The sequence below is a fragment of the Vicugna pacos genome, chromosome 8 (genome assembly GCF_048564905.1).
Source record: "Vicugna pacos chromosome 8, VicPac4, whole genome shotgun sequence".
NCBI lineage: Eukaryota > Metazoa > Chordata > Mammalia > Artiodactyla > Camelidae > Vicugna > Vicugna pacos.
The window spans coordinates 16,048,117-16,192,295 of NC_132994.1; the positions used below are offsets into that span (position 1 = coordinate 16,048,117).

Consider the following 144,179-nt stretch of genomic DNA (forward strand, 5'->3'; position numbering starts at 1 on the left):
TGATTAAAGGCAGAGAAATTTTTTTTTTGATCTTTGAAAATACTGTCATTTAAAGTAAAACTACTGTGGTGGTAGCGGTGCTATCTTAGCACCATCAGGATTTTTAGTGCATATAAATAGAAAGGAAAATATTTCTTATGTGACTGGTGAGCAAAAAAAAAAAAAAAAAAGAGTATGAAAAGTGGAAATAAGTATGCTTTTTAATATTTTACAGAAAGTTATATTAAAACTTTATAATGGCCCACTGGATATTTATTTTCCCTCCTCCAGTAACAGTCTTAAATAAATATAATTACTTTTGGACAATAAAGTGCTTCAACATCGTATACTGAAAGCCAATAAAAAATACCAGTCACTTGGAAGAGTTCCTGTTTGGAGGCTGACCTGGCCCTGACACAGCGGAGTCAGAGGGTGAAAGGTTAAAAGTGCGTTCTTGATTTTAGACTGAACATAAAGTATAGACTAGGGTTTTGTTTTGTTTTGTTTTTCCTTAAGCCCAAGGTAGTTTTCTTTCCTTTTTTTTAAGTTAATTAGCCACTCGTGTGGACAGTCGCAAGGACCCAAGTCAATTAGGACACTTCGTAGGGAACTTATCCAAGCTGAAGCCGCATGCCCTTTGCCTTTATAGGTGGTGTACTCTGACAACAGTCTCTTTGCAAGGAATAATAAAAGCCTAAATGATGGAGACCATGAGCTTGAGGTTAATGTCATAAAAGAAGGTCTCAATATTTTGGCCCTTCCCCACTGATGTGAAGTGTGTTATTCTCATTCGGTGGGTGATGGCCAAGTGGGATGAGAGAAGCGCGTGCTGATCCGCGGCTGCTCGAAAGCCACAGGAAAAAGCATTGGCTGCATTTCCCATTTGGACTCTTGAGCCCCTTTGATTCACACCTCTTTTTCCCACATCAGATCTCTGCCATTTTACGTGTATGTCACTACCATATTCAGTTCACATGTGAGAGCCGATGGCACAATGTAGCTTTTCTTATCCTTAGAGATACAACTGACAGCATTTGATCATTTTCTTGTTAGAATTATTTAGTATCTACCAACCCACCAGGATCTTTGCTTTCCTTACGCTTTATTGAAGTATGACTGATGTACGAAAAGTTACGTGTATTTGATGGATACAACCTGAAGAGTTTGGAAATAAGTATACACCCATGTAACCATCACCACGATCTATGTTATAAACACATCCATCACCTCCAGAAGGTTACTCCTGCCCTCGTTATTTGTTATTATTACTATGATTATTATTATTTAATGATAAGAACATGTAACATAAGAGCCACTCCTTCAGCAAATCTCTAAGTACACAACACAGGACTGATCTCTGCAGGCTCTGAGCTGTACAGCCGGTCTCTAGGGCCTTATTCATCTTGTGTAACTGAAACTTGCTGCTCTCTGACTAACACCTCCCCTGTCCCCTCTCCCAGCCCCTGGTGACCACAGGACCTTTTCTTAATGTGTGCTTGCTGCTGTACCCTTTTTTCCCTTTTTTCCTTTTTCTTTTAATTGAAGTATAGTCGGTTTACAATGTTGTGTCAATTTGTGGTGTACAGCACAATGCTTCAGTCATACACATGTATGTTCATTTGCATATTCTTTTTCATTATAAGTTAGTACACGATATTGAATATAGTTCCCTATACTATACAGAAGAAATACGTTATTTGTCTGTGTTATATATAGTAGTTAGTATCTCCACATCTTGAACTTCCAATTTATCCTTTCCCAACCCCTTTCTCCCCGGTAACCATCAGTTTGTTTTCTATGTCTGTGAGTCTGTTTCTGTTTTGCATATAAGTTCATTTGTGTCATTTTTTTAGATTCCACATATAAATGATATCATATGGTATTTTTCTTTTCTTTCTGGCTTATGCTGCTGTGCTTTTAATAGTACCAGCATTTTCATTTTAAGGAGAAACAAGCTTCCCTTGATAGCACAATGTCCCTACATTTCTAAATTTTATTTATATTTCTTAAATATAAACTTATATATAAATGTGGACTTTGAGAGCCATTTCAGAGGAAGAATCAACACATGTTAATGACTAACTGGATGTGGAAGATGAGGGAAAGGGAGAATTCAAGAACAGTTCCGAGGTTTCTGGCTTGAGCAAATTTGTGACTGGTGATACTCTGGTGGGTGATGGCCAAGTGGAATAAGAGAAGCGTGTGCTAACCCAGTGCTGCTGTAAAGTGATCATAAAAGTCACTCGCTGCAAAGCCCCAATGGAGCAGGATCATAAAGGAAAGCGATGGTGCCCGCTTGAACACACTGGACTTGAGGTGTCTGCAGGATGTCCGGGCGCAGAGGGCCAGTGGGTGGTTGGATGTCTGACTCTGAACTCAGGATGGGTCTAGGTTGAAGATAAGGCACAGGGGTCATTAGCATCAGGGAGGTTGTGGAAGCCAAAGAGGTAGGTGAGCTCATCTAATCAGAGTGAGTAGAATCAGAAGAGAGGGCAACATCCCAAGGAACCCAACATTCTGAGGAGCTCTGGTGGAAGGGAAGTCACAGATGGACTGAGAAGGAGTGTCTAGAGGGACGTGAGGAGGATAAGGAGAGTGCAGGGCCCGAGAAACAAAAGGAAGCCTGTGTTTCAAGGAGCCAAGAGGGCTCAGCCAAAGAGTGGTTACTTAAGATCATAACTGCAAAGCAACCTTTGGGTTTAGCAATGAGGGCATCAGGGACCTAGACAGAATCACTTACAGTGGACAAGTTGGTGATCATTTCAAAATAGTAATCTTAAACTGATAACATGGATCTTTACAAATTTACAAAGGACATTTACACAAAATGCCTCCTTTCATGCTCACAATACTCTTGTTAATCAGAGGTGAATGCTTCCGTTATATAGATGAGGAGAGAGAGCCTGAGAAAGTCAAAGAATTATATAATAGGAAAAATATAATAATAAAAGAGGATCTTTTTAGAACATCTACTATGTGCAAAACATTGTGCTAAATATTTACTTTGAGCAAACAGATTGTACTGTAGGTTTTATTAACTCAATTTAAGGAAGGTTCAGAGAAGTGGGGTAACCTTTCCAGGCTCGCAAAGCTAGGAAGTGGCAGAACGGGGCTTTGAACTCGGATCTGTGGAATGCTGAAGTCCAAACTCTTTCCACTGTTGAAGCCTGCCTCACCCGCTGTTCAGGTTTTCTGGCAAATATTTTGCTTGAAAACTTTTTCTTGAAAATCAGTAAGTGTTCTTGAGAGCACTGACGGAATCCAGTTTTGCACACTGAATTATCTCCTTTCTTGTTTATGTTGTCATTCAAAAGATGTGTCCTCCAAGGGAAGAAAATACATTTTAAACATAGTATTTGATTGCACAGAAATCGTATATTGAAGGCAAAATGTTTACCTAATAAAATATTAACCACAGAATTCCCTAATGCGAAGACTATACCAAAGACAGCACTGGATTCCATAAATAGAGGCGAGCCTTTGGAGGTAACGGAGGCAAGAAGGCTGTCTTGCTGGGGAAACTTCCGAGGGAAAATTTGCTTCTAAGATGGCGGCTCAGCCAAATCTTCTGTATCTTCTTCTTCCACTTGACAAATATCTGGCATTTGTAGTTTTACGAGTGAGGGTACAAGTGCCTAGCATTCAATTTCGACCACATTAGTGATAAAACATGAACTACGTTTTAGATTTTAAAAAGAAATATACAAATTATATAAGTACTTGGTTTATTTTTTCTTCTAATAAACTGATCAGCTGGAATGAAGGTGAGAAATTAAAGCTAAGTTTGGACCTATGTGGTGGGAAAATGGGATTCATTGCATAATTCTTCAACTTTTCTCTATTTTTTTTTGAATTATCCTAATAAGATGTTAGTTAAAAAAAAAAATCAGAAAGGAAGAAAAGAAAAAACACCAAAGCAGCAGGAATATAATAAGCTCCAGGCCCTGGGAAAAAAGTTGACTCTATGAGTATAGCTGGATTGTCACCCTCACCCCCAGAGCACTCACTGATATCTTCATTCCAACTATTAGTATTGAGTTATTTTATGAGAAAGTTTAGATCCAGATAGAACTAAAAGAGAGCTGATTTCTGTCCACTACTTTGTCTCCGTAACAAAGTTACAAAAGTTTTCACAGTTCTCTAGTTTTATTTCCATTTCCAGGAAACTGTGAAAAATATGGCACTGATTTATGGAAGTTTCAGAATACAAATTAAATTTATAGTTATTAAATGAGCTATGATATAAGCTAATTTATAAAGCAAACTGACTTTATCATTTTATTTTTAATCTGAAACTAAGGTAATCTTATAACCTGAAGTTTGGAGAAAAGGGAAAGTAAAAAAATTCAGATCTTCTCTAAATACAATGGTTATAATTTTTATATATTTTTCTGGCTTTTTGTTTCCTAAAGATGCTTTTAAATGGCTGCAAAAATACAGGGTTAGACCTTCTTTTTTCACTTAGTGTTATATATTAAGTGTTTTTCTCTGTCAACATATTTAACATATTAAAGATTGCATAACCCTTTACTATTATAAACAGTGCTGTGATGAATCTTCAACTGCATGGCTTGTTTTACGTTTTGGATTAGATTCCTGGAAGTGGAATTACTGGGTCAAAGAGCATGAGATTTTAATGACTCTGTGTATTAATAAATTGCTTTCCAAAAGTGCTGTACTAATTTGTATTATAAATGTAACATAGAAAGTCATCTTTGCCAGTACTAAGTATTACAACTTCTCAAAGTTTGCAAATGTAACATGCAAATGATTGTACCTTATTGTTTGCATTTGTATTTCTATAAAATATTTTAAAAGAGTCTCCTTCTGCCTACCATGTGAGTCGACAAGCAGAAACCATGATGGTCAGTGGATTTCACAGCCCTCTTGGTTATAATTGTTTCCCTGTTGCCCACCATATCAAAATCAAATTCCCAGCTCTTGTCTTCATTGTGTTGGACCAATTCTCTGTCTCCTCTCCTGTCTCCACAGTTCCCTTTCAATGTGTCTTAAAGTTCCCTGAGAAAGATCACCTGGGACACTTGGTACACACACACATGCAGTCTCAGAGCCCCAGTGGAGACCCCTGAGTTTGGTTCTCAAGGTGGGCCTCACAGGACCCTCATGTTACCCTCTGCATTTGTTTCTTCATGAATCTCCTTGGCTTCCTTTCTTTTACAGACTTTCATGCCAGGAATAGTCAGATAAAATTCAAAACTCATTTAGGAGATTATTTTTCCCAGGAATCCGCATAAGTTAGGCAAGAAATGAATTAAACATTTAGTACTAAAATGATGAAATACAACTAAAAATGAGTGGTGATGTTCTTTGCCATCTGCATACTTTGCACTTGACTATGGAGGAAACAGAGCTTCTCTGGGTGGGGAACCCCAAGTGGCTGGATGCTCTTGCCCTGAACAGATTGACTCATCCCCTAGAGGGGGAAATTGAAAAGTCCTTGTGGAGAGAATGTTATACAGTTGTGTTAGTTTCAGGTGTACAGCAAAGTGATTCAGTTTATATATGTGTGTGTGTGTGTGTGTGTGTGTATACACACACATTTTTAAGATTATTTTCCATTATAGGTTATTGCAAGATATTGAATATAGTTCCCTGTGCTATATTGTAGGTCTTTGTTTTTTATTTAGTTCATATATAGTAGTATGTATCTATTAATCCCAAATTCCTAATTTATCCCTCCTCCATACTCTTTTCCACTTTGGTAACCATAGTTTGTTTTCCATGCCTGTGAGTCTATTTCTGGTTTGTAAATAAGTTCATTTGTGTCATTTTTTTAGAATCCACATATAAGCGATATCATATGATAATTTGTCTTTCTCTGTCTGACTTACTTTACTTGGAATGACAATTTCCAGGTCCATCCATGTGGCTGCAAATCACATTATTTTATTCTTTTTATGGCTGAGTAGTATTCCATCATATAAATATACCACAACTTCTCTATTCAGTCATTTGTCAGTGGACATTTAGGTTGCTTCCATGTCTTGGCTATTGTAAATAGTGCTGCTATGAACATTGAGGTGCATGCATCTTTTTGAATTTATTTGGGATCTATGCCCAGGAGTGGGATTGCTAGATCATATAGTAAGTCTATTTTTAGTTTTTTAAGGAATTTCCATACTGTTTTCCATAATGGTTGCACCAAATTACATTCCCACCAACAGTGTAGGAGGATTCCCTTTTATCCACACCCTCTCCAGCATTTATTATTTGTAAACTTTTTGATAATAGCCACTCTGACTGGTGTGAGGTGATATCTTATTGTAGTTTTGATTTGTATTTCTGTAATAATTAGCAATATTGAGCATCTTTTCATGTGCCTGTTGGCCATCTGTATGTCTTCTTTGGAGAAATGTCTGTTTAGGTCTTCCGCCCATTTTGTAATCGGGTTTTTTTTTTTTTATATTAAGCTGTGTGAGCTGTTTGTATATTTTAGAAATTAATCCCTTTTGGTCACATTGTTTGCAAATATTTTCTCCCATTCTGTAGGCTGTCTTTTCATTTTGTTTGTGGTTTCCTTTGCTGTGCAAAAGCTTGTAAGGTTAACCAGGTTCCATTTATTTATTTTCAAAAGTGAACTTGTCTCTAACGTTGCTAATCAGGGATATGATGTTTAGGTAATATTGCTGACTTTTCCTACCAGGTCTAGCTTAAACCATATTTTAAGGGCAATTGATTATAAAGGCATTGGTAATGATAAAGAAAAAAAGATAAATCTATTTTTTAATTGAAATAGGGGTCTATTGTTTCAGGAGCTAGTCAAGTTCCTGGAAGACTTACACATGTGCACCCAGGAGTGGCTGTGGTGCCTTTGACTTGGTTCTGTCCCTGCTTCTTCCTGGCTTCTGATCAACCCTTACCTACTCCCAATTTGCGCTTGTCTTATCTCCAGCTTAGAGACCACGCACTTCCGTATGTCACACTCCCCACTCCCAGCTGTGAACTTAGAAATGATCCAGAGTTGAACCTGATCCTCTGTGTGCAGACAATGAGACAAAGTGACACTCCAGAGATTGGAGAAGAATGAGAGAACATAGTAGAAAGAGATAACAGTGCCAGAAAACTTAACTCCTATGGGCAAGTCTGCCGGCATGTCCACACGTAGCACCGTGCCGGCCGTGCCAGGGTGCAAAGGGCATCTGTCAGCAACTTCGTGAAACGCTTTTCAAACTTCCTGCACATCTCAATAAAAAGAAAAAATAAACTCAGTGATTGCCAAACTTTATCTTAATTTTTTTTCTACTTTATTGTCTTGTTCTGTTTTACTTTACTGAGTTTTGGTGGGAGGAAAAAAAAAAACTTTAAGAGGCCAACTAATGTCCTTTTCCACTTTATGAACTAGGAAACCAAGCTGCCCAGCCGTGTCCTGCAGTGACCACAGAACTTATTTGTGTCAGAGCTACAATGCGAAGGCCCGGTGCTTCACTAATTTCTATTTTTTGTTTTTTAAGCAGCACCAGAAAATCTCTTTTACTCCTTTTATGAGACATATGTTTAATTTTTAAAATAGTTTTGTATTTCTAAGCTCCCCTTTCCCCAGATATCTTTTTTCCTCAACATTTTTCTCTACCTCCTAATACACTTGGTATTTTCAGCCTTTTAATTCTTCTCATTTTCCCTTTGCATTTGATCTTTGATCCCTCTGGTTCAGTCTCTCTCTAATCAGCTTCTATCACCTATCTGTGTCTGTCATTTTCCTTCCTCGACATTTTCTTCTGTCTCACTCCTATTTTCTCTTGATTCTTCTGAAACTTATTTCCATAACCTTTACCTCTCCGCTCTGGGTTCTTTTTCATCTTGTTTCTATCTGTACTCTTTCCTTCATGACTGCTGTTTCTACTAGAGCAGTTTTAGCCCTTTCTTCACTTTTTATCTCCTTTTCTGTCCTGTTTCAATATGACCCCTTTGTTTCACTGCCCTTTCAACACAGCAATGAAGGATGTGTGAGCGTGAGAGTGTGTGTGTGCGCGCGCACGTGCACATGCAGTCAGAATTACTTGGTGTGGGGCTGGAGAAAAGCAGGGAAAAGATTGAGGGAGACACCGAAGAATGTCTTCATAGAAGGAGAAATGCTTTGCTTATTTCCATCCCTGGGGATGTTAATCAGAAAGTTTCTTTTCTAATGCCCGTTTAATAAATACAAGTTATGTACATATGTTTCTTATATAAAAGTATCCTGAATCAGTACTGTATGTGTGAAATGTTTCAATTTTCCTAAAACATTCTAAAACTTTTTCCAGATCCATTGTACAAATAGTTAAGGAGGAAAGGGATTGCTTTCTGCGTTTTATTTGGACATATTTCAAGTACAATAAACACATGTTAAGATTATGTTTTGGACATCACAAAAATGCTTATCAACTATATTTGAGACAACTATAAAATCACCACAGTAGCATCAGAGTAAAGTTACTTGACACATTATGAACAAGAAAAATCTAGATATTTAAACATAGTACTACTTTAAAAATTAATTTTTCTGGGCTCTAGACTTTGAGTGAATTTGTTTAATGTGTATTATTTCAGAGTACTGCTTTTTAACAAAAGCAGTTTGTCTTATTAATCAGAGTACAATAATAAAAATGACTCTGTGTGTGCATAGCCTTAAGTATTGATGCCTTAAATGCCTATCAGAGTGTATCCTATCTATTCCATTAGGCAAAAAAAGTTTTCTTTTGTTCCATAATCACAGTTTCTTACCCAGCTCCATGGCTGGGTCATTCAGAGTTGGAAGTGAGCCCATGTATAACTGCATACATCTAAGAATCAAACCTTAGCAATTACTAAGGACAATAATGTCACAACAAGAACTTAGAAACAATTCAGATAACTCTCATTCATTTTTTAAGTCTGAAAATTATAAGGCCTCCTTAAATACTAATGAACAAACACATAAGTACACAAACAAGAGTATCCTTACCTTTTAATTACAAGATCTCTGCTCAAAATCCTGTAAAAGGATCTTCCCTCACAGCCTGTTTTTCGGTCATCCTATATCGGTGAGCTTGCCTGGTGTTCTCCCAGATGACCTGGGTTCAACATCTGCTCTGAGGAAAGGTCCTCCTGGCTCAATAATTAGAATACAACGATCTTATTACAGTTGGAAAAATGATTTATTCATCTTTATTATACATTGATTTTTGGCATGGCAGAAAACAGGGGAGAGATATTAAATGCAATTCCATGGGGCCAGAGATGGATCTAATATTACCTAATATCTTCAGAACTGACCAGATCAAATTAGACGGTAATCCAGAGCTTGACAGGCTGACTCACACTTTGAAGAGAGGGGACACCGAGGAGGCTGCTGAGCACTTGATGGATCAGTGGGATTAGATGGCATGAAGGAGGGGCGCTGCTCCATCCACCTGGGGAGCAGGAATGAAACAGATGAATGGTAGAAGGACAAAGGGGAGAAGCCCACGGAAACTGACAAAGAGGAAAGATCGGAAATGAAGCGACACGTATGCAAAAAGAACAGGACTGACCTGAAATGCAAAAATAGAATGGTCATGTGAGGGAACGACTCCTTCTCTCCTTAGACCCTACTGTGGCCACTGTTTTTAAGTCACAGATTGAAAAGCTAAACAGGAGGGGTTTCTCTCAACAGAAAGAAGGTAGAAGCACTGTGCCACACTTAACTCATTATTATTCTCTCTTAACAAACAAACATGCTTCTCAATTCTCCACTTTCTTTTAATGCCAAATTCTGGATCAATACATTTAATTGCTGCCCCAACTCAACCTTTCACCTGTATGTAATTAAGTGTATGTGATTTCTAAAATGATTCAGCATTTCTGACCATGGTCTGAATGTTTAAGTGTTAACACTACAGAACCTAGCATGGCATCCTGTACAGATTAGCAACAATTCTAATATAAGGGACAATAATACACGTAAGAAAAGATGACATTAAAAATTAGCAATAATAAATATTTATTAGGTAAATGGAAAGGTCTGTCTCTATAAAATGTTGTGACATCATTCTGTTAATCCTAGTTATTCAGAATTTATCTGTTTAAAATAAAATCATGTGATATGTCACTACATTTTCTCTTTTTGAGAATTATTTTGGATAGCCTAGGTTTTTTGCTTTCCATATAAATTTTAGAAATAATTTCAATTTCTGCAAGAACTCCTACTGGGGATTTTTATTGGAAAGATGTTGAATCTGCAGACAATTTTGGGAGAAGTGATGGCTTAACAACAGTGAATCTTCTGATCCACTGATATGGTACAGGTCTTGTGTATATTTTGTTAAATATATCTCTAAGTATTTAATAATTTTGATGCTGTTATAACTGGTATTTTTAAAATTTCAATTTTCAATTATTTATTGCTAATGTGTAGAAATACAATTGATGGTGTGTATCGACCTGTTATCCTGTGGCTTTGATAAACTCACTTAATTTTAGTAGAATATTTATAGATTCCTAAGTATTTTCTCTACAGATCTTTATGTCATCTGCAAATAAACATAGTTTTATGCTCTCCTTTCCAAAGACAGGCAGAAAAGTTGACATTGATCATTTTAAAAAAATTGATTGGAGAATGACATTCTTGACAAACATAGTCTTTACATGTTCAGAAACAACTCTAAGTCTATTTAAAATAGGGACATTTTGGAGAATGGTGACTGGAGAAAAAAACTATCCATTTTTATTTAACAAGGAGGTTTTAACATTCTTCCTGAGGAATGGTTTTGTGTCTTAGAAAACCACAATGGCTTCTGCGGCTAACATCTTAAATATGGGGAGAGGAGCGTGTTAAGAAAGAAATAAAAATAAGTCCACGTGTTTCTGTAGATTTATAAATCATGAAATCAAGATCACAAAAAGTTAAGGGAAAAAAATAAGAAGGAAAAAGTCAAGACACAGAGAGAAAGACTAAAAGGGAATGTGAGCTATTGCCTTTGGAAGTCAATACATCAATAACTTATCTCAAAAGATTTCTTGGCTCTTTCCAAAAATGCAAATTCTATGAGCCCCAAACTGAATTCACCAACTTCCCTCCCAAACCAGTGGTGTTTTCCTTTCTCCATTCTTTTTGAGTCATACCACCTTTCCCAGCATCCCTGGTAGAAACCAGTTAGTGGACTTTGGCCCCTTCTTCCCGTTCACTTTTGACATCTAATGGAGCCCAGTGCATCCTGCCGAAAGCCTCTCCGCACGCCCGCCACCACCCACTTTCCCGTTGTGCTGCATGGCAGCCTGCTTCCCCTTCCTCCCAGAGTCGCCTGAGTGTCAATTACTCATCCCAGGAGCAGAAGGGGAAAATGTGCCTCTCACAGGTGCTGGTCACTGGCACAGACCTTTTCTTTTGTCTCCTCACCTCTCCAGTTCATCTTCAACCAAGAACCAGAAACATATTCTTGAAATACCTCAGTGACACTATGCCGTGACCAACACCCCACACTGGACCCAAGCAGGCTAGCTCCCTCTGTCTCCTGTCTACCCAAGACCTGCAGACCCTGCCTTGCCCCTCTTGGGACGCAGTCCCCAGAACGCCAGTCCTCCACAACTCTCCTCCTTCTGGGCTCCTTCATCCATTCATGACAGTACCTCTCCTGTTGGCATTTAAATGTTCATTGCTATGTATATCTTTAGAAGTTTCATAGGTCTAAGTCAGAGACTGTAAGGTTACCATAATCTTTTCCATCTCCCAAACCAATCTAGCAGGATTCATTAAACACTGACTGGGGGAATAAGTCAGGAAATCAGTAAACACAATCACTTTAACACACATCAGGACTTTTTTTTTTCTTTTTTCTGGGCTTTTGGTATTTGCCCAAACAGGATTCTATTAAAATTAAAGAAAAATTAATTTATGGCTTCAGATTTTTTTTGGAGGAGGGGAAAGGACTTATGTAATATTTTCAGGTAATAAATGACAATGATGATTGTTGACTGTTGACCACTTACTATGTATCAGTCACTGTAAGTACATCAGTTCATTTCATCCTTACAGCATTCCTGTAAAGGATTCACGTGACTCTCACTTTGCAGGTGAGAAAAACAGAATCAGAGAGGGGAGGTAACTTACCTAGTGCCACACAGCTAGCTTGTTTCAGGGATAGAACTTAGATATAGGTAGGTCTGGCTCTGTCTTAGTCAAAACAAATTACTATAACAAAATACCAACAGAAATTTATTTTCTCACAGTTCTGGAGGCCAGAAGTCTAAGATTAGAGCTCTCTTCCTGGCTTAAAGACGACCTCCTTTTCTCTGTGTCTTCATATATTTCCTCATGTTCCTCTCCTTATAAGGCTACCAATCCTATCAGATTAGGACCCCAATTTATGACTTCACTTAACCTTAATTACTTCATAAAAGTCCTAGCTCCAAATACAATCACATTATGCACTAGAGTTTCCATATATGCCCTTGAAAGGGACACAAACACTCAGTCTATAATAAGCTCTAAAAAGATGTGGGCATATGGATTGGGCATTACAAAATGAGACTCAAGAAACCCACTCCCAAAGATGGATGGTACAACCATGAATTCATCACAAATTTCAACTCCCAGACTCAGCTCCCAGTAATTCAACATGCCAGATCAGGCCACACTGACACCCTCCCCCAAAACCTACCTTCTCACCCACCAAGGAATTTTCATGTTTAAAAATAGAATAACAATTCTGAAAAGGTTCCAGCCCGTACTGTCCTGGATTTCATGGAGATTTCAGAATGTGAATTTAGGGGATATGACACTGAGGGACACATTCAGGTGAGGCTGCACTGAGGCTGGGTTGCCCACGTTCTGTGGGTGATGACAACGCCTCTGCCCCCATCACTAGTGCTGGCTGGACCCTGCTTTGATGATACAAAGAGGCAACCGGTCAGAAGGCACCTCCTTCTAGGTGGCCCCAGTAATAAAATCCCAGTGTGTCAAAAGCGCGCACAAGCAGGGTAATTTGCTGTAAGGCAGTTGAAAGTTGAACATCTCGGCTGCTGGAACAAGCACCAGGCTTCCCCGGGGGAACAAATCCACAGTGTTCGGATTCCTCATGAAAATAGCATTGGCACTCTACTTCTGCCTTAGAGAAACAAGCCTGGTGCCAAGTAGAAGCCAGACGTTCCTGCATTTTTACCCTCCTCTGCTGTCGTCTCTCAGCGATTATTGATATTTCAGAAAAGAGAGGTATTTCAGCCATTTTCATTTTCATGAAAAACACATATCACAAATATTTTTGTCCTTTTCTTTTTTTAATTTTTGTTATTTATTTTATCATCTTTTAAAAAATATTCCTATTGCAATTTGTTTGGCTATATTTAGACTCTGTTAGACTTATTTAAATAAGTGAGACTTATTTATTTATTGTTATCTTTACTGCCAAGGAAATCATGCAGAGTGGTGCTGGTTTCCTACTGGCTTCTCATCCAAATTCTCTTCCCTCTGCCTCCAAGACCCTTTCCCTCTCTGCTCCTCTGCATGAAATTTAGCAATATGAACTCAGCATAAAGGTTTTATCCTTGCTTCTTGTTACCGTTGATTTAAAAAAAAATTGAATGATCAGAGAGGCAACAAGTAAATCCCTCTTTTTCATGTGAAAAGCAGCAAGGACATTATTTGGTCTAAATTGGAGTTCGCTGTAATTCTGCTCCCCTGGTGATCAGTTCAGTCCATCCGGAGAGAAAATGGAGGTGATGATTCCCAAGCATACATTATTTAAATGTTCCCAATAAAAAAAATGTGTAAAAATGATATTAAAATCCTACCTGATGGCCAAGAAAATGCATCTGAAGTTGAAAATACCAAAACTTGTTCTCTGCCCCAATTTTTGTAATTGGTAAGATTATTCAAGACTCATAAATGAACTGACAATAATAAATTCACAGGTATTGCATGAAAATGGATGTGTCATGCATTTTTTTTATTGCCACATTGCTGATTGAGCAGGACTCTGAGAGGCAGCCTTTTTACACTAAGACCTCCCCACAAATGTCACACATTCTTACATGTGACAGTCATCTCTGCCAGGAAACTCTTCTACACCAGCTTAAAATACTCTTGAAATAACATGGGCTCACTTCGTTTTACTTCCAACTTCTACAGCCCTGGAGAACAGCTAGTCACGCAGAAAAGCTTCTATTTTCCTACATTCCAGACTAAACCAGAAGTCCTTTTACAGTCACCCTAGCAGGTCTATGGTGCAACCCTTGTCCTTCAATGGTCTTTGTGTGTCTGCTGAGCAGCTTTTCAAGCTCTTTTACAGTAATGATTTCAGACTTGTGTACAGTCCAGGTTTTCCCCTGTAAAGCCACAAACTTCTTGAGGACAAGGACCATTTTGACATCCTTATGCTGCACAAAGAAGTGTTTTAAACCTAGTAGTAATGAATAAATGTCCAGTAAGTGTCTTAATTTAACACAGTTTGCATAGCACTCACCCTTGACTGTAAGCCCTTCTGTGTGCTTTACAGGTATTAACTTCATGGAATCTTATAGCATCTCAATGGCATAAATACTATTTTCATCTCCATTTCACAAACGAGAAAACCGAGGTGCAGAGAGGTTAAGAAATCACCCAAAGGTCAGATAAGTAATAAATCCCTGAACCAGGATTCAAACTTAAAGAATAAGGAAGTTGCACACAGCAAAGCAGCATACAGGTTGTTTGAGAATATTATCTGTCTTCACATGCATAGTGCACCTTCAAAGCTAAGTGTATAATTTAGACATTAGTTAATTTTTAAATGACTAATTTTGACATATGCAATAATATGTAAGCACTTGGCTTTGTCACTTCAAACCCTGACATCGATGAGACCAGAATCAATTCTACTATGACCATTATCAGACACCTACAAAAACAGACGAAGTAGCTAGCTAGTGTATTCATTAAGTAACGGCTATGACTCGTTTTTCATTACATTTTGTAAATATAGTATTTCTGGAATCAAAATGAGTTTACCATGTGTAATAATAAAAAGGTATAAACGCAAAATTTTAAAAAAGAGCTGTTTGTGTGCTGGCCCATTTTCTATCTAACCTCTCCCTGAAAAAATAAATATGCAAAGGCATGGACAGGTCACCCTCCAAACAATTGTTCATAATACTGTACCTGCTTAGGAACAGCAGTTACTCATCATGAATTTGCTGCGACAGATTGTTTTTTGCCCTAATTACACTGAATCAAGTGTTGCCCGTATTCTACGTACAGTCTGCTCTGAATGATTCTTGCTTTCAATCTCTTGCTCTCTTTTTATTCTACATTGATTCTCCTTCACATCCAGTTAAGTTCAGGGACTTGGCACTCCTTTCCCAGTTTATCACAGTCATAATATATTTTGGCATTGTTTCCAAAATTACATCATCCACCTCTTTTAGCATGCACACACAATTTCACCACCCAAAGTGAATGACAAGAATTCTTCTTCAGGGAACATCGATCAAGTGAATTGTTGGATATGTCATGCAATTTTCAACAAGGATAGGACATTAGGAAATTAGTCTTGAGCCCTTTAAAAATAATCACCTTCTCAATAGGTATATTGCCCAGGTACAAAGGATCCAAAGGCCATCTCCAGGAATTTATCTAACTACAAAAATTCCTATAAAGCAGGGAGAATATTATTGTGCCAACTCAAATCTTCCTCTTGCCCTGCTTCCTGTTTATGGGCACATCCTTCTGTTCCCTTCTGGAGACTTTCAGTTTCTTCTACAAGTTTAGGTATTTACAAAAGACAGGGAGATCCCAAGACTGTAGACAGAGTCTATCTGAGCAATGAAATTTTCTCTGGGCAAAGGGCTGGGGTGGGGGGGAATACAGGGAAGAAAAGAACTAAATTAGCATCTGAGTCAATCATTCTGACATACCTGGGGACAGAATTCTTGCTGTTAGTTTGCTCCCACTGTTGGCCAAGGAGAAAAGGCTTGTCTGCCATGCAGAGACATATCAAGGTGTGATCTTGCTAGGTGAGTAGTATCAATAAAAGCCTAAGAAATTCTGAGGACAGACTGACCTGTCCTACACAGAACTCCTCTCTGGGACAGGCTAGAAATACCTGGCTTACAGGGAAACAGTTCAGGGAAAATTTGAGACGAGTTTGAACAAGGAAAGTCAATGTGTTCAGTCCTTTCATTAAAGACTCATGGAAGGAAAAAGCTGTCAGAATGCAGGTGGTGAGAAATCAGATACAATTTCAAAATCGGCGCTTTTTCCCATCCTCAGGGACAGAAGAGGAAACAACATTAAAGCATCATGAGAGTACACAGCTGTAGTCTCTGTATGGTAAGAGCTGGTATGTTTGCCATGCAACTTTACAGAATAAGCTCCAAGTGGGAAACATCTACGAGATGTTAATCCACCAAGCTGTCCAGCCTTGGCCTTGGTCCTGAAAAGAAGCAATAACATTTTAATTCCTCAAACTAACTGGTACCCAGCTTTTTATTACACCACTAATCACCCCACTAAATCTGATGTTCTGACTTCTTCTCACCCACTTAAAAAAGGAGCAATCTTAATCCAGGAGGAAAGGGGTGGTGGTCTGGAGGTGGGCACGTTAGAACATGTCACTGGCACCAAGCCTTTTCTTGCCCTTGGATGAACTTAAACTTTGGATGAATCAATGTTTGCAACACTCGGGGGCATCATAATAATTGGTTTGAGGTCTGTTTGTGATTTGGTTGCCATGCTTATTAAAGCTGATATAAAAGGACTTAATCCCCAGGGCTTTAGCAAATAACCACTATCATTTAGTGGGAAGTGGGTGGCACGTCAGTTGTCAGTTCTAATTTCCCCCTAAACATACTTTTCTTATTATATCTCTAATGTCCACAAGACTGACACACTGTGATGGGGGTTCTGGAGGAAGGGGAGAGTGAGAGCTACCTGGTGAGAGAGGGTATTTTTATGGGATATACAAAATCTAGTACTTTGATTTGAAAGAAACAGTAATGGGATATTGAGGCTATTTTTTTCCATCAAAGTTTCTAAAGACGTCAAGCCAATTTCTGTGAAAAACTGGTATAAATTTTTGTTGCCTACTCCCTTCACCTAAAAGTTGAGTGATGAGACGCATGTAGGATGACTGTTATATTCCATTAAATATAAGTTAAATCATTATTTTATGTTCTACTAAGGAGGAAAAAAATGTCACCAATTAAAGTGACATAGTATTTTCTTATCACTTAATATTTGTATATTATTGAAAAATGTTTTGAGATTCATTTTAGATTTTATTATAGATCATACTTTTCTTATCACTTAATATTTGTGTATTATTGAAAAATGTTTTGAGACTCATTATAGATTTTATTATATACCATACTTTTCTGTTTCTGTGCCTTTCTATGTGCATAATAAAACTTCAGTGCCAGTTCATGATGTAATCTCTTTAAGGCATTTTAAAAAACAATTAAACTCACCTTTTTTTTAGCATCACCTATACACATTATTCCAGGAAATGGCAGCAGCATGAACAGCTATGACCAAGTATGAACGTGCACAGGCTGAACAGCAATCGCAGATGCATTCCAGTTAGAAAGGTTAAAAGTTTGCTTCTCAGAATCAACGAAATGCAGCATTGGGAGACGAATAAAGTTTCCCAATGCATGGCCATCATCAAAAATCTACAAATGATAAATGTTGCAGAGGGTGTGGAGAAAAGGGAACGCTCCTACACTGTTGGTGGGAATGTAAATTGGTGCAGCCACTATGGAGAACAGTATGGAGGTTCCTTAAAAAACTAAAAATAGACTTACCATGTGATCCAGCAATCCCATTCCTGGGCATAGATCCCGAAGAAATTCAAAAAGATACATACACCTCAATGTTCATAGCAGCACTGTTTACAGTAACCAAGATGTGGAAGCAAACAGCAAGATTCTACTGTATAGCACAGGGAACTATATTCAATATCTCGTAAAACCTATGATGGAAAAGAATCTGAAAAAGAATGTGTGTATATATATATGAATCACTTTGCTGTACACCTGAAACTAACAAAACATTGTAAATCAACTATACTTCAATAAAAAATTTTTTTAAATGTTAAGTTTCCAATTGCAGACAGTTTGAGCATGTTTTCATGACTTCGCATTCTTCTCTAAGGATATGCTGCCCTTTGCGTAAGCTCATGCGCCAGACCTTCATGTTTGGGATGATGCCATCACCCATCATGGACTTGGAGTTGCTTTTCCAGCTGGGGGCGTGAAAGAGTGATTCATGGACCCTCCTACACCCAACACCCTTGCATAGAAATGGCCTTGGCACAAAAAGTGTATTTTATTCCGCACAATTCCAAGTACAGAATTTTGAGGTGCCCTTGAAACTTGAGAAATCTTAACCCCATTCCACACTGAAGTGCAGTCTGAAGATGAAGTTGGCCCCTTGACTTAAGATTTCTGATCAAATCTTGCAAGCAGTTCTTAAAAGTTCCACAGTTTGGATATTTAAAAGGAGCTAAGTTTGGAGGTGGGGTTTAAAATGCTGATGAGAGCCAAATTGGTATCAATCAAAAACAGGAGAAATTTGGTTATTTTTAAGATGAATCAAAGACAGAGAAGCTAGATGTGAGACGGAGGTCTTCTGCGAGGAGGCCTAGTCAATGGGAAAGTCCCAGGAGCAGAGCAGCTGAAAAGATTTAGGGAACAAGAATCTCTATCATTCAATATTAACTTGAGGGGGGAGGGTGTAGCTCAGAGGTAGAACACATGCGTATGATGCACCAGGTCCTGGGATCAATCCCCAGTGTCTCTGTTAAGTAAATAAATAAATAAAACCTAACTACCTCCACCCACCTCTCTCTCTATACAAAGTTGGTCTGTGTTGCTATGATATAAACCACTCTATTTGTTCAAACTCTCTGTACAACCTGTTATGCACCAAAGATCTTATAAAGGGGTGTGTGTGATGTGGAAAAGAAAACAAATGGGGGTCTGGTTTCCAAATCTGAGGAAACTTTGTACATAACAGAGCGGAGAAAAACCCCTACCCTGAACTGATCCTGTCGGTTCAGGAGCTCAGCCATGAGTGAGCATGAAAACAAAAGTCTCTCAGACGCTCTCAGAAATCTGGGGAAAGCCTTCCTGATTTCCTGTAAGTCATAGAAATCAAGTATGGAGTGTTCTTTTCTTTAGTTCTAGTGCCAGCTTGTCCCTGGGTGGCATCTGGCTTGCACACAATCCAGCACTGACGCCTGGCCAGGCGGGTGGGTGACAGGCACGTGAGGAAGGCAGAGGAGGGCCGCGGGTCGGAGCCCAGGCAGCAAGTGAGCTACCAAGGACCTACCTGGGCCTGACGGTCTTGTTGCTCCCTGGGGGCCAATTATGACCAAGGCAGAGTGAAAAGCAGAGGCCTCGGATGGTAAAAATAAAAAGAATTTGTGCCATGAGGAAAACCAGTCTGGTCCTGGGCGGCGAACTGCTTAGTACGTTCTTCTTGGGCCCCAGCCTCCCCAGTTTATCCTGCTCTCACTCCTCTCCTCCAGAATCTTTGCCTGGATCCACTACATTTGCTCTTCGGACACCAGACACTAGAATGACTTGGCCAACATTTGATAGAACACTTGGGCTTCACTCCAGTGTATCTCACTCTGTGTTTTAATCAAGGATCCCCTCTCGTTTTCACTAAAGCAAGACAGATCTTGGCCATTGTTTTTGTTCCCAAAACATCTGGCTCCAGTCTTCCATCTTCATGATCAACAAAGCTAACCTGTGGAGGGTTACTAGTCCCCTGACTCCCAGTGTTCGATCACCTCCACCAAAGCACACGCAAGCAGCTTGCCTCCTCCTACCTGGGCAGATAAGGTTGGGTCTTCCCCATTCAGGCTCCAAATGGTACTACACTTTGCTAGAGAACAAAGTAAGCATGGAGGAAAACAAACAGACAAAGCGATTTTAATCCTTTTCAAAGGAAGCTCTACCTGCTCTGGTCAGAAGTGCTCTGGAGGATGTTCTAGGGGAGCCAGAAAGAAATCCCCAGGTAAGACTAGCTCATTATCAGTGGATGGGAGTCAGGAAAACAGAAAGGTTGAGGGGGAGAATGAGAACCTGGGTGCAGTGAGAGACATAACCAAAGCTCGTTCCCACTTAAATAAGACGTTCTCCCATATACTTCCTGTGTCAAGTTTTGGCTGGGACTTCATATGGCAAGGGCTCCATGGTGTTACATTGTCAGGTCACTCAACCTCTGGGCCGCGATGATGGTGATGTTTACCGATAGCATACGCCTTAAATTAAGAATGAGAATGGATTTCCACTACTCCAAACCGACCCCTCCCAGCTGTGTAAGGAGAAAAGAGAAAAGGGCAAAGTGAGGATAACTGCAGTAACCAGTTCGAGACTCTAATTAATAAATGTTAATATTTATCACACACCACCCACATTCAGCTGGCCAGGACTCAATCATGTGAACACATTCGAATTGCAGTGGAAGATGTGAAGTGCAGCCTTCCCATGTGTCTAGAAAGAGAACTGTGTAGTGGTCATAGTATGGTCTCTGTCAAGTATGTAATAGATACTCGACCTCAAGAGTAATCAGAGGATGCACATTCAAACAGCAGGGAGACACTATTTACTCTTATCAGACTGTCAAGAATTAGAGAGTCAAGTAATATGGAGATGGGTGCAGCCATTATGGCAAACAGTATGGAGATTCCTCAAAAATCTTAAAGTAGACTTACTCTATCATCCAGCAATCGCACTCCTGGATATATACCCAGAGGGACCTCTAATTCGAAAAGACACATGCACCCCGATGTTCATAGCAGCACTAGTTACAATAGCCAAGACATGGAAACAATCTAAATGTCCATCGAAAGATGACTGGAAAAAGAAATTGAGGTATATTTATACAATGGATCACTACTCAGCTGTAAAAAAGAATAAAATAATGCCATTTTCAGCAACATGGATGGACCTAGAGATCGTCATTCTAAGTGAAGTAAGCCAGAACGAGGAGGAAAAATACCATATGATATCACTCATATGTGGAATCTAAAAAAAGAAAAAAAAGAGGACACTAATGAACTCATCTACAAAACAGAAACAGACTCACAGACATAGTAAACAATCTTGTGGTTACCAGGGGAAAGGAAGTGAGAAGGGATAAATTTGGGTTTGAGATTTGCAAATGTTAGCCACTATATATAGAAATAGATTTTAAAGAACAAATTTCTTCTGTACAGCACAGTGAACTATATTCAGTATCTTGTAATAATCTTTAATGAAAAAGAATATGAAAACGTATATATGTTTGTATATGCATACTGGGACATTGTGCTGTACACCAGAAATTGACACATTGTAACTGACTATACTTCAATACAGAGATGGGTCGAAATAGGAGCCATCACAGACTGCTGGTGGATGTCTGACCTCATTCTGGGGACAGTCTCAGAACAGTAAGTGCACCTGCATGTTCACATATCCTAGGACCCAGCAATTCTATCTCTGAGCGCATGTCCTATGATAACTTTCACATAGATGCCCACGGAGACTTGTAAAAAGATGTTCTTCATAGAGTTACAGATGAAAATCAGGGCAATCAAAAGCTCCATCAATAAGGACATGAACACATAAAATGGAACCTGTATTCAATCATCAGAATACAATACAATGATCAGAAGCAATGATAAATATGTATGTTTTTTCTGTTTACTATCTCTATTTTGCACTATATAAAACAACAGCCAGGAACACACTGCTTTTCTTCACATGTGTATGCAGAAATAACCCATAGATGAAAAAGAAGAAGGACCACATTAGGAAATCTGCAAACCCCAGTAGTGGACCATTTGAAGGCCACTCCTAGGGGCGGGGAAGAAAACAAGTGTCACAAGAAATGAGACAGGGATATATAAGGATGGCAAACTGGGAAACTGGGAAATGGACATGAGGTCACTGACCCTGACTGCAGGTACCCTTTCTCTCCCGGCACCCACCACCACCACCACCACCCACCATCCCAAAGGGATGGTTTTTTATCTGAAGAACTCTTTCAAATGACACTTCAAAGAGTCACTTTGAGGAACAGGGCAAAGATATATATATATAGAGAGAGAGAGACCTAAAAATCTAACAAACATAGTGAAATAAATAAATCTAAAAAATATAAGTGAAACAAGTAAAACAGACTGAGATTTGTAGCAAATATCCTTTATATATTTTAAAAAATAAAATAATACTACATGTTTTTCAAGGATACACATTTTACAGAAATAAATGAAAGTTGGATTATAAGGACATTCCAAAGAATGGTACTTACAAGGTTGGAAGGGAATGGGATGAAGACAGAAAATAATATAATCCCCCCAAAAAGGAGGCCATACACATCTCTTCATACTTCAACTGAAAAGTCTGATTCACCAGATTCCGGCCATCAGGGTGTGACTCCATCCCCTCTATGTACACACCATGGGGACCACGGGAGACATTTGGATTAGGGGTTATATTGTATGGTCATTTCTTCTTTTGAATCACATTTAAATCATATGTGTTTGGCCTTAGCTTCAGCACATTCTTTGAATAAAATTCCAGTAATATTTCATGAAGCAGGAGTGCCGAGGGGACCACTGGGTCATCTGGTCCGAACTTCATTTCACAGATGAGGAAACCAAGACTACAAGCAGTCAGGGAATCTACAAGCCTCTTTTTAGTGTCTTGGTTTCTTTTTATATGTGAATTCTGTTTAAGTTCCTTTGGGGAATTTGTTTTCTTTTCTAAATACTATCTTTCCTCTCTGCAGGGTTGCTCCAAATTCAGCAAAAACAGGGGACTGAAGAAGATTCAAACCAAAACTATTTCAAGTGTAAGAATCTAGGCCGATAATAAAAACATGTTTTTTTAACTTATTTAAATTGTGCGCATCTGCGTTTGTTTTCTACTTTTGTAGGTTCTGTGGGTGGCAGCTCAGGAGAAAACACATGGAGACATTTGCTTGTGACCGCACCACGTAAACAGGATTATCACGGCGGACAAGAATGCGCAAGCTAAAAACCAGCATGGGTCAGAACCCAGACTCCCAGGCAGCCTGTGCCCTGGAAGGGTCAGTGGTTTCCCTGTATCCTTTCCCCACTGAAGTTCACATGTTTCTTCAAAGATGCAAAGATCTTTACTAGTCCTTTCAATGAACTACTGCTCTGTGTCCTGGTTACAGTCATGTCCTGCCAAGTTACTGTTTGGGCAACAGTTAATTATCAGCTGTCTGGACTAGCTCACCGTAAACATATTACAGTGTTTCATCACTTGTGTTTTATTTAATTTCACTTGTCATCAAGGTCCTTGATTGGAGCCTTGGTGATTTAGTCTGAGAGAGGTGATTTTTCACTCCGATGGAAAACTGCTTGTCATTCATTTCACGCTCTGCTCCGAAGGCGAGGATGCTCCTCCCTCACCCAGCGGGGCGAGGGCTGGCACTCTCTGTGGCAACTCCAAGAAGGAGCCTGGCCATTGGTTACAATCGCGCTGCTATGGCAGGAGGCTAAATGAGCGACACGTGGTGGTGTTCGGGGGTTATCATCTGTCTTCAGTTAAAAGCGACATTTCCAGTGCAGGATTACTAACGAGAAGACCCCAGGACCACTGCCCACACTTCAGATGTGAAGAATTAGTGAGCTCCCATGAAGGTTTTGTGAACAATAAAGAAAACGTTAAAGATGAGATCCAGTTTTCCATGGAGATGTTTGTGTTTTGCTGGATGCTCTGGCAACAGTACAGAGAGCTCGTATTCAACACATAGAAACACATGCAGATGTGTACACGCGCTGAGACGTGCCCAGTGACTTCTCAGCACACTGATCTTAGGTCTCCTCGTCAGCCCTGGAGTGAGGCCAAGCGGAATCACCTGGCATCAGCCCCAGCTCTGACACTCAGCTTAGTGAAGACAAGTGTAAAAATGATGCTCCATTGTGAAGTGTGTCAGGGAGACAAACACACCCTCATGTGCCCCGTTCCTCTCTCACCCGGACAAGGCGTGTGCAAAACATGCTTCCCCCGAAGGGAGCCCACACCCTCCAAGGCCCTCCAGGTCACAGCCCATGGGCTGGGTTCCGAGCCAAACAAGGCAGATTTTACCCCTGACTGTAGAAGAAACTCAGAAAGGAGCTCCCCATTCAAAGAACTTGCCTGACCCATGAGGTTCTTCCGTATGATTTGAGGGTTTCCATCTTCAGTGGGAGTGAATAGATAAAACAAACAATGGGACAAGAATGTCATAAAGTCAATAAGCCTATCATGTCTTTAAAAACATTAATTTGCCCCAAATCTCTATGCCTATTATTCCCACCCCCAACCCCACCCCTGCTAAAATATTAGGCATCAAAAGCCAGCATAATCTGGAGTTGATTCTACTCTCTAAGAGTATTGGAGACAAACCTGAAGTACTTAGCCCAGGATTACCTGCTTTTGTGTAAAAGAGAGAAAGAACTCCAGTTGTAAAACCATTACTAAGAGGAGTTCTTGTCATCAAAGAAACAATACATGAATAATTACCATGTCTTTCACTTGTGAATGCACAATTCTGTAATTAATAATCCATAACATAAATTATTGTATTGATCAGCAAAGGCTACCAGTCATTCTAGGTGCACTGAGAAACTAAATTAGGACCAGGCAACAGTGGGGAAAGAAAAGAAGGTGCAACCACAGTATCAATGGCAAAATGATTAAAAGGTACAGAAGCCCAGATGACGGAACTGTCTCTGTGTAAGTATATGCATGTTCCAAATATGGAAATTTGGAAAAACTGCAAACATTTAATGAAAAGAACATAGTTGTCATCACCAAATACTTTCGCATCTCTTACGAGAGGCTTTGGGCAAGTTGTTTGGGTGAGCAATCAATATGAATGTGGATTATAAGCTTCACAAGGGTGAGAATGAGGCAGTCTTACCACTATAGCCAGTCTGTGCAGTGGCTGAAGCTGTACCAGCTGAGCTGGGACGTCACTAGCCGTGCGACACTGGGAAAGCCATGTGAGAGTGAAGGGTCTGAGACTTCTCCTCAGGCGCTCTCCAAGGACCCAACCAGCTCTAAGGATGCCATGGCACGACATAGAGGCGTTTACGTCCAGGCACCACCCTCACAAGGAAAGCCCGAACAGGCTCCAAGCACCCAAATGCCCCCCCCCACTTCCTTTGTCTGTCTATCAGTCTTTCTCTTTGGTCTAGAGCTTGATTCTCGCCACAGCTGGAACTTCACAGGTAAATACTCAAGACTGGAAACACATGCTGAAGCACCATTTTCCACAGACTGTTCCCTGAAACACATGTGACTTCTTGAAAAAAGATCAAATAAGACTAGGATATACAAAAGCCATCCAGAGGCACACTAACATATTAAAGGATTTGACAAATTCTTCTACAACACCCCCTCCTTTTCTTAACAGTTTTTTTTCCTTATCCCTAGTACTGCTTAGAGATTATGGCCTATACACATTAAAGAAGATCCAGGTGATGCTCAGAGAAAACCTGATTCTTGGGCAAGGTTCATAAAATCCAACAAGGTATAGGACGTGACAGGTAAACACTCGCTGGACAATTTCTAAAGAATAAGAAGGATATGGTTGCAAAAAGAGCCCCAGTTCTTCCCTCTGCCCTGCATCCAAACTCTTTCCAGTGTGACTTTCCAGTTTCTCCTATTTAAAGGATGGATTCTATTTCTCTACCTTTGAATCTGGAATGGCCTTATGATTTGCTTTGGCCAAGTAAACACAGCAGAAGGGACCTTGTATCAGTTGTGAGTCTAGGCTTTAAAAAGGATGCTGTCACTGGCTTCCTTGGAAACCTGTATCATTCTTTGAATGACCCTGAGCTAGCCTTCTGGATAATGAAAGACAAGTGGCCCAGTCACTCCATCACTCAAACCAAGAGGCAGCCAATCACTTGACATGTAAAGGAAGACCATCTTAGTCTGAGCCAGTCCCTACTAAGCTACCAGCTGACCACAGATGAATGAGTCAGCCCTGCAAGGATCATCTAAGCTGGTCCCTGCACTTGTGAACATTAACAAATGGTAGTGGTTTTAAGCCATTATTTTTAGGTGCTTTGTTACAGAGCAATCCAATAATCGATACACAAGATGAAACCCCTATTTACTCCCACAGACAAAAATGGAACCCTGAAAAACATGAGATGATGACACCCTGTAATATACTGCTGAAGCAGAGAAGGAAAACTGATTCCAGCAAAAAGTATAAGCATTTCCAAGGCAGGGTTAGGTCTTACTCACATCTATATCCCTATACCAACACAATGCTGTGCAAGTGGAATGTTCAATGAACGTTTCTGAAGAATAAGGGCTTGGTAAATTGTCAGTGTCCGACAGCCAACTGTCTCCAAGGACCCATGAATTACATATCATGATTTGAGGAAGAATATAAAAAAGCAAGCATCCTTAAAAACAAGGAGAAATGATACTGGTGGCGGACAGTTGGAATTAATCGTTTTCCTGATCTGAACTCCTGTTTCTCATGCTCCTGGGGCTGTAGGCGGGCGGTCCTTCCAGCATCTGACCCCCAGGATTCACATGTGCGCGAATGTGGCAATAGAAGAAGGCAGGGTGGATGAATCCCTGGCTTGCTCTCCCTCACATTCACGGATATGTTTCCTTGGATGATTCCAGTTCACAGGTGCACTGGCCACACACTAACTGAAAGAATTATTTTCTTAACATTCGGTGTCATCTGCAGAGGTTCTGTGAAGAGCAGAATTGTTTCAGCCATCTGCTAGGAGCTGTTTGTATTCATTTAAAAAAAATATCAAACGATGCTGAAGCAGGGGATGTTTGCAATATTTCCCCCGTTCACATTCTTTTGGGGGAATAAACGAAAAACAACCACCTACGGCTCCATGAGGCTAAGACCTCTGAAGACCAAAAAGCTGGGCTCTGTAAACACAGCAGCAACACAAATGTGTCCCTTTTCTCTCTATTTTTATCCTCTCCCCATGACAGGCTGTCTGTGTACAGTGTGTCTGGGGTGCGCCTGCTGGGGATTAGGGGAGCCCAGAGCAGGTCCTTCAGGAGTCCAGGCACTGGCACTGCCTGATAGATTTAATCTCATTATTCCCACCGTGTGTGCGCCCTTCAACAAGAGAAGGAGCCTCAAGTTCAGTGATTCCTGTTCTTTGGCTGGCTGCCAGATCCATCCCCAAGGGACTGGTCCTAATAACTGAAACATCTCCTTATGGAGTCAAATCTCTAATGTATACAAATTTCCAAATTTTCCCAAAGGCAGACAGACTGTAAATCACTCTGAACACTCTAAATGTCACGGCAGCATCATACTACTTTCTTTTAATTATTTGCTTTCCCTCCCTCTTTGATTTTAAGTTCCTCAAAGTGGCAGGTTAAAAACAAAAAAGAAAACACCTAAAAAAGAGACAAGTGAGACACTAAAGGAAAAAGCATGCACACTGTCCTTCTCATCATACGGGGAAGCCAGCAGTGACCTAGGATCGTGAGAATCAAGGTTGAAAGTGATAGACTGTCCTTTTAAGTGATGAAATAAGACACAGATCAAGATAAAATATTATTTTATAAGGCAGAATTGGGCTCTTTGACTACTTGAAATTTTTAGATATACTTCCTTTAAGGTCAAAATAGATAGATGCTCTTTGTAATCATTTGTAATAGAAAAGAATCTGAAAAAGAATATATATGTGTAACTGAATCACTTTGCTGTACACCTGAAACTAACACAACATTGTAAATAAACTGTGCTTCAATAAAAAGTTGTTGGTTTGGGGGAAAAAAAAAGATGCTCTGAGCAGAGTTTTGAACACACTTCTCTGAGATTACGGCATGGTTACAACACACAACTGAAAATGTTAGCGTCATCCTTAAAATGTAATGCATTCATTCTGGATCGTGGTTTCCTTACCTTTTAAATTTTTTCCCTTTTTTCACAGTACAATCAGCAGCAAATTAAATGCAAATGTCTAGAGAAATGAAACACTTGCGCTACAAATTTACACACACCAAATCAAAAAAGAGAAAGTTATAGTCCTCTGGCTGATTGTAAATCCCCAGACTTCTAAATATGTACACTCAGTGTATTAAAGAGCAACTTAACCTTGCTTGGAGGACTTTGACTTTTGCAATTCCTAACATATGTTTATTCTTCAAACTAAAAATTGCATTTCCATTGGGTTCAATATTAATATACCAGTTTCTGCTGGTGCTTAAGCTACTTGTTAGAAATAAGTCTGGTGCTTTTAAAAATTACCTAGCGCTTTTTAGATAACTGGAGTCCCATATAGAAGAATATCATCAAAGGGGAAGGCCAAATTGTAATTAAATACCAGATTGTTTTAAAAGACAAAACATAAAGAAGCAATCATATATTCAAAGTCACATGGGGGCAAACTCCGCCATGAAATGCCAGTGGGTTTTGCCATCACTCATAGACACGTCTCCCAGCAGGCAATCTTTACAGCTAGGTTATTGCAAAGTGTGCCATTTGCTAAAATTTAATGCATCGCCACAAGTCACCACCCCCCACTCTACCACATCAACCGAGCTTCACGTCATCCTTTCCCAGATGTTGGATGTATTAGATAAAATGGGGAAATGGTACACTTCCACTTTTTAACATTTCTTTGTAATTGCTTCACCTAATGTAGCTCTCAATCACCCTCGTCCTCACTGATCTTCCCAGACCAGAAACAGATGTGCAGTGTCATTGTATACTCACCACTTAATGATTAAAAACAAGGGAACTGAATAGGGCAGGACAGGGTTGAAAGTCACCATGTAGATATTGGATTTCCCTCCGTATTCAGAGGAACTGTGCTGAAAACCCACAGAGGAAAAGGAGAATTAGAGTGAGAATCAAAGCTGCTTTTTGCCAAAGTTACTCATCTAACAAGAGATACTATTGGTTCTCCCAACACCCCCTGCTGTGTATTCTCTGTTAAAAAATACCTCATAAGGACTACAATCCAAGGGCCACGTGTTCACAGACAAGGAAATGAGAAAGGTTCCACCCACCAAAGAGAAGTACGTGTAGATTACTGGTCAACCTGAACAGGACAGAATGTTTTTATTGATAGTGAAAACCCTCATTCGGAAAGATTCAGTTACTTCGGAAATGAGGCCACCCTCCTCTCCTGCCGTGTGGAAGCCAAAGCCACAGGGAAGCTGGGGCCCGATGGGTTAGCAGCAGGTGATCCAGATGTGCACATCTGCTGCAGCCCACCCCCTCCCTCGGGCGATGGCTGGAAGGCGGCCCGTCACTGGGGACAGCCCGCACAATGGGGAGGCAGAAGAACAAGGTGAAATGACATTTGGAGGGTTTTCTGAGTTATGATGATCGTCTTTGAAATTCCCAAGCCTTGTGAAGGGTCTTCAAAGGGATTCTCAACGCCAGGATTTAGTGCTCTGGGCAGCCGCCCAGGTACCACAAAATCCCCATGTGTGCATGTCTCCTTTGTTACCCGTGTCTCTACTCCCCTCTGACGTCAAAGCCATGTTTGCTCAGCTTGTTGGAAATGTGCTCTTCGCTGGCCACGTTCTTCCCTTTTCTGAGTCCATCAGGCTTCTGCAGAGCGATGGCACTGAAGCTGCACCCTCCATCGAAGGGACAGGGAGGAAGGACAGTTGTTTCTGGGTTGAGCTATAGGCTAACCAGACAGTGCTTGTTTGCTTGAGAAACCTTGTGTTTATTTCTTGTTTCTGTTTGTCTGGCATCTCACCAGCAGTGTAGTAAAATGTCTGTCCCTTAGCTTTGGGAATGGGAGACTTGCATAAGAAGGGTTCGCACCTTATTCATTGGTCCCTTGGTGGAGAATTGTTCTGAGAATGCTCCTGGACATGGCTTAGCCCAGCGTGTGGCGAATGTCTCTCTCTACCTTGAATAAGAATGAATGTAGGGCTGGTGGAGGATGGTGGCTTCCTGCTGTGTGCAAGGGATGGTGACTGTCATCGACTGTCCTGGGGTCTAAAAAAATCTGAACACGTGCCAAAGTCTTGAGTGAATTGTAGTACAAGGAGGTAAAAACAAATCAAAAATCGTCTTGATTATTCAATGAACTAATGTTGGCTATTTGGAGATTTAGCCACTTACAGCTACTACGTGTGGGACAACAAAATCTTCATCACCTCCTTTGCAGGCATCAGTTTTACCCTACAGCCTAGAAAGAAGGATTTGTGACCGACAGCCTGGTCTGTTCCGTGTGATTTATTGGTAAGAATGGGGAAAGGGCACGATATTTGTTCCGTGCCTATGATGTGACAGACTTTCAACGTTTGTTACCTGACTTTTAATCTATGAGGCAGTTCCTCCCATTTTACAGCTGGAAAACCGAGGTAGAGAGAGCTTACAGAATGCATTCAAATCCATATAACTGATCACTGATGAAGTCAGAATTTAATCCCAGGCCACAATGACATCAGACTACTGAAAAACAAAGGGTCTGACACTACATTCTTTCCAGAAAGATCTCTCAACTTCATGGCTGGCCCCTTGAGGCTGCTGCCATGACAACAGATGTCAGGTGGAGAGCAGGGAGCACGGGAAGATTCTGATGATCTGCTCTGTGACCTCCCAGTGTCCTGTCCACCTGTCACCACCCCTCACCTCCCGGACTCCTCAATTTTTACCCCTTATCGCAAAAGGGCCTACTCTACACCAGCTACTCTCTGGGGGCCTTGGTCACAAAGGTAAATGAAGACTCTCTCCCAGAGAGAAACTTACACCCTAGTAACATTTTCTCCTCACCGCTAGGATAGAGGTAACTAAAAGTGCACTTATTTTCAGAATTGAGAATCTGAAGAAATTCTTTGTACTCATTGACAACTGCTGACACCTTTCTACCTAGCTTGGCCATTCTCAGTCTGGAGCCCCTGAAATGACAGGGGTGTCTATAAACTATTTAGTTATTAGAATGTTGGTCTTTGAGAGTTACTAAAATATTTAGTCAGATTAAGTGGAAATCATATCTTTATTTAAGAAATGTGTCACATGCTAATTCAAACATCAAGGGCCTTTGTGCTTTTACTGGAATTATAGTGAAATAGGCTTTTGATTCATTAAATGGGAAAACTATTTACTAGTTTACAATATTGTATATAAAGTAGGAGGGGCGGGGAGGTCTTTCCCTGATGACACTGGTGGTGTTGAGGACGGAGGCAATAAAATAACTTTATGGTGGCAAAAAGTTAGATATCATTGACACTTATTGCTTCAACTCAGCACGGGCAGGAAGGCATTTGGGAAATTGTACATCATACTTTAAAAACAGGAGATGAAAGTGATCAGCCCGAGATTACCTGCAACAGTTGTCAGTATAAGGAACAGACCCCAGATCTTCTTATTCCAAGCCCCTGGTAACTCTGAAGATATGCTAATCCAATCAATGTGTGCCTAGTGGCTGTTTTCTAGAAAATCATTCAAAGTTCCGAGAATACGGGTAAATGTCTTTAACACTTCTGCAATTAGATGAGCATGTGTTATAGCCTAGATTTTCCGAGATAAATAGGAAAGTGCCAAGAGAAACAAAAACTCTTCAAATTCATTGTATATTGCAGGAAAGGGTTTGCATCTAGACCACCTATGCATTTGGTTGGCCACAGAACCGATCCAGTAGATGGGCAGAGACACAGCCCCAAAGAGATTTGTCAATGAGTAGCTAAGAAGTAGCAACAACATCTCCTTTTCAGTGAAGATTAGAACCCACAAATAATGTATTCCTTCAAACACAGTTTGTTTGGTGTCCCGTTTCCCCACCCATGGTTTCCCATATTGAAATGAAGGATCTTGCATATATAGGGTCTGCTACTTCGAATTTTCATCATATATTTTTTTTTTTTTGATGAAGGAATGGTGCCAAGACATCATGAAGAAAATTGGGTCCATGGGCCAAAACGGCAATTATAGCTAAATGAAACAAAAAAATTGAAGGGTGAAGACTTTATTCAGTTCAGCTGTTAAGTCTTAACGCAAAGAAATAGCTTTCCACAAATCTGTAATGGACACCAATTTAATCTCCTCCGTTATTAGCTTTTGAAACTCTTATCATGGTGTATGTTGGCGGCCAACCAAACCCAGGATGTTCAGCTTAATAGATTTAACCTGAATTTTTAGGGTTTCCCCTCTTCTGCCATTCAAAGCATACAATTAAACCTCTTGGTGAACTGCTGATAACATTTCTCTAAGCTAAATTTGCTTTTGGATACAAAAGACACATTCCTGAAGACTGACATAGCATTGCCACTGGGCCAAAAGGCAAACATGCTGTGGAACTTTTTTTTTCAAATGACAAAGTATATTGTTTCAGGATTATATGCAGCAATGTGCTGTATCACTAACCAGATATCAGGCTGCTGGGACTGAAATAACATCCTTGTGGCCGGGGTGGGGTGGAGGAGGGGTGTAGTTAACAGAGATGTCTCTGTCAGACCAGCTGTCGGGACATCAGCATACACAAACTCTCTGTCAGTGTAGATGGCACAGTGAGAAACAGAACTCAGATGAAAAGGGAACATGCTAATATGTGCTGTTAAAGTTTCCTTCTGGCAGTTACAGAGAAATAGTAACACTGCCTGGACCACTGTAGCCTGGAATATTGGATCAAACGAAGCAATACATTCATTCAACAAGTTATCTGTTGAATAGCTAAACTGCACCGGCTCTGTATAAGGAGTAGGGATCCAGAGATCTTGAGCTAACAACCTGCTGGGTTACAGACTTTAATCAACAACTCAGGCAAATGAACCTCAAATTGTACCCAGGATGAGAAGGCTGCAGAGGATGAATGGCTAATAGCTGAATGTGTTTCAGCTGTGTGAAGTTGGACACACTGCCTGATCTTTCTGAGCTTTTTTCTTCTTTTTAAATGAGGTTAATGATGGTCCCCTCTCAGAGACAGGGTTGTCGTGGAGCATTATATGAGATGATCAGTGTAAGTGCTGGTAATAGTGCCTGTCTATAGGATGCTCTCAATAAATGCCAGCTATTATTACTGCCACTCACTATTATTTTCATTCCTACCAGTAAAGGGGGGTCAGAAAAGCCTTTCTTGGGGAAATGAGGACTGGGTTAGGGAGCTGAAGATAAGTGGAAGTTAACATATTAAGGAAGAAAGGGGTGAAACTTCTGGAATGGGAGACCAGCAGGTGCAAATGCCCTGTGGAGAGTGGAAGCACGGCAGGAGGAAGACCCCAGAGAGGCTGGCAATGGGGACACTGAGAAGATGTCAAATGAGGCTGGAACGGTGGACAGTATTGAATATCTCTATGGAGGTATTTAGCTCATCTCAAACATTTCTTGTTGCTTTGAAAACACATACACAAAATGGCACTTCCATTAACATGGAAATCCTAATTTCACAACACTATGCGAGCAAACAGAGCATAATTCTGTTCCTGTACCCTCAGAGTGGACCATTTATTCATTCATTTCTCCATCTTCCAACCAGTCAACACTTACTGAATGCCAGCTCTGGATGGAGCAGGGAGTCAGTGCTGAAACTACAAAGGGGAATCAAGCACCTTCAGTGCAGGAGTTAGAAATACGAACAATAAAATAACTCCTAGAATTACCTAAAAAGAAGAGGAACCAGTTTCTAGGAAGGACAGAGGGAGTATCCACTGACTGTGCGAAGAACAGGGGAAACATTAAGGAAGAGACTGAGAGACTTGAAGAAATAGGAAAAAAGGAGGGAAAGGAGCATCTCATGGAGAGGCGGCAGAGCACGAGGCGGGCGTGGTCGGCTAGGCGGCCGGGCTGGGTGGGAGGGGTGAGGGCGGGCAGGAGCCGCGTGGGCGGGGGACCTGGGGCGGTCCTAGGACCAGGGCCGAGGGCTTTGAGTGATTCTACGCTTCGGGAATCTGCAACGGAAAGATCGGAGCAGAGGCCACATCGCTGGGGCAAGCGGGGCCCTTTCCATTTTCTGACTGAGCCATCCCTCCTGACCGCGCCGGGGCAGGGACGCGTGAGGCGCACGTGCGCACTGCGCGCAGAGCTGCTCGTTTCTCCTTTGGACCGTCCGAGCCGCTTCTGTGCTTAGGCTGGAGGGCGGAGGGGGGCAGAATCTCATCCCAGCGTTGTTACCGGGAGTGAGACTGGGAATCACTGCAGGCTGATAAAGCGAATCATAGTACGCACTTGAAAGCAGGAAATGTGTAGTTTTTAAAAATCCTATTTTTGAAGAGTATTTATTTGATGTCAGCATCAAAGTCTCACCGTATAATGCTGACTAAACAAAAACAGGAGACAAAGCCACACACAAGTGAGAGACTGCAATTTGGTTATGAACGCAGGGTGTATGTGTGAAACACCCAAAAGGAAAAACACCAGAATGTTCAAGGATATGACCTCTGAATGCTGAGGTTATGAGTGACGTTATTCACTTCTCTTTACTTTGGGTGCTTTTCCAAATTGTCTTCAAATATATATATATTGATTTTATAGGCAGAATAAAAAACATGACAACTGAAAGTCTATTTAAATGAACATCTTCAGTGGCCAAGATAACATGGAGGGAATGCAGCACCGAAACGCTGGGCCCACCAGCATCAGACCTTTGACGCCAGTTATTTAATAGTTCATAAATAACTTCAAATCATGCCACAGGTCACCCTTCAACATTATGTCAAATATAAGGTAGATGATTAAGGCAGAGGCAATAAACCCTAATTCTAAGATAACATATAAAGCGCCTGCAAGAAGGTCAACGTACCATTAATGATAGATTTAGCTCTTTTTCCTGAAACTTAGTGATTTTCTTTCTCATAGAGGAGCAGACACTATTGGCAAAAGAGTGAAGCAATTTAGCCCTAAGAGGCCTAAAGGAATATGGAGCCTTCCTACTGAGTAGAGAGCAAGAAAAGGTAGTCTTACGAACAAGCCCTGAGGAAAATGCACACATGCCAATTACGGCCAGTTTCAGATTACAGAGCACTACAGTGCATTTGAAGCAAAAGGGAGTTATGTGGCCAAGAATGGGCATGTGGGCATGTCTAAATCCCCACCTGTGGCTCAAGTGTTAACCCTCAAACATAACATGTAGCATCGTGCTCCCTTGAATACCTTGTAAACCCAACTGTATGTGAATTATCATTATTATTTTTTAAGAGTTGAGTTGTTTAGGATAAAATAAGAAGGAAGGCCAAAGCAGGAAAGAAAAGAGAAAGAAAGAAAGAGAGAGAAAGGAAGGAAGGAAGGAAGGAAAGAGGGAAAGAAAGGAAAACCTTGAGCACACAGAATTGCAACCGTTTATTCAAGCCTGGGAACATGAATGGAAAAACTGGACAACACCTGAATGTTTGATAATCTCCTGATTTCATCTAAGCTCAGAAGGTTAACACCATTTTAAGGAGCGAAAGCCATCAGCTTGTAACAGCACAGTAAAATAAGACACTGAGCCGTGAAAGAGGGAAGGGGCGTCCTCTGGAGTCCTGTTGGATCCATCCCTCCACTTCACGGTCCTTTGAGTAAAACCCAGTAGTTTTTCACCTTGTTCTCTGGCGCTGTTTCTGTCTCATTATCTTTCTCTCATATCAAAAGTACACTCTCACTGGCTAAAAGATGGCTTCTCCCTTTGTTTAATATCCAATAGCACCATCCATGAACCCCAGAAATATTTAGCAACATTTCCCAGGGGAAAAGTAGAAAACTGATGTCTTGCAAGTAATGGTTTTGTTGTTATAATGAGGAACCCAACTATTTACTAGAGTGAAGGAATTCGTACCCCAATCAGCCAACTCTTCCTTATTAGAAGGACTGGGGGTTATAATTTGAAGTGAAATCATTCTGCCGATCCCAATGCCAGTTCAAGCTTGTTGACCCTCATGGGGAAATTCACACTTGGAAATGTGAAGCACAGTGGGTAATATTTATATGAAATCTTTAGGAATGATGGTGTTTTGCTCATGTGGAAAACTGTGGCATTTTGCCTAGATCAGGAAACCAGCAGATTAGCACATTAACGCTTTTAGGAAACCTGCATATAATTTGCTTTGAATGTGGTCTTTGACTTCTAGGATGAATATCTAATGATTTTCAACAGACAGGCTACTTTATAAAGCATTTCTTTAAAAGTGCTCGTTGCTAAGAAGCTCCTAGCATCAACAGTACAGAGCAAGTATGAACTCCACTTTTGGACAGAAGAAGTTTCCCCTGCGTGCCCTAAAACCATAAATAAGGCAATTTTAAAATAATTTTTAGGCTGGTCTTCAATTATACATTTTTATAGTATGTCGTGTATGTAAGTTTTATATGCCAAGAGTGGATCTAAATGCAGTATTCATATCAATTCACATAATCCTCACAACAGCCCCACGAGCTACCCCTATTCTCATTTCAGAGACAGACCAATGGGGGCACGAAGAGGTTAAAACAAAAACAAAAACAAAAACAAGAACAAAAAAACTTTGTCATAGTCACCTAATCTGGCAACTGGAAAAGCCAAGACATGAACCTGAGCAGTCTGACGTCAGAGACATTGGTCTTAACTAACCATTATCCATGCTGACTTTATGTCTCGATGGGCTGAGAGCTCTAATGTTCAGCAAAGATCCTGGAAACGAGCAAATATTATCATTGTCAATTGCATTGAAGGGCCAACTTTCCCTTTCCTCTTTCTTTTGTAAGTGGAGAGAGACTGTACTTGCCCTTTAATTAGGCTCGAGCCAAACATATTAACAAGTTGCTATACATTGGGAGATTATAGTTTTGCTTATATACAATGCTTCCACTCCTGGAGGTAAAATATTAATCAATCAGTAGATTTAATTCCTAAACTGGCCCCCAAATTAATCAGCACTTTTGCTTAAAATGTTAAAAATTTTTGTTTATTCTCATTTCCTATATCGTTCACCATCACTCCATAATGACTCAAATGCCAGTACGGAGTTAGAATTTAAAGGATCCGCAGTAGATAACCCACTGCATGGTGGTACTGGAGAAGAAGAGGGAGGAGAAAATGGTCAATAGTGAGGGAAATGAGAGTGAATTTTGATCTGATAGAAAGCGAAGGTAGAGAGAGGGTAGGGGATAGGGAAAGACAGACAGGGAATGGCGAGGGAAGCAGTCTTAGGTCCACACCGACCTCCCGACACTGAAGAAAGTCCCCTCTCTAGGAAACAAGGCGAAAGTGATGGCCACAGAGATCTCTGCCCAGTTTGGGCATCCAGATGTTACCTACTTGTGGAAGTGCATCTGCTTTCAGGACAGAAGCTTGTTTTCCCAGTACTTATCCCCTCTGCACCCTTCCAAGTGGCCTTTAGACAATATTACTTGTAGCTTTTCTCCTCACAGAGCCAAACTGACCCAGGTGAAGGAAGCATCCACAACACTGCTATCAGTGAAGGCTGTGATTCAGGTTAACCAATGCATTTTGGGGTAGCAGAAGGCAGGTGGACACTATTCCTTCCAGGGGACTTCTCCTTTGCTTCTGTTTTATCTAGCAGAGTTGCATTTCCCCTTGGTGTCTTTGTCTTTTTCTGACCATCTTCTTCCCATGCATCATATTCTATCTTGTATCTAAAGAGCCTGCACGTTGAAATCCACCTACTGAAAATAAGAAATAAACTAAGAACACATGAGAAGTCAACACAAAGTCTGCAAACATAACCAGACTGTCTGATAAACTGCATATTAGATGCTAGAGCATAAAGGATTGGATTCTTCTTCAGATTTTCCTCTTCTGAATCTTCAGCTGATACAATGGAACATTCATTCTGGGTAATTAGAGTCAAAGCATTTGGAATACAACTTTTTGTCTCTCTGTTCCAATTCTGATCTTCATTTGGTCTTTCATAAATACTTGCAGTCCATCTGTTTACTTTCTTTGATGAATTATTGAGAATTATCTGATGAATCATTCCTTCCTTTTTCTACCCTTATAGCCAATCAAGGGTTCTGAGCAAAAGTGAATCATTGCAGAAGTATGTTGTAGATCAGTTCCTTCAGCTCTGAAGAACAGATTCAAGGTGAGAAGTTCGAGATGGGAAGTCCAGGTAGGAGACTGTAGTGGCCCAGGTAAAAGGCACTGAGTCACTGAGCCTGGACAGTAGAGTAGAGAAGGCAAAGATAAAGATTTTTAAAATTAGATTTAGTGGTTGATTGAATATGTGGTTAAAGGAGACAGAGAATTTGGAGGAAGATTGGGTTCAGGAGCAAAGCTAAAGATTTCACTCTCAATCAAGTTGAGTTTGTGGTTGTTATGGGTGAATAAGATGAGAAGATCCAGCCAAGAGTTGTACAAGCATGAAATTCACAGAGAAGTCAGTGGCGGAGTTACAGACAAAGGCTTCAGCAGGCTGCAGGTGACTAGAATGATGAGAGTAGATAAGAAAACTCAGGGGGGAGTTCACAGTGTAGGCGAATAAGTATTAGCTCAGGGACAGAACTCCCAGCATAAGATTTAACAAGGAGAGCGGAACAAAGAGCCTGTGCCTGATAATGTACCAGAGACTATTAACATCTATTAACTTTCAGGACTAGTCTTACTCTTCTGAGCTTTCCATTGTACTGCAGGGACTTAAAGGCTAGAAACCATATCCGTCCAACTCCCTTCACAGTAACGTTCCCATTCAACTCTGTAACTAGAAGGTGCTCCCATGAGAATTAGAGGGCAGGAGAGAAGGAGAAGATGTGGCTCCCTGAGGCCGTGTACCTAAGCTTGGTGGCCTTGGAGATTTACCATAGGCTTCTGGGCATCATCCTGAAATCATCCTCTTGCACTCCAAGCAGCAGAAAATTTGGCTCTATTTTACCACGATTCTCTGACACTAGCAGCAGCTTCCTTAAAGTCTGCTTCTCAAAGCAGAGGCTTCAAATTTCCTATATTAAATCTCTTCTCACTCACACTTATATGGGCAGTCGATCTACAACAAAGGAAACAAAACCACATGATGGGGAAAAGACAGCCTCTTTAACAAATGGTGTTGGGAAAACTGGACAACTGCATGCAAAAGAATCAGACTGGACTCCTCTCTCACACCAGGCACAAAAAAATAAATTCAAAATGGATTAAAGACTTAAATGCAAGACCTGAAACCATAAAACGTTTAGAAGACATAGGCAGTAAACTCTTTGACATCAGTTGTCGTAATATTTTTTCAGCTATGTCTCCACAGGCAAGAGAAACAAAACAAAAATAAACAAATAGGACTACATCAAACTAAAAAGCTATTGCACAGCAAAGGAAACCATCAACCAAATGAACAGGCCACCAACTAAATGAAAGATGATATTGGCAAACAACATACCAGATAAGGGGTTAATATCCAAAATATACAAAAAACTCATACAGGTCAACATTAGAAAACAAACAACCCAAATAAAAAATGGGCAGAGGATCTGAGTAGACATTTTTCCAAGAAAGACACACAGATGCCGACGGGAACATGAAAAGATTCTCAGCATCACTAAGCATCAGGGAAATGCAATTCAAAACCACAATGAGATAGTGCTTCACACCTGTCAGAATGGCTGTCATCAAAAAGACCACAAATAACAAGTGTTAGTGAGGATGTGGAGAAAAGGGAACCCTCGTGCACTGTTGGTAGGAAGGTAAATTGGTGTAGCTACTTTGGAAAACAGTATGGAGATTCCTCAAAAAGTTAAAAATAGAACTACTATATGATACAGAACTACTGCTCATTGGTATTTAATGGAAGAAAACAAAAACACTAATTAGGAAAGATATATGCACCCCTATGTTCACTGCAGTATTATTTACAATAGCCAAGATATGGAAGCAACCTAGACGCCCATCAATAGATGGATGGATAAAGAAGATGTGGTATATATTTACAATGGAATATTACTCAGCCATAAAAAGAGTGCAAACTTGCCATTTATGACAACATAGATAAACCTAGAAGATATTACACTAAGTGAAATAAGTCAGATAGAGAAAGACAAACACTGTATGATTCATTTGTATGTGGAATCCAAGAAATAAAACAAATGAACAAGCATAATGAAACAGAAACAGAGTTATAGATACAGGGAACAAACAGCTGATTGCCAGAAGAGACAGTGTCAGGGAAGAGAGAAAGAGGCGAAGAAGATTAAAAGTTATAAAGTTCCAGTTGTAAAATAAATGAATCATGGGTGTAAAATGTGCAGTGTGGGGAATATAGTCCATTAACTGCAGTATCTTTATATGGTGATATGTTGTAACTAGACTTATGGTGGTGATAAGTTTGAGCTGTATAGAAAAATGGAAACACTACATTGTGTAACAGTTACTAACATAGTGTTGTAGGTCCATTATATTTAAAAAAAAAACACACAAACAAATTCATAGAAAAAAATATCAGATTTGTGGTTACCAGAGGTAGAGGTAGGGAAGTAGAGGGGGAATGAAGGCAGAAATGGATGAAAGCAGTCAAAAGGTACAAACTTCCAGTTATAAGATAATTAAATACCAGAGGTTTAATGTACAACATGATAAAAATAATTAACACTGCTATATGTTATATGTGAAGTTGTTAAGAGTGCAGGTAAATCCTGAGAGTTCTCATCACAAGAAAAAAATTTTCCATTTCTTTGATTTTGTACCTATATGAGATGATGGGTGTTCACTATACTTACCGTGATCATCACTTCATAATGTGTGTAAATCAAATCATGTTGTACTTCTTAAACTTACACAGTGCTATACATCAATTATAACTCAACAAAATTGGAAGGAAAACTCTCTTCTTCCTTAAAGTACACACAACAGGTTCTGTCTTCAGGAACAAACCTTTAGTGATATAGAAAGTATGGTGTCATGGAGGTATAGGGACAGTAGGCTGAGTAGAGACAGGAAGCACAGACACATTTTGGGGGGTAGGTGGAACCCTTATGAGAAGAGGCAGCGTATTAGATGGAAGCTGAAAGGGGAGATGGATCAGCCTGATGTGTGTTTGTGTGTGTGTTATAAGACAGAACTAAGCAGGTTCATACACCAAGGCAAGAGCCAGTAGAAAATGAGAAGGTGAAGACATCTGAAATAGTAACCACAGTGTAACCATGAGTGATGAAGTCAGATCCTGGACCAGATGGAAGGAGTCAAGGCTACTGGTGGATAGGCTGGCCATTAACAGGAAGAGGGGTATTCTATTCTTCTAAGATCACAGAAAGAAAGAGGATGTGAACTGGGAAGTTGAAAGAAGATCCACATGCCTTCGTGAAGTAGGTTCTGGGTGCAGAGGACAGGTGGGTCTGACCACCCAGCATCCATGCCACCTCTGTTGGCAACCAAAACCCGAATTCTCTGGAACCACCCCTTTCCTTTCTCCACCCTGTGACTCTGGAGTGGAGCACATGATCTAGTCCTCTGCTAATCAGAACACCACATTCTGCTGTATAGAGTGGCTGGTCTAGGCGTGTTGTACCACAGGAGCTGATAGGCTGTGATAGCACATTTGCTGAGGCTTCTGGTTAAGAGGCAGGTAGAAGAGGCCCCACGGGGCTTCAAGCAGAAACGATATGCGTTACCTGGTTTCCATGCTGGGAAAAGGCTCTCTGAGGATAGAGTTAAACCAGAAGGAATGGAGCTGAGAGAGAGAGACTGAGAAAAACAGGTCCTGGTGATGGAGATCAAGGCCCTGCTCTGAGCTTCATTTGAAGCTAGATCTTTCCCTGGGCTTTTCAAGTAGCTTAACCAACAAATTTCACTTTTGCTTAAGCCAGCTTGGGCTGGGTTTTCTCTCATTTGCTGAAAGAGTCCTAAACCATAGAGTGAAGTTATCTGCTGAAAATGAAAGAGATGGGACATATATTTAAAAAAAATAAAATGAAAAGCAGGCTGATAGCATAAATAGCAAAGGGAAGCATCTTAACCAATAATCACCAAGTTAGGCCATAAAACACAGTTCAGTTTGGCTGAACTCAACCAGACAAATGTCAAGCCCGAGTCAATAACTTGGTTTTTTAATGTTCTCTGCGGCAACTAAAAGAACTGATTTTTTTCATCACTTGGAATTGCCTTTGTGAAGTATGGACCGCTCTTGGCTGGGCTCATATGACACCTAACATCTGGCTAAAAATTGAAAAATGTGATGTCAACCATGTGTTTTGTCAAACACAATTACAAACCCCTGGGTAGTTAGAAAATATCTAATAATTGTTTCAGATTTCATCTGAATCACGTGGACACAGCTTTTGTGACTCCAAACTTTCACAGAGTTAAGGAATCTAATCTCTGTACCCACCATTCCTCTGTTTTACAAGTCAGCCCTCAGCCCAAGTGTGATGTCAGCTTTTCCCCCACTAAAGATTTCCCCCGAGGAGTGTTTCCTCGATGCAAATAGATCAAAATTTCAGCTCCATGAGCAACTGTTCATGTTGGAGTCATACATCTTACATTTCAACTCTGTGTCACATTCATAGCAGTAGAACGCAGGATATTCCATTTGGAAGGCGGATGTAGATTTGGAAGGGCAAAACCAAACCTTTTATTTTTACCAGTTAATGAAGCTGAAGTTCATCAAGATGGCTAAGTAACGTGTGCAAAGTCCCATTCCTAGGTGTTGGCTAGGCTGAGACTTGAACCCATGACATAGAGCTCCTGCCACTACCTCATGCTGCCTCTGCCTGCCATCACCTATAAATTTAGCTTACATGACGATGCTGCAGTAAAGGACACATTGTGGCTGTGAACATATTTAGAGCTACCCAAAATAGTGGCCATCATCCCTTGACTGCTTCCTTCTAAACATCCAAAAAAGTGCAGACTTCAGAAATCGTTTCTCTACGTTATTAAATATCTAAGCACCATAGCTAGCATCCCTGTTTACACACAGTTCCTGGGACTTATCATTCAAGTATTTAATGCTGACTCATGTAGCTACCATACTGAAAGGGACTTTTACATGAATTAGCTCATATATGTGATTCCCTTTTCATGTTTCCGTAACAAGTTTATATATTTGCTATGACCTTGTAGAATGAAATTAATATAACAATCAAACACATTCATGCAATATGATCTCATATGCAATAGGCAGGGCAAGGTTATCTTTATTGCTTACTTCACAGAGCAATCTGAGAATCAAGGTCATTTGTTCAAGCCGTAGGGAGATTATGACCTTATGACTTCTTGCTTATTAATTCATTCAGTTATAATTACCATACAACCAAGTATTCCATTACAAAATTTCCATTACTCCATTATGTTTAATCATTATCATTAGATGGAATATTATAGATTCACATAAACATGGTTCCAGGCTAAAAACATTGTACAAACAAGCTACATAATTTATTCTGAACTGATTTCAGAGAAAAAGGTTTTATAATTTTCCCCATGTTTTAGAGTTAGAATCAAGATTATGAGTTAAAATAGGACTTACAAAGAGGAGAGTTTGGCTCAAAAACCTAAAGAGATGAGCTTAAATTTGGTAATTTAAGCATTCAATATATATTTTGCCCTTTTCAAGTCAGGAAGATAAATGTGGGGTCAAGAATTTAGAAGAACATGAACTTTTAAAAATGGTAGTATTTGACATACAGATGGCCAACGAGCACATGAAAAAGTGTTCAGCATCACTAATTGTTTGAGAAATGCAAATCAAAACTACAATGAGGTATCACTTCATACCAGTCAGAATGGCCGTCATTAAAAAGTCTGCAAACAATACATGCTGGAGAGTGTGTGGAGAAAAAGGAACCCTCCCACGCTGTTGGTGAGAATGTAAATTGGTGCAGCCACTATGGAGGACAGTATAGAGGTTCCTTAAAAAACTAAAAATAAACTTACAATAGACTTACCTGGGTATATACCCAGAGAAAAATATAATTCAAAAAGACACGTGAACCTCAATGTTCATAGCAGCACTATTAACAATAGCCAAGACATGGAAACAACCTAAATGTCCATCAACAGATGACTGGAAAAGAAGACGTGGTATATATACACAATGAAATACTACTCAGCCATAAAAAAGAATAAAATAATATCATCTGCAGCAACATGGATTGACCTAGAGACTGTCATTCTAAGTGAAGTAAGCCAGAAAGAGAAAGAAAAATGCCATATGAGATCGCTTATACATGGAATCTAAAAAAAAGGACACAAATGAACTTATCTCTGAAACAGACTCACAGACATAGAGACATAGACATAGAGAACAAATTTATGGTTACTAGCATGGTAAGGGGGTGGGAAGGGATAAACTGGGAATCTGAAAATTGCACCTCTTGGGGAGTGATGAAAATGTTAGCTATCTTAAATGTAGTGGTAGTGATTTCATTGGTGTATACATCTATCAAAATTCATCAAATTGTACATTTGAAATATGTGTAGTTTACTATATAGGAACCATACTACAATAAAGGTGTTAAAAAAAAAAAGAGAAGTCACAGGTATAAGAGCAACATATAAAAGCCAATTGTACTTCTACATACCAGCAATGAACATGTGGAATTGAAATTTAAAATGTAAAACCATTTGTAATTGCTTGAAAAATAAAATACTTAGGTATAAATCTAAAAAAAAGGTAGTGTTTCTGGATCTCAGAATTTTTTAAACTACAAGGAATAATTTTCACAGTACCTATTAAGCAACCAACCAATTAATCAACAAATATTCACTGAGCACAGTAAATATAGGACACTCAGAAGTGTGAGACCTGGCTCTGGATTCTAAGAAGCTTATGATGCCATAGAGTTGAGAAGTCATGGAAACAATTAGTGGAAAATATCATATATCATCCACTGAGGTGATAAATTCTTCTCCCTCATCCTCTGGTCTACCCCTTAATAATCTGGCTGGGGCTTTGCTGAAGCTCCAGGATCAGTCCCACCTTGTATAAAGGAATGTAAGCCTTTTGTTCCTGTTGTTCAAACCTGAAGACAGTAAACCAATGGGGATAAAATGACTTTTCATTCTGAGTGTTTGGCTTTTACAAAGTATACATATCTATATGCGTATAGATATGTAATTATCTATTATCAAAATAATTCAGAAACCCTATAATGTTGCTAGTAAAAGTGCTTCTCTCCATTTTACAGACAAAGACGCTTAGACTGAGGGAGAAGATCTCTCTTGACGTGTTCAGTAATGCCTAGATAACTCTCGCACAGTGAAATTTAATTTAGCTCAATTCAGATTTAATTCCAAGGGCATTTGACCTAAAAGTCAGAAGAACTGGTTAATATCCAACTTCATCACTTAGTAGCTGTGTCATAAAGAGCATGTTACTTTCAGTCTCTCTGGACTCAATTTCAGAAAGAGCTGCCTATATTAGCAGAATTAGATTTAGTTCTGAGTGCTAGGAAACCAAAAATAAGAATGACTTTAAAAAGTGAAAGTCTATTTCCTTCACTCATAAAAGAAGTCTGGAAGTGGGCAATTGAGGGCTGGTATGGTACCCCATGAATCAGGGTTCCAGAGTCCTTCTACGTTGTTGCTCTGTCATTTTCAGCATGAGATTTCTACCTCTGGGTTCAATACAGTTGCTCAAACTCCAGTCATCACATTTGTATTCCAGCCAAGAAGAAGGGGGTACCATTTCTCATTCATACATTTCCTGTGAGTCACACATAACACTTTCACTTTTATTAGTCAGAAGCTAGTCATGTTCACATCTACTCCAAGGCAGACTGGGAAATCAATCTTTATTCTGAACAGTTATACTGCAGTTAGCTGCAAGTCAAGGATTCTATTACAAAGGAAAAAGGAAGGGACAGAATTTGGAAACCAGTGCCAGTCTGCTATACTGTCCTATCGACATCATTGCTAGAAAGCTCACTTGAGACATTATATGTAAATGTGTATACCTTATTCTATAATGTAAGGTAATTTCCTAGTATTTCCAACGAATCTGCCTTCAAGTATAAAGAGAAAGATCTTTCCTTACATAGTGCTATTCTTGGGTGTTTCAGATGAATCAAAGTATAGCTGTGACCACCATGAGAATGTACTTGAGACCTCCCATTACAGGGAGCCTCTATAATTGACCACTTGCCACACCTCCCACAGCTGCTCCCAGCCAATGACTGTCAGGGAGAATTGCAAAGACAGTCTTATTCCTGAGACTAGGGCTCTTCTGACAGCTGACTTTGGCTCAAAGGCTCTGGATGGTTTTGCTGAAACTTCTTCAGATGGCAGAGTTGTCCAAGATGCTCCACCCAACTGTCTCTGCCTTCTGTCTTCACTCAGGGTCAGCCTTGATCATGGTCTCCCAGCCTTCTCCAGCCCCCTCCCTGTACTCTCCATTTTCTTTCTCACAGCCCACTTTCATAATAAAATCTTTGCATGTTTAATTCTGTATTTACGTCTTCTTCTTGGAGGACCTGGATTAACAACACATAATATTTTGTAAAGAAATATAACTTGTGGAATTTCTTGATTAAAAATACTTTTTGGCAAAACTAAACTTTTGCTAAGTAAGCACATCTTTAGGATCATGTTTTATGTCCACTTAATCTCCAAAAAGTTCAAGTTCTCCTCATGGATTATTTTAATTATGACAGCAGCTAAATTCTTGGTATTACTTTTTTTTAACTGCAGTATAGTCAGTTCACAATGTTGTGTCAGTTTCTGGTGTACAGCACAATGTTCCAGTCATACATATACAGACATATATTCCTTTTCATATTCTTTTTAAAGTTATACAAGATATTGAATGTAGTTCCCTGTGCTATTCAGAAGAAACATGTTGTATATCTATTTTATATATAGTAGTTAGTATCTGCAAATCTTGAACTCCCAATTTATCCTCTCCCACTCTCTCTCCCCTCGATAACCATAAGTTTGTTTTCTATGTTTGTGAGTCCGTTTCTGTTTTGTAAATAAGTCCATCCGTGTCTTTTTTTTTAAGATTCCACAAAAGGGTGATATTATATGGTATTTTTCTTTCTCTTTCTGGCTTCCTTCACTTTGACGATCTCCAGGTCCACCCACGTTGCTGCATATGGCATTACTTTATTCTTTGTAATGGCTGAATAGTATTCCATTGTATAAATATACCACAACTTCTTTATCCAGTCATCTGTCCAAGGACATTTAAGTTGTTTGCATCTTTTTAGATACAATGGCAACGTTTTACTGGGCTTATAACTATAGAGTTGGTATAAGTATGCCACAGCAATATTTTTGAAGTCCAAGATGAATATTTAAGGATTCTATTACTAAAGGCTCTTTAGAGTCAAACTCTTTGCTCATTCATTTCAACAACAGCAAATATTGTGTGCCTACTAGGGTGCTGGGTACACAGCTGAGACCGAGATGAAAAACATAAATCTGCCCTCAGGGGCTTTGTCATCCAGTCCCAGAGGAACGTTCCTAACAGCCAGCTATCAAGATCCCTTAGTGGGAATCTTGACTGAGGAAGGACCACAGGCTGACCCCGGAGAGAGCCCTCTGTGCTAACAGATCACAGTTGTTCTTCCCAAGTTACTCGTAGGTGTCCGTCCACACACAGAGTAACTCAGACAACCACAGAGAACAGCTGCAACACTGAAAAGAACGCACGCCCACACTTTCCTCTTCAAACGCTTCATAAGAAGCCATGTGGGAAGAGAACCAGAGAGCACGGAGGGTCAAAGAAGAAACACAAAGCCTGCAGTCAGATCCAGGGGGGCAGAGAGCAACCTGCCCATCGGGGCGGCCGATGCTGAAGGAAGTTTGGGGAGTCATCAGACCCCTCCAAACGCTGGAGGAAAGCGCTGGAGAAAAGAAAGTCCCAGGGCACCACGCGGAGGGACACGCAGGCTTGTTTTCGGGAGTTGTTCTCGTCCTTTTCACACTTCCCAAGGGTCAGCCTGGCCTGGCTGGGCTGTTGTCCTCAGCGCTTCGCCGGCTCCACACAAAGGCAAGAAGTACAGCCGGTAGATTCCACAGACCTCACCAACTCAAAACAGATTTTGTAAAAAAAGGCTAAACATTTAAAAGTAAATTCAATCTAGCTAGTTTCAACTATTGCTGAATTAATTATTTTTCATACTGAATATCAAATGGGATTATTTTCTGAGCCAAACAAGTTGTTGACTGCATTATATATTTTAATGTTCTCAAAGTATGAAAGTGACTTTAGCGCTGTAAAGTACTCCTGAAGTATAAATACTGCCTGTTTCAGGTTTGCCAAAATGTCTTTTCTTTCCCAGCTTAATTCTTTTTACAGAAATTCTATTATTTTATACAGGATTGCTTATGGAAAAAGCAAGCAGTTGTGCACGGCCAGGGTCCAAGGAATCGGTAAAACTCGAAGAAATGAAGCAGGCTCCCGAGGAGCTATGGCGTTCCTTGAAAGCAGATGGTCATGTACCTGTCCCGGGGGTCCCCACAGCTCCTGGGGCCGGTCTTGATGCCCAAGTCCTTTTGAATTAGGTGGATGGGGGATGGACGGCTGTGCAGTTAAGAAGTAGAAAAAGAAATAGAGAGAGGTTGGGAGGGATAAGCCACGTCTGAGCCCTTGGTGTTGGAGTGGAACTGAGAAGAAGGGCCCTAGACCCTAGGAAGCCAGTGACCTTAAAGCAGTCGAGAAAATACACAGCAGATTGTCTGTGTCTTCAAAAATAAACGGTTGGAGGAGGGGAACACCTGAACTAATGAAAACTGTATCTTCTAGCCCTCTCTAAGGAAGTGGAAACAGTTTGCATGCATTCGTGGTAGACACAAATGTGTCTAGAAAACCCTGAGTGTTGCTATGGCATCGCTGAAGGGGGAGGGGCGGGCTTGCACACGCTGGGCTACTCCACTTCACAGGGCCTTTCTCCTCTCTGAGAAGCAATGTTCCCTCAGACGAGGGCTCATGTGGTCCAGAACCGGACCTTCAGTTTGGTTTTGCTTAACATCTGCTTTGAAGTTGGAAGGGAAACTGAATTCTGCGGCAGGCGGACTTCTGGCGGGCGCTGCACGGCCAAGGCGGGGGGCCGACAGCTCTCAGGCATGGAAGGCAGCAGGGCATGGAGTGCACCTTAGACAGCACCTTCCTCCCCAGGCTAGCCAGGAGGAACCTCCTCTTTTCTCAAGCTTGAGCCATTTGTGCATCCCTTCTAGAGTTTCTCTTCATCGGCTTGTGTTCTTTTGTTTGTGAGCTTGTTCCCTCTCTCTTACAAGGCTGTGGAGGAAAGGGCACAGCTCAAGTGGTAGAGCGCATGCTCAGCACCCAGAAGGTCCTGGGTTCCATCCCCAGTACCTCCTCCAAGCGGAAATCAGTGAATAAACCTAATTACCTCCCCTTCATAAAACAAATGATACAAGCAAAAGGCTGCAGAAATGAGTCAGTGGATGATAGACAAGTGGAAAAGGTCACAACAATATCCAGGTCCACTGTTTCTGCTTCCCCGCCATAAAATCTCTCCTCCCGGGGTTTTCGTTTTTGTTTTTCTCTCTCTCTCTTCTGCAATCTCCCCTGGAAAAGTCAGAAGACACTCCCTGGCAGCTAAATCGAATAGCTTCTCATCCTCTATCATCCCCCTTCATCCCTCTGATCTACGTGCCAGCCTCCCTTCATTGTTTGAGGGGTATCTCACTCTTTGGGGTTCTGTTGCCCCCCTCTTGGATCATTCCTTCTCAGTCTTCTTTGCCTTTTCCTCCTTTTAGTATTAGCTAACCGCCATCCACAAAACACAAGCTTAATTCACTAGGTGAACACTAGGTGTGTTAAGTACCCAGAATGGGCCAGGTACTGTGTTCACAGCCGTGAGGAGAGAAACGGCTCATCTGACATCAGATACCACTTCTGGGACAACGTGCAGGACCTGGGGTGCCAAGAGTGGTCCACTCTCCTTACTGGTCCACTCTCCCAGTAAGTGAGATGCTGGCAAACAGATGGGACTCTCTCTGTGGTTCAAGAAGCAGGATGGCTTGGTACTCTCACTTTTCTGAATCATGGACTTCCAGCTTCTCTCTTCATTGTCCCCCTTGACTCTGCCTTCCTGGATGGATATTATACATCACTACCCACCTGCATGCCCTTCCTCTTACCACAAGAGCCACCCTCCTGTCCCTCCTCCCACATTCTAGGTTAAAGTCCCCCTGAACAAATTTCACTGCTGTGAAAACCTCTTCACAACAAGTTTAAGTGATTTCCAAATCCCAGCATACTGCTGAAATGACCCTTTCCTCAGACGACATTTTCTGATTCTCAATGATAAATGGCTTTGCAATGTTGCAAACCACTTCCTCCATAATTCATTCTCATAATTCATTGGGTGCAACACGCATTGTAGTCATCTCCCACAGGAACGTCTGTGTGCAGTAAACAAACAGCACCACCAGAGTCACTGCCCTAGAGACGTCCCCCCTTTGGCAGAGGGAACAAGATCAGATCTAGAGAGAGAAGTTGGTTCTTCTGCCCAACTCTTCCACTTGGCTCCAGAGTCGATGCTCCCCAGTGAGTAGCCATATCCTTTTTGAAAAAGTTGAAAACAAATCTCTCCCTAACTACACAGTTTCCGGATGCAGCCATGACGCTATCCCCTCTCCGAGGCAGCACCCATGTGGACAGGATCCAAACAGCTGAAACTTCTGACTCCCAAATCAAGCTCTGTTCTCCACTGCTGCCTCCAAAGCATGGCCACAGTCCTCCCCAGCAGACCAGGAAAGCCTGGGAGGACCTCCCATGTGCCTGACTTCCTGCCAAACTGAAGCTTTCCAGGTTGCAGGGCACCTTGACCCATGGGTGAAGAAGAGTAAGGAACAGAGATGGAGCCCAGCAGCTTTCTGGGGTCCTTGAAGAGTATCTCCAGTTCTTTCTCAAACGGCTTGAATTTGGCAAATCCCAAAATACTCCTTGCCAAGAGTTTTTTTGCCTTAATTTCTTAAGCCCATGTGAATTTCAAAGGAAATTTGGTCCGTATGTTTCTGATTCATTTACACTTAACTCATCACAAAGTTGTTGTGAAATAGCCATTTGATGTCCAAGAAGCCTTTAGAAGTCCTGTCCTACGCCTTTTCTCCCTTGCCAATGCTAAATACAATTCCACTCCAGAATCTCTTTAAGTTGGATCTAAACTCAGAACTGAAAGAAAACTCTTGTCTTGATAAAACATCCTTGTCAGCAAGTAGACGATTTAAACCCACGGGAGACACAATTCCCTGAAGCTCCTGCAACTTCCTCCAATTCAGCTCTCCTTTTCCCCTTTCTGAACTCATGTGAGATGAAAAGCAGAAATGCCGAGGTGTAAACAGACATGGCACCGGGTCTCACCTCAACCGCAGCAGAAATGCTTGGAGAAGAGTCGCCCCAACGTTTGCTAACAGATTTTCCAGCTTCCAGTCTTCAGGAGAGTTGCTGTCACGTCCCCGCAGTTTGAACTTTTTAAGCCCCAAGAGCCTTTGATGTCTCCAGACTCACCCATCAGTATCCAACGTGCGGTGTAGCCCAGCCATCAGCTAGAGAAGACCCAGACTCAAATAAATCTCTGCTTACCTCATACGTAATATAATCCTAACATAAGCCAAATTCAGACTGATAGAGTTTAGGAGGAAAGGATGTATCAGAACTGTGGTTTCCAGCTGGTCTTTTGGTGTGGGCATGGCGGGGTTGGTTTTAGTACCAAATACTAGAAAGGAGACGCATGGAGGTTAAGACAGGTCTTTGCAGGCGTGAACTCGGAAGCCTCAGGCAGCCTGCGGGAAGCAGGCACGGCCTGCCAGCTTGGAGAGGAAAGTGATGAGTGCGCACGCTCGGCACTTCTTGGCAAGGCACTCACGCAGACCTCAGCATCCGTCCTCGTCTTCCTTCCTGCCAGCGCGAGCCCCCAGAACAAAGACTCCTCAGATCCCAGGAGATCAAGACTGGGTCTCCCGGCAGGAGGAGAAACCCCTCCTGAACAATCCCCTCCTTCACCTCTGTGCTCCCCACCCCATCTTTTTTTATTTCCTGCTTATTCTGAAATCATTTTCTTAAGCATTTTTAAACAATATTTGCATTTAATCATCTGGAAAAATATCCTTTCTAGCAGCCTCGGAGCTCTTTCAAACACCCCTCCATGAATCTAAACATAACTTGAACCATTTCAAACAACTCCCTCTTGGCTCAGTAAAGTTGCCATGTTTTTTCCCCTTATTTTAAATTGTGCAAACAATTAGACGTTTTGAAAACGGCATACATCAAGTCAAGCAAGTCAGGTTTTAATTACTCTAAAACATTTATAATCCCCGCTGTCAGAATCAGCCTTCTCCCTTTGGGCACGTAACATTCTAGCCCAGTTGTGATATCTTTCTGCTTTGACCTAAATATCTATTTACTTTCCTGAGTCAGTCCAAGGCCTGGTAGGTCAAAAATTAGGCATGGGTGGTTAAGAAGTAAATACTGCTGCGAGATGCCAGAGTTAAGAGGAATCAGAAAATTAAATGCATCTTTAGAGCGCGGTAACTAAGTTCACATTTGTATTTAAATAATCTTCCAATTTTTATGCATAGTTTTCAGTCGCTGTAACAAAAACATGATGTCGCGCTCCTGCTGTGAGCCCTGTGCTTGGCTTCCTTGTTTACAGTCACAGCTATAAACACAGTCGTGTCCAGTCTTGCTTGGAAGCAAATTTCCCATTGTTTTCTGCATTCACCATGTTGAGAAGTTTCTAGCATTTTTCTTTATATTCTCATTCTTTATGCGTTGGTCCCTAAGTGGCTAAACTTTTCAGAGTCCAACCAGACTTCCACCTACCAGCATCCCATGGCAGATTTACTGCCTCTTGATTTTTAACTCCTCTCAGATTTCCAAAGTAATTTGTAAATAGAACATGTGCCCAAGGTATTTATTAAAAGTCATTTCTATGCAAATGCCTTTGCTTTAGCCAAGTCGACGCTACAGGCATCTTCCCAGCTGCTTCAAACCCATCTACCTTTCCAGGAAGAGCTCAGCTCACCCCAACTCCACCAGGGCCAGGCTTGGCAACTCCAGGGAGAGGGGTTTTGAATAGAATTTTCAACCCTCTTAATGGACAAAAAAAAAAAAGACCCTACATCAGTGTTAAACCTGGCTTCAATAATTTGATCAGAGGAAAGTTGAAAGAGGGTGCTGAAGAAGAGAGATAAAGGAGAGAAGAGAGAAACAGATGATGATCAGAAGGAACACAAAGAAAAGGAGAGAAAAATACTGAAAAGCAAATACCAGCAAAAGACCATTCAATATATTAAACAGAAACAGGGCAAACAAATGTGAATGTGGAGAGAAAATAATTAAATTCAGAGTGACTTTGCCAGTGTAGAAATATGGACTCCAGAAAATAAAATTCTCCAAATGCACATTTTTATTACCAACTAATACCTGCCTTGCATTCTGGAATTAAATTGCATGCATGTGCAGACACACACACACACACACACACACTCATGATTTGCTGCTCTCCTAAACCAGATGCAATCAACAAGTATGCCCTATGGATGAGGAGACTAGCCCTGTGTGTACCCTCTAACACCCCCCAAACTCCAGGTCACGGGTCGTGTCCCCACCCCGTGGTACCAGCAGGGATCTGAGCGTGGCATTAAGTCACCAATCATCGCCATCACTGCAACTTCAACCATCACTTCACGAACAGCACGAAGAGAGTGAGACCAACCCTGGCCTCTCAGCAGCGTCCAGCAGTCAGGAAGGCACGGCGTTGCAGAATCTGCAGCCCATCTCTGCACAAGCTCTTCCCAGGAAGTTCTCAAGCACTAGGTCTGGATTTAAAGAAAATGGAAAGACCCCTGGCCCTTGGTTGCGTCTCCATATTTTACCCAGACGGCATCCTCTGTTAGGGATCCTATCTTGCCTATCAGGCAACTGCATTGAGACTTTCTCTCTCTCTCATGAATGACCTTTAAAAATAAACTGCATAAAGACATAAAGATTAATATCTTTAAAAAGAGAAGAGGTGGATGTCTCCTCTCTACACTCTGCTCTGTCGACGCTTGCTGAAATCCAGTCTACCTTTCAGGTGTGATTACAGCCCTTGTGTTTCTGACCCTACCTTTTGACAGAGGACTGTTTTATATAGATTATTTTTTCACTATTGTTCAGAAACAATATCTACTTGTTTCTAAAATGCTAGGTCTAATTTTCAACTTTATTTTATCCTTTGTCATTGTCTATCAGAATAGAAAAAAATATACTCCTGAGGCTCTAGTATTGGAAAAAATATCTAAAATCCAATAGTCTCTGGAAATATTTTTAGGGCTAAGCAAAAAACATGCATGTAATTATCTAATTTTTAAGCCAGAATGATGCAGCTGAGCTGGCCAGGGACAGACAAGATGGGTCTACCTCCGCTGAGGTTTTGGAAGCCCTCCATAATTTTGCTGCACTTTCCTAGTGCAAAGAGCTCAAAGGAAACTCCAGAAAGCACAAGTGACCCTTTGTGAACTGTTAGAATGAAAATTAATGTTTACAATGTTGATATGAGACAAAAGACCTTGAAGTGACTTCTAAACCAAAGAATCAATAAATGATGTGGTAGAGCACGTGCTTAGCATGCACAAGGTCCTGGGTTCAATCCCCAATACCCCCGTGAAAAATAATAAACAAACAAATCTAATTACTTCCCCCCACCAAGAAAATAAAATAAAATAAAATACAATTTTTTTTTAATTTAGATATTCAGTGTAACATATTAACCAGAAAGTTCTGTCCCCTGACCATCCTGTATGAAGGAAAAGGAGCCACACAAAGTGGTTAATCAGCAGAGAGGTTAAACTCTGAGGAGGACAGCCCAAACCCAAACCCTGATTTTTTAGAGAAACTAAGTGAAAAATAATAGAATGGAAGCAAACGAGAGGATAGAAGCAGGTGAAAGGAAGCTGTAGTAAAAATGAAAATGGGTGAAAACTGCGGGTGAGACGACGGTGGGCCCTCTGATGGTCTGAAAGCCGCGAGCCCTCTCTCTCTCGTGAAAAACGCTCAGAACGTTTTACAGACAAGGTCAAGGAGGTCGCAGACCCCCTCAGAGCCTCCCGTAGCACCCAACAGTAAACAATAACACGAACACCTTTGAAGCCTACAGTAGTGTTTGATCAAGATATTTAGGAAACAGGAAACTGCTAAAAAATACAGCTGTGTCCTTCAACACAAAATTACCACCCCAAATTATTTTGTTTTACTGAAAGGACATGAGTCTGCTATTAAATCAAAAGTTGAGCTAAACCCAGGTATAGCTATAGCCTTGTATCCCACTGTAATTTCTTTAGGGATATTCCATTCAGAATAATGTTATTCTTCAAAGTTTTTAAATGTGAGTATCATTTTAAATTTTTTGATGCTTCTAACTCAACAATTTCATGTGGTCATAAAAATAATTTGTGTTTAAGTGCTCTCCAAGGATTCTGGTCCAAGAGCTGCAACTCCTTTCATTTGGCCTAGAGCCTGGGTGACATTTCCCTGCTAAGAGTCCCCCGTGGGTTCCATCTGGATCGTGTGAGTCTCTGGACAATTGGCGTTTACTTTAGGTTGAGTCAGTTCCTAGTTCCAACGTTGCTGTGTCAGAGATAGAGCCAGATGCCAAGTTTACTTGGGGGATTGAGACTTCAACGTTTCCGACCCTTGTGCCAGAGAGACTACCTTCTGAGAGAACGCATTCCAAAAAGAGTAAACAAACTACAGAAAAATGTTCAGCCTCACTCGTAATTAAGGAATTGTAACTCCAACCAATAACTGACTACCCCACAGCATGTGTTGTAGAGACGAAACAGAATATATTCACAAGACCAACAGTACTGTACTTTGGTACAATCCTTATCCAGTTGGAGAGTATGTCAGTGATACATAGGAAGAGTGGTAAAAATATTTATTCCCTTTGACCCAGCAATTCCATCTTTCAGGAAAACTTGAAAAGAGTGAGAGAGTAGAAATGACACAGCAAATTGTCCCCAGCAAGTGAAAACAAGAAACAGCTTAAACAGCCAACAATAAAAGATGAGTTATCCAATCATGGTTAGTCCATAGTGAACACTGTGGTCTACACTGACCATAATAATTCTACCCCCAGGCCAGTGTTGGCTTGTAAACGGCTATGGGACTCAATTCTGGCCGCCAAGATGAAAGGAAAAGTTTTCTCAGGAGTTTTGGGGGAAGGGTATCTCCTTCCCAAGAAAAGGATGCGGGAAGGAACAATGCATCGTCTAACTCTGGGCGCTGGCGGTGCTGGCTGTGGTGCCCGGCACTGCTGCCGCCATGTTGGATCCACCAGATTGGGGAGTCAACACCGACGGGGTGCTCCTTAGAGAAACGGAAAAACCTGTGTCCTTGATGACAGCTCGGAGCTACTAAATCAAACAGCCCAGAGCCTCAACTTCTATTATACGTGAAATACCCCATATCTATGAAATAGTAAACTTTCTTACAACACCAGCTAGTTTGATTTGAGTTTTTCCCTGTAACTCGCTGCCAAAAGAATCTAATAGAATCAGAATTAATCTAGTCTTCCATAAACTTATGGCAAGTATTTGTCAATAATCTTAAATAAGACAGTAAGATCCCCAAAAATATAACTACATAAAAACCATGAATACCTACACATGTACATCATGAATAATATTAACAAGAAATAACTACATCCAAATTAAGGAACTTAAAAGTAAATTATAGTATATTTTAAAGTTTTTAATTAGATTTTAAATGCTACCTTCTTTAATTTTTCTTCCTGTCATTTCTCAAGATGTGAGTCAGCAAAGGTTAAGGGGCAGTCAGATTCATCCCAATCTCAAGCACATTTTCTAGAATATTTTTAGTTCTATAGAAATAAGCGTGGATTCAGTGCTGTTGTGCTAACGCACAAGCCAGAAATCTCAATGCCTTAAAACAACATAGCTTTATTTCTTGCCCAGGCTGCCTACCAGTCTGCCGGGGTTGGATGGAGCAGCGGGATCGCGCTACTGATCTGAGTCGCTCAGGGACTCAGACGGATGGGGCAGCCACCATCCCAACAGTTGATTGTCACAATGCCAAAGTTTAAAAAAAAACAAGGAGGCAAATTTTGTTCTGGGTTTTAATGCTTCCGCCACATTATTTCCACTCGCATCTCATTAGCCAAAATAGGTCACGTGGCCTTGCCTAAGTTCAAAGGAAGAGGGAAGATACAATTCTCCCATGTGCCTGGGAGCCCCATATATTGGCAGACAGCCCTAATGACTACCGCAGGGCTACAATAAACGGCTACTGATTGCATAGCTCCATTATATATACAAGAGGTAGACTTTTTTCTAAAACCCCAGAGGTAAGGGAGGGATGAAGCCTACAGGTAGTGAAGTTAGTAGAGTGAGGCACACAGCATCCCCTCACACGTTTTAAATACGTGCTCAACTTCACCCAGCGGTTGATTCCTCCAGGTTCATATAGTTGCTTGTAACATGTGGTTGAAGCCTCTGCATATTATAAATGTAGTGGAGGCTTCTATATCATTCCTCACGTGCTGCAAGGAAAGACCACCAGACAGCAAAGGGATTGTTACAGAGCATCTCCCTTGCAACAGTCTGCATGCACCACCGAAAACAACCAGCCCTGAGGCTGCCTGATAGGACATCCCTCACGCTGCTTTCTACTTCCTGCCATCTTTCCGCGTGGGTTTTGGAAGTCTTTAACAGTTTAACATTCTGGGCTCAGATCAAGCATCTATTCTGAATTGTGAGATTCAGGGTCTACTTACCACAGTTTGCTCCTCGTCTCGTTTCTCCCTTCTTCCCTTACCTGACTTCATCCTTCTAAACTGCACCCTTGACTCCCAGGAGCACAGCTCCCCTCTTCCCATTGTCAGATGGCAACCCTTCCAGCATTTAACTGCTGCTCCTCTTTGGCTGTTTTCTCCAACAGCCCACAAAAACCTTTGGGCATCACCGGTTGCTCAAAGCCTAAACTCTCACCCAAAACACAAGATTGGCTCCTCCCCGTCACTAGAGGAACGGACAGGCATTCCTTCTTCAGGGACTCTGAGTCTGAGAGAAGCCTGGGAGCAGTGGCCTCGGCTCACGCCAGGCCTTTAGCAGCTGAGTTAGGTGGGAGAAGGTGGGTTTTACTGCCCCCTTATTGGTCTGGTCCCCACCATGTTGTAGATCATCTTACCCCTCCCAGAGTGTATCAACAAGAAATGTTTAGATTATAAATATCAGAAACCTTCACTTAAACTGGATTTTTCAAAATGATTTATTTCTTGGCTCATAAAATATTCAAGGGTAGGGCTGGTTTGAGGCAACGCTTAATCCAGGGGCTCAAATGATGTCATCGCGATGTGATTTCTCCTTCTCTGTTTCTCTGCCCTCCTTTCTCCATCCTGGCTTTTGCTTTGACAGATTCTCCCTCATGAGTACAGGATGGATGCCAAGAGCTCTACGGGTCACAGCTCGTTCTCAGCAGACCCAGCGAAAGCCTTGAGCTCCACACATGGTCCAGGTCACATGTGCCTCCCGATGAATGCATCCATAAGTGGTCTGGAGGATTAAATATGCAGATTGAATGAGGTCAGTCAGGCTTGTCCTTGGGGGTGAGGGTAGGGTCATGTGTCCCCAACCTCTGGCGGGGAGAGGCACAGGTAATGTACCCCCCAAGGAAATCCAGGCTACTGTGTTATGGAAAGAAGATCGAAAGGATGCCAACAACCCAGATACGGGCTCCCAGGCAGCCTCCTTAGATGTGGCTCCTTGCCTTTGCTCCCTTCAGAACTGACCTTTCTTTTGTCCATCTGGACAGTTAGCGGGAAAAGGTCTTGTGTTCAGTAACAGTGATGGCTTCATGTGCTCTTCCTTCTAAAGCCACATTTCCTTTTAACTGAGGGCTTCCTGAAGAGCCAGTGGATCAGAAGAAAGAGTGTTGGCTTTGTGGGCTAAACACTGAGTGTTGGGTCTCAGCTCAGAAACTTCAGATAACCCACTTCATGGACTTGCTTTTCTTATTCGTAAATAAAAGAGATGGACTATGTGATCTCTGCTTGCTATGATTTTTTTTGTTCTATGACATTGGGTTAGCACTGCAAACATTACTCGCTCAATGCCTCACAGCTGCCAACAAGCTGCCAACCCCCCTGCCCCGATTACAAGTGAAATGTTCACACCACAGTTGTCATATTGTAAAAGTGGGGAAAGGAGGACAATGCTGAGGGACTTGCTTGTGGATTGGATGTGTAGGAAAGGGGAGATGGAGAAGGCACAGACACCACCAAATTTTTCAGGTTGTTATCCAAGATAGCATTAAAGTTGGCACAGGAAGGAAAATGTTGACTATCGTCTGCTCCATGGAGGAGACAGTTTGGTTTTAGATGTATCTGGGTTACGGTGATCATGGGATAATGATGTGGAATGCTCAGAAGACCTTTCAAGTGGAATTGGAGCTTGGCAGCTAGGACGGAGCCTGGGGGGGGGGGGGGAATGCAGACAGCTCAGTGGGTTAAATAGAAAGCATGCTAGAACTTAGCAGGGTGGTTGATGGTCCTGGGGGTCATGATGGAGAGTAAAGCTCTAAGATCAGGAAGGGCCTCCCTCTTAGAGATAAGGTGGTGGGCGGGGTGCAAAGAGACCTGGAGGAGGAGAATTAGGAAACAGTCACTGAAACCAGATGGGAAGAGAGTTTGAGGATGGTCGGGGTGAGGGAAGGGGCAGGCCAGAGGCTGGGAAGAGTGAGAACTAGGAGCTGTCGGAGCCCCTTCCTCAGAATGGATCTAGGGGGTCTCCTCCGGTGGAGGGTGGGGGGGTCCCAACAGTGATCCCCAGAAGCTAAAGAGAAAGTGGGTGTTGAAATGAGGGTTGTGAACACAGATGAGGCCAGAAAGTGCTGTCTGCTCAGCAGTATGGGGACGGGTGGGGCGCCAGGCTTGGGAGGGGGAAGACGTTGAGAAATGAGACAGGAGCTTAGAAGCACAGCTGTGAGGAATAAATTAACGAATCAACAACATTTGGGTTTTCTTAACTTGCCCGGCAGAGCTGACCAACTGACGGTATACTGTCCAGCCCGCCCCTCCAGAAGCCCGCTGGGACCGGGTATCAAGGCGATGAGATAGAAAACTAGGGCAAACCTCACAGAATATAAACGAAATGGATTTGCATTTATTTTGGTTCCTCAGGGCTCTGTGAGGAGACATCCAATCTCTCAGGGGCCAGGAACTTGGCATCCATTCCCCTTTCACTCCCCTGCTGTTTGGCAAAATGTTGTGGGACCTGGTAGCCCAGATTCAACCAAAGGTAGGGGACAAAGTGTCTGAACTGAAGGAATTATCACGGGGTGAGCAGAATCCCTTCCTCAAGAGAAAAATATTCATTTTCAGAGACTTCTAGACAGAATAAAAGGAAATGTGGCCACAAGTACAAATGGAGTCATAAATGCCTGCTTTATCCCTGCATGAAACTGGGGCAGAAAATGTTATCTCACTTCTTATGCAAAGAAGTAAAGAAGTAGACCGTTCGGGAGGAGGCTGGACGCACTGCTCAAACAGTCTGTAAAAGCACAAGGCTCTGAATGGTGTTTTCTGAGTAAGAGAGAGAGAGAGAGGGAAAGAGAGAGGGGGAGAGATGGGGAGAGAAGGAGAGAGGGCGAAGGGAAGGAGAGAGAGAGAGAGAGGAAGGGAGGGAGGGAGGGAGGGAGGGAGAGAGAGATAATGGACACTTGCTAATCCATCCTGGGCTGCCCTGTCCTGTTGACACCCAGCCCCTGGCTGGAGAGTAGAGCGCGCTGTGGCCTTGCTCTCTGTGCTGCCACCTAGTGGACGTCGTTGGTAATTCCACAGGCGTGGAGAGGAAAACTTCCTGCTCCCCGATTTCAAAAAAGAAAAAGAAAACATCAGGCAGAAAAGACTGTCCGGTCCAGAGTATCCCTAGCGCAGCGGCAACCAGCCTCCTGACAGCTGCAAACACATCCCTTGTCATTCCCCCCCTAGGCCTGAGAGGCCCAGCGATGCTTCTCACACTGAGCGCTGGAAAAACACAGCGGGCGCTGCAGGGGACGGCAGGTGAATCCCGCGGCCCTCGAGGACATGTCCTTTGCTGTGGTTCCGGTCCTGGCAGCAAAACTCTTTCTCCTCCCGATCTGGGGTTTGTTATGCAGCAGCCCTTTTCGGCTCAGGACTGAAGCAGTGATGAAACCATCAGTGACCAGTCGGTAGGCAAAACACATCCTCGTCCATTTTGCGGGAAGAGTGTGACAAGCTAATGAGATACAGCCCACGTCTTCCCCGCCGAATCTCACGCGTCCTCACTCGCAGCGCAGCCTCAGTGTGCCTGGTGCCGGCTGACTCTAATCAGGGCGGGCATCAGCTTGGGTGGGAGACCTGCTTCTAGGCCCACGTCAAGGCGGGGTCTTTCCTGTCGGTCTCCTGCGCTTCGCTTCTCTGGTGAAGAACCTCCAAGGCACATTGGCTCATACAGTCCATTCTTAGTCACCAGCCAAAGAGCAGCTTAGAAATGGCCTGTTCTCCTGGATGGGCCACCTCACTGCCGCAGCCCTGTTCCCTCTCTAGTCGCATCGGGCAGAGGAATTGCAGAAAAGACCTGTGCAACCGCTCATCTGGCATCTCATGCAGAAGGGTTAACAGATGGTTGGAAGAATGGAACCAATGGTTACTCGAATTTCGGGCAGGATCTTTAGATATGTTTTCCCTGCTGAACAGAAATGTTCTATCACTTACTTAAATAATTTCATGAAGACAGCTTCGAGCCGGAAAACGAAGGAAAAGATTACATGAATTCCACATAATATTGCCAAAGGCAGTGCAACTATCTATTGTTTTAAGAAATAGCTGACTTTTAAAAACCTCCATATGATTTATAAATCAAAATCATTTTTCCCTTGAGAACAATCCAGAAAGAGTAAAACATTCAAAGCACCAAACTTTCAAAAGACCTGTTGGATTTAAAGGTTCTATCCAAGAAAATAACTCCCTGGATTACTTAAATGGCCGTACAGCTCTTGGAGGCTCAGATGAAAGACACCATCAAAGTCCAGAGTATTATTAATAACCGTTGGTGTCCAGCCATCTCCTTCCCCTGCCTCGTTTGGGCAAGCATCTGCCTGGTTCTATTTTGCTATTTGATTTCATTACGTAGTTTTCTGACATCTGCTCCCAGGCTCTCTGAGACAAGAGTGAATTCTCCTCAGAGATGAGATAGAAGAAAGGGACGATAAGGCGAATTCCTGAAATCTGAAGATCAGATTAAAGGAGTTTGGAGAAAGGCAGGCACCGTTTCTCCTCCAGACACTGCTCGCCCGGAGGCCAACGAGCCATGTCACTGAATGGTTCCTCCAACAAACATACATAGAAGAGCCACCGGGCCATTAGATCTGTTCATTATGCTGCGTCACAACACAGTGCTCCCGGGCTGTAGCAGAGAACTTCAGCGTGTGGCCTCTCATCCCTCAGATCCCTCTGCCCGGCTTGCCACCGGCGGGTTCACTCTCCACAGTCAGCACCTGCCTTCTCCTCAAAGAGCTGCTCTCGGGCTCCACCTTCGGGAGCCTGGAAACTGAAGCCCCACCCACCTCCGGCAGCCGGTATCCAATGATGCGCAGCCGGGAGACTAAGTCCTCCAGCTCCCTTGCCCCTGATGGAAACCACTCTGGGGGTAAACTGCGTTATCTTCAGAGTGTCCCTGCAGGACTGAGCCACAGGTGCCGCAGCGGTTTCAAAACATGTCCACAAATTCTTTGACACGCCTCTCTCAAGAAGGTGGAACCGAATTCTCCTCCCCTTAAACATAGGTCAGACAGAGGCACACGCTTCTCAAGAACAGGAGATGGGGGAAGTGATGCTAGGCGGTCCTAGGCGAGGTCCTAAAACAGATGGCTTCTGTCTGGCCCACCCTCTCTTGGACTACACACGTGGGGACACTCAGTGTGACGACACCCAAGCAGTCCTGGGACAGACCCATGTGGAGAGGAACTGAGACCTCCCACCAACAGCCAGCACCGACTCTCAAACCATGTGAGGATCACTTTGCAAGTGGTCCTCCTGTCTCGGGTAAACCTTCCTAAGATGTAGCCCTGCTGACATCTCGACCAGCATCTTGACTGCATCCACAAAAGAGGCCCCGAGCCAGCACTGCCCAGCCAAGCCACTCCTGGAATCCTGACTCACTTAAACTCTAAGAGGTGATAGATACTGATTGTTGCTTGCGGCAATTTTGTTACACAGCAATATAGAACATATAGGGTCCCGTGGAGGACTTGACTCAATACTACATCTTTGACTGCTTTCTTCTCTTTCTGATGGTGAAAATCATGCTTTCCTTTTCCCCTGTGGGCTTTCCCTGGGAATGCTGCCCAATGCAGGTCACCCTTGAACAATGCAGGGTTGGGGTGTGGGCCCTCCACACAGTTGAAAATCAGAGTATAACTTAGAGTCGGCCCTCGGTGTATGTGATCTTGCATTTCCATGGTTCCTTCAGATCCATGGTTGCCCCATTCAGGGATTCAAGCACGTGGGGTTTATGTAGTGCTGTGGTGTTTACTACTGAAAAAAAAAACCCCACATATTAATGGACCCTCACAATTTAAACCCGTGTTGTTCCAGGGTCAACTGTAAATCCCTTTCAGAAGAACCCTTGTCTCAGAATGGGATTCCTCTCTGGGAACTGGTTAAACCTTCTTATAAAATGATCCTAATTCAGGGTCCTTTTTCTCAGCCCAGGGTCTCTTCCATCCTAAGAGTCTTCTCGCTTGTTTTTCCTCTTTCCATAATAACTATCATCACTCCTTTCCTTCATCCTTCATACCACTGCCACGCCCCTTCCTCAACTCAGGGACCACAGGAGGGCAGGAGGCTGTTACGAGCCAAGCTAGAGGGGAGAAGGCCCTTCCTGCCCACCAGCCAGCAACGCGAGCCTCTAGCCTCCTTGGCCAAGCATCCGCCTCTGCTCCTGCATCCTCTGGGGGATGGTGGGAGCCAGAGTCTGCCAAACAGGATGGAGGGTCCCCCTGCTGCCCTGCTGTGACTCAGTGGGTGGGAGAAGCGTCCTGAGCTCTGGCCGTGTGTGAAACAGGCAGAAGTCCATGTTCAGATGAAGGGCTTCCCTGGGCATTTTGCAAAGCAAACTTTGGAACAAATGTCAATATTTCTTATAAGTAAACTCAAAGGAGACATAGGTTCTACAAACTGCTAGATCTGTCAGTTTTCCCAGAAGAAGGAAAAACAAAAACAAGTAATCTTGAGATGTTTCCAATATGGAAACACACAGAGCAGGGAAGAAATCTTGCTATAACATACACCATACTGAACTGTCAGACACGGCAGGAGACAAACAGGAGTGAAACTCACACTGACTCCCCACACGGAGGCTGTCCTTTAGATACGTTCATGGCGGAGGCTGGCATCCTAACCCCAGTACCTCAGAAGGTTCATGGAGGAGATTGTATTCCAAGCTAAGTCCATTTTTAAACCCCTGAAATATATGAAAAATTAATTAATTTGAATTCACTCCTTTGTAGTATATGATCATTTGCCTTCACTGTATCTAGACTTATTTTTCTCCCATTAATGAAGAAATAAAAGATCTGCTAAGTGAATTAATAGGATAGAAAGTGTGTGGGGAACATAGCTGACCTACTAATAAGAAAAATCTTTCAAGAAGTTCTAGCACATTTATATTTTATCTATAAATATGCAGCTTCAGGAGGAAACAAACTTCAAGAAAAACACTCTTAACAAGTTTTCCAAGCCAATATTCTTGTATTCAGTGTATTAGCATCCCTTTAAAAGTTTTTTTTTTCCCTCAGGGATAGTGTATTAGTCTGCTAGATCTGTCATACAAAGTCCCACACACTGAGTAGCTTAAACAGGAATGGATTCCTCGCAGTCTGGAGGCCAGAAGTCCCAAGGTGCCAGCGGGGCTGGTTTCTCCCGAGGCTTCCCTCCTTGGCTGGCAGACAGCTTACCCTCTGTGTCTTCACAGGGTCGCCCCTGTGTGCAAGTCTGTGTCTGACTCTCCTCCTCTTATAAGGACACCATCCAAAGTGGATTAGATCCCACCCCAGTGACCTCACTTAACCTTAATTATGCCTTTAAGGACCTTCATCCAAATATAGTCACATTTTCAGGTACTAGGGACATCAATTAACGGACATCAACATACAATTTTGAATGGACACAAGTCAGTCCATAACAGAGTTTATTAATTCAGTCTAGATTTTCCTCTAAAATAATTCTCTGAAAATAAGATTTTGCTGTGTATTAACCTTTTTTTTTTAAGAACAGGGTACTACAAGCCCAGGGGGTCACACTTGTTACAGAACCAAGAGAGGAAAGATGGTGTGCACTATATACCATAGCCAAGACATAGAAACAACTTAAATGCCCAGCGACAGATGATTGGACAAAGCTGTGGTATATTTATATAATGGAATACCACTCAGCCACAAAAAAGAATAAAATAATACCATTTGCAGTAGCATGGGTGGATCTGGATATCATCATTCTAAGTGAAGGAAGCCAGAAAGAGAAAGAAAAATACCATATGCTATCACTCATAGGTGGAATCTAAAAAAACAGAAAAGAAAAGAAAAAGAAAAAGGAAGACACTAATGACCTTATCTACAAAATAGGAACAGACTCACAGACATAGTAAACAAACTTACGATTACCCAGAAGGGGAGGGAGTGGGAAGGGATAAATTCAGGAGTTCTAGATTTGCAAATACTAACTACTATATATAAAATAGATTTAAAAAAACAAATTTCTACTGTATAACAGAAAACTAATTCAGTACCTTCTAGTAACCTATAATGAAAAAGAATATGAAAACAAATATATGTACATGTATGACTGAAGCATTATGCTGTACAGCAGAAATTGACACATCGTAACTGACTATGCTTCAATTAAAAAAGAAAAAGAAAGAAAGATGGTGTGTAGAAAATCACATCTTTGTAATCTCTGGGAAGGAAGGGTGGCAGGGAAGCAAAATCCCGGTCTGAAAAGACCTCTGGAAATATGTGTCCACTTACTGCCTCGGGCTTCGGTCCGACTTCCAAACTGCACCGAGCTCCAGGGAACAGTGTTGAGATTCTCCATCATTATTCTTTTTCCTCCTGATGTGTTTGGATTCAATAAACACAATATGCACCCGCCAGACTGACCCTGGCACAACTGGCAGGATGGCCATTTGGCTGCATCACACCTCACCTTCATGACAGAGAGGAAAAGCCAGCTGTCCCAGGGTGACGCTGGCACTGACGACCATGCCTCGTGAAAGTGACAAGCAGGGCACACCCTGAGAAGGAAGCTGACCAGGGCAGAGTTTAGCAGTTGGTCAGAACCTTTCCCGACAGCTTGTCTACCAGTTCCAAGGACTGAGCTGATCAGGTAGCCCCATCATGAAGAGAAAATATTTCCAACCCTGTTGGGAGATTCTCCGTCACCTCCCCTACATCCCAATCTTCAACCCTCAGACCCACGGCGGGGAAGGCTGGGAACACCTAGAGCAGAAGCACTTTCCTTTGGTGAAGACATGATGGAAATGCTGGGAGTTTTATCAATTTTATTCATCTGAGACTTGCACTCCGATGCGTCATTATGTTCCCAGATCCACAACTGATATCCAGACCAGGGAATGTGTAAAGTTGTATGGTGGGAGCTGAAAACATCCAGACTTGTGAAAAACACAGACCAGGAAGCCTGAACTCCCTCTGGAGACGATGAGTGAGACAGTAAAACTTGGATTTTCACACATGCGCACACGGATACGATGCTGCACAGGGAGGGAAACCACCCATGGGATGCGAACTGTGGGGTTTGAAGAGTCCCCGGGGGTTTGAGGGAGCAGATACCAGCTGATACACGCTGCCAAACAAGTACACTGGGTGGGAGGGTTTGACTCAATGAATCAACAAGAGGCTTGGCTTGGAGAAGGTCCGTCAGGAGACATGGGACATATTGGGGCTTTGAACTCGAGGGATCAGGATTTTTTTAACAAGCCTTGAAGAAAAAAAGATGAAAACAATCATATGGTAAGGTGCCAGGCTCCTACTGTTTCTGGGCTTGAGTCCTAAAAATCAGGGCCAAAGGGAAGATTTAAGGGAAGGGTGGTTTAACACACACACACACACACACACACACACACACGAATACGCATGTGCCAATTTTTTAAGATAGAGAATTGTATCTACAGAGGATTTTCCAAGGCAGTTTGCCTATGGTGAGAAAGCAGAGGCTCTTTAAATAATCCTCCAGGGAAGGGACTGAAGGAGGCAGAAATTTAGTCAGAAGCGTAAGAGGTTAGACCAGTCCACCCCTTTGCCTGGAGGAAAAGGTAACTGAAGTGCTCCTCCTTCGTTTGAACTTGAACCTCTATTCAAAAGTGTTCTTGGCTATTTCCATCCCTTCTTTGCCTGACCTTCATAATCTGTAATGTTGTTCTCTCTTTAAAGGGAATTGAATTTGAACAGTCATCTGTGTGCCTGCAATAGTTTACAGCTTAGTATTTCATGTGAATTGTGATTTTAAAAGGGCTAGATTCATTCGAAAAGGGCTGGATCCATTCAACCCCATTATCAGGATATGTTGACTTTAGAGGATGTGGATTCTTGTTCCAACAGGCTCCATGGTGCTTTGGTGGCTCAGGAAAACTTCCTTACTTGACTGGCTCGAAGAGTTGTGAAGGTTTCATCAACATGTGGCTACACGTTAGCAGAAGAAAATATGATCTAATCTTGAATCCTCAACAAGTATTTTCCGCAGAAGAACAAGGGAGGAAGGAAACTTGTTTGCTTAAATTCTTACTATCTTTATGTGTTTTCCGTTCATTATCTTGTTTAATCCTCCCAAGAACTGGGGCAGGGATATTTTTAGATGAGTGGAGAAACTCATGAGGCTGAGACAGATTAAGTAAGCTGTTTATCATCATACAGCCAGTCGGGTTGACTCCAAAACCTAAACTCTTTCCTTTTCAGGGCTTGGCAATATTAGAGACTTGTCAGCCCACCAGCCATAGAATATTCTCCTGCAATGGACACGACATTCTGGTCATAACCAGTCATGATACGGTCCTTGTTTGTTCAGAACTATAATGCCTAGAGAAAGAAAAGTGCATCTAGAGTGGATCCTGATTAAACAGTTGCTGACTGAGTGAAAATGTATGGAATTTTTGCAGATGTCTACTGTCTTGGATGGAAAGCATGACATTCTCCAACACTGTGACATCTACAGCCTTGGTTTAAAGTTCCCAGTTTCTTTCTGTTTCTCCTCTGCTCTCCCATCCCACATTCTACACCTGAAGAAGTAGTCCAGTGGCACTCATCTGTGATGCTGCCACGAGGCAGGACCCGCTCAGTGATGACAGCACCGGCTTCCATGCACCAGCAGAGGCAGACTGGCTCCCGGCAGGGTGACGTGCCCACGTCAGACTTTCTACTCTCTGGCAACATCTAGCTTTGCAATGGATCAAAGTTCCATTAGTTCAGATTAAGGAACTTAGTTCCTTAAGTTCAGATCAAAGCAGTGCCTGCTCCCATTTGTAGAAGTGCAGTGTCCTTGTTTTCTGAGAGGCACAGGGGATTTAGAAGGCACTCCTTTTCACATCCTCATAACATATGTGAGTCTAGTTCACATGCACACACACGCACACACTCCTCTTACTAGGATACACTTACTTTGATAATTTTACCTCAATAACATTTTCATTACTTACAGGTTCTGGAGCTCTTAGGTGAGCAGTGACTACGTAACTGGCAGCCCTGCTCACTTGTACAAGGTCCCCTGTACCAACTTCCATGTGGATTTAATTCAAGTATATTTGGAGCAGATAGAGTTCTGCACACATTGGGAATGAGCTCTGGGTGGTTGGGAAAACTGAGTCTGACGGGTAATGATAAGACTTGTCAGATTTCCAGGTGACAACTCAAATTAGCTGAGCTTTCCAATTCTGCCAGATTAGCTATAAATCAGGCAAGCATCCACCTGTCCCAAAGATGGAGCCCTGGCAACTGCATGGAAACCACCGCAGTAATCACAACTTTTTTAGGAATTTAAGACCCCAACCAAACTCAGAAGGGTGAAAATTACACCCAGTGGGAACCAAAAGAAAATGAGTCTGAGTTTATTGTTTCGCTTTTGCAGAATCAAGTTTCCATCTCACATGGTATTTGTTTCACATCATTAAATAACTTCTCTAATTTGAAATATTGACAGAGATAATGATGGAAGAAGGAGACACGGCCTAACGAATTCAGCGTCCCGAAGCCATCCCTAGACCCGTACTCACACCTCCAGTGAAAATGACCATGGACCCACTGTCCACATGTCCACAAAGGAGCAACCCCAAGTATTTCCAAACCTCAGGAAGTCATCCACAGCAATTTGTCAGTATCCTGCTGGCTGTTTATTTACAGCTTGGCGTGTTCTCCTGTGATGGGGCCACTTTACCGTCCTTAATTGGTAGATACACATTTTCCACACCACTGGAACTTCAAACGGCAGCTTCTACGCCCTTTCCACATAAAAGCCTAAACACTAACATGCCTCACAAAGGCCCACTAAAATATGAATCGACCTGAATACATAGTGAAGTTAATTGCTAATACTCCTTGGCAAATCAGATCCACTATTAACAGCGCAATCACGAGGACGCAGAAAGGCGCCCCAGCGCGACCAGATGCGCGTGTAAAATAAATAAATAAAGTCCAACTGCCACGCTAAATAAAGTTGTCCTGCCACCTCAGGTTACCATCTGTTTCTAGTTTGTCTCAACAGTTTTCCCTGCGCTTATTTTCTCAGCTCCGAACAACTCCAGCTGGCGGGCGTTACGATGCTACGTGGACGGGTCCCCGAGCCCCTAGGTTACCTCCGGCTTCCCCAGAGCCCAGTTCTGGGGGTGACCTCCACGAACAAGATCCCTGCCATCCTGCAACTTTTGGGTGTCCCATTCCCTCTGTTTAAACAGGGCGATAGGGGGTGGGGCTAGAGATGAAGGAGGAGGGGGGAAGAAAAATTAAAACCTTTTCCTGTTGAGGGGATGTTAATAATAGACAAGTGTTAGATTTGGCAATAAATTATTGTCCAGATGAAGGGAAAACAATTACAAATTAGAAACAGATTTATTCACACTCAGTGCATTAATGAAAACTTAAAAAAAAAAAAAAAGAAAGAAAGAAAGAAAGAAAGAAAACTAAACTGTGTGTACTGTGTGGAAAAAAATAATGGCCCGGCAGGCCTACTTTTTATTAACAAGTCATCAGTAAGCAGGTTGTAATTCATAACAAAGAATTCACCCCGAGGAACACCACATGACTGTGAGCTTTTTGAGTTTCCTAAGAAAATACATATGTGTTCCACTTGGTTTCCTTTCAATAAAACCCACCAGTTAGCACTTCATTTTCAAGCTGTTCTGACAAATCAGGTGAGTTAGCTTTGTAGAAAAAACAGAAGCCAATTTTTCAGCTGAGAATTTTAGGGAACTTTTTTTTTTTAATAACTTAAATAAATTTCCCAAATGGCAAGGAAGCCATGATAAAGGCTGTGAAATGAGTTCATTTGGAACAGCTTGAAAGAAGGTCTGTTTTAATTCACTTCATTAATTTTTCCTGAGGAAATATGTAAGGATACATCTCTGGCTGCTAAGGTATGCGTCTGAAGGGAGGAGAAAAAAAATAACTATAAGATTTCTGTGTTTTTATGATCCCTCGAAAGATGATTAAAAATTTTTGGAGAGCACTCTCAGCAGCGCCACAGAACAGAAGACATTAAAATGATAGCAGCAAGGACTTCCTGCCTCCAGTTACTGAACTGAGCACAAATCCTGCCATGGCCACCACCCATGCAGTGTGATTCCCCTCAGCTCCCCTCAAAGCACCAGGTAAACTAGACCATTTGACGTTCCAGGAGAGAACGAGGACTTTCCATGATTCCCCCTGCAGGTAATGGCTTCCTTCCTACCTGAGTTCCCCACTATCTTCCAAAGGTTTCATCATCCTTTAAAACTTACTTTCCTTCCAGCTACCTCCAATGAAATCTCTATGCTCATTGCCCTAAATAAACGAACAGAACAACCTCTTTCTCTCTGAATCCCCATAATACAATGTTGATTTCCTCTGATATTCTGTCTTGGATGGAGTCCCATGTGAAAGAGTGCTTTGAGAATTTCACTTTATGAAAAGGTTTGCTTAGCCTGTATGTGTGGCACAGGTGGTAACCTGACCAAATATTACATTTCTTGGCCCCCTATAGTCATGCATGGTCATGTGACTAGTCCTGGCCAATGAGCTATAGGCAGAAGTGACATGTTTTCTACTCACTCTCACCCTCCCTCCCACAGCCAACACAGAGACCTTAGGTTGAAATGGTAACTCCCAAGATGAAGATGGCCTGGACCCCAGAATCACTATGGTATGTTGTCCAGGAGACTTGCCCTACCTACAGCCTAGTCATGGCATAAGAAATAAGTGTTTGTTGTGATGTGCAATACACCTCTGAGATTTGGCCCCAGCATTGCTTGGACTATCCTGATCAATTCAGGGTAGACCTCATCTTTGATATTGAGAATGATATTCTTGGTCACGTTTCACTTGTCACTTTGGATGCCAGGAAACTCAGCATTTGAAGCTCCAGGTTGACCTCTATGGCCACTATTCATGTTATTCCCCCTTTTTATGTGTGATCATGATTTTTTAAATTTAAAAATCTTCTGATTTAAATTTAACATCATTTTCTTGTGGAGGTTCATGTGAGCAGCCTCACATACATCTTTGGGATGAGGCATTGCATATGCATATGCACAAAGAGAGAGAATCAGTATGGTGGTGTGTGTGTGCTTGTCCTACTTTCAGTACTAGACTGCAGACTTCTTCAGGGCAGCATCTGATATCCACCCATCTTTCCATCACTCAGAGTTGCTAACACAGTGACTTGTTTAATCACTATTAACTACGAAGTGAAATAAACTATGAAGAGCCTGAAGTTGAAGACAATAAAGGTATTGCCAATCACTACATCTGGTTGCACAGTTGCTGCACTGCAAAAAGGCCCCTGCTGAGGGGCCGGAATGCAGCCTGTACACTGCTAAGTCTTACACCTTGGCCCTAGAGGACAGTCCTGATACACATCTGGACTATCCTTAATGCAGAACCACCCTTTGTGTAGAGGTTCAGAGTAGGGTAAATTGAGCTTCTACAAGTCTAATGTGACCCTCTTTTGCTTAGACTTTGCCATCCATAGCTGTGCCCCACCTCTGAGGTTTGAGGGACCTGGAGCTCATGCTCAATGTCTTCTATATTTTTAGAAGACATTACAAAGTTAAAGGTAACCTTTATTTGATTTGCCTAGACGGTATTTGTGTCAGGCCTTTCCATCAATTCAGAGTTACTGTTGACATTTGTTGATACAGTCATCCTAGGATTGGGAAGAAGAAGAGAGAGATGAGTCTTAACTTGGGATGAGATCAAGCTGAGCTTCTCCAACAGAGTGAACAGGATATTCAGAGAACATTTTAAATGGTACCTGTCTCAGTATGTAGTGAACCAAAAAGCTGCATGTGGGGAAGCTGTAAGCCAAGAACCTCCTGGTTCTGATTTTGGACAAGCCGGTATAGCCTTCATCTAGAATATTTATGTAATGTCACTGTCACCAGTGTGGTAGGAGGACATACTTTCCACCCACTTCAAAGTCTCCTCAGTGATCCCCAACATACGACCTGGTCATTTCAGGTGCAGTGATTTTGCTCCTAGGGTTTCCCGGGTTTCCACTACCTCCCTTCCCAATCATGACCCTATCCAAATAGCCCAACCCTCTGTCAAGACCAGTTGGAGCTCCATTTCCCCTACTCATTTTCTGAAGCCACTGCAAGATCCACCAGGCCCCACCTAAAGGAATTAGGTCAACACTCAAGCAAAGAAACCAGAAGCATCACACACATCCCTCAACTTCTTCACTTCTAGAGCCTCTGTTGTCCTCTTGTTCTCTAACCTCCTAGGGTAGCCAGTGGATCTGGGTCTTGTTCAGACCTACTGAATCAGCAATCTGTGATATCATAAGCTCTCTAGGTGATCCGCACACACACTGAATTTTGAGCATCCCTGGTGCAGACAGTAATAGACCACATAACACCCAAAGGTTCACTGAATCACTTTGTGGGTTTTGTCTTTCTTCCCCATTATCTTTCAGGGAGAGTGCCTTGTACATCTGTACAGGACCATGCATATATTAGGTACTCAAATGTTTTTATTGAGTTGATGAACCACCCCTTAATAATACTTCTGGATTCCTACAGCACCTGACATGAGCTGGGCATGAACTCAATTTGGCTTATGTCGTGTGCCCTAAAATTAGATCCTGCTGCTCAAAAAAGAAATTGGCCCCCCTAAAAGCAAATTAAAATAATTGACTGCCTTCTAATAGCCACCTGCAATTCACTGCCTCTCACAAGCAACCAATTTTCAAGGAGGCAAAAAAAAAAATCAAAACAAAACCATCAAATGGCCAGATTTCCACAGGGCTGAGAACAGCAGCACCCTAATGGAAGCCACAGAGCCGGCCTCCCAGAAGAGAAAGCAGTGGAGAGGTCCTGGGTCTTGGTTGGGAGGGACCTGGGAGAGGATGGGTGAGGGATGACCAGTACGTTTTTATGTCATTGGGTAAAGAAAAGTTCACATTATACCCCTAGTGATGCCTGTAAATAAAGATAAAAGCAGAGGCAGGATACTATCAAGTTTTAATACAGCTGCTGGAACTTGTTACCCAGGGCTCAATCAACAGAGTTCAGAAACAGCTGGCTTTGAAGGTGAAAGCCAGACTCGGGTACCCAAAGGTGCTGATGTCAATGTGACTAAAGCCACATGTCCCATTATACCTCTTCTGGACTCTCTCCAGGGCCTACAGCAAGGCCTTGTCATGAAAGCCCTCCCAGGTGTGAGGAATTTGAACCCAAAGAAAGCTGACCCAGCGCTGGTAGGTCATATGAGGTGTAGAGGCTTCATCTGAAAGATGGCCCAAATGAGGGAAATGCAGTTTACCCTTCTTTTGAAGAAAAGAAGTAAGGCAACACATACGTGTAAAGACAAAGTCATACTTATGCACTTTTAAGTTTGCCCTCAACCCCAACACACACACAAACTCACTGGAACCCCTTTTCCCCCTAAAATCCTCAGACAATTGAATTATTGATTCTCTTTGCACCTCGGTTTATTCTCTAGGGTCAAATTTCTTCATGTTTCCTTAAACCTTTTAATTTTGTAGAGTGGGACTTTCCGTAAGAAGAGAGACTGTAAACATTTTTATGATCAGTCTTTCATTTCCCAAGTGGGACCTGAGGAATTGATGCCCATCCATTCACAGTGTCTTACCTGGCAGCTCATATCTATTTTGCAAAATGGCGGAGGGAATTCATGGGCGAGGCAAGGGTGCCCATGGAGTAGGTGGCCCTGGTTGAGGATTAAGACGGTAAGGAACCTGTTCTTGCCTGTAGGAGCTCAAAGTCTACCAGGAAATGATGAGATGTGATGAGAGGGAAACACAGAGTGGTGTGTACCTAGAGGAAGCCCTGAGTGGCCCTGGCAGGGGGACAAGAAAGCAGCCTAGCACGTGGGGAGCTACAAGCAGGTGAAGAACTGGACCCGATGAGGACACCTGGATCACCTAGGAGAGGACAGACAGGTTAGTTATGATGAGAAATGGAGAAAATAGTAGAAATGGAGAAGAAAGAAATTCGTGGAAATCTCATCAACAGGGCTGAGGGCCTGTTGCATGGCACTTTTTTCTAGAAGCACACTCGGCCAGCTTTCTGGAATTTCAGCTCTCGGCCATCTTCTCAAGTGGTGGGAGAAGAACTTGGAGCTGGGGAGATGAGGGAAGAAGGAGTTCTACCAAAAGGTGGGGCAGGTGGGCCCCCCAGCTTGAGGCCTGCCCCTCCGTCGTCCTTAGCCCAAAGTCTCTCCCTGTTAAGTAGAATGTGACCATCTCCACTGACACAGGCAGGTGCCCTGGTCACGTTCCAGCTTTCTCTGTTTTATTCTGGGACAGCTCATTCATATCACAGCCCGGCTTGAGGGAGCAATAGAGAATATGTGACTGCATCAATTTCCAGCCTCGATGGTTTTTCCATGTCCAAGTTAGGCAACAGATGCACATGTCATCCACAGCACTTCAGGGTGCTGATTAGGTAAGAAAGGCTTACCATTTGTGTTACGCCACGTACTACGCTTAGATTGGTTGGATCCCTGGTAGGAAGCTGCATTTTAAAATCATTTTCCCATTTTCCAAAGACCATTTCTCAAAGTTCACTAACTTGGAAGAAGTTAATATTTTTGACATTTCGTAGACATGGTTACAGACACACACAAAAAATAACAGATAATTTGTCAATGGTCATTGGGGCAGTGAGTGTCTAACCCAGGATCAGCCTTTATGTCTATGGGGTGGGATCTGTGTTACTGAACTTCATTTCTGTGTCTGCACAGTACACTCAAGTGCTAAGGCTGTAGAACCTAAGGGAAAAATACAATACTCGGGGGAGAGAGGAATTAAGAATACGAACAGCATTTATCAGTTTCACTTACATATTTTTAATAGGACAGAATTATTTCTTTATCATAGCTTTGGTGCATATATTCTACACATAAAACACACTGTTAACTGTAGAAAAATTAAAGAATTGAGTAAAGAAAGAAAAAAGAGAAAGAAAATTACTATAATCCCTGTTGCTGACATTTGAGATACATGTGTATGTGAATGTGTCTGAACGCATCGTTTTCACAGATGTGTAAAATATCACATGAATTTTTTTTCACACTTCTTGTTAGATAAAATAAAATTTCAAACATCTATCTATAGGAATAAAAACTTCTGCAGCATTATTACACAGTATCGCATTTTAAGGAAGTACTATAATTTATTTAACCTATTAGACAGCCAAATTGCTTCATTTTCTTCATTATCAATAATTTGCTCACCCACTTATTCTTTGAGTTAAGTACCTATTTACTCTCTGTTTACTGTTTATAAAATTTTTATTTAAAAAAATTTTTAATTTTTTATACAATTTTTAAAGGTTACTTTCTCTTTTTTTTCTAAACTAACACTAGTTATTATTATCATTAGAACTGACAGATTGGAAGCTTTTGTTCACATAATAATACCCAGGGAACTGCATTACCAGAAATATTTTTTGGGTGTGTGCTATTCAGTATGGCAGCCCTAGCCACAGTGTGGCTATTTTTTTTTTATTGAAGTATAGTCGATTTATGATGTTGCGTTAATTTCTGGTATACAGCATAGAGATTCATATATATATATATATTCCTTTTCATATTATTTTTCATTATAGGCCATTATATTGAATATAGTTCCCTGTGCTATATAGTAGGACCTTGTTGTTTATCTATTTTATTTATGGTAGTTAGGATCTACAAATCCCAAATGCCCAATTTATCCCTCCCTACTGCCTTCCCCCCTTCATAACCATAAATTTGTTTTCTATGTCTGTGAGTCTGTTTCTGTTTTGTAAATAAGTTCACTTGAGTCTTAAAGGTTACTTTCATTTACAATTATAACAGAATATTGGCTGTATTCCTCATGGTGTACAATACTTTGTTTCCTTTCATCAGAAATATTTCCTTCACTGCAAGTGCATAAAAAGCTAGTCACGCTTCACTGACTGCTCCATTTAAGTAGTTTCAATTTTCAAAAAACTAGGTAATACTTGAATTATAATTTGCTTTTCTGTTAAGAACTTTAGATTTCTACTTTATGTACCTTTCCCATATTGTATTGAAGAATTTACATAGTATGTGAGTAATTTGCACATAAAATTTAATTCAGCAAATACTAGGACTGTGCTGGAGACATGTTCAGGAGATTACCCAGTGATCCAGGTCCTCGATATCTGAGACTCAGTAATGGAAGACGAGGATACAAAGGGCTGTGAGGTGGGCCATCTGTGCCACTGGAAAGGCACGGATGGCTATTGAAACTCTGAGGAGAGGTCTCTGCTGTCTGGGAGGATGGGAGAATGCCGCATGCAGCAGTAATCATTTGGAAAGTGTTAGATTTCATATGTAACAGAAGAAAGCCAACACATTTATAAAGATAAATTACATATAGAATTTTTGACTCGTTACACATCTTTATAAAAAAAAAGTTAAATCCAAAATGATATATTTTAGTTTTACTAAGATGACAGGAGGGGGACCAAATAGAATATTTATTATCAGAAGGAAACTTGTATCTGAATCCCACTGAGGCCCATTTCCTCCACAAAGAACAGGGGAGAAAGACAGAATCTGAGGGTTTCACAAAATAGTAATTGGTACTGTTCTTTCCTTTGTCCTTGGAGGAAACCAAGGTTTCTAGATGCTGTGTACCTCATCTAATCTTGAAGTCACACATCCTGGGATGGCTGAGCCAGCACTGGAATCCAGGGATCCAGACTCCCAGCTCCGTGCTCCTTCTATCACTCAAAGCTCCTTTCATCACAAAGTGAGGCTTTCCCAAGGGCTGCTAAGAAAATTTATTAAAGGCAAGGATTCCCCGCCCAACAGGTGCAGAAATGTGAGAGGATCCTTCACCTGTCATACTGAGTTGATGAACTTTTTCCTGCACGTCTGTGAGACATTCATGCATTCAACAAGTGTGCACAGAGTGGCTATGATGTACCTGGCATTACACTAAACACGGGGGACCCAGCAGGGAACGAGCCAGACCCTTGGAAACATGCCTGTCCAGACATGAATGTCTGCTGCTTGACTTGGAGGGGCGTGGGTGGGAGCAAACAGGTGTTGATCTGGCTCCAGGGAAAAAGAGGGGAGTTCAAATGTTCCACTGCAACCCACCGTGCTCCGTGCAGATCTCCACTTGCTGATCAACGATCTGGAAACTACATTAAAACACGCACCTGATATTCCCATGCAAAGATAGAAAATCATGCCCTGTGCTACCCGCCTCTCTGCAGCCCACTAGATCATCTCTCCTACAGTTCACACTCACCCTGACTTTTTGTCCAAGATCAACAGTTCTTCCAACAATAGGTTTTGTGCTTGTTTCCAGCATTTAGGCTGTCAGTTTGTGGTCAGTGACTTTCTCACTTCCTCTCGGCTCTTCAGTGTACTGTCAACGAGGTGAAAACTCATAAAACAGAGGGAGCTTCAAAGAATACAAGAGCAGAGGGGACCTAAGAGATCACCTGGTTCATCTGCCTCTTTTGACAGGTGGGAAAACTCGGTTTCAGAGAGATGTAGTGACCCACTCGGGGTTACACATCCAGAACCTTGAATTGCTGAACCGAAATCCATGGGCTCCCAATTCCCAATCCAGGGTGTGGTCCTTTATCCATGCTCTTCTTATATCTAATCTCAGGTTCATGGCACCAGTTTACTCTTTTTCCAGGCTCTCATTGAGATAATAGCCCCAATAATCTGAAAAAAAAATCAGATCAGCCCAGTGCAAGCAGTAATGAATGGGCACAGTGGAGGAGGAGCACTTCACATCGGAAGACTCTCACCTCGAAACCGTGCCCCTCCTACTGTGCCCGCGGCTCCATTTCCGTCTCCTTTTCCCATTCTTTTTATCTCCATGACGTCCTGTAATACAATGGGAAGCAGGTATTTGATTTGGTCTGTGTCCCTGGTTCCTGCCATGGCTCCTAAAAACATGAGGGATCTCCAGAGTGATGAGTGTCTTTTGTTTGATAATGAAATGACTGGGGTCTGGGAACACCTGGGAAGCTTCAGGGTGAGGGCTGGTCTCCAGAAAGACCAAGCTTTGATAAGAGGGTAGAATTTTCCAGCCTCCAGAGAAAGGAGAAGAGCTGGAGACTGAGTTAATCACCAATGGCCAATGACTTCACCAATCACACCTCCATAAGGAAAACTCCATAAAAACCCCTAAGGGGTGGGGTTTGGAGAGCTTCGTTTGTGAACAGATGGGGTGCTGGAAGTGAGACAGGATGGAAGGGGGCAGGGCACAGCCAGTCAAGGAGTGATGCAACAATTAACATCAAAATGGTGGAAGATTCAACCCCCAGTAGGCCTTGAGGCTCAAGATGGTGGGAGATTTGACTTCTAGTAGACGTGAGCTTCATTATATGCCTATTGTAATACAATAGCATTGTAAATAACATGCCCACAGGCACCATGGCAGTCCCAAGGCTAGCCACAAAAGGTCAAAGAGTGGGAAATGGCCAACTTCCTGGGAATCTCAGACCCTTCTCCAGACTAGTTAGACTGGTCCTTCCACTTATTAGCATATGAAGCCACCAAGCCCATAAAAACTGGCAACACAGCACCTCCTGGCTGCCGCGCCCCCTCCCCCCCCCCCCCCCCCCCCCGTCTGTGGAGCGTGTAACTACTTTTACTCTAATCTGATGTATCTCTCTAAATAAATCTACCTTTACTCAACTGTGGCTCGCTCTTGAATTCTTTCCTGTGCAAAGCCAAGGACTCACACTTGGCAGGGCACGTCCCATGGACCCAATTGAAGCCTGGGACACAGCCGTCCTCACGCCCCATATCCGTTTTTCCTGCAGCAGAAGGGTGGCACATCTGGAAAGGGCATGGAAGCTCCAGATCCCTTCCCCTACACCTTGCCCTGTGCATCTCTTTCACGTAGCTGTTTCTGAGCTGTATATAATAAACTGGTAAATAATAAACTGGTAAACGTAGGTAGTGTTTTCCTGAGTTCTGTGAGCTTTTCTGGCAAATTATTGAACCTGAGATGGAGGAGTTATGGGAACTCTCCATTTGTAGCAAGTCAGACAGAAATGCAGGTAACCTGGGGACCTAATCGTTGTGACTGGCCTCATGAAGTGAGGGCAGACTCGCGAGCTCAACCTCTGGAGTCTGGCGCTAACCCTAGGTGTTAGAGTCAGAACTGAACTGAATTGTAGGACACCCAGCTGGTGTCCGGAGAGTGGGAAAATTAGCTACTGGAGTGCAAAATCTCCATACATTTGATGTCAGAAGTGCTGTAAGTAAAAACAGTTCATCTTCTCACTGGAAAGCCCAGAACTTGTCCCCTCAGCCATTACACTTCTCTGACCAAACCCACTTCCCATTATTTCATCCAGTTCTGTGGTTTCAAATGCTATCTGCACTCCCAAACAACTCCCAGATTTATGTCACCAGCCTCAGCCTCTCCACTGAACTCCAAACTTCCTAGTCAGCTTCTCCCCATGGATAACTAATAGGTATCTGAAATCTTCTACGTCCAAAATTGAAATCCTGATCTCTTCTCCCAAACCTTAGGGTCACCCTTAACTCTCTTCTCTCAAACCCTACAATCCAGCCCATCAGCAAATCCTGCTGACTCTGCTTTCAAAACATATCCAGCATCTGCCCACTGGTCCCCACCCTCTGCCACCACCCTCATAATCTCTCATCTAGATTATTGGAAAAGCTTCTTAATTGTGTGTCCATGTCATCTTTTGCTTTCTCGAGTCTATTCACTCCACAGCAGTTAGTGATGTTACCTGATGTATGTCATGTTGTGTCACTTTTTGTCTCAAAACCCTTTTATGCAGTCCATCTCATGATGAGCAAAAGCCAAAGTTATCATGACAGCCTAGAAGGTCCCCATTGCCTCTCCAAACTCACTTCCTCCTGCTCTCTCTTTTACTTTCTTCTCTCTAAGCCACTTGACCTCTTTTCTCTTCTTTGAACATGCCAGGACTTCTCCTGCCTCAGGGCCTTTGCACTTGCTGTTCTGATGTTTGAATCACTTGTCCATCTTATTTCCATGGTTCTCATACCTCCTCAAGGTCTTTACTCAAGTACCTTCTTTTTAACATTTTTTTTTCTGATTTCCCTATTTAAAACTACAACATTCCCATTTTCCACAACATTCCCCATACCTTTTCACTACCTTATTTTTTTGTATAGCTCTCACCACCATCTGACAGCCTCTATATTTTACTTACAGATTTTGTTAATTTTCTGCCTTCCTCTCTAGAATAAGGATATGCAATAACAGGCAATTTTTTGTCCATATTGTTCATCACATATCTTCATTACCTTGAATAATGTTTGTTTCGTAAGTATTTGCTGAGTGAATTAATATACCATAATTTTAATTAATGTCTTATTCTAAAAAAAATTCTAAAATTAAAACTTTAACTGAAGATGAAAATAACTCAAACAATTTACAACCCTGCAAGTCTTCTCCTGCTTGAGGACATCAGTAATAGTGACCACTGCGTATCTATGAGAGAATATATTGAGCCAAAGACTACTGGTGTCAGAAACTCAGACTAAAAATGCTTGGATCCAGAAAAGTACAAATTGTAGTGTAATGTTATCCTAGACTTTTAGGAAGGGAAGTTGGCCAAAGAAATTTACATAATTCCAGGGAAACTTCCTGGAGAAGATAATGAAAGTGTAAGGACAATTTTTCAACCAAAATTTAACTCTACATGTTGAAGTCCAATTTTTTTACAATCTGCTTTGTGAATTTAGGTTACCAAAGGGGACACTTCTGTCCAGAAGGAGTGCAGTTTCCCATCAGAACTTGGCTACCCCGGGGCCCTGGGGTGGCCCCACAAATACCATGCCCTGCTCACTAACCCAGCGCTCGACGGTGCCAGGCTTCTGTTTATAGGAGGAAACCTGAGAGGAAAGAGCGCATCTGAGCACAGGGATGTTTAGGAGAGAAGTGCTGAGGCCTCCACAGCGATCAGAGGACAGAGTGGAAACACGTTCTGCATTGACTATCAGTTCTTGGGGACTCCAGCCCAAGAGTTCCTCTGCAATTCTCCTGAACTGATTTAGGAGTTCCTTACTGTTCAAATGCTACTTTATGAGTCACTGAGCAGGGAGAGGAGACCCAATGATGTGGGCTTTTGAAAAGCAAGCAAAGTTAGAAGGTTTTGCTGGAGGAAAAGGTAGCTAGTAGGTAAAAAGAAGTTTTGACTTTGGCCTACCATGATTTGCTGGTGGAGTCTGTCCCCAGACTGTGACTTTTCAGTGGCTAATCAATTACTAAGTGATACAAGAGGTACCATGGTTTCATTACAGTCCCTACTGCACAAGGACATCTCTGCTTAAACATCTCAAAGGCGTCTCAAGCTTATATTCAAAACTGAACCCTGATCTTTTTACCAAATACCAGTCTTTCCATCTCAGCTGATTGCCAGCTCTTCCTGCCAGCTGCTCAGGCCAAAAGCCTTGGAGTCATTTATCTTAGAGAATGTGGGCTGCTACAACAAAATATCACCGACGGGGTATCTTAGAAATAACAGGAATTTATTGCTCATAGCTCTGGAAGCTGGAAGTCCAAGATCATGGTTGGATAGGAGCCCTCTTTCTGGGTCATAGCTGGAGCCTTTAAAACCACATCCTCAGCTGGTAGAAGGGGCTAGGGATCTCCCTGGACCCTCTTCTGCAAGGGCACTAATCCCATTCATGAGGGCTCTACCCTCATGACCTAAGCACCTCCCAGTGGCCCCACCTTCTAATACCATCACACTGGGCATTAGGTTTTCAATATACAAATTTTAGGGGGACACAAATATTCAGATCATTGCATCAGCTTTGATTCTTTTTTCTCTCACATCCCACAGTCAGTCTGTTAGGGAATCATTAGCTCCACCCTCAAAACACATTTGGAATTAGATCACTTTTTACCACCCCACGGTTCCCACTCTGGTCCTCATCATCCATGTTCCTGTCTCCCAGCTTCTACCCCTAACCCATTTAATGGGCTGAATTGTGTCTCCCCAAAATACATGTTCAAGTTCTCATACCCAGTACCTGTGACTGTGACCTTATCTGGAATTAAGGTCGTTGCAAAAGAAAGTAAGATATAAATTAAGATAAGGTCATACTGGATTACGGTAGGCCCTAAACCTAACTACTGGTGTCCTTATAAGGAAAGAAGAAGACACACAGAAACAGAGAAACACACAACGAGAAGGCCAACGAGATAGAGACTGGTGTGATGTCACTGCAAGACCAGGAACACCGAAGACTGTCGGCAGCCAGCTGAAGCTCTGGAATGGCAAGAGAGGAGTCTCCCCTAGAGACTTTGGAGGGAGCGTGACCCTGCCAACACCTAGATTTTGAACTTCTGTCTTCCAGAACTGTGAAAGAATAAATTTTTGTTGTTTTAAGCTACCCAGTTTGTAGTACTTTTTACAGAAAACTGAGGAAATTAATACTCCCACCACAGTCTATTCTCAACATGGCAACCAGAGGAATTCCTTTAAAATATAAGGCAGATCAGCCCCCTCGTTCACTCCAGGTCTCCAGGGGTGTCCCTCTTCTCCCTGAGAAAAAACCAAAAGCCTTACAGAAGCCTGGAAGTCCTACAGGAGCGACTCCCCCTGACTGCTGTGACCTCACCACCTACTCTCTCCAGCCACATCGGCCTCCCTCTGTTCCTCCCACACTCCAAGCATGTTCCCTCCATAGGGCATTTGCACTGGCAGTTTCCTTGCCTAGAACATTCCTTTCCCAGATTTATGTATGACTAGTTGTCTCACTAGTTCAGTTAAATGCTAACTTCTCCGTAAGACCTAATATGGTTACGTAAAACTGCAAATCCCCCCCACCAATTCCAGCGCCCCAGAATCCCCTTTATCCTGCTCTCCGTTTTCTATCTCTGAATAGCACTTACCACCTTTTCATCAACCATACAATTTACTTAATCATTGTGTTTAATCTGTATTGCCCATCTCCCTCTACTAGGAAGTAAAGTTTATGAAACATAGATCTTTAATCTATTTTAACTGTTAGATAGATCCCTCCCCAAAAGTGCCTGACACATTATAGCTACTAAATCAATATTTTTAGGATGAATGAACAGGAAGACAACATGACACAGCAGATGTGAGTTTTCCAACCTCTGATCTCTGCTATTTTTTTTTTTTGTTCTCTTTTTTTTGACTGAAGTATAGTCAGTTTACAATGTTGTGTCAATTTCTGGTGCACAGCATAGTGTTCCAGTCATCCATATACATTCATGTATTCCTTTTCATATTCTTTTTCATCTTAGATTACTACAAGATACTGAATAAAGTTCCCTGTGCTATACAGTAGGACCTTGTTTATCTATTTTATGTATAGTAGTTAGTATCTGCGAATCCTGAACTCCCAATTACAGAGCTACAGTGATCTCTGCTGTTCTTAACCCCACTTTTATTCGGAAGATCAAGTTTTCAGTGGTTAGTTAATGCCTTGCTATTCCCAACTAAAAGTAATAATCCTTACTTTCTCTCTTTTGTATTTTTTGTTGGTTTCTTTTGTTTATTTATTTATTGTTTTTGGAAGGGGCACTAATCAGGTTTATTTATTTATGAAGTTTTTAATGGAGCTACTGGGGATTGAACCCAGGACCTTGTGCACGCTAAGCACACACTCTACCTCTGAGCTGTACCCTCCCCCACTACTGTATGGATACCTATATTTTTAGGCAGGTATCCATAGGTCTTACCTTGGTGTCTTTTTCTTAATCAAAAAGTGCCACCAAAAATGGACTTAGAGCAAATGCCAAAAAAAGTAAACGCCAGCTACTACCACCTCAAAAATATTCCTGTTAAGGAACAAGCTGTTTAAAGTGAGAATTAAGTGCTTCAAAGGCTCTAGTAATCCTCCCAAAATACAAGCAGCACACTTCTTTCCATCTTAGTATAATGGGCTCACATAGCCTCAATCATTTCTATAATTAGAAATTACTAAATAGCTTAGGGGTGGAGAGCAGAGGGTCTAGGTTTTGGTGTCTATGAAATCATCATAGGCTAAAACACTTAATCCTTTGAGCCTAGATCCAAATTGCAAACTACCCAGGAAAAAAAATGAGATCATATATCTGCTACTCAGATCATTTTCTTATCTGCCAAAAATGCCTCTGAGAAGAACTATGTGTGTGTGCGTGTGCAGACACAACACACACACACACACAAGCACACACTAATTCCAGCAGCAAAATTGCTTTGAAAATGTTAATACATATTAATAAAAATGTAAAGACAACAGCTGTTTGAGTTTCAGATGAACTGTGGGCTAATTTTTTACCATTAAGTCACTGAGAGTGTTTTGCACATGATTGAATGAAAACATGGTCCGAAAGGAAACAAATGCAAGTAGACTAAAAAAGAAAGTTAAAAATTTGAGTTTAAAAGAATTTATCATAAATTATTATTTATCTTGCCTCGTTGCAGAGGGCAGTATTCTAGTTAACAGAGAGTCATCATGTGTTCCATATGTGAATTAGCAATTTAAACTAGCATAAAATACACTTAATACTGAGTACTCCAAAAAGAACATAGCCTTTCTTTGATGAGTCAGTTAAAGGTGTTTCAAAATATTGCTGGGCCTTATAGTCACCATGGTTAAGAAATAATCACTTTACTACAATAGGATGCTAGTGCCAACTGTTAGAAATCTGATAAATAATAGTTCACTGTAGATGAAATTCAGGCTTACCCAGAGGGACATTTACCTGACAATGCAGCCCTTCCAAGTTTTATTAATGGTGAGACTTGGAATGCTAAAACTGCCTGTCTAAATACAGCCCAGGGCAGCGCTGCTCTAATTCCTCGTGGCACTCGGCACCTGGGCCTCTGCTTCATACTTGCCGATGCTGCTAGGAAAGAATGCGGCTAGAAACGCACTCCCTCACCGCCAAAATGCCTCCCGTGCAGTAGCTGTTGGAGATCCATTCAGTGGCAAAGTGCACAACAGTTAACAGGGGTTAAAAAATCAACCAAATGAGATGGAAACAAATGCACAATGGGAATGAACACACTCTACACATGTCAGAATTTGAACAGGCACAAGAAGACAAAATTTTAGGTCCCAACTACTGAGAATGCCCCTTTCCTTCTCTGGGAGGCCATCTATGGTCACGTCTGGGCTCAGTCTCTTAGAAGGACTTCTGGTTAATGATAAGTGATCACCCAAGTGAATGATGAGCGGTGAGACGGCAGCCAAGTCTATGGCCTGAGATGCCACAAAATGCACACCTATCCCACTGAAGAGAGGCTGCTCCTGCCAGGTCAGCCTGATTAACCTCCACATCTGGTTCTAAAGGCATCAGTGGAATGGACAGATCCATCATCATCAGAGCAAGAACTTTACTTCACTCACCTTTGCTTCCATCCCCAAGAAGAGTGCTTCACATGTTGTAGGCCCTTGGTAAGTATTTACTGGATGCATGAATGGGGAGTCTGTTCTACTGGGAACACCTGTACGGTGGTAAGACGTCTGAGCCAATATAGAAATGAAACTCCTCTACTACCCAGCTTCAGTAAAGCTTATCTTAATGTCAGCGTTTCCAAGGCAGCTCCATGCTGGTTATATACTACTTTGGAATTATTTTTTTGTCCCAGGGAGATAGTTCCATGAAGTCATGGACACAGCGGTCTCCTTTGAGGACTAAAAGAACAGGCAAGCTTTACTACAAATGTACCAACTGCAACAGCAGAATTCCAGAATGATAATATATAGAAGGGGACTTTGGTATGTAGCCCTCCTTACCACCCTCAGATCATCTATAACAGTTGGGCTGGTCTTCTCTCTCTGCACAAGTGGTTTTGCCTTTACTCTACATCTTGGCCCATGAACATCTCTCTCCATTCTGTCTGTGGTACAAACCTTCACTAGGTCTCATCTGAGCTGTTACAATACCACAACTGCTCTCCTTACAGCTGATGCCCTCTCTCTCCAGTTCATCTCTTATGGTCCATCTTTTAGAAGAAACTGGAGCCACATGGAGAGGCCATGTGCAGATGCTCTAATCAACAGCTCCAGCTGAGCCCAGACATGGAGTTATTCCAACCCAGGCACCAGATATGGGAGTAAGGAAACCACCAGATGGTTCCAGCCGCAGCCATTCAAGGCTCTCCCAGCCACTGGAAACTTCCCAACTGAGTTCACAGACATTGTGGAGCAGAGAGAAGCCAACTCTACTGTGCCCAGTCTGATTTGCTGAGCCACAGAATCTGTGAGCAAAATAAAACAGTTGTTTAATGCCACTAAGTCTGGGGTGGTTTGTAACATAACAGTAGACACCTGGAACACCTCCCCACAAGACTCAGGGATCCTGGAAGGTGGGGAAACATTCAGCCATCACTGTATCCCTAATTTATATTATGGGGGGCATGAAAGAGGCTCTCACCAACTATCTTCTAAGTGCAAATGAAAGGCTGAATGTCTGCTACCTTTCGTATTTTGGGCTTTTTTTTAATGTTCAGCTTTCCAAAGTTCACGGAATTTTGGAAATCTAAACCTTTGGACCAAAACTAACATAGGAAATATATCTATGGGTTAGGTTTAGCCTACTGTGTTTTTAGAATTCTTACAAAAATGGCCCTTCAATTTTCCTTTCTTCGTGGTATGAACTCCTATGGGAGAAGTTGGACCTGCTATTGCAAAGCAAACTGAAATGGCACAAAATAGAGGAAAGTATTCAGTAAAAAGGGAAAATCAATCCAATTCAGTTAAGTGCATGTCATTTGTTCCCTTTTCCAATCAAAGTGTCCATCCTGTGTTCCTCTGTTCCATTTTACATAAGGGAAAAAATTTCTAACTGCCCCATGTGCCCATGATTTTCCTCTCCTACCAAATCAAAATTCAATACCCAAATGCTATTCAACATAACTCTGTAATTGCTTTGGCTCAATACGATGTCTGTAACATTGAAGTTCCTTTAAAAAGTGTATCTTAAAGACCCAAAAAGTGGTGATGCTTTACCCTGGTAGCACACTAATTTCGTAGTTCTCTGGTTTTGTCAGGGAAAGAGACGCTCAGAGTAAGTGAATTTTCCAGATAGCCTTCCCTGACATAGAAGATCTTACTTAGAAAGCCCATGAACTCTCCCACCACAGGGAACTGGTGACCCCTGCAGTACCTTGGGCTGAATGAATAAGGCCTGGCCAACCCTTGCTTGTCAGTAAACGCTGGGCTGTAGAAGTTTCCAGTCCTTAATTGCATCAAGGCTGAAGGTTGTACACATAAACCCCAAGGGCTCAGTTGGAGCAAACCCATCAGTGACTAAGATTCCTCCATGGAAAGTGGCAGGTACGGAGCAAAATTAATAACCTTCTTCTCAAGCTTTAACACTATTTATTTACAGAGACTTGGATTGCAGAGAACTGGTCTCCCTGCCCAAGGCTTCAGGCGCCTTTGACTCCTTGGCAGCCCGACAATGGAAGGGTCAAACTTTCTAAACACACTGATTCAGGTCATATCAAAAGTATTATCTCTTGAGTCCCCTGATATGTACAAAAAAGATTTATTCTCCCCTGCACAGATTTCATGTGTCTACTTTCACCATGATTCACTCTGTCAAGGTTCTTACTGACATCATTAAATGCTTAATTTCCAGCTTCTTATTAAATCATTTATTCATTCACGTATCCCTCTGTGCAGCATTTATTCAGCACTCATGATGTGCCAGGCCCAGATTAGATGCTGAGAATAGAAAGATGAACAAGACCAGCTCTCATCTTAGGGAATTCACAAGCTGGTGAGGAAGGGAGACAAGCTAACAATTGACTGGAATATCGCTGGGGTCAGCAAACCACAGCCTGTGGGCTAAATCTGATCTGCTACCTATTTTTGTGTGTAACATTGTACAGGAACCCAGACACACTCATTTGCTTATATATCGTCTATGGCGGCTTTCAGGTTACAACAGCAGATCTCAATTGTTGCATCTAAGATGCTGTGGCCTGCAAAGCCAGAAATATTTACTCTCTGGCCCTTTACAGAAAAAGTCTGCTGACCGCGGCAGGGTGCTGTGATGTGTGGGATAACAGAGAATATATTCCATATTCAGCAGTCCACAGAGGGCAGGATGGGTCACCAAGGAGCACCCGCACTGAGCAGGAAGTGCGGAGGGACAGTCAGGAATGACAGCAAAGGCAGAGAACAATAGGTAAAAGGTTGCAGTGGGGGGGGGGGTGCTTCTGAGAACGGTCAGGTCATGGGGGAGGACAAAGGTGTGCAGGGAGATGGCGCTGAGGAGGGCAGGTCTCTGCAGACCATGAGGAGGCCATGCTGGATTCTGTTCTGTCAGAAATAGGGGTTCTTTATAGGATTTTAAGTAGAAGAGGCAACAGAAACTAGATTGAAAAGAGGTGAGCAGAAAGGCCAATCCAAAAACATTGGGAAAAAAAAATCAGTGATGCTTTGACATGTTTTAAAAATAAAAATTATGTACAAAGGCCGAAAAAAAAAAAAGGCATTACACTATCCACCAGGAAACTTGTTTCAATATGTTTGGAGTAGCAAGAAGTGTATTTTAATAAAATTATTATCTTAAAAAAAAAAAGATTCCAATGCATTGCTCTAAGCAAGAGATGATGACTCAGAAAAAAAGGCAATGGCCGTTGGAGGGAGAGGAAGATTCAAAGGTCTCAAGGAAAACGAATCAACCAACATTAATTTATCACATAACTCAGTGAACATTCTATGTGGTGTAATAACTGCAGTGGCCAAGAAGCCATCCCAGAAAGGCTCAGGCCAGGACCAACGTGGACCTGCGGGGCTCAAAAAGGAAAATCTTTGGTAGGCCTTATTTTATGACTATAACTAAATGGCAGCTGGTGAACTGAGTGGATGGGTGACTTGCTTGTTGATCACAGGGACACCTTTATTCACTCTTTTAAACTGTTCTAATCTGTGATACTTCTGACCGTCTTTACTGACCTTCTTGACACTTCCTTCTAGGTGGCTACAGCAAGCCTATAAACCTGCTGCCCCCTGCACCAGAAGGCACCAGAAAGGGATGCTGTTCTAGCTGATATTTTTTCTATTTCTACTAACCATGGCTGCCTCTGTTTTCCTCTGCTGCTTCTCAAGACGTCGCCGAGCCTCCACAACTCTTCCCACTCTCCCACTGCCGGTCTGCCGCCCCTCCAGTCTCTGGCTAGGAATCAGGGAAAGCTACAACGCTCCAGAACAAATGATAACACTCAATATCGTATGTAAAATCTCAGTCCCATTGTCGAAAGTTAGAGACATTAGTGTAAACTTACATCTACATTTAGAAACAGGTGGTTACCTATGGAAGTAATTATAGCTGTGTCTAGATGCACGGGTTAGTCTACGCCTCGCTTCTCCAACTGACAAAGCTCTGCAGCAATGACACGCCAGGAGCAACCAGCACAACTAGGACCCAGATCATGGTTTCTAATACTCTTCTCAGTAAAAGGAACCAGGGCCCCTTGGAAATGTACCATATGAGCCTAGAGTATCTTGTAGTGCCAGAAAGCAAGCAAACACTCATAGTTTTTAAACCATAAAATAGAGGAAAGTCAAAGGGACACAGGGACTGACTGAGAGAGCTCCCAACAGTCAAAGCTAGAAAAACTTGTGCAACAAAATAAGGTAGACATAGATTATAACTCAAAGCATAAAGCAAATATCCACAAGTCCATTGTAACAGAAATAAATGGCTAAATAGATAAATAATTGGGAAAGCAGAGAAAAAATCAAATATCCCATGCAGAACTATTCCAAATAATTTACATAGATACTATGTCTCAAAGAGATGGAGCATAATTCCCCTCTCAAGCTGGGTGGGTGGCTGGCTGCATGAAATCACTTCCTTCCGAAGAGTACAGCGTAGGAAGGTGGGAGAAAGTGACTGGACAGTGGAGGAGCCGACAGACATGACCACCGCCAGGAGATCAGAGACGCTGAGAACATGTGCCCTTGACATGATGGGATAAGGATGTCACTTCACCTCTGTGGTCTTCCTCCCCAACACCCACCAGCACAGTGGAATCGTGGGAATCCCATCAGACAAATCCTAACTGAGGAACAATCTACAAACAACTCACCAGTATTCCTCGAAACTGCCAAAGTCATCAAAACAGGGAAAGTCTGTAAAGTTGCCACAGCCGAGAGCAGCCCAAGAAGTCATGGTAACAAAATGACTATAAATGGAACGTGGCATCCTGTATCCTGGAACAGGAAAGGGACATTAGGGGAAGAGTAAGGAAACTGAAATAAGCTGTGCACTTTAGTTGCTAATATTAATAGTGTATCAATATTGGTCCATGAATTAAGACATATGTACGCATCTTACTCATGTAAGATGTGGATAAAAGGGGTAACGGGGCAAGGGGGTATATGGGAACTCTCTGTGCTATTTTGGCAATTTTTCTGTAAACCTAAAACTATTCTAAAATAAACAGTTTATTCAAGAAAAATTAAGTCACCAGGCTTGGGAAGAAAGGATGAAGGGCCCCAATCCCACAGACTCTGCTGTCCTGAGGATGGAGGTTCTTGCCCATCCAGGTACACCCCGGTCCTAAAGGTTCTGGCCCCTGACGGTGGATCAGGGTGACCTTCATGCACTTAGGACAAGACTCAAGGCTTAAAGGCTTTCAAAAGGCTATCCGAACAATTATTTCTTATATGCACTCTTGTCAAATTTATTCTTCCACAAGATAACAAGGCTCAGATTCAACAAGAAAGACAAATCTACCCAGAAAATGACAAAAACTCATGTGACGTTTGGAAGTCAATTGGTAGGAATGTGTTAGAGAAAGACCGCTCCCTGTAGTCCTCATTTACGAGCTTCTCAAACTGGCTCCTAAACTAGCTTCCAGCTAAGAAAATGTGTTAAAACATCCATAAAACGGTACTCATAAGCCCTCCATCAACGAAATCTAATTGAAGCTTATAAAGAGAGAGAACACCAAGTACTTCTTAAAAAGGCAAAGGGGAAGAGTTTGGTCTTCTATAGCCAGCAGGACCGTGTGATACAGCTGCTTTCTCCCAGGCTCCCAAGGGAGGGGCGAGTGCTAGGGTCCCCTAGAGTCCCTGGGTTCTCAGAGCCCATGTCACATCATGGCATGACACCACTGGCTGCAGCAGAGAGGCTGGGCTCTAGAGTAGAACTCGAGACAGGTAAGTGGGATTCACTTCTACTCTTTCCCTCCTTGATTAAACCAGTCTACTGCTCCAACCAACAATTTTCTCATATAGAGGACTTCCGGGCAAGATGGCGGAGTAGAAGGACGCTTGTAAGTCACCCTCTCCCACAAATACACCAGGACCCACATCTACAGACCCACTCAGCCAACCAGAGCACCTGCGGAACTCCAACAGATCATCGCCCTCTTCAAAAGATAAAGACGCCAAAAATCTGGGAACTTGCTCCACAGGGACGAACAGGCAGCTGGGTCTTGGCTCGGAGCAGGGACTGACGGGGACGAGGTTGCCCCTCGGTCTTCCCCGAGCCCACCCGCGGAGCGCGACCGGGGCGGAGCGCCATTGCAGAGTGCGCAGCCGCACATAGCAGCGGAGCTACCGGCGGCGCAGGCAGGGGGAGAGCGGCCCCCCCGCCGCCTGTCGGGCAGGAACACAAACCCTGACCGAGGTGCTGGGAAGGGGCACGACCCGCCCTCCTGCCTGGCCAGTCTGCAACATCTGTCTGCGGCATCCGGAGGGGCAGTGACCCGCCCGCCCGCAGCAGAGGAGAGCTGCATCTGACCCCGTGTTAGGAGGAGGGGCGATCAGCTTGCCGACAGGTGCTGGGAGCAGCACAGAAGAGGGCGCCAACGGAGGGCCTCTGAAAACAAGCTGAGCTTCCAAAACAGGACAAAAACAGAAGGACTTCACATTAAAAGCACACAGACTCCAGGAGAACACCGACAACTCCCTTTTTTTGTTTGTTTGTTTGTTTGTTTTTGTTTTGTTTTTTAATCTGTTTTTACCTGTTCTATTTTCAATTACTCTCTTAATTTTTACTTCTTAATTCATTTCTATTTCTCTTGGGTTTTGATGTCCTGTTATTGATTAGACACAGGCTTCAAACACATATATTCATCTCCCCACCCCCCCTTTTTTTTTAAAGGTTTTAAAAGGACGTCTCCACCCAATTAATACTCTGCTTCAACCCGCTCTTCTATTATTCATTATACACTGTTTTCAAACCCTCTTTCTCCCTTCTTTTAAAAATCTTTCTCTCTCTCTCTTATTTTTCTTTTTTTTTCTTTTTTTCTTTTTTCTTTTTTTCCTAAGTTCTATTCCTAAATAGGCATTAGATAGATAAAATCCTTAAGATCCAAAATAGACAACTGATACTCCATAAACCACAGTGCCAGAGAGGTATGAGCAAGATGAAGAAGCAGAGAAACCTTTCCCAATTAAAAGAACAAGAGGAATCCCCTGAAAGAAAGCTCAATGAAATAGACATCGATAGCCTACTAGATCAAGATTTCAAAAAAGGAGTGGTCAAATTGCTGAAGGAATTAAAAGAGATAGTGCTTAGAGAAATAAAATATGTCAAAAATGAAATTGAAGCTATAAAGAAGAGCCAAGCAAAATGGGAAAACTCATTGACAGAGATGAGGAATGATCTAACAGCTGTGCAAAGCCGACTAGTTAATGCAGAGGAACGAATTAGTGATCTAGAAGACAGGGCAACAGAAAGCACCCATTCAGAAGAACTACAAGATAAGCAAATGAAAAATAATGATAATAGCATAAGGGACCTATGGGATAATATAAAGTGTCCCAATCTTCGCATAATAGGGGTCCCAGAAGGGGAAGAAGGATCAAAGGGGATTGAAAAGGTTTTTGAAGAAATCATGACTGAAAACTTCCCAAACTTAAAGAAGGAATCAGATATACAAGTACAGGAAGCTCAGAGGGTCCCAAACAGGAAGAACCCAAATAGACCCACACCAAGACATATCATAATCAAGATGGCCAGAGTCAAGGATAAAGAAATGATTCTAAAGGCAGCAAGAGAAAAGCAAAGAGTGAATTACAAGGGAACCCCCATAAGGCTCTCAGCTGATTTCTCTACACAAACACTACAGGCCAGAAGGGAGTGGCAAGATATATTCAAAGCCCTGAATGAAAAAAAGATGCAGCCTAGGATACTTTATCCAGCAAGGCTATCCTTTAGGATAGAAGGAGAAATAAAGAGTTTCACAGACAAAAAAAAGCTGCAGGAGTTTAGCAACACTAAACCCATGCTAAAAGAAATATTGAAAGGGCTATTCTAAATAGAAAAGCAGCAGGATGCTACAGAAATGAGAACCGTACAACTGGAAAGGTGATAACTCATGAATTACAAATAAAGAAAACACGAAATTATAAAAGAAGACATACAAATCACTGAGAGTGGGAGAGGGAGGCAGGGAAATATAGAATTTTTTTTTCTTTCTTTTTTAAATTTTTTTAACAGTAGGATGGGTTTGAGATCATGTTATTATCAGTTTAATAAAAACGGGTATAGGTTAATAGATTTACAAAAAAGGGTAACCACAAGTCAAAAATTTACAAGGGAGTCACAAAAATTAAATAAAATCCATGATAATACAAAGGAAAATTACCAAACCACAAAAGGAAGAAGAAAGGAACAAAGAGGATATACCAATTCAACTGCAAAGATAAGTTCAAAATGGCAATAAACACACATCTATCATTAATTACTGTAAGTGTTAATGGACTAAATGCTCCAGTCAAAAGACATAGAGTGGCAGAGTGGATAATAAAGCAAGAACCTTCAATATGCTGCATACAAGAGACCCACTTTAGGGAGAAGGACACATATAGATTGAGAGTGAAAGGATGGAAAAGGATATTCCATGCAAATGGAAAAGCCAAAAAAGCAGGTGTTGCAGTACTGATTTCAGACAAAATAGACTTTAAAACAAAGGACATAAAGAAAGATAAAGAAGGACATTTTATAATGATTAAAGGAGTGATACAAGATGAAGATATTACACTCGTTAATATATATGCACCCAATATAGGAGCACCTAAGTACATACAAGAATTACTAACAGAGATAAAGGGGGATATTTATGGGAATACAATCATAGTTGGAGATTTTAACACTGCATTAACATCACTAGACAGATCTTCCAGACAGAAAATAAACAAGGCAACAGAGAAATTAAATACTACAATAGAAAAACTAGATTTGGTGGATATTTTCAGAGCTTTACACCCCCCAAAAATAGAATATACATTCTTTTCAAGTGCACATGGAACATTTTCCAGGATCGATCATGTACTTGGACACAAAAGAAACCTCAACAAATTTAAGAAGATAGAAATTATCTCAAGCATCTTTACTGACCACAATGCCATGAAACTGGAAATCAACAACAGAGAAACAAAGGAGAAAAAAAAAAAGAAAAAGAAAAGCATGGAGATTAAACAATATGTTATTGAACAATTTTCTCATATAGAAATGAAGAACAATGAAACTCTCATCCTTACCTACCTAAGTGGCAGACTGTGAAAATTAATGAAATACAATCGTACAAGCATAAGGAGGCATCTCTTTCTTCAAGGCTTTTGGAGTATGTGTATATATATATATACTTTTTTTTTTTTTGGTAGAATTCTTAGAGAAGTAAATCAGTGCTTTAGAATCAGTAGGTGGGTCTTTGTTTTAGCCATTTACTTGACAAACATCTTTCAGTTCATGCTTTTGTTACATTCACATCCTCCGGTTATTAATTGCTTAAGATCTTTTTTTCCCATTTTTTAAAATTGAAGTATAGTCAGTTTACAACGTTATGTCCATTTCTGGTGTACAGCATAATGTTTCAGTCATACATATACATACATATATTCCTTTTCATAGTCTTTTTCATTATAGGTTTCTATAAAATATTGAATATAGTTCTTATGCTATACAGTAGAAACTTGCTTATCTATTTTATATAGTAGATATTATCAGCAAATCTCAAAATCCCAATTTATTCCTTCTCACCTTCTTTCTCCCTGGTAACCATAAGAAAACTATACTGTTTTCTATGTCTGCGAGTCTATTTCTGTTTTGTAAATAAGTTCATTCATGTCTTTTTTTAGATTCCACATATGAGTGATACCATACGGTATTTTTCTTTCTCTTTCAGGCTTACTTCACTTAGAATGACGATCTCCAGGTCCATCACATTGCTGCAAATGGCATCGTTCTATTCTTTTTTATGGCTGAGTAGTATTCCACTGTATAAATATACCACAGTGTCCTTATCCAGCCATGTGTCGATGGACATTTAGGTTGTTTCTATGTCTTGGTTACTGTAAATAGTGTTGCTTAATTGCTTAAGATCTTAATCTTAGACCTATACCACGTGCTCTTTTTCTCCATCTTCCAAGCCCACCTCCTTCTCGTCTGACCTCTCTCCCAGTACTCCTGGGAATATCTGAAATACTGAATTAGAATCATCACCACAAAAACACATCAAAAAGTCTAGTGGACCAACAATGTCATATTGTATAGCGTATCTGTAATCGTCCATGGATGAACTGCCTAGAAACATTGAGAATTTCTGGTGATTTTGGTCTATATCCCACCTATTTGCCTCATCCACAACCAGTGATACTTAATTTTATTCCTAGGCTGGGAGGCAGCGCCTCAGCTTCATGCTCTTCTGTGCTCATTCCCCTCGTTTCTGGGGCTTCTTTCTCAGTCTCACTTTGGCAGCACCTTTCCTCAGTTATTAGCTCGCTCCACCCCTAGGACTAGCCTGCACCTTCAAGCATGCCCTGGTCCTTGGAAGTTGCCAGGAAATTCCTCTCATACCCACCCAACTGCGGCCCCACCTTTCTTCTCTGCTGCTGTCATTGTGGCTGCCCGGGGAAGAGGTCTCACCCTTTCCCTCTGGCACTTTCCAGCATGCATACATACAGGACTTTCCTGTTTCTGGTTCTCTTAGCATAACTTCAGGCAGAGGTAAGAGTGCTTACTGGAGGGGTAGGAATCACCACCAGAAAAGGAGAGTTTGAAGATAATGGAAAAGGGAAGCTCTTCCAGCAACATCACGGAAGACACGGAAGGGACCCGGGGTCTGCTGCACAGGTGGTTGAATTCGAGGAGGAGGAAAGGAGGGAAAGAGAGAGGTGTGGGGGGAAAGTGGGGAGCATACTAAGATGGTTCATTCTCATAGAATTTTTTAAACATTTAATGGAAGAGAAAAAAGTTCCTTGCTGAGACTGCAATTGGACAAGAATTATGGAAAATAAGCGTAAACTAAGGAATAGCTGTTGAGAATAAGAAAAAGAACTGCTTGGGGGTAAGGGATTCTCCCGTCACATTGCGAGTCCACTGAGACTGGCTATAGCTGCCAAGAACCAGAAATGGCACCTCACAGCCATCTGAGGGAGGCTTCCTATTATCCTGTACGCTTTAAGTGTTTCCACTAAGTGTGTTTAAATGGGTCTGTGACCCCAGAAGTTAAGCCCTACTGCTTTAGACAATCATGTAACTTTTTCTGCCAGAGAGCTTCTATTTCAGAATGTCTTTCAATCATAGAAGAGTTATGAAACCACCTCTATCTGGATTTGAAGTAAAAGACATAAGGTACTAAGGGGGGAAAGTTTACATTCTCATAACTTTCCTTCATCACGGGCATTATTTTGGTGCATTGCCAAGCACCAATCAACTCTGGGTAGTGCCTGCGTTCCAAAACAATTCTGCAAGAATATATTATCCTATGAACAATAAACTGTTGTAACGTTTCTTCATTCCAATATCAGACCTCAAAGAGCACCGCATCACTTTTTCTTTTGATTATTTTCTCATGAACCTGGAGTATTTGATTTATGCTTAACTGTTTCTACATCTAAAGACATTTTGGTATTTTATAATCAAGTTTTAATCTTCTAAACTAGATGATTCAGGAAAAATACTTAATCCATCAAAATAACTCCAAACCATGTGCTTTTCAAATTACCCCCAAAATGGCATATAGTTTCCATCACATTGGGATTGCAAAAAGTGAGGCAATTTATGACCTTTGGCTTATTTCCAGTTCCCTTAGCTGTCAATGCTATACTAATGCCATCTTCCAAAGGACCTCTGGCAAGACTTCACAGGGATATCTGTGGGTTCAGATTAGCCGGAACAACAAATGAATTTATTAAGTACTAGCAATCAGCCTTGAACCTTGTTCTCAAGTGCCCATAGAGTTCACCATAATTCTATCTTTGAATAGGAAATAAGCTTGATGGAAAGAGAAAGGAAACTAAAAGTATTAAATGCCCACCAAGAGCCATACTTTGCATATATGAGTTCATTGAAATTCAGGGAATTATTTATCATACAGTGAAAAAATCATGGTTCAGAGTTTTGTAATGTATCTAAAGACACAGCCAAGGATTAGATCTTAGGCAGGTCTACTTCTTAAGCTCATGGAATTTCCACCACTCCATTCTGTTGATTCCTACTAATGGTTATTAAAACTAGAGTAAACAGTGCTAATAGTCTATTTAAACCAATTTTTATTGGAGAAATGATTATATATATATTATATATATATATAAAACTCACACATTTCCCCACTAATACACAGGATATGTATGAATTTTGTCCATCAAAACCGTGATAGTTGAGAATGTGTCTTTCCCTAAGCCACAGGTGAAAAGAATATACAGAAATAAGTTCTAATAACTTTCCAGACTTAGCCTGAGTCTGGAAATTGTAGTTTGGAAAAGAAAAATCATATCTAATAGTACACTAAGTGCCTAAAAATAAGGAAAATTATCTCAAAGTAAATTTCCCTATGAAGACAGCTTTTCCAGGGAAGTGGGAATTTATTATTCATATTGTTGGGAATAACTGCCCTTGTCTTGGTTCTATCTTTAGAATGTGCACACATTGTTGAATATGAAACATGAACAGCATGTAATCTTCTAACATAATTCATGTCTAAAGAAGCAAAATAAAACCACCCCTTCAGAAATTCCTTTCTGGCGTCTTATTTTGTTTTTAAGAAATCTATTTTTAAAGAAATAGAGGGCTTTACTGTTCAATAGAATAATTTCTTTTTCAAAACTTTTTCAAAAGTTTATCCCTTAAATTATTTTTACTCTCCTACCACAAAAATGAAAACATCTATATCAATAAAAGACTTTTTGAGATGTTTATTTCCTACTAAATCCTTCTCAATGTTTTTCCATGAATGCTGCAAGTGTTTCTCCTTTTCCTTACTCTTTTAAATGCATTTCTACAGCTTGCCTTAGTTAAAAAAAAAAAAGGCAACAATAACAGAAACAAAAAGCCTAGCTCCAGGAGCAGTCCAAGATGTGGCTGGTTACGGCCTCTGAATTAGACAGGTAAAATTCATCATTTCTGAGCCACGTGACCTCCACACATTACTTAAACTCTCTAAAGCTTAATTTTCTCATCCTTGACATAGGGATTCCAGTACCTTCTATACAGAATCATCATGAAGATTACACAAGACATGTCAAATGTGTTTGAAACTGCCTGTCAGTCAATTAATGTTGAACGTCATTAGCCTTTAATTTCAGAAAGCTGAAGCCTGCTCATCTGAAGACTAGGAAATTCTAGGAGACGTGATCATTAAGCATTTTCATGTCATTGTCTACACCGGCATACCATGACCCATTAGACCTCTCCTGCAGAAACAGCATTCGGGGCAGTCCTCAGGGCTCCCGTGAATGCCCTGAGATTTTGTGAACAGTTCCAAATCCACACAGTGTGAAAACTGAAGAAGACACTGACATTTTCAAATGTTAGAAATCCTCCTAAGTTTTTTCTCTGTCTCTTCACTTGTCTATTAAATTATTTGCTCCTCTCTTTCATCAGTCAATTAAATCATATAGACCGAGTGCTAGGTTTGATGCTCCTGACTTTAAGGAGCTTGGAATCTGTGTGAGGAGCAAGAACCATGCCAAAGAAATGATGAGACAGCAGTTCAAGATGGTGGACTATCCAGTGTGAAATGGAAGGATATTAAGAAGTTCACAGGGAGAAACAACTGTAGGTGGGAAAAATGCAAATGATTTACATCACCTGCCCTCCAGACTGGCTGTCTCCACCTTTCTGAGAGTCAAAAAAAATCCACTAGATTTGTCTCACTTCGGTCCTGGGATTTTTTAATTTAGGGAGTACGAGAAAAAGTGCTCAAGACAATTTTAAGACAATAGGGAGGGTAGGAGAAGCTGCTCCTTGGCTCTCAACGTTCCTACCCAACTCCTTGTGTATAACATTCAACATTCTCTCTCACTGCCAACTTCGGACTCACCCAGACTCAAAGGAAAAGGAAAGAGATCTGCTGCATCACATACACAGTTTAGCCTAAATAGTTCTAGCGTAGTTTGAAAATAACCCATAGGGATTCGAGTGACGTGAGGCAAAAGACCGTTTCCTACCATTAAAAAGTAGACATCTCAGGATTTTACTCTTCTCTCAGGTTGTTTTCCAAGATGGCTTTTTGTGCCGCATCATGGGTGCCTGTAGTTCATCTCATTGGAGCACCATTTGGAAGCCCAAGGAAACTCCTTACTCTCCTGATGTCTCCAGGACTTGTGCTTTCTGCAACAAAAGGTTGAGAAGGAGAGGGCAGTGAGTGGCACTGACTTCACACAGTCGGAGCAGGAGGAAGACCTCAGGTTGAGCTTGTTAATAACGTGTTGATGTGCTTGCTTTCAACTCATTCAGTTGTCTGCTTACACCCCTTTTGAACAGCTTGAATTGCCATTTTTATCTGTAAGACCTGAAAGTCACTCATTTCAAGAAGTATTCAATGGCAAGGAAAGGAAAGGAAAGACTGTCCTGAAGAGATGGGGAAGTAGGTGAACCAAAAGATCTAAGAAGTTAAGATGCCTTAACTTGTAGTGAAAAATGTCAAAAGGATGATCAAAATTACCACTTTGTTTTCGATAACTCATATTCTTTTATTTCAGATTCCTCCCCATAAATCTCCAATGTCTAATCACTTCTGAACACTAGCAAAGAGATAATTATTACTTCTAGTGAGCAAAATCTAAATAAGAGATACAGAGACAGGGAGAGAGGTTGACAAAAGGTCAGAGAGAACAGATGAGCCAGTAGAGGAAGGAGATTAGTGCTTATCTCACACCCTCTAGAAGGGCATATAGAACTTTCCAAACAGGTTTGTGATGGAGCTAGTTATTGAGGTGCTAGAATTTATACAGAGAATCAAGCAATCCCTACTTAGAGGAGAATATATTTAAGAAAAATAAAATGAACTGATCCACACATATACAGGCTATCCAATAAATATATAAATTACTGTATGAGATAACTAATGAGTGAGCCACAGAAAAGGCATTTTAAGGCTGGGAGACAAGGGTGAGGCACAAACTGGCTCATGCAATTAATTCACGAGGTCGTTTTCCCAGCTCATGGTGAGCAGGATATGCATCTTGTCTTCTGAGTAGTTCTATGTCTATAACAGCCCCGGATATAAGCCAGGGGTTTCTATAAGGAACCTGTTTCAGTTTATAGTCTTAGATGGATGCCATGACTCAGAGCCTGATGGCTATTCTTTTATACATTGATTCTTTTCATTCCTGAGTGACTACCATGTTCAAGTGTCTGTGTCAAGTGCCAAGATCTTAGCACCTCCCACTTCTGGAGAAGCAAACCCAAAATATCTGTGTCTGTGTTGCTGGGAGGGCCATGGGCGCCTCCTCTTTGAAGCATTTTTACCTAATCTCTTACCACGGGGAATACTGACTCTGTCCACTGCCTTCCCAGCCGCTCCATTTTGTATCCCCACACCCAACTCTCCCACCACTCCCCACCAGTGTGTGTGTTTGGAGGGATGTAAAATGAAGACAAGAACCCCTTAGAAAGTAGTGGAGCTGGGACTCTGCTAGGTAGATTCCTAATTCATAGTTCTTGGCCAACTCTTTCTGTCTTTCTGTCCAATGTCTATTTCTCTATCCATTTATCGTCTCTACACACACTTAAAAAGCCACCAAATTGGTAACACGTCCTTACTTCTAATTTAAGAAAGGCTGTCAATCATTCAACAGATATTTATTGAATATTTACTCTTTGCCCAATGCTGGGACTTCAGTCTTCTCTTTTAGGTTCTGTCTGTTTTCATTTAAACACTGGCCAGGTGGACACTGATAACTACAAGGTCTGAGCTCCAATCCTGATACCAGGTGTGCTAATAATTAGCTGTGTGACCATGGAGAAATTACTCTGTCTCTCTGGGTCTCAGTTTCTTCTTGTCCAAAACAAAGAGACTATGATACTGTTATGGGCTGCATTTTTGTTCCCTACAAATTCACACATTGAAGCCCTAACCCTCAGTACCTTGGATGTGACTGCATCTGGAGATAAGAACTTTAAAGAGGTGATGTAGTTAAAATGAAGTCATTAAGGTGGGACTGAATCCAGGCTGACTGGTGTCCTTGTAAGAAGAGGAGATTAGAACCTAGACAGTCAGGGAAAAGGCTACACGAGACAAGGAGAAGGTGGCCATCTACAAGCCCAGGAGGGAGGCCTCAAGAGGAACCAAACCTGCCAACACACTGATCTTGGACTTTCAGCCTCCAGAACTGTGAGAAATAAATTTCTGTTGTTCAAGCTACCAGTCTGTGGTACCGTGTGATGGCAGCCCCAGCAGACTCGTACAGATACCCACCTAGGGTTCCTTTCTGCTCTACTATCCTGAGACCACCTCTCCCCTCAAAAGAAGAAAAAATAAAAATCCTCTAAGTAACAATGTAAGTGCTTGTGAAATGCACTGCATCTCATTAATTCTCTAACAATTAACTGATTAACACTAGCAAACCGAGCCCCATAAAAAGACTATTTTTAAATTCTTTTTTAAGCTCCAGTTGCTTGGTGCGGAGAAAACCCTTTTAAGTGCACAGATTTAAAACATTTGTTTCTCCATACGCAACTATATTAAAGAGTCCCTGCAATCATACTTCAGCACATTTCTGGAGTGAAATTGAGCAGCGGGTCAGTGAAACTTAGACCCCACGCAAGCGATTGAAGGAACAGAGCGCATCCAGGCGGTGCAGCCGCAGCAAACGTGGAACAGGGGTGGTCCTACTGACCTATTGGACCTGCAGTGAGGTCGATATATCCTGAAAAATCTCATCAACGTGTCTATTTAAGGCTTTTTGTTTTTTGGGGGGTGGGCTTTTTCTAACGCCCAGTTTATCTCCCTTTCCGTATTTCACAGCGGTTCCATTGATCCTGCCTGAGGAATCGGCACTGAAGCAAATGATACCTCCGCCGTGAGACGGAGTGTCGACTTGCAGATTTCTGAACGTCTGGACTCGCTGGGTTTGACAGGTTGACAAACTTTAAACAAAGGTGCAATAACTAACTGTAAGACAAAGACCTATAAATCTGAAGGAAAGGGAGGGTGGCCGGGTGAGGGTGACAGGGCTGACATTTTTCTTTTATGAACTGCTAGACAGGAAATGAGGCTTAAGGGATTGAAGGGATGATGAAGGAGGGGAAGGAGGGAATCAGGTAAATGTACGGCAAAAACACCGCAGCAAAGGTTAAAGGGTGTGTGCTGAGAAATTGGTTTTAGCGACTGATTCTGTTACACAGAAAGAGGAGTCAATAATCTGGGCTCCTCTGATAGGAACTCGTAAATATCTTAATTGACGTACTATGTCAAGCAGAAGCATCAGAAAACATGTTTTTCTCCTTATTCCTTATATTAATATCTTTGAATGACCTCAGATAAATGATCTCGGCCCATTTATTACTTGGTGATCATTCCTGATAACCATCACTTTATTATCCCTTTGTTTCGGGGCTTCCCAAATGTCATGACTCACCAGCCCAGGAGAGTAATAACTGTAAAAAGAAAGAAAGAAAGAAAGGAAAGAAAGGAAAGAAAGAAAGGAAGGAAGGAAGGAAGGAAGGAAGGAAGGAAGGAAGGAAGAAAGAAAGAAAGAAAGAAAGAAAGAAAGAAAGAAAGAAAGAAAGAAAGAAAGAAAGGAAAGAAAGAAAGAAAGAAAGAAAGAAAGAAAGAAAGAAAGAAAGAAAGAAAGAAAGAGAAAGAAAGAAAGAAAGAAAGAAAGAAAGAAAGAAAGAAAGAAAGAAAGAAAGAAAGAAAGAAAGAAAGAAAGAAAGAAAGAAAGAAAAGAAAAGAAAACATCAGTTGCAATGTTGTAACAGGCAACTGTGTTTGCATGCCTTTGTGATTGTAGTCACGACATCAAGATTCAGGGATTTTAGGAGAAAGGGCATCTGAAAAAAGCCTGTGGGTTTGGGTTAAGTCACTAAGGTAATAAAACTGGCTCTACTAGCTGGTCATTTAAAAACTTTCATGGAACTTGATTGCCTTCCAGTGAAATACTTCATTTAATTTCCCCGTAATCCATTCCCTCTCCTGCCCATCACACCTTTAACAACCCTACGTCATATGCTCATTAATCTTTCTACCTCTACATCACAGAGGTTTACATTTTAATATTAGAGCCAGTCATCTTGTTAGTGTGATTTATTGTTTTCCTCTTTCGAAAAGTCCACACTCTTTTCCTACGTCCTATAAATAACAAAGCACGGCTCTAGATTGAATAACGGAGCTGTAATTCAGGTTTGGAACTTAGCTGCCATTCCTAAAGCCTCAAGCCGCACCCCTAGGGATCACAATGTCAGTAGAAGCTGGTGATTGAATTACGGCCCTGCCGTCAATCAGGGACGGTTCGCTATTCAGAGTATTTCTACCAATAAGAAGTTATTAGTGCTTTGAAATGAAAGTCAGGACTACAGTAGATCAGATGTTAGTTTAATGAGGATAGCTATTTTTTTTCCTACTTAAGGAGGTAGGAAACTTCTCCCCCCTATTTCTTAAAGAAATAAATCATAAGCAATAAATAAGAGAAAGATCTTAGGTGATCAAACCGTATCGCTTTTGTTTTTGTTATTATTATATTGCACAGGGTTCACTGCAAAATACATCTATTTTTAGACTACTAAAAAAGTAAAAAGAATAGAGCAGAAAGAAGAAAGGGAAGGAAGAAGGAAAGGTGGGAGGAGGAGGGAGGGTGACTATTTGAATGCTATACTAAAATTCCAATCATCTCATAATTGAATTTCATAATTTTAGACACAGCTGAAGAGCTATAGATGTGAAGACCTGGCAAACAACGAGGTAAAACTGAATGACTAAATTATAAGCCTTAAGATGCCGAGTCAAAGAGAGCCATATATCTCAATTATTAATGTCTCAGGAAAGTAGGTCATAGTTGCAGAATATTGTAAAATCCTGGGGTGCTCCCAAAAACTATTTTTGAACACTTCTTTCTCAAACATTAAGATTTTAATTTCTCTAACATTAAGATTTTTTAATGATAAATGTTATTAGAAAAGATGATTTCAGAACTACAACACAATCTGCTTTTCCATCTGCAGGAAAAAAAAAAAGTTCTTATAACTAAATAAATCCCCTGAAAAAGGATTCTTACCTTTGGGCAGGGGGTCCTTGATCATGGACCTTTTTGAGAATCAGAAAAGCTGTAGACTTTGCCCCAGAAAAAAATGACACCAATGAACAACATCCCTCTCTCTCCCCCTTTCTCTCTCCCTCTCACACACACACACAAGCACAGAGGCACTACTTCTCACACACACAGTTTTGCACATTTCAGGGGATTCATGGTCTCAGGATAGAAACCCTAACCTAATGGAGTAAACTGTGTTTTAAAAAGGAAACAAATCTTTCTCTAGTTTTCACATAGATTACATCTAATTTTTCTCAATTAACAAAATATACAATGCCTGGTTTGCAGAAAAGGGAACTACCCTTTATTAAGTGTTTATCACATTCTGGAAAAGAAAAATGTTTCTCCTTTCAGAGGACCGAAATGCCTGAGAGGGGACCTGCTGTTTGATGCTACTCTAATCAGTACTATGAAAGTGTTCTTGATGGGGAAGCATAACATGATTATCTGAGAATTAGTGCCCTTTTATTGCTAGTATTCATGTGAAATAAATCATAGAGCTAAGTAGTGTTATTATATTCAGAATGAAATAATAAATGTAATTGAAAATATTCCCTGGGTCCCATTTATGTCATTGGAAAATATGCATACTTATAAATCAATCTAAGAATCTAAGTATTTTAGATAACAGGCTTTTGATAAGAGCCTAACAACTGCATATTATAAGCTTACCAATGCATACTTCCATGCCCAGAGGCAAAAAGAAATGCAGGTGAGACCATAAAATCTTTCTTTAATGAACTCTGTTTTTCTCCCAGAAATTCATTTCTTGGCTTCAAAATTTTCTAACCATTGGTGAAAACATTTTATATTTGTTCTTTTGTTTCATGGCCCTTTTCAACATTCATGTGTGTGTGTGTGCATGTGTGTAGATTATAAAGGATCTGAGAGTGATACATGCTGAATGCAGTTTTTTCCATAGTCTTAGTTAAGTAACATGAGAAGCAGTTCGAGAGCCAGGGAGGAAGCCATGGGTGTGACCAGGTGACCAGTTGGAGTCCATCCCCGACATCATTCAAGGTCTTTGAGACGTGCAGTGACAGAAGCCCTTGATGTCTTTCCTCTGCTATGACTCATGCAGTGCCCAGGGTTACTTTGTCAAGTTTTCCTTCTTTACCCAGGCTCAGAGTCATTTTAAGTTTCATTCAAGATGAAGGAGTTTTTAATGGCAACGAACACTGCCAAACCAACTATCACAGTGAATTGAGCGTTCTCCATTGAAAATCAACTGGAAAACACTCCATTCCTGTGGCAAGAAATGTCTCCATCCAGTAAATGTCAAAGATAATCTGTGCTCACCCAGGGTGAGCCAAGTTGCAGTCGCTACATTTTGCTGGATACTAAGGCATCCTAGGAGTCCCAACTGACCCAAAGTCATTCTCCTGCCTTTTAGCAATTAATACCCACTCTATAAAATATTCACATGGAAAAAAAATCAAATAAGAATACAGGCAGTAAGTTGGGACATTTTATCCTCGATTCTAAGATCCAAGGAAGGGTCCCATATTTACCACTGTCACCAGTGAGCAGCCCTATTGAGAATCAAAGTAGCAGGATGGTGTCTAAAATCGATCAGGCTTCAAGTGTTTCAAGGTATTGTGAGCTCCTGTTCCTTGGAACTTTGTGGAAATTCTCTGAGAGGGATGTTAAAAGGGCACGCCTCAGAATGTTTTCTTCAACGTGATTCTTTTGCTGTGGAATTGCCTTTCCTAATTCTACTTGATTTAGTCTAAGCTCTCATTTTGAGATTATCACATGCAAGAAGCATTGTCTGTATCTCTAGGAAAACTCTGGGAAGCACCTATCATAGTCCTATTAGGAGGCCCAGAGTCAAATTTACCCCACATTCACTGAGCGCTTACTCTATGCAGAAGTACCACGTACAGCATTTTTGTATTTGTTTCCTTATTAAAGCTTCACAAATCTGGGAAGCACCACTATTAATTTCACTATAGACATAGAAACTCAGAGAGAGGAAGTAGAAAGTTTTGCACTGGTTTGGCAGATAGGAAAGAGCTTATAATGAGAAATCTTCCATGCTCTCTAGTTCTTTTCCCATTTATCCTCTTAACTACACTATTTCCTCCTGTACTCTGGAACAGTCCAACTGGAAAATTAAATCCAGAGCCATTTTCACCTGAAATCATCATTTGATGCTGGATTGCTCTAACTTCTTTTGGTTCCCAAATTACATTACTGATTTATCTTTCTAGCAATGTGGAAACCCCTCCAAGTGTTGCACAAATAAAACTGCTAGTTAAAATACAAAATCATGATTTTAATGCATGGATAAGTTGGCTAGAGAGTAAGGGAATTCCTCAGATGTCAGAAATGATGAGAAGGCATAAATCCTCAGGGGAAAGTAAATGTTGGAGCCAGCATCTGCCTGGGAGATACATGCCAATCGTTAGCGCTCTGAGCGGGACAGGCTTCAGGTCACAGACATCAACTTAAAAGCCAAGACCTCGGGGGACCAGTTCTCTCAGTGGGTGAAGTAGAATAAAACCCACTCCACAGAAGGAGACAGTGCCAAACATGCCCCCCTCTGGCTCTACACTGGGAATTAATTCTCAACCTCAAGCTAGCCTCACTGAGGATGGATACAGGGGCCTGAATTTCTATCACCTACACGGTCAAAAAGCAAGCAAACAAACAGAAAAAATCTAAACCGAAAATGTAGTTTAAAATGGTCTCACGTAGCAGTGCCCTCATGTGCCCACCGGACAGAGGCAAAGGAGAGCCAGCTCAGGAGGAATGCTCTTGCAAAGAGGCATACAGGTAAAAGCAGAGCCCACAATCAAAGGGCAATAGCAACACACTGTAAGAGACGATACCACACAAACACTATCCTCGAGCCGACAGACATACATGGAACATGGCACCCAGCAAGTGGAAAACACACATTCTTTTCAAGCACACAAAAAAACACTTACAAAAATCAAACAAGGAGTAGACTCAACAATTCTCAACAAATTTCAAAGATTCTGTAGCAATGAAGACCACATTTTTAAGACAACAAAATTAGTTAGAAATTATGAAGAAAATAGTAATGAAAAACACACTTGTATTAGAAATTGAAATACCTACTTGTAAATAACACAAAGATCAAAGAAATGTTAAAATAATGAAAAATGGACGATCATGAAAAATATTTATCAAACCTGGAAATAACAGGTTGGAAAAAAAATGTAAGGCCTTACTTGTTTGTATTAAAATAAATAAGGTTGAAAATAACTGATGTATGCATCAACATAAAAAGCTAGAGCAAGGAAAAAACATAATAAACCCCAAAGAAAATAGAAGAAAGGGAATAAATATTAGCAGAAATTAATGAAATATAAAACAACGACATATTATAGCAAATCAATGTAACTAAAAGTTTGCTTCTTTTTTTGATAAAGCTAGTAAAATTGATACATACCTTGCAAGATTTATCAAGAACAAAGTAGAGAAGGCAAAAATAAAGAGTATTAAGAACAAAAAAGATTATAATGCCATGTTTGCACCATGGATTAAAAAGATAATAAAAGAACATTATGAACACTTTTATGTCAATTTATAAAAATTTAAAAAGTGTCAGGCCATAAAGCAAATGTCCACGAATTTCAAAGAATCAGTAGCAAACAAACTACTTAAAATATGGGTAAAGTGGAAATATTCTTTTAAAATGTATGTTTACACACTGATTCAAAAAGAAATAAAAATTCTGACTTTTCCTCTATTGATTAAAGAAATTGACTCCAGAGATATAAATCTTTACACCAAAATAAAACACCAGAACCAGATTATTTTAAACATGATTTCTACCAAATGCTGGAAGAACAAACATTTCCATTTTTACAACTCTCTCAGAGAACAGAAAAAGAGGAAACATTTCTCAATTTATTTTATGAAGTTAGTACAGCATTGATAACAAAACCAAAGACAGAACAAGAAAGTAAAACTGCAGGCCTCTCATAAACATATATACAAAAGTCTAAGCAAAATATCTGCAAACCAAACCCAGAAATGTATAGAAAAACAATGTTTATCTAAATACATGATGAATAGGCATTAAATAACTTTTTAAACATTTAATAAAAACTCTTAGTAAAATAAAAATTAAAAAATACCTTTCTCAACCTACAGTAAACACACAGCAAACCTATGGTGAAATATTGGGCTTTCAAATCAGGAATATGATAAGGATTTTGGCCACCACCACTTCTTGTCACCATTGTATTGGAGATCCTAGCCAGAACAATAATGCAAGAAAAATAAATATCTTACATTCTCCATGTATTAAAAAGGAGAAGACAAAACTGGAAAAATTTACATGTGGTAAGAGCACATATGAAAAATTTTTAAAAATGTGTGCAAGATTTTTTTTAAGTAATAGGAGAGTTTAATAAAGTTGCTGGATACAAAATCAATGTTTAAAAATCAATTCAATTAAGGTGTTATAAAATTGAATAAAAAATGTATCCCATAATTGATAAATACATAAATAAATATTATTTATAGTAATATTTAGTATAATCAAATATAAATCACTCTAACATGCACAAGACCTTTAGTGAAAAATTTATTGAGAGAAATTAAAGAAGACTTATTTATTACTATTTATTATTACATAACAAAATAGCAAACTTAAGGGTCTAAAACAATAATCACTATATTTTGACCCATTTTCCATGGGTCATGAATTCAGAAAAGGGAAAAAAGTCTTGTCTCTGTTTCACAATGTCTAGGTCCTAAGCTGGGAATACTTCAAGGCTGGAAATGACCCTATTGTTGGTCAGCAGAATTATCTGAGGATTTGCTCACTCACATGCCTGGCCCCTAGGCTGGGAGGACTTGAAGTTAGGACTGCTGGACTGGAATATCTATATATGTACTTGACTTCCTTGCAAGATGGTAGCCTCATAGGAGAATTACATGTTCATCCCTTGGAAGGCTGTTCCATAAAACTATCAATTCTTTCCATATGGATTTGTGGATTCAATGCAATCTCAATCAAAATTACAGTAAGTACTGTATGTGTGTGTATGCATGTGTGTAACTCAACAAGCAGATTCTAAAATTTATATAGATGTGTACAGAGTCAAGGCACTCTTGAGAAAAAAAAGGAAGATGGGAAGAACTGCCCTAATAAACATCAAGACTCAAAAAATTATAGCATACAATTGTCCCAGGGGAAAACAAGTAGGCCAGTGTAACACAAATGAGCCCAGGAAGAAAGCCATGAAAATATGGACACTTGATTTCTGGGGGGAAAAAAATGCAGTGCTACAGGTCAGTGGGGGAAAGATCTGACTTCTTAATAAATGATGCTAGGAAAATAGCTTTCCATACGGAAAACTTAAACATAGGATACTTACAACATACTACAAGCTAATTCCAGGGGAATTAAAAGCCTATTTATAAAATTTAAAACTATAAAGATTTTAGAATTCTAAAGTATTAATGTATAATAATTTAGAAAATAATTTTAGATAAGAAATGAAAGATTTTTAGAAGGAGATGTTTTTATGACTTCATGGTATGATGGCATTTGTAAGATATAAAAAGCACCAACCATAAAGAAAAGGATTGATAATCTTGATTACATTAAAATCAAGAAAGCAGTTCATCATAAGACACCATAAAGGAAGTTAAAAAGTGGGAAAAGATATTTCTAACTTCTATAAAGACAAAGAACTTGTATCAGGAATGCATAAAGAGCTACAAGTGATTAATAAAATGACATGTCAACCAATAGAAAAGTGAGCCAAGGACTTGAAAAGGCACTTCAAAAAGAGGAAAATGAAAGTTGCAACAAACATTTTAGATGGTTTTCACCTCATTTAGTAATCAAGATATACAAATTAAAAACATAATGAGATATTATTTCAAATAGATTAGATTAGCAAAAATTAAGAACTCTGCCCATATCAAGTATTGGCAAGAATACAAAGCAATAAAGACTTTAATAGACTGCTGGTACACTGTAAACTGTTACAAGCACTTAGGAAAAAAATTGAGATTATATAGGAAAGCTGAACATGCGTAGATATCTTAGAAACCTCATGGGTTTACCATAACACATGTATGAAGATGTTCAGAGCATCACTAACTGTCAGAGTAAAAAAAAAAAAGCAATGCACAAATGTCTATCAATAGTACTGTGAAGAAATTATAGGATATTCATTAAATGGAATATTACACAGCAATAAAAATGAACAGACTGTAGCTATAGGCATTGATATAAATGACACTAATGTAAGACTAAGTGGAAAAAAGACTCACGGAAGAATTCATATGGTAGAATTCCATTTATTTAAAGTTCAAAAAAAAGCAAAAAAATACATTATTTAGGAATTTATCTAAGTGTTAAAACTATAAAGAAAAACAAGGGAATGATTCACTCAAAATTCAGGCTAGTATTACCTTTGATGGAAGGAAGGAAGATGGTATTAGAGAGTCACAAAGAGGTTTTAGAAGGACTGACAATATTATATTTCTTGAGCTAAGTGGTGGGTAAATGAGCATTTGAATTATTAGTCTTCTTCATCATGGAAATAGGCTTTATGCACACTTTATTATGTATGACATATTTCACAATAAAATTTAAAAATTACATTATATACTATGGTAACTATAAAATTATTATCTGGTCCTATGGCCACACAGAATAAACCCCAGTTAAATAGCAAACCTCGCAGCTCCACAGTTAGAAAAATACAGTGTAAGAGAGATATTCCAGCCAATGACCTCAACTTCAATGGGAGAGAAATTTCCAGATGGTATAAATTTCAGTGAAAAGATTGTTATAGATATATAATATTTTTAAAGTTGTGGCTGTTTATAAAACTTCTACCATTCCTGAGCATGTGCAGAACACACGAACAGAGCTCAGAAACAGTCAAGGGTCTGGGAAGGGTTCCCGGTGAAGGAGAGAGGTCCTCCTGTATATTTCAGCCCTGTCTGTTCTGTGTGAACAAATCAGAAACAGCAGTTGTATTCACTGTAGACATAAAGCTAGTAATGGCACTTTAAAAGTATGAATTCTGAGCAGTGACAGTGAGCATTGCCACAATTTGGGTATTCATCTCATTATGAAGATGTGACTGGTCAAACGGGATGCAGAGCATCATGGGACACTGAAGACCAGAAATGATGCATAAAAAGATGAAAAGAAGAGGGTAGTCTGAATAAAACCTGGCATGGACCAGTCCCTTAACTACACCTGGCTAAGGGTTATGCTGATGTCCCAGGGATGGGGAACTGGAAACACCACCAAGATAGAGCACTGTGTATCAGAATTGCTTTGTTAAGTATGTTTTCTCTTAAGTAAACGTTTGACTATTTTATAGGCTGCAGAGCTCACTCCATGATAAAGGCTCAATCTTTTTCAAACCCCTTTATTATATTCACACATTACCAGTGATTCCTATAAAGGTACTTAGACAGGGTGGATCCAACTGAGGACTATGATTAGGATTCTGGATGATGGCAAAGGATAAGCCATGTACTTCTTCATGGAACAGTGCCTGACTCAAACTCCTTACCTGGGCAGAAGTTGCATATTGTTACCTTAACAATTTTTTAAACAGTCTCTCTTCCTAGGTAACTAATCACCTTCCTTTCCCTGCTCTGTCTGCATCTCTACTAATGACCACTAAAATCTGACAAATGCAAAATTTTGAAAGTCATCCAACTATTTCAACTCAGCCCTAGTGTTTTCTTTTAGAGAAACAGAAACTTCCAGATGTAGATAATTTATTTAAATTACAAATCACTCCTCTAAATTGACATGCAGCCAACTCACAATTATCCCCAGTGACAGAAACTAGCTACAGCAGCCACAACTTAATTCCACTGATAATCAAGAAAGTTCATTTGCCTTCTTCTTTATCAAATTTTCGCCAGCATTACTAGTCAGTCTAAAGGATGGGTTCAAGTTTCATCTTCTTTTATTCATCTTCCTTTTCCTCTAGTGAGGAGACTAATGAGTTGCCAGAGTCAGGCAATAGGAGATGGACATCCAAGGAGAAGAAAAATCACACAGTCCCTTAACTGGAACATCACCTCTGAGTCAAAGTTGAATGTGTTTTCGCCTTGGTTTTATGTTAATTTAGTAACTGCATGTTTTTACTCTGGGTATTATGCCTGAGGTGACCAGATGTCCCACTACTGTCAATCCTGCCAACAGTATGTCTACCAACATGCTCTTCATTTTATCCTTCTTGTCTTTTTTTTTTTCCTTCTCTCTTTTTCCTGTTCACCATCAGCTAACCCTCTTCTTCCAGGGCCTCCACAAGAGTAAGTATGGGCCCCAAAGATTTGCTGAGGGCCCTAAGGAGCGGGGAGCATCTCCTAATCCCATCCTCTTACACCTCCCCTGAGAGATGCCATCATTCTTCCCCCTTCCCTCTGGTGCCATGGAAGAGAACTAATTCTGCTGTTCATCTAGCCATACGCTAGAGATCAGTGGCTCCCCCACTCATCCCCTACTCAGCCGTGCCTTCAGCTTAATGCAGTATTGGGTTATTTTGCCTATTTTACAGAGGCCTCAAAAAGATTAAGTTTTATTCTGCTACTAAGTAGCGGAGGCAAGATAGAGAACCAAGCTTTTACGGTTTCGACCACAAAAATGCCAGCAGGCACAAAATACACAGCTTTTTTTTTTTTTTTTGCTGTGTTTTTGCTAACTTTCAATCCATAATTTGGTTAATGTATTCTGTTTCCCACAGTAATTTCCATGTTTACAGGGGAAATTAACATTTTAATTAGGAAATTAAATAGAAGGAAATTATAGTTTGAAGATTTTAATGGATACCGAAATCAATCTGGTTTCACTTAAAATTCTTCAAGCATATTTCAGAGAAATGTGAAGATCAAGGGTTTTGTGTATTTACTTCTGGTTAAGAATGGCAGCTTATTGTATTATCTCTGCTCCCTTGACTAGAATGACAGCAAAGAGATATTTTAAAAATCATAAACCCACAAGACCAAGGGAATAGAGGAGAAGACAGAAGCAACAAAATTCTGGATGCCAGAAGAAAACGAATGAGAGGAACAGAGTTAACAGACCCAGTAAAGCTTACTGCTAAGTCAGCAATACGGAAAGACAAGAAGAAGCCATATTTATGCCACAGAACCTCCAAGAGGTTCAGGAATTGGCAGCATCCAGGGTTTTTTGGATAAAGAGGTGAAGGTTGAGCTAATAAATGGATTATTGATTGATAATCCTCATGAGATTTCTAAATACATACTTCAATATATATAAGAGCCAGGTGACCACTGCCCCTTACCATGGAAAATAAAAACAAATGTTTATTCTCCAGAAGTGGGAAAACAGAGGATCTCTGAGCTGAAGGACACCAGGCTTAGTCAAGGTCAGGGATACGCTGAAATCAGAACCTCTGCTTTCCAGCTCTCTGTCCATATTTGCCTTGTGGGAACCTGGAGTATTTCCTCCACTAAGACATTACAATATCCTCCTCTAGAAAACATGAATACCCCAAGGAAAAAGGCCCAAAGATACTGACATCGGTGCCGCCCCAGTGAAACGACTGAAACAGATCATCCTGGTCTTCAGCCCACACTTGGCCTCAGGAACACACACAGACTTTGCAGTTAGCTCTCTCTGCAGTGCCCAACCCTTAAAGAGGAGCAAAGACATAACTCTCTGAACTTTGAGTAAATATATCTAATGTGAAAAGTGGGAGATTCAAATAAATGAACATTTAAAAACCACATGGAGGTAAAAGCAACGCAAGAGAAGAAAATTTCATAAAAGTTATTGCTAATATTCTCAGAAAGATTGGATATTGAACCCATTAGACAAGAATGGTATAATGTTTAAAAAATCAAAGAATAGTTTTTTTAAAAGCTGAAAGAGATTTAGAAGTGCAGGCTTCCCTGCATGTGAGGATGACCACAGAGCGCCGTCGGTGAGGACACGCACACCCCTGCCCACTATGAGCGTTTGGGGGCTAGACGTCAAGGAGCGACGGCCAACGCTTGGTGAGCACAGACACCGACTACGTTCCATTTACTCTTCGAAGAGCGTTAGTTGTGTTCGTGCACTAAATTGTCACAGCAGTGAGGCTGTGTTGCATAACCCAAGGGCCGCCGTTTGTACCATGAGATGCCAGCACAAGGTCCTGCAGGCTTTCTGCAGAGGATCTGGGGGTGGCTATCTGGCCCCGGAAAGGTCACCACTCTTAACCAAAGAGTAGAGCTTGTGGCAACCACCGGTCCTGGAGGGTGGTAGCATACAATGTGGGTGGTGTACCCTGGAACTGTTCCACACAAGGGAGATTGTTGCATTGGCCTCGTTTCATAGTGAAGAAACTAAGACACAAAGAAAGCAAGGACCTAGTCCTCTGTCACCCCGCTAGGAAGTGGTGCAGCTTGTATCCATATCCAGGTGGTCCCACTCTTGTTAGGCCTGCGGTTTTTTGTTTGTTTGATTGTTTGCTTTTTATATTCAACAATGTTCAGTCCTTTTTTTTTGATTGAAGTACAGTTGGTCTACAATGTTGTGTTAGCTTCTGGCGTACAGTGTAGTGATTCAGTTGTACGTACAAACATATGTTCTTTTTCATTATAGGTTATTACAGGCTACTGAATAGAGCCCCCTGTGCTACGCAGTAGGACCTTGCTGTCTATCTGTTTTATATACAGTAGCGTCTGCTAACCCCAAACTCCCTCTGCCTCTGGTAACCATGTTTGTTTACAGACCTAGAAAAGGTCTGTATTTTAATAACTACACTTCACTCCTTTGGGGAAAAAGAGGCGAAGGGAAGGAGAAAAGTAACAAGAATCAGAGTAATAAAATGGAAAAGTGAAGGAAGAAAAGGAAAGGAAACGAAGGGGAAAACGTTCACCTCAGGTCCCACAGATAGATTGCTCTGGGGCTACGATCGGATACTTCTCTTCACGGGGCACTCACGGGGCCTCGCCCTCTTGTGAGCGCTGTTCTGCCCCAGGATAAGACCTTCACAGAGGAGAAATGTGTCAGGAAGCACCTTCTCATGTAGTAAAAGTGGGGTTCAGTTTCTTCCGTTTTGAAGGGACAGCACTGCTATCAGAGACCCCGCCTTGCAGACGCATGCATGCCTGACGCCCTCTGCCCTCCACCCCAACTTGGTGGTCTCCTGCCTCAGTAGAGGTGAGCACACCTGCGGGGCGGGTGCAAGCGTGAGACCGTCCTCTCTCAGGTGGAAAGTGAGAAGTGGAGATCTGTCAGCCTGAAGGAGACAGTTTGTGGGAACTTGGAGGAAGGAAGTGCCTGGAAGGCCTCCCCCAGATGCTCAGCTTGCCTGTCACACACACCTCATCCTACAGGGAGGCCACCACCAGGATCATTAAATGGCTCTGCCTGGGCTCTCTGCTTCTGTGGCAAAAACACTACTCGCTTAGTAAGATAAGAAATAGAGCTCATTTTCCATCGTGTTTGAATACTTCTGCATATTCTGACCAATACCTAGTAACATACAGCAGGGCACCTTCTAAGTGAACATGTTCGGAGTCTGCTGAAGGCCCCACTCTTGCGCCCCTTTCCGCCATCCTGAGGAGCCACAGAAAAAGTGCCTGGTGAGGAAGCAGCAGAACAGCTGAGGTACCGCTGGCATCGGCAAACCACCAGACACTCACTCTAAATTGGAAATATTCAAAGCTGTGTTTCTCATGCTCGCTAATCTTTGTTGGTTCAGCATTTGTGAGTCTCCTGGAACAAAACCTGCATCCTCCTCACCACACAGGTGAGAAGATGACCTTTGGTTTGGCCACTGTCTCCAGGAGACCTCTTTTCTCACCACAAAGAATAAATCTTTCACTTGCGAAGGACAGCTTACTTCAAATGGAAAAAACACCATGTAATTAACCAACTACGATGTCTACTGAGTACCTAGAATGGCTAGTGTGCTCACATTTAATGTCAGAGATACTTAGGCTCCAGTCTCCACAGAGCTGGCAGCCTAACTAGGAAGAGAGTCCCACAGAGATACCAAAAAATAATAATAATGACAACAACAATAGCTGACATTTACTAAGAGAATCTTCCAGGCACTAAGCTTTATACACATTAATCTCAGCTAATCTCATTTAACTCCTGCAACAACCCTGCAAATACAGTTTACTCCTGAAACACAGTTACTATTCCCATTTTACAGAGAAGGAAACCAAAGCACAGAGAGTTAAGTGACTTGTTCAAAGTCACACAGCTAAGAAAGAGCTGGGTCAAACCCAGGCAGACTGGCTCCAGAGTCTGGCCTATAGTGTACGTTTCACTCTACAGCCTCTTCAGAGGATAGAATTAGTATTTTGAGTGGAAAAAAAATCATGTAGTTTGGTGCAGCCATTGTGGAAAACAGTATGGAGATTCCTCAAAAAACTAAAAATAGACTTACCCTATGATCGAACAGTCCCACTTCTGGGTATACATCTGGAGGAACTCTAATTCAAAAAGATACCTGCACCCCAATGTTCATAGCAGCACTATATACAATAGCCAAGACATGGAAGCAACCTAAATGTCCATTGACAGATGACTGGGTAAAGGTGGTATATTCATACAATGGAATACTATTCAGCCATAAAAAAGAATAAAATAATGCCATTTGCAGCAACGTGGATGGACTTAGAGATCGTCATTCTAAGTCAAGTAAGCCAGAAAGAGAAAGAAAAATACCATATGGTATCACTCATATGTGGAATCTGAAAAAAAAAAAGGATACTATGAACTCATCTACAAAACAGAAACAGATTCACAGACATAGTAAACAATCTTATGGTTACTGGGGAAAGGGGGTGGGAAGGGATAACTTGGGAGTTTGAGATTTACAAATGTTAGCCACTATATATAAAAATAGATACTAAAAAAAAAAGATTCTGCTGTATACCACAGGGAACTATGTTCAATATCTTATAATAACCTTTAATGAGAAAATATGAAAATAAATATATGTAAATACATGCATGACTGAGACATTGTGCTGTACCCCAGAAACTGACACATTGTAACTGATGGTACTTCAATTTAAAAAAAAAAGATCAAGTTATTATCAAATAGAGAATTGCAGCTTAAATGCCTTTTTATCATCATCTTATTGTCAAATAGATGGCAGAGAAGATTATAAAGTTTAAGCCCCATATATCTGTACAGGAATCCCTAATTACCTATACCCTAGTCATTCTCTGAGAAACCAACCAACCTTCAGACCTTCTTGGAAGAGCTGAAGGTTGGCCTCAGGATCTGCATCTTTAGGAGCTCCTGAAGACACTCCTTCACTGTGGGCAGGGTGTGATAGCCTTCAGTTGTCACCAAAAGTCCCCATTGATTCACTGGCTCCCCACTCAATGCCCAAGGACAGGAAATCAGAGGACAAATGGGACTCCTTGCCAACACTCACGCAGTCCATAGAGAAAGGCAGAGCAAGCTATAAAAATTGCAAGGCATGGGGCAAAATAAAATGTGGAGCCTTTTGTTCAAAAAGCAGAGAAAAGGTGCTGTTAATGGTACTAAAGTAGTATAAAGCCTTTCTCCTGTGATCTCTCTCTGACTTGTTACAGTGGTTTTGTTTGATTTTGGGGGTTTTGCTATACAATGTCATTCTCAGTAGAGAAAAATAAAAATTTTTGTGACTAATGCAGAAAAGTAGCAATGATAAAAAAGGATATGACAGAGTTCTTTGGATGTGCATGTTTCTTAGAACACCACTGCATACAAAAAAAGAGTTCTGTTTCCAACAGGACGTATGGCCACTTAGGGCTATCAGTGTCCTCGCTGACACAGTCATAGACATAATACACTTACCTTGTACTGTGACTCTCATTGAACTCGCATGCATTATGGATGTATAGAATTCTGGGCTTGTAGGCTACCACAAGGAACAGCATGACGGACACGCATGTGGCAATTCTCTCCTCTGCTCAAGGGCATGCTTCATTGACTATCGGACTTCATTTAGAAAACACAAGTTCAAAGGCAAAATTACTGAGAGTTTCAAGACTCTGATGACTGAGTATTAAACCAAGTATGGGGCCCTTCTGAGCACGGAGTCCTGTGCAACCACAAAGGTCTCATACCCAAGAGGAAGCCCCAGGCAAGGCTTATATAACTAGTACTGGAGGCCAGAAAGGAGATCAGGCTTGGCATGAGAAAGCTTCCAGCTCCCTAGGCATGAATAAAAATAACTAAGTGTGCAGCTGCCCAAGTCAGGAGGAGAACACCCGCAGGGGTGTGTGTAAGAGAGACCAGAGATGCTGAGGACTTCAGGTAACTATGATTTGTTTTGTAGAAAATACATATTTGTTTGCCTTCATATTTGCATAATTAAGTGTCTTTCTGATATATATATATATATATCTCCATCCCAGATGGGAGTCAGTGCCAGTTAATTGAAGAAATGTTTCTGAAGGTTATGGGTGAAAACTTAGAAAAGTGTGATCACTTTTCCAATAAAATAATTCAGGCTCCTGTGCCGTGAGTTTGTCTAAAATCACAAGTGCCCAGGAACTGAGAGGGAGTCTCCTGGATCCAATGTATGTACTTTGTCTGATTTGTCCACTTCTACCTGTCTCCAACGTCCTTGGCCAGTTACTCAGTAGAGAGTCCCAGCTGGCTGCCCCACCTCTGAATCCCACCGGTTACCTCTAACTCTGTTAAGATGAGGACTCACCTGGGCCTGGCCTCCACTACCCCCTGTGGCTGGGGGAGCCTTAAGCCCAAGCAAACCAGATACCTGGAGGCGCTGGCTCCTCCCACCACATCTGGACCCAGACCAAGCCTGGTGCTGCAGGGCAATGTGTGTCGCTGGGTTTGACTTCCCAGCAAATTCCCAGAGGAGCAATTAGCAAAACCCAGAGGAGTGGGGGAGCTGATGCTCATGGGGCAAACTTTGGCGAATGAGAGACAGAAGACAGAAAGGAGCCAGCAGATACCTTTGCTTCCTGCACCCAAAGCACTGTTCCACGGGAGAGTACGTCCAGGAAGTCTAACCAGAAATGAACCACAGGACAATGCTCCAGGGTGTGTTTTCTCGTGGCCAGCTCCACTAACATACCTTATATTTGCTTTCCCTCTTTCCCTGCCTCATTCCCTTTACTCTCCATCTACAATAAAGCTAAGCTTTACATCAATCTCTGTTCCTAGGAAATGAGAGTTGAGGCAGTGACCAACAGGAAAATCCACCTCTTAACTGTTACCTGGTCCAGGAGCCCTCTTGCTAAGTAATTGGCATAGAAGACAGAGATTGGAAAATTCAAAATGAAACAACTAACACTGAATCCTTTGATTTTGTATCTTTTGAATTGTCCCCTTACATTTTTATGGATGACCTACTATGAGCCAGATACTGGAGATACAGGGAACAAGAGAATTGTAATTCTTGTGAAAGCTCACAGTCTAGTGGGGAAGACCCCCCCCCAAAAAAAAAACCACTAAAAAAGTAAGTTTTTGTAGAAATGTTACGAAGAAATTAATGGGGCATGGATGGACATACTGGGGGGTAGGGAGGGGAACAGTCCATCAGTGAAATGATCAGAGGAATCCCTCAGAAGAGGTGATATTTAAGCCAAGACTGAACAGATAAGAGGAAAGCACTAAGCAGAAATGGGGGGATGGGGAGCATTTTGGAAGAGGATGTGCCAGGTTGCAGAGGCAGAAATCAACTTAGAAGGGTCAAGAACCTGAAAGAAGACCCATGTGGCTAAAAGAGAGTAAGAGGGGCGGGAACACAGGCATGAAACAGCCCTGCGGAGCTGGCCAGCAGGGACCCTGTCGGGCCAGGCCAGGTCAGCCCCGATAAGGGGTTTGGAGTTTCATCTCATTTCCCTTGAATTTGAAAATACAGTCAAATACCAGGATTTATATACTATTCTAACCCCAAATCATCTAAATGAGATACTTATATCTTCAAAGTGTGAACTTTGAGGAGGCCCTTGTAAGCACACCGCGATCAGTGAGGGAGGCAGAAAGAAGATATCCTGGGGATAAATGCTTAACAGTCAGAACCTTGAATTCTGAAACATAAGCCATGATTCTATTTATTTTATGACAGTTTGAAAATGTAAGATATTCATCAACATTGAAAGTAGAAGCTTCCTCCTCTTCCTTCCTCCTACAATTATCCTGTGGCCCCAGGGTCCCAACATTTTGGTCTCCCTTCATTTCTAAAACAGTAACTCATCTTCAGCACTAACGGTCACTAAATTAACTGAATGTGACTCAACTAAAGCGGGCCTTTGCAAGGTCTTTAAACAACACACAGTTCCAGCTCTAACGCCTTGGATTAGAGAGTCTAAATCCAGCCCTTTGATTTGGACCCTGCCTCCATGCTTACTTGGGAACACTGGGTGAGAGGAACCGTCTAGAGAGGTCGATCCCTTCCTCACACTTAAAACTGACAGTCTCCTTGTCTGTCTGCCCCTCTCAGTTACCACGTCTTCTCTAGAAATGCCACTTGGGAAACTCAGGGACCATCCCTTTGCACAGCACAGCACCCTTTTCGTTCAGGAAACCTCCCCCAGATTAATTGGCACTAATACAGCCCTTCACAGCTGTACACAAGATGTTGGGGAGTGCAGCGGAGAGACGGGTGATTACGACTGCCTGCACACTGTCATTGCTTAGTGAGAACAGACTCCCTTCCTTCAGAAATGGCATGATAATGAAACGTAATAGCAGAGCCTCTTGGCAATCAATGCCATGGTGGAAATAAGTGCACATCTCAGTGACAATAACAAAGATGGAATGTGAAACAACAAAGCCGTCTCTCTCTTGGCCAGCACTCTCGAGAGCAGCTCATTACTTTAACCTTTCCACCTTCACTGGATGCACAATTAGAAACATGCATTTCCACGGGCATTAAACCCACTCGTTTGCTCGCTCTGCCCTCATTAGAACACTCAATGGGACCCAATTAGCTGGATGGCCATAAACAGATGTTTGTGACTCGAGAAAACAGAAAGAGAAACATTCTTGGAGCCAAAAGAGAAGGGAGAAAATCCGGCATACTCCATCTCACAAGTTACCTGAAGTCAAGAGTTTGGATTTTGACTTGAGCCTAGTTTTTGTTTTGATAGGAAAAACTTATGGCCAGAGACACGGAGATGTGCTCCTCTGGCAGAAATCAGTGTTTCATGTAGGTCTTGGAGTATTTTTTCATTGAGCCAGTCTTTTAAAACTGAGGGATTTTGCAGATTATCTGCATCCTTGAAAGAAGTCAGAAGGTTGGGTACCAGTGAACCAGGCCACCTTCCTGCTTGACCACAATGGAGGTGAGTGGGGTCCAGCTCACGCAGGGAGTAAGTGCCCCACATCACCACCATCCCCACCGCCCTGCTCACCTCCCAGGATCTGACCCACTTCTCTTGTTCATGTGGTCTGCTTTGCACCCATAGGGGCAGACTCAGCTCTACAGCTTATCTGCTTGCGTAACTTAATTAACGTCTCCACGCCTCAGTTTTGTTTGTTTCCTTTTTTAACATCAAATGGGGTCATGATATACGCCTCCTGGATTATCTGAGAATTAAATGAGTTAAAATATACATTCATCCCTCGGTATCCATGGGGATTGGTTCAAGGATCTCCTACGGATACTGAAATCCAAGGATGCTCAAGTCCCTTAGATTAAAAGGTGTAGTATTTGTGTCTAACCTATGCGCATCCTCCTGCATTTTTAAATCATCTCTAGGTTATTTTTAATATCTGATAAAAGGTAAATGTTATACAAACAGTTGTAATACAATATAAATTCCATACAAATAGTTGCCAGGGCATGGCAGATTCAAGTTTTGCTTTTTTGGAACTTTCTGGCCCTTTCCCCACCACCCAATATTTTCGATCTTCGGTTGGTTGAATCTGACAATGTGGAACCTGTGGATATGGAGGGCTGACTGTATATTGTTAACAACTGTGCCTGACACATAAACTCGATACATTTACCCATTCCCTGGTTATCATCATCATCACCACCACCACCTCGCCTAGGAAACATAACCCAACCTAGTTTCTTCATTCTCCAGTGAAAGAATCAAGGCAGTGTGGTTACCACCAAGAGCACAAGCTATAATAGAGATGGTTTGGGAACAATTTTTATCCAGAACACAATGCAAACAATTTGGATTATAATTCTGTGAGATGAGCACCAGACTGGATACAGAGCAGAGAGAACAAAATGCTAGAAATAAATAACAATCATTGCCCCAGTCCTGACACTGTGTGGGGTGGGGAGGGTGTACACGCAGGGCATATATGGACAAAACAGGTAAGCATGACACTGACAGAGAAACAAAGCAGAGCTCTGGCCCTAGGAATGTTTGAGAGAGAAAGGCATTTTGTTTTTGAGGGGCTCTCAAACCCTGATCTTAATTTTTTCTTCCCTATAGCTGAGTACAAATTCTATTTTGTTGAACAGGAATCAGGTTTCTCTCCAGCAGAGACCATTCACCTTCCTGGGCCTGCCTGCCCCAACCCCACGCCTTCCCGGCGGTCCTCCCAGACCCATCAGGAAGAGGGCGGATGAAGAAGCCCCTTACTCAAATGCACGTAACAGGGGGAGTGTTCTCCTTTGCCTTAACTTATTCAGATAATTGGTTAACAGCACTCTACAGAATACTTTCTAATTAAGGTTCTCAACCAGGTTTAGTTGCGCTGTTCCTCTCAAGGGCTTTTGCAAATGTGTGAGTATTTTCAGGCTGTCACCGTGACGGGGACATACTGCTTACTGACTGGTAGTGAGCAGGGGCCAAGGATGTTAGATGACCTATTCATGCTCGGGAAAGTCAGACACAACTGACCAAAGTCCATCCTGAAATGCCGAGGACCAGCTCACTGAAAAACACTCAGTGATTCCTCATGATTCCTGCTCACAGGGAGCGTGAGCAAAATCTGCCCTGAATCAAAGCAAGTACATTCTGATAGTCTGTCGTTAGTTAATATTTGACCCCAGCCCCAAACATCACTGTCAGAAAGTAGTTCAGTTGATTTTTCAGGTGAGAAGGAGCAGCTATGGGTCGTGGCAACAGCAGCGTCCCTCTACAGCTTCACTTCAACAAGCCCACATGGGCCCACAGTCTCTCCTGGGAACTGCAAACCCCGCCTTACACGGAGATGCAACCAAAGCCCCAGTCGGCACTGGCTCCAGGTCTGAGTGCTGGGAAGGTTCTGTAATCAACCAGACGATGAGACTGATGTTCTCAGCAGGCTCCCATTCTAGAAAGGGGAGACAATAAACGGATAAATAAATTATGAGAAATATAATTTCAGATGATGAGAAGGGCCACGAGGGCAATGAATTCTCCTAGGCTGTGATAGGATACCATGCGAGAGGGCATCAGAAACAGCCTCCCCGAGAAGGTGTCGTTGGAGCTGATTTCTGGGTGACAGGCAGGAACTGCCCGGGTGAAGATGCGTGGTGGGCAGAGCACCCCAGGCAGAGAGAATAAAAAGAACGAAGGCCTTGAGTTGGGACAAATCAGGCATGTTTCAGAAAGAAAAAGAATGCAACGTGGCTGAGCCAGGGGAAAAGAGTAAGAGTTGGAGAGGTAAGCTGGGACCAGTTCAAAAAGGTCATTATAGACTCCTTCTCAACTGAAAAATCAGCTGAACTACTTTCCGACAGTGATGTTTGGGGCTGGGTTTTATTCAAGGTGCAGCGGGAAGGGATAGGAGAAATGTGCACGATGTGAGAGAGTAGTTTGTGGCAGGTAAAAGTCGAGGCAGGGAGACCAATAAAAAGGCTGCTGGTCAAAAGTTGGGGTTAAATGACTCTTAAAATCCATTTCGACTGCAAAATTCTATCTTTGTCCTTTGGTATTGTAACAAGCAATGAATACCAGACAGAGCCTAGAAAGTGGAGTCTTGGTCTAACACTAATGCCCCTTGGCTGGCAGGATCTCTGTTCATCAAAGGCATTGATTCACCAGAGACACCACAAGGACCCTGCAGTTTCCTGTCCTCATATTCTGCAATCTGGTTAGAACCCACAGCGGTCCTCGTGTACCAGTTGTAAGTGTTTAAAATAAGAAGGCCTCTACATTTGATGTTGTAACCACACATATTTCTAATTGCTTACATTGGACACAAAATGTAGAGGGTATTGATTTTTCTTTCCATTGGGATTGTTACGCAATTTGGTGTTTTCCAAGTTTCCCCTTAACAGTAACTTTGCACAAGACATACACGTTCTAAAGGGCACTGCCCCTCCCCCAACAGCAGATGAGCCCGGCTCACCAAGAAACAGCATCTGGAAACCATTACTGCACTTGGTTCACAGCTGCTCCAGAGGAGTTAAAAGGGCTGTGAGGGAGGACATGGAAATCAATTTTAACTCTTATTTTAATTATCGGTTGCTTTCGTTTAATATGTGGTTTACTTTTCATAAACATCTTGCATTAGGTAGGCAGCAGATCTCTCCGTGATTAAAGGGCCCAACTTTTTAATGTATGTTTCCATCCAAATGATCAGCTTCCATGCCAAACAGAACTTGCCTTCCTCGGGCTACCTGCCCAAGCTTAGAACTTTCTTCCCTGTGGATATTTGGTTCTTCTGGAAAAAGACATTCAAACCCCTCCACCCAGGTTTCATGGGCTCTCATCACAGAGCAAAGCGGACTTCCACGGGACAGAGTGCCTCCTGGAGAGGGCAAATGATCGTTGATGGTTGCCAGGCAACTTATGTAAGAAACCCTATGTAAGGAACCCTAAAGAAATTCTTTAATGTCGACATATCCCAAAGAAACAGATAAGACTAAGAATTAACTTTGGCTTCTGTGCTCATTCAAAAATATAATTGCAGTTTACAAAGAGCCCACCCAATGAGAGAGAGCTGAATAGCAAAACAGAACAAAAACAAAGGAGGAAGTAGCCCTCCCACGGCCAGCAACAGCTCTCCGTCCTCACGTTCATTGTGACACTCCCGTCCCTCAATTTCCCAACTTCCCTTGTAGCTATGAGCAACTTTGTCGCCTAGTTTTGGCCAAAGGCACAGGATAAGGAATCTGCTGCAATGTTTTTACTTTCCTGATAAAAGTAACAGATACAGCTAGTTTCACGGCCATCCCTGACCTGCCTTCCTGCCTTGGGCTTTGAAGCCCAAGATAGATGCAGGCATAGCTGCACTGGGACCGTGAGGGAAGGAACCGCTTTCCCTCAGGGAGTCCCGGAGATGCCGAGCTAAAACCCTGATGTTGGGAAGCAGCCGAACAAAAATCAGCAATTGCCGACCTCCACACTTGTTATGTAGGAAGTAAAGTCCTATTGGATTTGAGCCACTTTGGCTAGGTTTCCGTATCTGACATACCTTGGTTCCACACTTAAGAAAGTCCACAGTCAGCTGTGGATCCCTGGCAGACCCAGGGCCCCTCCCATCTCAGGATCCAGTCTGACACCTCCCGAGAACGTTCCTCCATGAAAAAAATCTCATAATTTGTCAGCCAAAGTTTGTCGTGTCTTGCCACTAAGCACGGATATCGTCTCTGACAAACCTTGGGTAGACATCGCATTGGTCAGGACCCAGTCAGGAAAATGGGGCCCATGTTAGGCAGCTCGTAGGGAGGATTTAATACCGGGACACGGTCACAAAGGCACTGGGAGAGCTGCAAAGCCTGGGAGAACCCAGTCAGGAACAAAGCAAGAAGCCACAGCCAGCCCAGGGCTGAAGGCACCCAGGAAAGGGAACAGAGGCTCCCAACACAAGGCAGCACTGCCGCGGAGGCCGCCCAGAGCTAGACCTCGAGGGGAAGCCCTCTCAGGACGGAGCTGGAACCTTCAAGAAAACACAACCACCGCCTCCGAGGTCATCTGGAAGGAAGAGAAAGAGAATAAATGGCTGGAAGCGGCCTTTTCTCCCACCTCTCAGCTGCCCTCCAGTGCTTCCCATTGGCTGAACCTCCCTGAACTCAGCTGGACAGGGAGCCTAAGAAAGGTGGTTTGCAGGAGTTGGCCCCCACCTCGCCGTCCACAGCAGAGCAAGCGGGAAGAGCAGAGCATGCATTTGAAAGCAAACAGCTAAAGACCGAACACTGACTTTCACTGTTCTTAATAGCAAAGCATGCATAGTAATGACTCAATGACATTTTTACCCAGTGGCTTTTTTGGCCCCTACACCATCTCCAATGAACTTACAATAATCACAAAATGCTTATTACACAGGATGCCAGGGATGGGTGTTTCCCTACATGCAGTTTCTTAATGCAAAAGCACATGGAAGTTCCATTTTAAGCAGTTGCAGGATTGAACTGTGGAACAAAGACAAAGAAGAGCAAACGACCTAAAAGCATAACCATCATCATAATGGTCCCCTTGATTAGACTGAGATCATCAGGAAAGAATTCCCCCCTCAGCCTGTCTCCACGATTATGCTCTTCTCGGAACCCAAGAGAGACCTGAGCCCCATGCTTCCTACCTCAGTGGAGAAAAGGGGTGAGAGGACAGGCAGGGAATTCCAACATCATCGACCACAGAAAACTTAGCATTAAGAATCTATAGAATTGGAAAAAAAAAAAAGAAAAAAAATGAATTTATAGAATTGAAAATGCCTTCACAGAAACACTTAAGTTAGTGTTTGACTGAATAATGGAGGCTGTAACCTAGCCACATGGATGCATTAAACCACCCCTCACAGTTTCTTAGGGCCTAGCTTCCAAAGTGGCATAGTATTTCCTGCCTTTACGTTGGTCACAGCAAGTCACAGGGGGCCTGGCCAGGGTCAATGCAGGAGGTGACTTAGACACCACCTCTTGATGGGAATAATAGCAAAGATGTAACCATTTTCAATCCATCACACATCTATGTATGATACTTAGGACACACTTAGCACATGGTGAGTGTTCAATACATTGGTACTATTATTTCAAACCAACCATTAACTCTGAGTTGACATTGCTGAATCTGGATAATGTGAACATGGGTATTCATTAAACTATTATTTTGTATATTCTTTAAATTTTGTACAATAAAAAGTAAAAAAATAGATAAAAATAAAAGACTTTGTAGAGTTGAAACAAGAATTAAATAAAGTAAGATTATGTTGATCAGTGTCTTGAGATCCACGAAGCATTACAGAAGTGACACAGGTTGATGACAGACAGACAGGTGGATAGACAGACAGATGGATAGATAAATTCTATCCTTTCGTTTGATTTTGTGATCTTACATATAACATCTCTAAAAACTTGGCATTTAACCTCAGTTGGAATCTTTACAGTGCCAGGATGCTCAGGGCTCTGTGCCATGGCTTGCGGTGTAGCCACATAGCTGTGAGGGTGAGAAAGCCAACAGCCATTGCATTTTCTTCTATCCTGCGGTGCTGCTCTGACGCTCCCCGCTTTATCCCTCATTCAAGTAGGTGAAGCCTGCTGCCATGCCTCCCTGGCCCCAAGCTTAGAGCAGTCCTCCCCCCAAACGAAGCTGCTCTTCCTCAGACTCTCTTCTTCACTCTTAACTGACGGAACCGTTTCCACTCTTAACTCTCTGCACACTTTCTTCTTAACATCTGGCATCTGGAACTAGACTTGATTATGTCATCACTGGGCGGTCAGTACAGAGTGCAGGGGGACTCACTTCTCATCTGGACATTTCTGTAGAATCTCAGATTGTATCTACATTTTTATAATATGCAGTTCTTTTCCACAGGAGCTGAGGTAATGCTTGCAAGCACTTAAGAGTGCTTGGAAACAGACAGTATCCAGCCAGCACAGGCTGTTATCTGTGTCATTTTTATATTATTTTATGTACTATGGTGACCTATTATTATTTTCATTAACTGCTCTCAAGCAAAAGTACCATCATTCGATAGTTATGTTATTGGCTTTTAAACACAAATACATAACTGTTCATTTTAAAATTTTCGCTCGTGATTTTGGCCCCTTTTTTATAGCCTGTCATTTGAATACTCAATTTCCCCTTCGCGTTGTGGCTTCCCAGCCAGGACAGGGACAGAGCTCCTGGTACTAGGCAAGCCCTCATCTCTTGGTCACCGTGGATCCATTAATCAACCGTCTTTGGGAGCAACTGTTCAAGCAACTATCAATGGACCAAGATAAAAAGTCATTGCCCACAGTTCTCCATGTTGTACGTGAGGAAATCCCCAAGGATTTGCTGAAATGGGACCATGCCAGCTTTTGGCAGCTGAAGGAATACTATTATCAGGGAACCACTCTACCCTTGAATAATGGAGATTCTTAGCTATTTGAAAAACAGTTCTTCAAATGAAACTAAGAAAAATGTATTAACCCCACTTAAAAATGTTAAGTTCAGTGAAACTCATTTTTATTAAGCTCTGGATCCTGGTTAATTCAGTTTCCCATTCTGTTTACAGGTGATCTGTTTAATTAGCTGAACTAGAAAATTTCCAGAAGTATATCAATACTTTTCTTGAGCCAACCCATTCCTCCATTTTGAAAAATGAGGATTTTTTTTTTCCCCTGTTGTAAGTGTTCTGATACATACCTCTTTCATTTTACATTTGCCAGAATTTTGCACAGAGGAAACCAAAGAATTCAGGACCTCTGGAAGGTTTTATATAACTTCTATACATGGAGCACAGAGATGGTTTAAGACATAAGCACTCCTCAAAAGAAGACTAATATATTTGATTTATTATCATGATAATCCTAATGAGATGAAACTACTAAAGTTACCATGCACTGGAAAGCAATTTTTTAAATGACCATCCATGTTGATAGAAATTTCTAGGTTTTTTTCCGCCAGCTGCTAACAAAATTGTTTTCCTAAGTAAATGCTTGGTGACTTTGCAAAATACAGGGTTTTAGTTTGAAATTCCAGGATGGATTTCGCTAGTTAGTTGCTCTTTGGCCACACTAATAGCAAGAGGAAAGGTGAAAAAAAATTGCAGGTACAATATATGCTTTCAGTTGGTGTTGAGGGTCAGTTTCTTGTTTGTTCCCAGACTCTTCAAGACACAGACATGTGACAATTTGGCCCGAACACAAAGAGGAGAAATTATAATATCCCAATCCTTGGCTATCTTACGGTTTCTAAATGAAGCAGCAAATGGTACGGATTCCTTGTAATTATGGAAGGTTTTATTTCATCATCCTGGACTTGTTTTTATTAGACACAGGAAGAGTTGAATTGCATCATCATATAATAGCAATCTTTACCTCCTATTTCTCAGAGGAAACCACAGGATTGTGAGCCTCTTTGGGGTCCAGTCTGAGTTGTCATATTTCTAGCTCTTAAATTTGGGGAGAGGAAGACAACAGCAGAAGATATTTACATTCTCAGTCTCTCCAGGTGGGTTCACATTTCACTCAGACTAGCGTAAAAAATGGGTTATAAAAGTAATGTTTATGGATAATCTTACACTTCCATGATCCCAATTTAGCATAAGAAGAAAATACGAACAATAGTTCCCCGGTAACAAGTACTTCCTATGATGTTTCACTGAATTGTCACAAAAACCCAACGAGCTAAGTATTATTATGTCCTTATTGTGTAGGTGACGAAGATGAAGCTTGAAGAGGCTAAATTACTTGTCACAGTCACATGGCGAGTAAGTGATATAACCCGCCACCTAATGCCAAGGCCTAACTGCTTAACCTTTGTTATTATGTTGCTTCCTGAAGACCTGATCGAGCTATCAGGCATGACCAAGAACTTGACCGTGCATCTAGTTAACAGAGAACGGGGAGGTGGGGGAGTGAGGTGGCCGGGGCGGGTCTAGGAGTAGCCATTATGTGTCTTCATTAAGGCAGAATGACAGAGGTTCTCTTGAGACTTTACAAGTTCTGGTGGGACAGGGGCCCACCTCCATATCCCAGCAGGAGACGTTATTATTGGAAAACCTTGCCCACTACCTGATGCTAAGACGTAGGAGGTGCCATTGACAAAGCTTACCCCGAAGTTGAGTCTGATGTTGAAAGTCTGTCATTCAGGCCTCAGCTGGCTGGCCACTGCCGTCATTGGGTGGAGATTTACTCCTCACGCAGGAGTCCCACTTTTGTTGCAAGGAAAGTCCCGCCTGCATTCTGAAAAGAACTCATTCTGAGTTCACAGACCGCACCTGCAAATACAAAAATCCAGTTACTATCGGTCCTGGTATTTTTTTTAGTCTATTTCCCGCAGGAATCAATCAACAACACATAGACCACGTGCCAAATTCATATGTACACAGCTCTTCCAGCTGCAGCTGACTCCCACCGTACCTCAGTTTACCTCACATTTGACTCGCGTCACCGACAGAAAAACTACTTCTAACTTTAATGGGAAACGCTGTCAGACACAACCTCGTGATTTGTAGATGAGCTCATACGTTGCTCTTGAGCCCAAATCAGCACTTTCCCCATATGTCTCCTGTAAGCCAGACTTTCATTTGGCTTTGGCTGTGAAGGATAATTAAGGTATGGGAAAGGCAAGATGGTCTTGCCAACTCAGCCGCTCTTGAGAGCAAGGACTCCCCAGGCTGTTAGCACAGCGCAGAGGAGCAAGACACGTCCATCCAGCAACACCCAGGGAGGCAGCAGCTGCCGCACCACAAGCCCGTCAGGAACACCGTGCGGTACCGTGGCGACCCAGTGCATACACGCCACATGCACATGTGTGAACGTGGCTATGTACGCACATGCACACGTAAACTGAAAGAAACCTTGCATTTGCTCTTCTGTTTCCCCTTTGTCATAACATGCTGGCCATAGTATTCATTCTTCTGGCCGCTGTAACAAATTACCAAAAATGAGTGGCTCAAAACCACATAACTAGTACGCTACAGCCCTGAAGATCAGAATTCCAAAATCAAGTCTCCCTGGACTAAATCCAAGGCATCAGCAGGGCTGCTTCTCTCCGGAGGCTCTGTGGGGGAGAAGCCACTTCCTTGCCTTTTCCAGCTTGCAGGGCTCACCTGCATTCCCTGGCTCACAGCCCCTTCATCACATTAACTCCACCAACTCCTGCTTCTGCTGTCGTAGCTTCTGCTTCTCCTTCGGTCCTCTTGCCTCTCTCTTAAAAGGATATTTGCAATTACACTGGACCCACACAGATAATCCAGGAAAATCACCCAGTCTGATGATCCTTAATCACATCTGCAAAGTCCCTTTTGCCATGAAAAGTAACATATTCACAGGTTTTAGGGATCGGGATGTGGACATCTTGGTGGGGGGAGGCATTATTCAGCCTACCAGAGCCATGAACAATAAATTGACTTTTCAGTTCACTAATGGATCACACACTGCAGCGTGAAAGTCACTGGCCAAGTGTATGTCTAGGATGGAGGGGATCAGTGAGATGCCACCTGCCTGCGGGAACAAAGGGCTATGGGCATGCAGCGAGCATCCCAGGCACAGTGTGATGTACTGCACACGGTCCATCCCTTCCATCGCCAGTCATTACTCACTGTGAGTTAAGCACTGTTGGGCCATTTTAAAGATGTGAGAATAGGCTCAGAAAGGCTAGAAAAAGGCCCCAAGACCACTCAGCTAGTAAGGGGCAGAGTCCATATCCAGACCTGGGTCCCTCCACCCATGATGACCATATTCTCTCCTCCAACTCTTGTAGTGGCTTCTCTCGTGTCCTCCTGGACCCACCAGGAGCCAAGTCGTCACTCCAGTCCACCGGATCATCACACCGGGAAGCGATCCTCCCTACCAGGGCTTATTTCCTGGGAATCCTTGAGGTCTGAAGCTGCCCCCTTCTGGTTCCACAGACCTCTCTAGCAGAAGAACACTAATTCTCCCTCTCCTGACTCCAACACAGACATAGCACCTGCACATTTCAATATAAGATAGAGTCGACTAGCTTTTAATTCAGGCTTAACAACCCCAAGAAACCTGGCAAAGCCGAAATTTAAGTCAGGAATGAGGCAAAGTTGAGCAAGAATTTAATACCATAAGCTACGGAATTTTATGTCAAGGTTTATTTCTAGATTTTCAAATGGGCTTGGAGAAGGATGCTCTGGCAATCCTCTTGAAAAATTTCTAAACTGACTGTTGAAAGAAGTCAACACCAGACTTCGGGAGGAATATGGCAGACAGTGCTGCCACTCCATGGGGTATGTGGCTGAGTTCCAAACTCAAAAGATCCCCTTTCAAACTTATGAATTAGAAAATAGAAAAAAAAAATCTCGTGTCATTTTCATGCGACTCCCTGATATAAAGAGAAAGCTAAAGCAAAATGTCTGTCACACACAGACAGTCATGGTTTAAAGTGCGAGAGCGACCTCTCTGGAGCCCACTGCCACAGCGCTGCCCCCTGGCCCCTGCACCCCCACCAGATCACCATTCACCAGATTCATTAATAATATCAATATACGTCTAGGGAAAACCATCTCTCTGTCACTCAGGCAAGTTGAAGGGTTAAACAGACTGCTGCTTCATGAGATGAAAACTGTTTCAAAGAAATCTGGATTAAAATCGGAAAAAAAAAAACTGTATGTTGAAAAACAAAGCTGTGTTCTAGGACAGCCCAACAAAGCCTAAGCAAGCCAGCAGCAACCTTCTATGAATAAGGCTCAGCACGTAGTAGGTGCTAGAGAAATTTTTGTTAAATGAATGAGCTTCCAATATGGTAGGAAAGCCAACAGATCAGTGATTTCTAGGTGGTAAAAGTCACTAGCGTATCATGAAATTGAAAGACTGGTTAGGGGGCCCTGATACAATTTCACTGTGATGAGTACATGGTCTCTCAGGCAGTTTTTGAAAAGAAGTTATAATAAGAAAGATATTAGAAACCTCCACCAGCTTCTATCCACCCCAAACGTTTTCTCTTCACGGGCAGGGAAGAAAGGGGAAGGAGAGAAAGACAGAATACACTCATCAAAGGATCACCCTAGAGTGCTTGGCCGTCCAACGACATGCTAAGAAGGCTTTAGGTTCTTAAAATAAATGGAGTGGAAAAGCATTCAACCTCCTCTCTACACTGCTTGCCAGCTTTTCTTGTCTATAGCTCCAGCGCAGTGCGCGAATAACCTGCGGCTAAAAAGAAAAACTAAGTTAAGGTAATGGAGAACCCGGAAAGGGTTAACCAATAAGGAAAGGGACTCTTGCTGAAGTTTCGTTTAAGAAGCCAAGAAAGTTGAGAGCTGAAAGGGGAAAAAAAGAAAAAGGAAAGAAAGAAAGAAGAGAGATGTTATTTCATCCTAGAAACAAAACTCATAGAAATGGGATAAAGAGGGGAACACTGAGTGATAGCTTGGAAATTTGCTAGTAATGAGAAGTCTATTTCCCTAGAGGCAACTCATCGTTTCAGACCAGATTGGACCACGCTGGAGATGCTGTTTCGCAGAGGACTGGTGCCTCCCTCAGCTCGTTTCAATGACAATGAGCATTTCTAGTTGAGTGCGAGAAGACATGAAGGGCATCTTTTATTTTCCTAAGAGGAAATTGAACCTAGGCATTGTAAGACTTCAGTATGTGCCTGTGTATGAAAACTATAAGCCAAATGCTTTTGAAGAGAAACAGAAGTATGCTGCCCTCATGACAGAGAAGTGTCCAAGAACAAAGACAGAGGTATTTTGGCATGCCATTCCTACTCCATGGATTCTTTGTTGTGATACATTTTATGACCAACTTTAAAGACACTGACCTGTTGATCTCGTTCTGGTTTTCATTCGCTGCATCCTTCTCAACATAAGAAAAAGTCCCTTAGGATAAGCAGGATTTTCATTTCTAAAAAAAAAATACACACACACACACACAGAGCCCCAGGACTCTAACAGTTTCCCTCTTGCCATATAGAACTTTAACTGTATAAAGAACAGAAAATGGCACCATGCAATGAAGCAGAAAGTCTGGCAAGAGACTCACTTGCCTGTTGCCCCATGGGTGGAATTAGAGGTCTAATCCACAAAGACACTTCAAGTCGCCTTAGCCAGATACTCCCCACTTGGCTGCAGGCTGAGTTGTGGAAGAAGTCACTCTTCCAGTGAACACAATTTCTAATTAGCATTGAAAATGCGTGGTAGCTAAGTTCGCGGTGAAGACAGGCCATCTCCTCATTCTTCTTAGCTGGAGCTAAATGAAGCTGTGAAAAGGGAACAGGATAATTGCTCATGGTGGGGCCGGGTGTTTTCTCCCGCACAAACATATAATTAGGCTGTCTTAACCTCCCGGTTCAGCAATAAACACCACTTCACAGACTAATTTACAGTCGAGACTCACAGAAGGCTGTGGAATAAACTCTCAGTGCCACGGGCCTCGCTGTTCAGTTAAAAAGAGAGCAGCTTCACTATTTCAAGTCAGCAAAAATCCTTTTGCACTTACCACAAACTAAAATGAGATTGAAATAAGGACTCTGCATTCAAAACATTGAACACACCAGCTAATAAAAAATACATTTGTGACTGGTCGTAAAAATACAGAATGTAATTGGCTATACCCTAGAAATATTCTTTACTTACAATATTTGGGAAGACAGAGGTCTCCATAATATTGACTTTGCTAACACGTCTACATTTTTCTGTCCGCCATAATTACGCACCAGTCAGCGACACCTAACTTCTGTAGCTGCTAACAGGCCTTGACTCAGGCGGTGGGAGGGGTGCTGGCTGCAGCCCGGCACAGATAATATTTGCCTGGCAAATACTGTTGGCTTGGGGTAGTCAGGGTGGGGATGGGGGGCAGGGTGCTGTTACAAAGAGACAGCTCCTTCATGGCCCCATCACCAGCCCCATTTGGACCCCCAGGACTGGGAGATTTTCCAAAGGGACCTCTTACTGTTCTTCAGTTGCCTCCTTTGCTCAAAAGCCTTCTTTGAGCATAGAACCCAACACAATCCCGTAGGGGAGGTCACAGAAGGAGATACACCCTCTGTAGGGCTGTGTTTTCCTCTGCCCAAAGCAGACCGTCTAGAGACAGAGAGGCTGTGGTTTGACACTGACTGGACATCAGGAAGGAATGGGGAAGGGCTGTGGGCTGTGGATGTGTTAGATGTGAGGCACGTGGTGTGAGAGTTGGAGAATTGACCATAGATAGAGATGGAAGAGAGGCCTAGAGACTCTGGCATGAGAGATGAAGCATAGGTGGTTTTATCCATAGTCAAATATGAATGATTTGTAGAATTACTATTCTGATTCTCCGCTCAAAGTATGGAGAAATAAAATAGTAGGTGGGTCATATTTTTCCTCAAGTCTTCTTTTTTGAAACAGTCCTCTGTTCAGCCAAGATTTGTAAAGACAAGGACTGTGCCTTATTACTGTTACCAGTCTTTAGGGTCCAAAAGTTCCCATTATAGGTACTCAGTCTTTGTCGAATGAGTAAGTGAGTGAATAAATGAATGAAAGAAATACCCTGTTGAAAGACTGAAAACTAAACAGGCTGATCTGACATTTTCAAGATGCATGCTAACTACAAAATCCCATTTTTATGTTTTTTTACTAATGAAGGGAAAAATGACTGGTGCATTAATTCCAATGAGAATAATTCAGACACAATAATTCTTACTTTTCCTAAACAAGTATTGCATAAAGAATATTATTCAAAATACTATTGATTATGAGTAACACATAAGAAAAGCTAGTTTTACTTCAGAAATAGTGATTCAGTCTCTCAAGTGACATGTTTATGAAATAAGCAAGACAACTTTAAATGGAAAACAACACTTATTTTGATAACTTTACACTGAGATTACCGTGCAGGGTAAGACCATTAGTTTTAGTTACCATTTATTTTAAATTTTTGAAATTAGCAGTAACAACATTAAAAAAAAAAGTCAACTGATACCAAGTTTCAACCTCCTCAAATTGGCCATGCGCACATTATTAAAAAAAAAAAAAGGTGAGATCGCTTTCAAAATTTTAGTACTAATTCTATAAATTCCTGATGGTACACATGAACACAAAAATTATAGCTGATCTTTGAGAGAAGCATAGCTGTAGTTGATATTTGATCATTTTCTAAATCATACACATTCTTCAGGCAATTCTACTTAAGTGTGTTTAACTTCCTTAATACGCTTAAGGGGCCTCTTTAAGAATTAGGCTTCCTCATCTCTTAAACCAATTTTAAATGACTGAACAGTAGCGGGGGGTAGGGGGTGTGATACTGAAATCGAAGATTTTAATAAAACACATGATTCAACAGTAACCAGATATTTTGTATTTTCAAAGTTATTACAATTCCTTTATTTTTTTAGTCTCAGATCCTGCTTTGACTCTTGGAAGTATTGCAGCCAGTGAATACCCAAGAATGAACAACTGCTATTAAAAAAACTTTTCAAACAGTTTCAACAAATAAATTCCATTGTCAAAAAGATATATTTTTAATTAGAATTTTGGCAGATTTTTTTAAATTTATTTTTTAATTTTTTCCCTTAACAGAAGCACTGGGGGTTGAACCCAAGACCCTGTGCACACCAGGCATGCACTCTACAACTGAGCTACACCCTCCATCCCCTATATATATATCTTGGACTCAGGATGTCCAAGAGTTTTTCACAAATACTTCTTTTTTCCTTACAAAGATCTTCCTGAAGCTTCTAGAGAAAGCAACTGGTCAATCAAATACATTAAAATACTTTTTAAAAAGGCAAACCATTTCAAGAGAACGATCATTTTAACATGGAAAGCCCAGATCAAGCCACAAACAAGATACGTTAGTGCCCTGGTGGGGCACAGCACATACCCTCCCTGTTCACTTGCGTGTCCATTTGCACACGTACGCCCATGAACATTTTGGCAACAGCCTCTTAACAAGCAAGAAGTCAGTGAGGCACTTTGAAAACCTGCCGGGAGTCATTTGCACACCCTCGGCGGGTGAAACATGGAAATGGTTTTCAGGCAGACACAAGCACTGCACACAACTGTAGTGACTGGGAAATGCGTGTCACCCTAACCCACTGGCTCTCACAGACACCCTGAATTTAAGGCTCTGGTGGAGCAGAGGTGAGAGGTGAAATAAATGATGCCATGGGAATGAACAGTTTCCTCAAAGCAGAGAGACAGTTTCTGTTGTGTAAGAAAAGGGAAGAATTAATCAAGGTAAGGAGCCACTTAGTAGCTTAATTATGAGTCTTTTAATGTCTTTTCATAATCAGTTAATAAATACCTTAACAATAAAATTGAATGTAAGCTTTTAATAGGCCACGTTGGCTAGAACCTAAACAAAGGAATTAGCAGCTCCAGGCTTTTGTGCGGTAACTGTTCACTGTTTGGTGCCAGGAGAAACAAAGCATTTTGAGCGTTTTTTTTTTTTTTTTTGGTGCCTCCCCATAATAAACGCTTGTAATATTCCCAATTTCTGGAGTGTAAGACGCAGATCTTATTTATCACAGTATGAGACACACCTGGCACGCGGATCAGGAAACAACTGTTTTACTTCATTTCTGTCATCACCTTCCAACAGATTTCTTTCACATTCCAATTTGGATGGGAGGACTTGACTTTCTCTCCATAAGTTCTCCATTAACAGTTTCACAGCAGAAGGCGCCATTGGTCCGTTTCCTCTTGCAGCAATTAATTACCCGGAGCGGCGTGTTTTCACTCCCTGGCCGCGGGAGCGTCAAGTCTTTGGCATTTACTCGGATCTGCCAGCAACATCTTTATCCTCAAGCCCCGCATCCCCCAGGCTGAGCCGCGAATTGTCAGAATTCCTCGGACCGGGGATGACGAACATGGTGTCAAGTCAGCAGCACAAATTACCAACTTCAACTCCCTTCAGTCACTTTTATTAATATGTGTTTGATTGGAGGGAGGCCTTTTTGGAGGTTGTGTCACTTTAGGGCGATCGGCACATGAAAGGCGTCTCTGCTCCTCTATTACCCGCGGCAGGCAGATCGGACTGGGGGTCTTGAGCTCTGGGAGCCCCGAGAACAACTATGCACTAATAAACCTTGGAAAGCTTGAATTACACTGTAACCCACAAAAATTTTCAAATTAAAAAGGCATATTTAGAGGCCCCCCGTGGATAGTGATTTTATTTAGTTTAATTCCCTCTTGTGGCCAATTAGATAGACACCCTTGCACACAGGCGCACACTCCGGGAGGAAAAACGGGGAAAAAAGTTCAACTTTGGTTTTGGGGCTGGGGGGGGAAAGTGGCAGTATATCATTCCTCCATAGACAGAAATTATTTTCCCGGCTGTTGTTCTGTAAAGAACAGGACTGTTAGAAATCAATGAAAGGATATGCAAGATGGAGTTTCATTTGGATTCGTTTTTTAAAGCTATACAGTACTCCAGCTCCTTCTAATTCAGCCCCAGTGAATTGCCAAGACGAAGAAACAAAAGTAAGAATTCCACTACCAGGCAGAGCCTATTCCTGCAGTTCTTTTCAATTATCGTCTAGTCAAAATGACTTCTCCTTCAAGGAAGGCTTCGAATGCGTGGCTAATGGTAGGTTTGTTTGCATTTGTTTTTTAATTAAGTGGCTTGTACAACTTGAATGCATTTTTTTTAAATCATCTCTGCCTGGAGCTCATTTACCCCAACGGAACTCAGATCGACATGAGAGATATATTTGCTACAAAAATTGTTCATCGCATCTCTCATGGCTCACCGCTGCTCTTTCCATCAGAATTGCAAAATTCACCTCCTTCTCATCTGGTGGCAGGCTCCATATGGACCATATGAAAAAGGAGTTAATAAAAGGCACGTTGGAAACATAAAGCGAGGTCAGGGGCGACAGTTTGGCTGAAGGCCTTTCTTGAAGTGTGGAAAACAAAAGAACAAGATTGTTTTAGCAGTTGCAGCTGTGGGGAGAGACAGCTTCAGGCAGGGAGTGGCAGGCGAAGCCCTCGCTACCTGTTCCGTGTGTCCATCAGAACCACTGTACTCTCCCCAACACAAACATTCTGCCCAGTAGGTGCCCCCAAGCTTTGGGAAGTCTCAATGGGGAAAAAGAAGAGAAAAATCCCCATCCTGCTCCCCAAGGGGTATAGGGTCAGGCTGAGAGTGGGAGGGCCCGCCTGAGACTTCAGACTCGAACACCCCCTCCCCATCTCTGCGTCCTCCTCAGCCAGCAGTGATGAATGGCGGTACTGTGTGCACGGAGAAAGCCACCCGGGTTGGATGCAAGTCAGCAGGCAGGTTTTTTAAAATAAGTACTTAAGATTCTGTAGTCGGGTTCATCCGATGCCAACCAAACGGGAGGAAAGAAAACAACATTGTCAGTCAAGCAGTTGCTTGTTCCACAAGACCTCAAATATGTCACTTGACAGATTTGTTTTCTTAATGAACGGACTGGTTACTTTGGCATCACTTAAGAGCCACGCGGCAAAGAGTGAAACTCGATCAGAACTTTATCATTTTAAAATGAAGATAAAAGAGAGAACACTTAATAATTATGTCACGGGACAATGATAATGAACCCACAAAACCCTTTAAAATATGTGAATGTAAATCAGTTTACCAGAGTAGCTGTGAGCCAGCCAAAGAGAAGACTGTATCATCTTGATAAAGAATGAGAAGAAAGGTCACCCCAACAGGACAAGCCAGGCTCCCAAAGAGGGACAAGTACTATGGGTGGAGCAGGGAGCAGTGGGGATCCCAAAAGTGTGGGTGGACAACACAGAGCCATCATCCTCCTCCCCAAGCCATTAATTCTGTTCTTAGTCGAGTAACTTCTCCCCTTCAGACTTGGCTTCCGCATTTGTGAAAAGGAAACAATAATCTCACCTTCCCAGGTTCAATCACACAGGTGTGCAAAGAACTTGGCAGAGTGCCTGTCACATAGTAAATGCTCAACCAGGGTTAGAACAGGTGCTTTCTCTTTCCTTCCCTGCCTCCACCCATCCCTAGAAACAGCCTCAGTAAAGCACCACTCAGCATGGTGCATTCAAAACCAGACTGCTGTTGTCTTAGGAAAATCTTTCCTTCCAGTAGGACTTACCTAGACTAGAAGTAGTGAAAGGATCTAGATCAGTGGGGCCAGAAATTCCATGATGCAAGACTTATGAGAACAGTGGAAAGAGCCCTGCACACCACCTTCTCTCTCTCTTCCATATCGACCTTCATAGTTCAAAGATTTCATTCCAAATCCACTTCCCCTCTAGAGACTTACTACTCAGGAAGTGTTTACTCAGTGAGCAGCAACAGCACCACCCAGGAGCTTGTTAAGAATGTAGAAACCACTCCCCTCCACCCACCTGTTCAGTCAGCTTCTGCAAGGATTCCCAGGTTGTTATTTTGCACATTCAAGTTGGAGAATTTCTTAAAAAATGCTAATACTGGAATCAAATCCTAGGCTAATTAGATCAGAATTTCTGGGGTTGAAACCCAGGCATCGGGACTTTTTAAACTTCTCAGATGCCAGTGTGCAGCCAAGTTTCAGAACCACTGCTCCAGTCCCATTAGCAAAAAGAAACATTAAAAAATAAGAAAACATTTAAACAACAAAAAAATTTGGGTAGAAAGGACTACCCTTGAGGTAGATCCATGAGAAAAAGAAGTTTTCAAATTTGTGCTTAAAGACCTCTGCATTTCTCAAGTCCTAGTGATAGAAGAAGGGGAACCCACCATCTTCCTACTTAAACCTTGGCCCTTACACACCTCTCGGGTAACAAGGTGCCCGGGTGGGCAGAACATTTATTGACATAAGTCCCCGTGTTTATTGATGCTGCCCATTTTCCTCTGATTTTAGAACTCTGTAGGGGAGGTGCTGTGACTTTGAAAAGGCTATTTTTTTAATAATCAAATTGTTTTACTTAAAGGTTTATATAACATGCTATACTATTAAACAGTAAACAAAAACCACTGACAAATCCCGGGTCCCCCACAGGTAGTATGGCACATCCTTAATTACCTGGTTTATGAGCAAACTGCCACCTCAGCTTGGGTTTCCAGCTTGTTAGATGCATATGTGTGCACACGCTTTTTACTTGGCAACCTCTCAGCAGATTCAGTCTCTAAATGATGTCGCCAAACCATGTTATGGGGGCGGCGGGGTGGGGGCATGGGAGGCAGGAGTTGTCAAAAGCAAAAGGGCTGAACTTTTGGGTGAGAGTTTTGCTTATCTGTTTCTGTTGTAAGTCTTCGCTTAATTTGATGATTTTTTTTTTTTACTTAGTGTACAGGAGGACCTGAAAATGTTCCCTATGACCACCGACTGCATCAAAGTCAACCCACTTTTTATACTGAAGTTTTCCATGAAAGCTGAAATGCCTCTCCCACAGCACCTCTGTCTATGTATGCTACTTTCTAATTTCCCTGTTTGCAAGGATGGCTGGGAGGCTCACCATTGCCTCCTAGCAATTAAACCTTCCAAAGAGGAAAATCATTCTCTGTGCCTTCAAACTTAAGCTCAGTAACATTCTTCCATGGCATTCGATGATTTTCGTTTGTACTTTTATTGTTTTACAAGTGTCTGCGCTCAGAGAGTCTCCCAAGTGTTTACAATCATCTCTAATCCGAAAACTCCATGAAATCGGTTTTTCTCCTGGACCTCAGAGGCTCACAGCATCGTCTGGGATCTGCCCCACGGGCTCCCCCTGGCGGCTGCACCCAGCTTCTCCTCTGCTTCTCTCACGGGAAAATGCCTCTTGGGATTCACTGAAGGAATCAGAAACAAGAAGTGTGGGGCAGACAAAGGAGGAAAAACAGTGGGCCATGCAGCCTCTTTGCGGATTGGTTCTCGTTAGGGAAAGTCAAGAATTAGTTTTTTAATCAAGTTCCAGGTCCCAGCAACTTTACTGCCCAGACACCAGAGAATGCACAGGATGAGCATTTATGGACATCCCCTTCCCCAGATCATGGGCACACCAAGTGTTACAAACCATCGCGAGCCCCTGAATCCGGTATTGATTAGACAATGTCTGGAGCCGGCAAACATTATTAATATATAGAATGCTATATTGATTAGTCTATAGCATCCATATATTAATCTCCATTTTTCTTCTTCCTGCCAGCCCCCTATAGGAGAAAGTCCTGCAGCTGTTCTGAATCCCACTGCCAGAGGCATACTGTATCTCATTTTGATGTTTCACCAGCAAGTTCGGTGCCTCATGCAGGCATACGCCAACGAGAACAGCCCCAGTTCCAACCAGAGGCCGAGACAAAGTCACCCTGTCAGGTATTGTTAGTAAGTCGGGATCATAAAAGATAATAAACTCTCTCCCATCTTTTATGACAGCACACCGAGATCAAACACTTTCCATACCGAAGCGCAAAGCCCCCAGGACCAGTTCTCCCCGACAGATGTTCATCTGCTATCTCGGTATCGACGTGTTACTTAATTTATTGATCCACAGAGGCAAGGAAATACAAAGAGTCTAGAAATCTGGTGTTGTACAAGCTGCTTTCCAGGGCTGTGAGCCCTAGAAATAAAGTGGAGACTTGATGTCATGTTTTAGGAGTTGTTCGAATATTGCCCTTCCATGTTTTTTTTCAATGTTTGAACAACAAAAAAAGACAGGTCAAAGAAAAAGCAGTTGAACCAAGAAATCCTCTTATTGTTTTTATTTGTCATTTATTCAATAAACAATACACTTAGCAGTGACCGACATGCTTTGCTATTCTTTATCAACTTGCTGATGCTGATGCCAACCTGTTGCCCTCAGTCCCAGGTACATAAAAGCCTGGTTCACCCTAGACGTCATAGGATGATGAAGGATGGAGTACAATAAAAGTTCACAGTGCAGTGCTATGGAATCCAGTCTTTCTTACTCTACTCCATTCTGCACATGACCTCTAGATTGCTCACGTTAAAGCAGAGCTCTGATGGTGTGTCTCCTGGTTGACAGAGTCTTGGCGGGTGGCCCTGCCTGCCAAGAGGAGGACACACACCAACTGAAGTTCAAGGCCTTCCTACTTGGGGTCCCAGTGGCCTCACCAGTCTTATCCTCAAACATGCTCTCTCACCTGCATACGCCCCAGCCCAAGTGGACAATTACTCTCATTGCTCTTTCTTACCTCTGACTTTACTCATGAAGTCCTTGCCCATCTCTGCAAAGAAAAATCCTCGAAGGATCAGGCAAAATCAATCTCCCTTTCCTTTGAATGCTTGTGACCCATTCTTTGTATGACTCCAGAGGCTACCTGTATGTAGGGTTCTCTCTCAGGACTTCAAGAAATCTGAGTAAAGAACCAGGTACTAAGCACCTTTTTACCTCACTCATCTCTTCTCTTCATACAGTAAGTGATTAATAATTACTGTTCAGTGAAACAATAAATTAAATACCCTGTTCATCTTAGAAACCCTGCCCCAAAACTTTTGCCTAAACTAAGAAGAAAAGTCAAACTCCTTGGACTTTCCTCCAAGCTTGGCTCCAACAAAACTCTAGAATTAATTCTAAACTGCCTAGATAAAACCCCCTGGCAAACTGTCCACTTACCCTCTACCACCTGCCGGCACTGCCCCCAGCTCCCCTTCCCATACAAACCCACACATCTCGTTTTGGTCACGGGCTCAAGCGCACCATAATCCTCCCTCCCCCGTGCAGC

At 41.8% G+C, this 144,179-nt stretch overlaps 1 protein-coding gene across 3 annotated transcripts; it reads right to left on the reverse strand.

Annotated features, from left to right (window-relative positions):
- Window positions 1–8,984: 8,984 nt before the first annotated feature.
- LOC116281625 (uncharacterized) lies at window positions 8,985–93,230 on the reverse strand. Of its 3 annotated transcripts, XM_072965570.1 has the most exons (4): window positions 91,742–93,230; window positions 90,483–90,606; window positions 9,232–9,368; window positions 8,985–9,067 (listed from the first exon to the last, which is right to left on the reverse strand). In XM_072965570.1, the coding sequence occupies exons 1-3, from the start codon at window positions 92,136–92,138 to the stop codon at window positions 9,236–9,238; spliced, it is 654 nt and encodes a 217-aa protein (XP_072821671.1). In that variant the 5' UTR covers window positions 92,139–93,230; the 3' UTR covers window positions 8,985–9,067; window positions 9,232–9,235. The 3 variants fall into 3 exon arrangements, 1 of the variants encoding a protein (XP_072821671.1); XR_012074811.1 differs by lacking the exons at window positions 8,985–9,067; window positions 9,232–9,368 and adding an exon at window positions 57,977–58,238; XR_012074810.1 differs by lacking the exons at window positions 8,985–9,067; window positions 9,232–9,368 and adding an exon at window positions 78,044–78,285.
- Window positions 93,231–144,179: the final 50,949 nt, after the last annotated feature.

Excerpts from the sequence above, each read along its gene's own strand:
- LOC116281625 (XM_072965570.1), bottom strand. The coding sequence starts at position 92,138 with ATGCAGCTCTCCTCTGCTGCGGGCGGGCGGGTCACTGCCCCTCCGGAT. Across the intron at positions 90,607-91,741 it reads GATCTGTTGGAGTTCCGCAG|GATACAGGATGCCACGTTCC; the intron begins GTGCTCTGGTTG and ends TTCCTGTTCCAG. Across the intron at positions 9,369-90,482 it reads GGCAGTTTCGAGGAATACTG|GTGGATGGAGCAGCGCCCCT; the intron begins GTGAGTTGTTTG and ends CCTGCTCCCCAG.